This window comes from Vipera berus (genome assembly GCF_964194415.1).
Source record: "Vipera berus genome assembly, chromosome: 6".
Taxonomy (NCBI): domain Eukaryota; kingdom Metazoa; phylum Chordata; class Lepidosauria; order Squamata; family Viperidae; genus Vipera; species Vipera berus.
Genome location: NC_138208.1, coordinates 90,591,472 through 90,732,371, shown reverse-complemented (window position 1 = coordinate 90,732,371; position 140,900 = coordinate 90,591,472). Strand labels below are relative to the sequence as shown.

The window sequence follows — 140,900 nt, the reverse complement described above, 5'->3', positions numbered from 1 at the left end:
TCATCGATGGTCCAACGGCAAGAAGACTTGTCAACAAAATCAGTTGCGGTGCCAGTGGTGACAGAGCCTCCTTTTCCTCACTCTCTGGAAAAAATGGAAGCAAAGACTTTGGATCTTCAGGAGTCCCTTCATCTTGAAGGGAAAGTGAGAGAGAAACAACCAATGGTTACAGAGCCTCAAGAGGACCATCCCTCAGATAAGCAAGAACCTGTAACAACAAATTTCAAATCTCTTGAACCTCAATCCTTATCAAGGACTCCAGCATTCCAGCACGAGAGAGCAAAAACAGTAGAAGGTCTACCTTCCTTGAATAAAGAGATGGCCACTGAACATAGACCTACTTCCCAAAGACCATTAAACATCCAAGCAGAAGCCATTAAACATTCCCAGAGCCAGGAAATTCCCACAAAACAGAAAAAATTACCTCAGAATCAGAAGGCAGAAATGACCCGGCAAGTAGACCAACATTTTCACGAGAAGCATGGGATGTTGAAGCTCCAAGAAGGAAGGCACCTAAAATCATGGAAGGACCAGGAACTGGGGCCTCTTCGGCTTCAAGGGATGGAGGAGAACCAAGCTTTTCAGGAATGGAAAGAGGCGGGAACTCTGCCGGCTGAAGGAACTCAACCAAGGAAACTCTTGACTTGTGAGAAGGACCTGTTGAACCTGGCAGCTCTTGAGCGTGAAGACGAGAACAAAAGACCGGAAGGACTCTGGGAGCAGAAGACCACAGAGACCACAGCTATGACTTTGCTCTCTCCCTCCAGCCCAGGAAAGTCCATGGATGTGATGTGGGAGCTTCGCTCGCTCAAGATGGGCATTTCCAGAGAGACCTCTTTCGACGCGGCCCATCCTTCTTCACCATCTTGGGTAAGATCTATCATTTAGCCGAGATGTATTAAACCGGGACAGATGTGGGGCTAACTCTATTTCAGCTTTACATTTTAATGTTAAAGAATGAAGGTGGCCCACAGTGGTAAACTGGAGATGAGGACCAAGAAGTTTACAATCATCTCTGTCCATAAGTTGCCCAGAAGCTTCTCCCTATACAACAGCAGGTATATCTTCTCTGTAGATTGATTGAGTCTCTGAAATTATCTGGAGACCTTTGTTCAGTCACTGCCCTGCCCTTAAGCTTAAGATGTTCACCAGTGACCCCCCCCCCCTGCCCAAAACTTGACATTGAGAATGGTGGCATTTATATGCCCAAGAGACAGGGTCTTCTGAACTGGTGGCATTTTGGAGAGAATAGAATAGAGCTGGAAGGGACCTTGGAGGTCTTCTAGTCCATCCCCTTCACTCAAGCAGGAGAGCTTATATACCATCTCAGACAAGTGAGTGTCCAGTCTCTTCTTAAAAACCTCCAGTGATGGAGCACCCTTAATTTCTGAAGGAAAGCTGTAAACCAGGGTTGTTGCTCCCCAAAGTCACATGCAGACGTAGGTCTTCCATATCTTTAAGAAAACCTTTAATTGATACCATGGCAGCATCTTGTCACCTAAAGTTTTCAGGCACGATAAGCGGTCATTTTCATTCTGGGAGATGCTGGGAGACAGAATCCAACTCTTAGAAGACGTTCGATGGGAACATCAGGCCACCAAAATATCTTCTGGGTTCTGCCCTGTGAAATTCTATCCATTCTCTCTCGTCTTTGGTTGTGGCTTCAAGGGGGAGTTGAAATCATTTCAGACCTTTGAAATAAATCAAAGCGTTAAATCAACTTTGAATAGGAGGAGTGGGCATCTATTGAGGTTCTCCAGATGATGGTTTCTCCTCAGAGGCTCCAATTTCTCTGTACTGGACCAAATCTGGAAGATGGTGTTGGTGTCTTCCCAACAACGATATTAGATATTTTCTCTAGGGAGGGTGGGGGGAGATATTGAAATGAATGAATTCTGGGTAAGGTGTCCTTTCAGGAGGTCTATGGAGACATCCAGGTCAGAGTTATCCCCCAAACAAATCTTTAGGCTGTCCTTCCTGAAACTCTTATGAAGCCTCACTGGTCAGAAGACGTAGAATGATCCTCCATCCACCCAATGACCAGATCAGACCAGGATTCCTGTCCACTTAGTTTTATTTCTTCTTCTCAGGAGGACAATGTCCACGTAAGGGTCACCTGTTCCAGGGACTGTCCATCCTCGGAGAAGTCAACTGGTTGGCCCCTGCCTGGTCAACCCAGCCAGGCGGCCATCAGCCGCTTTCATGGACAAGGAGTGGACGAGCAGGTAAGCAACAAAAGTTTTTGGGGTGTCCTTGATGGGGTTTGCCAATTGTCTGACATTTTTCAGAGCTTCAGCTGAGGGCTTCAGTGGAGGAACATCCCAAAGTCTGGTCCAACCATCAAACAGATAGTCCTCAACTTGCAACAGCGTTGTTTAGCGACTGCTTGATGTTACGACGGCACTAGAAAAAGTCGCTTATGTCTGTTTTTTCACACTTCTGACCGTCGCAGCAGTCCCCCGTGGTCACGTGATCAAAATCCAGACCCTTGGCGCCTGACTCATATTTACGACGGTCGCAGTGTCCGCAGTGTCTTGATTCCCCCTTTTGCGACCTTCTGACAAGCACAGTCGGTGGGGGGAACCAGGTTTGCTTAACAACCGGGTTACTGCAGTGATTCACTTAACGACTGAGGCAAGAAAGGTCGTAAAGTGGGGCAAAACTCACTTAGCAAGTGTCTCGCTTAGTAACAGAAACATGGTCGTAAGTCCGGGACTACCTGTATTCTGCTCTAAAAGCAAATAAACCCCTGTGGGAGTTTAAACCACACTCCCTCGCACTGATAAAGTTACCTAGCTGGAAATGTCACAACTTTGAACAGTCACTAAACGAATGGTTGTAAATTGAGGATTACCCTGTAACTAAAATACAAGCTAGGGTCCTTGACGGCTTTAAACCAGTTCTCTGATCAGGGCCACATGATCAAAATTTGGACGCTCGGCAACCAACTTGTATTTATTTATTTTAATGTAAATTTTATTGGTTTTTATAAGGGTAGGGAGGGAAATGAAGGGATAGGGTGCGGGGTTCGGATAGCGGGAAAGTTGGGGGAGAGGTTGGGTTTTCCCCCAATTACATTCAATATTTAGCAAATAGCATATTGTCTGGGTTGATATACACCAATAGAAATAGTAAGAATAATGATTGAGAACAATAATAGATATAGCAAATTATAGTAAACGATGTTACATTTTCAGTCAATAACATTTTTCTTAGTAAAATAAGGTCGAAAAATAAGTATCACACTCCTTTCTCGTATTTCTGACGGTTTGCAGCGTCCCCGTGGGGGTGGGCCTGGGGGGGGGTGTCCCCTTTTGCGACTTTCCGACCAGCACGGTCGATGGGGGGAAGCCGGATTCGCTTAGCGACCGTGTGGCTGACTTAACTTAGTGATTCACTTCACCAATCAGGCAAGAAAAGTCGCAAAACGGGGCCAAACTCCCTTTTTTTAAAAAAAAAAAATGCCTCGCTTAGCGGCGGAAAATTTGGGCTCAGTTGGGGTCGTAAGTCGAGGACGCCTCTACTATAAACATGAGTCAAAGAGCCCCACCCCTCGCTGCTGCCGTGATTCTTAGGGCCTTCTTGTTCTCCCCTCCTGCCTCTTCCTGACCCTCCTTTCCTTCACCCACCAGCTCCTGCCCCCCCCTCGCCCCCCCAGCCGGGAGAAGGCCTTCATCTGGCTGACCCCCCAGGCAAGAAGGGAGGCGCTGCAGCGGCTGGCAGAAGCGAGGGCCGAGGGCGAACGCCGACACCAGCGGGATAAGGAGAGGCAGAGCCTACGGGTGAGCATCCTCTGCCCCCTCCCCGTGAGCCCCCCGGGACCCCAGAGACCTTATCCCTCCTCCTCCTCCTCCTCCGGAACTGAGTGGCATTTCACAGAATGCTAGCGCTGGAAGGGACCCTGGAGGTCTTCTAGTCCAACCCCCTTGGCCAAGGCAGGAGGTCTCAAAGGCCTCCAATGTCGGAGCAGCAGCCACAACGTCCACACGGATGGATTGTTCTCGTTGTCCGGAAATGCTTCTTCCTTCCAGGCTGGGTCTCTGTCTGGTGAACTTCCCCCCTATTCTCCTTCCTTCCTTCCTTCCTTCCTTCCTTCCTTCCTTCCTTCCTCCTTCCTTCCTTCCTTCCTTCCTTCCTTCCTTCGTGTTTTCTGCTTCCTCCTATTTCTCCCCCATCCCTTCTTCCCTTCCTTCCCTCCCATCTTTCCCCCTTCCCTGTCACTTCCTCCCTCTCTCCCTCCCTTCCTTCGCTCTCCCTCCCGCCCTCTTTTCTTCTTCTTTTTAATTTTTTTTTTAAAATATACTTTATTAAACAAGTTTTAAATAAAAACAACGAGAACATTATTACAAAGTACTAAACACCAAAACACCTTATACACCAAAAAACCAAATACAACGACATCAAACAAGACCGGGGGAGTGTAATGCTACCCTTAATTTTGTTTTCCTCGTACATCCCAGGCTAAGTAACCTTTAATGACCAAATATTAGGAATCTATAATTGTATATATCTCCAGATTCTATACCTCAAATAGTAATACACAATCATCTGGTATTTTCCCCCGTTGAAGTTAAATATTCTATTTTGTAACCGTGAATACCAGGAGTCCCAACTTTTATTGAAAAGTGATTCACTTTTCCCTTTGAGAGTATATGTCATTCGATCTGACTCTGCGCATAGTAATACTTTATTACTTGATAGTCCGTTGGGATTTCCTTCGTCTTCCAATATTGCGCATAAGTCATACGCGCCGCTGTTGTAATGTGTATTAATAGATACCAAACATTTTTTGGTACTTCTTGTGGCTTCATCCCCAAGCGGAAAATAGCTGGGTCCAATTGAAAATCATATCCTGTTATTTGAAATAACCAATTCTCTGGTTATTTGAAATAACCAGTTCTCTGTGGGCGCACCGGATTTATGGAACCATCTTCCGGTTGAGCTCTGGATGGCGCCCGACCTCCTCTCCTTCCGGCGCGATCTAAAGACTTATCTCTTCGAACAAGCCGGCCTGGCCTGATTATTATTTCATCCTCCAGGCGTTTGTTAGCTATCACCAGCCGGTGTTCCATACTTTCCACTTTTACATCTGTCTTATCCAGGGCTTTTTTCCTCATAGAACGCTCAGAACGGAGTTCCGGCACCTTTTTTGGATGGAACCTTGTAGGGTAGGCAAGGCAAGTTGTGTGACGTGTGTGAGTTCCGGCACCTTTTTCTTTTACAAAAAAAGCCCTGGTCTTATCCATTCTCGTTTCCACCACCTGGATCCGTTCCTCTTGACTCACTACCATTGTCTGCATTTCCTGGAGCTTCGTATGTATGCTCCTCATTTCTCCCTTTAAACCTTCCATCTGGTTACCCATCTCAGCCTTCATTTCCCGCTTTAACTCTTCAAATCCTATAGCTGTAGTTTCCTGATTTTTCAGCAGTAAGTCTTGAAGTGACTTGAACATATCCTGAACTCCCTGTATAGATAAAGCGTCTTTATTCCCTGTCACTGTCTCATCCGGAAATTTGCGAGCTGTCGGGGGTGTAATTGACGGGAATTTTGTAGGCACAGGCACTATGGTCTTCTTCTTGGGAAAAGTTGTTATGGGCGCCATTTCCGTTATTCTTTGGTGCTCTTCCAAAATAGCCTACACTTACCCAATCTCCAAGACTCCTCCCCAAGCACCTCGTACTCTCAATATTATCCTAATCGCCCAATTTCTTTTTAAACCCCTAATATTTAACCAATCCTCCCCTTACCTAATCTAATATTCAATTATAAATATTCCTGTAAACAGTTACATCGAAACTTATCCAGTTATGCCAATTAATCAATTAATTATCCATACACACAATTCAATACTAAATCTCAACCCTAATACCAATCAAAAGCTAATTGATTAATATATTAGTAAATTAATTATTTTTAATCACTTAACTTATAAGTTTATGGAAGAATTATTTCCTTTATAAAAATAAATAATCAAATCTTAAGTTTGTTAAAGTAGGGGTTAAATATGTTGTTATTATACAAGATATAAAAAGAAAAAATATAGAGAGTATAGTAAATAGGCCCTATCAATGGCAAAAAAAGAAAGGGAATAAGTAATAATATGGATAAGCCAATATAAAAAAGGGGGGGATGATGTAACCCAGTTCAGCCTTGGTGGAGCAGTGGGCTAATGCCTCCTTAAGTAACCCCAGCTGCCTGCAATTAGTGCAGGTTCGAGTCCCACCAGGCTCAAGGTTGACTCAGCCTTCCATCCTTCCGAGGTAGGTAAAATGAGGACCCAGATTGTTGGGGGCAATTAAGCTGACTTTGTAATAATGCCGCTTGGGGTGTGTGTGAAAGCCCTAATAAGCAGGCATATACATAGAATGAAGGCTACTGCTAAGCTTGTAAGCCGCCCTGAGTCTTCGGAGAAGGGCGGGATATAAATGGGATTAAAATAAAATAAAAAAATAAAATTATTCTTCAAGCAGGCGTGGCAGTCCAACTCAGTTCAGTTCAGCTCCTCTTCTCTTCTCTGCTGACAAATATGACGATGTTACAGTCCAACTAAACAAACCTCCAAGGAAGGAGCAGAAAGAAAAAAAATCCGATGCCAGATCGAATAGAAAAGGGGGTCTACCAGGCTGTTATGCATTAACGAATTAACGAATCGCCATCCAGATCCCAGATATTTCAAAAGGAGGAAAAAGGGAGAAAAAAAAATAAAAAAAACACGTATCAAAATTTAAAGAAAGAGTCTGTCCACCCGAAGAAGAACTCCAAGGAAGTAACTGGAATCCTCCAATCAGCCTGGGAGTCTCTCTTAAGGCGGCTGTTGTTAAAAGCCTCTATTGTTGTCATCAATTAAGGCTGGATGATACTTCACCTCTCAAAGGACCATCAAACAAAAGGGGGGGGATTCTCATTCTCTTTTTAATATTCACTCTTAACTCGGCCTGGGATGTCCGTAGCTTCCTTCTCAATTGCTGAGTCAAAGCTCCAGGGCAGCCTTCTCTCCAAGGCCGGCACCACGGGAGGATTTCTTCTCACTGCTGAGCAGGGATTTTGCATGTTCCCTGCAATTGCCCAGCGCCCTCTCGTTCTTCGCCTGCTGATCCCCAGCTGGCGATGGCTATGTAGAGCCGCACGGTGTCGGGGAAAACAAGCTGCGATCCGAAGAGATATTCCAGGACCCGCTTGCCTGCTGTGACCTCAGCCCCGGAAGTCCTTTCCTTCTTCTTTCTATTCCTCCCTCCCTCCCTCCTTCCTTCCTGTTTTCTTCTTCTTCCTATTCCTCTCCCCCCCCCGTCCCTTCTTCCCTTCCTTCCCTCCCATCTTTCCCCCTTCCCTGTCACTTCCTCCCTCTCTCCCTCCCTTCCTTCGCTCTCCCTCAGGCCCTGTTTTCTTCTTTCTATTCCTTCCTGCCTTTTTCCTTCCTTCCCTCTCTCTCTCTCCCACCTTTTCTCCTTCGCTGTCCTTTCCTTCCTTCCTTCCTTCCTTCCTTCCTTCCTTTCTTTCTTTCTTTTTTTCTTTCTTTCTTTCCTTCTTTCTTTCTTTCTTTCCTTCCTTCCTTCCTCCCTTCTTCCCTTCCCTCTCTCTCTCTCCCACCTTTTCTCCTTCGCTGTCCTTTCCTTTCCTTTCTTTCTTTCTTTCTTTCTTTCTTTCTTTCTTTCCTTCTTTCTTTCTTTCCTTCCTTCCTTCCTTCCTTCCTCCCTTCTTCCTTCCTTCCCTCTCTCTCTCCCACCTTTTCTCCTTCGCTGTCCTTTCCTTTCTTTCTTTCTTTCTTTCTTTCTTTCTTTCTTTCTTTCTTTCTTTCTTTCTTTCTTTCTTTCTTTCCTTCCTTCCTTCCTTCCTTCCTTCCTTCCTTCCTTCCTTCTTTCTAGAATTATAGAATCACAGGGCTGGAAGGGACCTTGGAGATCTTCTAGTCCAACCCCCTGCTCAAGGAACGAGTCCTTATACATCCTGGATAAATGATTCTCCTTCCTCTTCCTGAAAATCTCCAGGGATGGAGCACCCACAACTCCAGGAGGCCGGCAGGTCCACTGATTGATTCTTCTCACTGTCAGGAAATTCCCCTTATTTCCAAGTTGGGTCTGTCTCTCAGCAGCTTCCGCCCGTTGCTTCTCCTCCTGCCCTCGGATGCTTTGGACGATGAATCAACCCCATCTTTTCTGTGACAGCTCGTCAGAGATTCCCCAAAGCCCCTGAAGACAGGAGAAGAAGCAACGGGTGGAAACTCATCAAAGGCGAGAAGCAACCTGGAACTAAGGAGAAACTTCCTGACAGTGAGAACAGTTAATCAGTGGAACAGCTTGCCACCAGAAGTTCTGAATGCTCCAACACTGGAGGTTTTCTAGAAGAGACTGGACACTCCCTCATGACTTGTGGACTTCAACTCCCAGAATTCCTGAGCCAGCATGGGGGAACTATGGCCCCCTCGTGACTCGTGGACTTCAACTCCTAGAATTCCTGAGCCAGCATGAGGGAACTATGGCCCCCTCATGACTCGTGGACTTCAACTCCCAGAATTCCTGAGCCAGCATGAGGGAACTATGGCCCCCTCATGACTCGTGGACTTCAACTCCCAGAATTCCTGAGCCAGCATGAGGGAACTATGCCCCCCTCATGACTCGTGGACTTCAACTCCCAGAATTCCTGAGCCAGCATGGGGGAACTATGGTCCCCTTTATGACTCATGGACTTCAACTCCCAGAATTCTTGAGCCAGCGTGGGGGAACTATGGCTCCCTCATGCCTCATGGACTTCAACTCCCAGAATTCCTGAGCCAGCGTGGCTCAGCTTAGAAACCTCTCCCTTTCCCCTCAGCGTGGCTGGCTCAGGAATTCTGGGAGTTGAAGTCCACGAGTCACAAAAGAGCCAAGGTTGCCTACCCCTGGTATAGGGTTTCCTGCCTGAGCAGGGGGTTGGACTAGAAGACCTCCAAGGTCCCTTCCAGCTCTGTTCTTCTATGATCTATTATGGGAAGAGGCTATCCTGTCTCAACTCTTCACTTTGTGAGGCTAAATTTTGCAACGCCAAACATTCAGGCGTGCTCGCTTGCTGGAGGAATTGGATCCCAAATTGGCCGAGAATTCTGCTGTTGGGGGGGCGGGGGTCCCACACATCTGGAGGACCTTCTCCCAGTCAGGGAAGTCTCCTTTTCTCCTTGCCAGGATTGCACCCCTCTTTTCTTCCTCCAGGGAGGAGCCGTTCGGCCAGCATTCTTGGTGCCCGTGTGCCAGAGGCGTAAGCTTTTCTATATTTCTCGGCCCCGATCCCATCAGATGCCCAGCTTGAGTCACTGGCAGTCACATCAACGCAACCTGTGACATCTGGCTCTCCAGGATGTGTGTTGTGTGGCTCAGAGAGAGAGCTAATCCAGACCGTGGGAGGGCTGGGGGCATAATCCCAACAAAGCGGGATCTGTGTATTCAAGGGGGAAGTGATCTGCAGAGATCAGCTGGAGGAGACCGGTGGATTTCCCAAGGGCTTTTCAACCTGTTCACAGATTGTACCACTTTAAGGACATGACAATATTCGAGTACCACCAGTGCTTAGCAAGGTGTCAGAAACTTAATGACTAAACAAAAGGGGTGGGTGGGTTTTACTGATTAGATTCATTTGTTGTTATAGAAATGGGTAGTTTATATAATATTATGGAAAAGTAAAGGGACGCGGTGGCTCAGTGGGTTAGAACGCTGAGCTTGTCGATCGGAAGGTCGGCAGTTTGACGGGTCGAATCCCGAGTGCCACGTAACAGAGTGAGCGCCTGTTACGCGTCCCAGCTTCTGCCAACCTAGCAGTTCGAAAGAACGTAAAAATGCAAGTAGAAAAATAGGGACCACTCGGGTGGGAAGGTAACAGCGTTCCGTGCGCCTTTGGCGTCTAGTCATGCCGGCCACATGACCACGGAGACGTCCTTGGTCAAGCGCTGGCTCTTCGGCTTTGAAACGGAGATGAGCACCGGCCCCTGGAGTCGGAAACGACTGGCACGCGTGTGCGGGGGAAACTTTACCTTGACTTTTATGGAAAAGTAAAAAGCTGAGGTTCAATGTTAATGCTTCCTTTTACCGCAACAGAGGAAGTCTGTTCTTTTTCCCTTTTTCCCCTCACTTCCCCCCCCCCACTTTTCCCCCTCCCCACTGTGTCCTACTATTTGCTTTTGTATTTGTGCATTTTGTTCTAGAAACTATTACAAACTGTAGGGAAAAAGTAAAAAAAAAAAGTACCAATTTTCATTTCTCCGGTGGCTGTTCCTTTGCTGCACTGCTTCCCCTTTGCACTGACAAATGTATGTTGAATTTATCCGTGTTTATTCATATGCACCACGACCGGCTAGCTCAGGGGGGGGGGGTGTCTTTAAACGTGGCACTTTTAAGACTTGTGGACTTCAACTCCCAGAATTCCTCAGCCCAGCCCCGACAGTCCTGCAGCTCCAGCTGCCTCTCCCTCAGGCTTGGGTCACTTCAGCTCATTCCCCTCCCCTGGTACACTACTCTAGGACGGTTGTGTACCACCTGCCAGGTGCTAAAGCACCATAAGTGGTACGCGTGCCACCGTTTGAAAGCCCCTGTTCTAGAGGTTTGGGGGGGCCTGGGGGGGCCTTTGTTTACAGAAGCTTTGGGGACGGCATCAGCTGCCCCCTCGGAACACGATTATGCCCCTAAAACGTGCGGAAAGCGACATGGAGAGAAAGGCCTTCCTCTCTCTAAGTTCCAGGAACGACTCTCCATAGCCAAACGTCGGAGGTCCAAGGAGGACCTGCTGGGAGATGGTCCAGCAGACCGATGGCCCTGGGCATCGCCAACCTCCCAAGGCCAGGTATGGATTTTCCCACGGGGTCAAATTACGGAGGTAATAAAAATTAACTTTAAGAAGGGAGGAAGAGAAGCCAAGGTCTTCAGAGCTGAACAGAAGACTTTACAGCGGGGAATTTGCTCAAGATGTTTGGGTCATGTGTGCGTGTGTGTGTGTGTGTGTGCGCGTGTGGTATTGCTAGCACACCCAAGAAATTAATTAATTACTAATAGAAGGGGATATTTGTACCTCAGGATTGAATTGTGGGGTCCTTGGTGTTTCTGAGCTGGGTGGTTTTCTTGCAGATGTTTCATGACCCAACTAGGGAACATCATTAGTGCTAGGAGGGAGTGGAAAGGAGAAGGAAGGAAGGAAGGAAGGAAGGAAGGAAGGAAGGAAGGAAGGAAGGAAGGAAGGAAGGAAGGAAGGAAGGAAGGAAAGAGAAGAAGGACTGTGGGGTCCTTGGTGCTCTCTGAGCTTGGTTGCTTCTTGCAGATATTTCATTAGCAAACTAGGGAACGTCATCAGGGCTAGAAGGGAGTGAGGTTTGTAGGGAGGAGGAGGAGGAGGAAGACTTTGGGGTCCTTGGGGCTCTCTGAGCTTGGTGGTTTCCTTGCACACGTTTCATGACTCAACTAGGGAACATAATCAGGGCTAGAAAGGAGTGGAAAGAAGGAAGGAAGGAAGGAAGGAAGGAAGGAAGGAAGGAAGGAAGGAAGGAAGGAAGGAAGGAAGGAAGGAAGGAAGGAAGGAAGGAAGGAAGGAGAAGAACTGTGGGGTCCTTGATGCTCTGAGCTTGGTGGTTTTCCTGCACACATTCATGACTCAACTAGGGAACATAATCAGGGCTAGAAAGGAGTGGAAAGAAGGAAGGAAGGAAGGAAGGAAGGAAGGAAGGAAGGAAGGAAGGAAGGAAGGAAGGAAGGAAGGAAGGAAGGAAGGAAGGAAGGAGAAGAACTGTGGGGTCCCTGGTGCTCTCTGAGCTGGGTGATTTCCTTGCAGACGTTTCATGACCCAACTAGGGAACATCATCAGGGCTAGAAGGGAGGAGGAGGAGGAGGAGGAGGAGGAGGAGGAGGAGGAGGAGGAGGAGGAAAATCGTGGGGTCCTTGGCATTTCTGAGCTTGGATGTTTTCTTGCAGATGTTTAATGACTTAACTAGGAAACATCAGTGCGAGGAGGAGGAGGAGGAGGAGGATGGTTGTGGGGGTCCTTGGTGCTCTCTCAGCTTGCTGGTTCCCCTGAAGTCATTTCATCATCTTTGGGAATTCAGAGCCCCAAACAAAAAAACACTCCCCATGGCTAATCTATGGGCTTCTTCCAATGAGATAATGACCTATAAAGCTCTAAATGGCTTGGGTCCGGATTATCTAAGGGAACACCTGCTGCCGGCATCAACTTCCCATTGTCCTGTGCACTCCCACAGGGAGTGCCTTCTTAGGGTACCGCCGGTTATCCCCAGGGGAAGGGCGTTCTCTGTGGGCGTGCCGGCCCTTTGGAACCAGCTTCCCACGGAGCTTAGGACCGCCCCCGACCCTTGCTCATTTTGTAGGGACTTGAAAACTTGGTTTTTTGAGTTGTCTGGCCCAGACTGAGGGGTTTTAATTTTAAATTAATGGGGTTTTAGTTAAGTTCAGGGATTAATTTAATCTTAGTTTTAATCGTTTTTCATTGTATATGATGTATTTTAACTTTTAATTTTCCCTGTAAACCGCCCTGAGTCCTACGGGAATAGGGCGGTATATAAATTTAAATATAAATAAATAAATAAATGAGATAGCAAGCCTCCGTCTTATCTCTCTCTTTATGAAGTGGAAGTGAGTAAAACTCCCACTCCTCCTTTAAGAACTGATTTTCGCCACACCCAGGAGCAGGACCAGGGCCAAAGGAGCCGGCGGCCCCCTTCCCAGAGAGGGCTACTCTTTGCACCCACGGGTGGCCAGAGGTGACTAATCCTCAGACTCTCTCTTCTGACAGGATGAAGCTGGGCAGAAAATGGCTGTCAGGTCCCACCTGGAGAAGGTCAAGCGAGAACGGACCTACATCATGCAGTCCAAGAGAGAGAGGTAGGGTGTGTGTGTGTGTGTGTGTGTGTGTGTGTGTGTGTGTGAATCTCCCTCTGTGTCATGGGTTCTTTCCTCAGCCCCTCCCAATTCCACTGACCCAGATTCAAGAGAGGACCCCCCCCTTGACAGGGTCTTTCCTTCATATCTCCCCGTAAGGCAGGGGTGAGGAACGATGGCCCCCTTATGACTTGTGGACTTCAACTCCCAGAATTCCTGAACCAGCATGGAGGGCTCAGAAATTCTGGGACTTGAAGTCCACAAGTCCTAAAAGGGCCATCGTTCCCCAGGCCTGCTGTAAGGGGCGGGGAAGACTTTGTCTTTGGTAGAACACAGTCTACGAAGTGACACGTTAGATGTCGACTGTGTACAAAAAGATATACGGGATAGAATATAGAAGAACAGAGTTGGAAGGCACCTGGGAGGTCATCTAGTCCAACCCCCTGCTCAGGCAAGAAACCCTATACCGTTTCAGACAAATGGTTGGCCAATCTCTGTATTTAAAAACTTCCAGTGTTGGAGGCAAGTTGTTCCACTGTCAGGAAATTTCTCCTTCGTTCGAGGTTGCTTCTCTCCTTGACTAGTTTGTCCTTAAGTTTCCAACTTAACTGATAACCGGTTTATTCTGGGCAGCTCCTGCCCCAGTGTTGTGTCCCTCAACCCCTTGGAAGCCATTCTTGCCCCATCTCTTCCTTTCTCCCTCCCGCAGGAACACCCTGAAGTTCAAGGAGCTGCTGGACCCACTGGTGGCCCCCAGGGAGGAGAACCTCATGCTGAGGCAGACAGAGGAGCTTCAGCAGAGGGCAAACCTCGGTCCTTCAGCATCCCCTGAAGATCAAGTGAAGATGGATGCCCTGTCTCACACCTCCCATATGATTCCCAAAGAAGAATAAGTGGGAGGAGGAGGACGACTGTGTGGTATTTGATGCTCTGTGAGTTTGGTGGTTTCCTTGCAGACATTTCATGACCCAACTATGTTCCATCATCAGTGCTGGAAGGGAGTGGGGTTGAAGGAGGAGGAGGACCGTGGGGTCCTTGGTGCTCTCTGAGCCTGGTGGTTTTCTTGCAAATGTTTCATGACCCAAATAGGCAACAACTTAACGACTGTCACAGCCTCCCCCGTGGTCACGGGATCAAAATTCAGACGCTCAGCAACTGACTCACATTTGTGACGGTTGCAGCATCCAGGGGTGTGTGTGTGTGTGTCACATAATCCCCTTTTGCGACCTGACAAGCAAAGTCCAACAGGGGAAGTCAGCTTCACTTAACAATCGTGTTGCTAACTTTACAACCGCAACGATTCACTTCACAACTGTGGCGAGGAAAGTCGTAAAACAGAGCAAAACTCAACTAACCCACTTAGCGACAGAAATTTTGGGCTAAATTGTGGTCATAAGTTGAGGACTTGCTGTCCCACCCCCACCCCCAATAATGTTTGCACTGCCATTGTCTAAAAACACATGGCTCATGGAACGAAACCCCAGAAGACGAGTTTTGAATCCCATTGAATGACGTCTAACGGTATACACCTGGAGGCCCTAATACAGGGCTAGGCAACCTTGGCTCTTTTACGACTCGTGGACTTCAACTCCCAGAATTCCTGAGCCAGTACAGCTCTGCTTGGAAACCTCTCCCTTTCTCCTCAGCATGACTGGCTCAGGAATTCTGGGAGTTGAAGTCCACGAGTCATAAAAGAACCCAGGTTGCCTAACCCTGCCCCAGCCAGCCAGGAATTCTGGGAGTTGAAGTCCACAAGTCATAAAAGAGCCAAGGTTGCTTAACCCTGCCCTAATAGTATGATGCTACCCCTTGGGGCCAGAATTGGAGGACAGTTGTTAAGCGAGTCACAGACCTCCCCAAGATAGTAAGAGAGAGCTACGCGACGCCTTTCTTTCCATTGTCCAAACCGGCCCTGCCCGGATGGACGGTTCTAGACTAGATCATCCTGAAGCCACATTAGATCCTGGCCAAGGAAGGAGACTGGCGCCAAAGTAATCTAATAGTCTTGGTTTTTGTGGAGCTGGCCCTCAGAGGGCCACGTCGCGAGGGTGCAGCAGAGAGAAGGCGCCGTTCTTTCGGAAGAAGCTGTCGGTGCGGGTCTTGGCTGTGGGGGCCACGTGGAAGGCGGCCATTTTCCCTGGAAGACACAAAGGGGGATATGAGGGGAGGAAAAGAAGACAAGGCAGCTGTGTGGCTTCTTTTGAGGGGAAAATCCTTCCCAAAAGCGGGCCTGAGAGACCTTAGGTCAGGGGTAGGCAACCTTGGCTCTTTTAGGGCTCGTGGACTTCAACTCCCAGAATTCCTGAGCCAGCTTGGCTCTTTTAAGGCTCGTGGACTTCAACTCCCAGAATTCCTGAGCCAGCATGGGGGAACTATGGCCTCCTCGTGACTCGTGGACTTCAACTCCCAGAATTCCTGAGCCAGCATGAGGGAACTATGCCCCCCTCATGACTTGTGGACTTCAACTCCCAGAATTCCTGAGCCAGCTTGGCTCTTTTAGGGCTCGTGGACTTCAACTCCCAGAATTCCTGAGCCAGCATGGGGGAACTATGGCCCCCTCATGACTCGTGGACTTCAACTCCCAGAATTCCTGAGCCAGCTTGGCTCTTTTAGGGCTCGTGGACTTCAACTCCCAGAATTCCTGAGCCAGCTTGGCTCTTTTTGGACTCGTGGACTTCAACTCCCAGAATTCCTGAGCCAGCTTGGCTCTTTTTGGACTCGTGGACTTCAACTCCCAGAATTCCTGAGCCAGCTTGGCTCTTTTTGGACTCGTGGACTTCAACTCCCAGAATTCCTGAGCCAGCTTGGCTCTTTTTGGACTCGTGGACTTCAACTCCCAGAATTCCTGAGCCAGCTTGGCTCTTTTTGGACTCGTGGACTTCAACTCCCAGAATTCCTGAGCCAGCTTGGCTGGCTCAGGAATTCTGGGAGTTGGAAGTCCACGAGTCCTAAAAGAGCCAAGGTTGCCTACCCGCGAACTAGACCTACCCAATTCTTCATATGTTTTAGCCTCCAGTCCCCTGATTATCTTTGTTGCTCTTCTCTGGACTCTTTCTAGAGTCTCAAGATCTTATTTACTTCGTGGTGACCAAAACCGGATGCAGCATTCCAAGTGTGGCCTTACCAAGGCCTTGTAAAGTGGTATTAACCTGTCACGTGATCTTGATTCTGTCCCTCTGTTAATGCAGCCGAGCACTGTGTTGGCCTTTTTGGCTGATGCCGCACACGGCTGGCTCAGATTTAAGTGCTCGTCCATTAGCCCCAGCCAGCCAGGAATTCTGGGAGTTGAAGATCCCTCTCGCAGTTGCTACTATTGAGCAAGGTACCACCTACTCTGTACAAGCCCATTTGGTTTTTCTGACCTAAATGTAGAACCTTAATTTCTTTTTTCCCCATTAAATTTCATTTTGCGAGCCGCATACCAACCTGTTCTCCCTCTGTGTGTGTGTGTGTGTGTTTTTTTTTCCTGCCTAAAGGCCGGATCGTGTTTTTCTCAACAAGCTGCATCCTTGTTGCCTCCGGACAGTTCCTCCCCACGGTCCACTTACACGCATCCCCGCGGGCGCCCTCGCCCCCTTCCCCGTCCTTCCTGCCCACCCGCCCACTCACCCATCTGCCAGCCGTAGGTGAAGTTGGTGGTGATGGGGAACGTGTACTTCTCCTCCGGCAGGACGAGGCAGCGCATCTTCAAGTAGCGGAAACGCCCCTCGTCCTCGTGGGAGATTCCCTCGTAGAGAAGGTTGCGCACTTCGCGAGGAGCTGGCTTCATCTCCATCTCCAAGAGGGCTCTGTCCAATCCGGTTAAGTCACGTTCCCGGGCCAGCAGCTGGACCGGCTTGGGCGGGGGGGGAGGGAGGGGTGGCGGGGGGGAGCTGGGTTTAACCGGGGGCGGGGGGCGGATGGAGGGCAGGTGGAGGGTGGTGTCCTCTGCCTTCTTGCGCCGTTCCCGCAAGCTCTCCTGCTTGGCTTTGACCAGGGCGCCGTACTTCTGGTGCCAGCCGAAGCGCAACATGATCTCCTTCTGGTATTCTTCCTTCCAGAAGTTCTGCTGAAGCGTGTCCATGTTGAGCGGACGCGCCATGGCGGAGCGGGACGAGAGCCTGGCCCTGACCGGCTACCCACAAGACCTGTCTGACCGGGAGCACAGATGCCAGCTTCCCTTCCGAAGCCCTCTTCTCGTTGCGGCATAGAGACAAGCCGCCGGCAGGTCTTCCTCACAGCTGTAAGGGTGGGAGTTAGATGTTCCTGAGGGTCTGCAGTGGGGGCCATCAAATTGGGTGAGCTGCTGCTACTTCACAGCTGCAGTCACAGCCTCTTGTGAGGTCACCTCGCCCACCTCCTCCTCCTCCAGGAGGGAGACCAAAGAGGCCAGCCACCCGGAGAATCTCAACCTGGAGGGCCCGAAACCATGGCCTCCCCATCCCCACCGGTCCCCTGAATTGGCTCAGGCCATTTCCCATGGTTGGTAGCCAAGACAAGACAAGCCTTCTTCTGGAAGGCTACAGGGTCTCCTGGTGGAGCAGCGGGTTACACTACAACCGTGGTGGCAAACCTGTGGCAAGCGTGGCACAGGTGGCACGCAGAGCCCTCTCTGTGGGCACGCGCGCCGTCGCCCCAGTCCTAGGCCTTCAGCTGGGTTTTATAAAACCTTTTCGCATTAGGCCTCCACCACCGTGTGCAAAAAAAAATAAATTAAAAAAATGGCAATGTCCATTTTGCTCTATGAGTTCATGGTGAGCTAACCCTAACTCTCAGTGGAATTTTCCTCCAGTGGGATTTTCCCATGTATTTTACCAGGAAACATAGATAGGGCAGGCTAGAAAAGTCAGTGCCCTCCTAACCATACCCAAGTATTCCGAATTTGTTGGCGATGTCCATTTTGTTCTATGAGTTCATGGTGACCTAACCCTAACCCTAAGTCCATTGTGGCATACCTATGGGACGTGTGCCATAGGTGGCACGCAGAGTCCTCTCTGTGGTCACGTCCATCGTCGCCCCAGTCCTAGGCCTTCAGCTGGCTTTTATAATACCTTTTCGCTTTAGGCCTCTGCCGCCGGGTGCAAAAAAAAAAAAAAAGGTTCAGTCAATCAATGAATTTCAACTTCTTGCGGGAACAAAAAAGATCTCGCAAAGTTGGAATTAATTGATTGAACGTTTTAGTCCCACCCAGTCTGCTGTTACCACCACAGCCACACCCACCCAATGGGCCACGCCCACCCAATGGGCCACGCCCACCAGGCACCCGACGATACATAAGTGGGTTTTGGGTTGCAGTTTGGGCATTCGGTCTCTAAAAGGTTGGCCATCATTGGACTAGAAGGTCTTCCAAGATCCCTTCCAATCCTGTTATTCTATGTTCTAAACCACGGATCTTCAAACTTGTCAGGTTTATGGCCTTCAACTCCCAGAAATCCTCAGCTAGCAGGATCTCCACCCTTGGCACCTTTAAGAAGAAAAAAGAGAAGGAAGGAAGGAAGGAAGGAAGGAAGGAAGGAAGGAAGGAAGGAAGGAAGGAAGGAAGGAAGGAAGGAAGGAAGGAATTAAAATAAAAATTTATTTTGAAGAAAAAAGGAAAGAAAAAGAAAGAAAATGTGCTTAAAATAAGTGAAAATTTATTCCGAATAAAAAAGGAAAGAAAGAAAAGAGAAAGAAAAATGTGCTTAAAGTAAATGAAAATGTATTTTGAAGAAAAAAGAAGAAAAAAAGGAAGGAAAGAAAAAGAGAAAGAAAGAAAGAGAGAAAGAAAAGAAAAAGAAAGAAAGAGAGAGAAAGATGAAAGAAAAGAAAGAAAGATGAAAGAAAAGAAAGAAAGAAAGAAAGAAAGAAAGAAAGAAAGAAAGAAAGAAAGAAAGAAAGAAAGAAAGAAAGAAAGAAAGAAAGAAAGAAAGAAAGAAAGAAAGAGAAAATCCTTCATCCTAGATCCCCTCTGAATGACTCGGGCAGCTTATGAGTTGAACTAACCAGAAAAGAGCATCAATGCTTGAAGCCTGAATTGCTTTGTCATTTAAGACCACCGTGAACCGCAGGCCAACCACGATCAATCGTACCAACCGAAGAACACAGACCGAGTCGGCCACGTCAGCGTGAGAGGAAGTGACCCACCGGCGCGTGCAAGGATTGGCACCCGCCACTTCCCCAGGGGGGAGATTGCAGGGAAAGAGTGAGCCCACACCGGCTGGGGCTGAAAATAGCTTGCAGAGTCAGAAACACAAACGCCCTTCATCTGAATCGCCTCCCACTTCACCCGAGTTGAGCACTCAAAAGATCGAAATCAAAGAGAAATCAGTTTTATTCACTTCTCCCAGCGACAACAAGCTTGCTTCCATTAACAGACCAGGTTGCTTCCATTAACAGACCAGGTTGCTTCCATTAACAGACCAGGTTGCTTCCATTAACAGACCAGGTTGCTTCCATTAACAGACCAGGTTGCTTCCATTAACAAACTTACTTCCATTTAACAGACCAGGTTGCTTCCAAGACACCAGACATTGCAACTGCTGTTAGATATCACTCTGTAGGCAATGTAGGGGTGGAAAAGGGGATCGGACTCTCCCCGTTTGGGAGTTCAATTCCTGGGAGTTGAAGTCCATGAATCATTAAAGAGCCGAGGTTGCCTACCCCTGCCCTAGGCCAGGGTTCCTCAACTCGGCCACTTTAAGAGGCATGGACTTCAACTCCCAGAATTCCCCAGCCAGCCTTGAAACCCACAAGTCTTAAAGTGGGCTGACGTTGAGAAACACTAAACTGGATGGCGGAACTTCGACCGTGGCCACTTGGAAGACTTATGCACTTCAACTCCCAGAATTCCCCAGCTAGCCAAGCCTCAGAACCCCGCTGCCTAGGGCCTTCTGGGAGTTGAAGTCCACGCATCTTCAAGTGGCTACGGTTTGAGAAATACCGAGTTGGGATTGTGGAACTTCAACCTTAACCACTTGAAGATGTATGGACTTCAACTCCCAGAATCCCCTAGCCAGCCATACTTAGAACCCTGCTGGCTGAGGTGTTCTGGGAGTTGAAGTCCACACGCACACATCAAAGTGGCTCATCGGAGGAGAACGTCCTTCTAGCCGACAAACGGTCAAGGGGACAACCTCTGCCCTCAGGAACAGAATTCCCTTTGGAAGGCAGGCAAAAATCTGGAACCATTTTCATCTGGATTGTAAATCCTCTGGGAGACAGATGTTTGGGTATTGCACTCTAGGAAACAGACAGACCAGCTTCTCCAAGGCATCAAGCCAGGATATCCCATCTTAACTCCAAACCCATTTTTTGGGTTGCATCCTCAAGGAAAGGGCTTAAATAGAAGGAAGTAGGAGGTGAGGGAGAAGCAGCAGAGGAGTTGAGCTGAAGTATCTCTAGAGCAGGGGTCTTCAAACCTGGCTCTTTGATGACTCGTGGACTTCAACTCCCAGAATTCCTCAGCCGGCACAGCTCAGCTTGGAAACCTCTCCCTTTCCCCTCAGCGTGGCTGGCTCAGGAATTCTGGGAGTTGAAGTCCACGAGTCGTCAAAGAGCCAAGGTGGCCTACCCCTGGCCTGGACGCTCAGAAAGGGCCGAAGAACTCTCCGACGCAGACTCGTTCCTCCGCACGAGGAGCAGGTGGCGAAGGATCGGAAGGCAACACGAGGAGAGGCAGAGGAAGAGGTCACCACTGCGTAGTAGTAGAAGTTGGCCCGGGTCCGGAGTGGACTCTCCGGGCTGCCTATCGCAAGTCTTCGGCAGTAAACATGCCCTTGGCCCGGCGTAGGATGGAATCCTTGGAGGCGTCGTAGGGGTGCTCCTTGGACGGGATCTCCAGCACGGCAGGCAGCGACTTAGTGTGCGTGTCAATGACGTGGCGGATCATCTCCGCGATGAACTGGTTGATGAGGATGATGCCGATGTCCTCGCGGGCCAGGAAGCCCCTGCAGGCGGAGGGGAAGCGGGGCAGAGGAGTTACAAGGGGTCGGCTCTCGGGGGCACCCCCCCCACCGCTGCTAGTGGGGCTCCCACTGGGGCAACTTCACCTTCTACTACTGGGGCTCCCTCTACTACTAGAGCAACTACTAGGGCTCCCTCTACTACTGGAGCTACTATTGGGGTTCCCTTTACTATTGGGGCTACTACTGGAGCTCCATCTACTACTGGGGCTACTCCATCAGCTCTTTGGGGCTGCCCCTACTACCGAGGCTACTAGTGGGACTCCGCAAACTCCTTGGGGCTTCACCTACTACTGGGCTACTATTGGGGCTTTCTCTACTACTAGGGCAATTACTTCGGCTCCCTCTACTCCTGGGCTACTCCTGGGGCTTCCTCTACTACTAGGACAATTACTGGGGCTTCCTCTACTACTGGAGCTACCATTGGGGCTCCCTTTACTATTGGGGCTACTACTGGAGCTCCATCTACTACTGGGGTTACTCCATCAGCTCTCTGGGGTTCCCTCTACTACTGGGGCTACTACTGGGACTCCACAAACTCCTTGAAGCTCTCCCTCCTACTACTGGGGCTTCCTCTACTATTAGAGCAATGACTAGGGCTCCTTCTACTACTGGGGCTCCCTCTACTACTAGGGCAATTACTAGGGCACCCTCTACTACTGGGGCTACTATTGGGGCTCCCTCTACTACTGTACTAGGGCTCCCTCTACTACAGGGTGACTCTTGGCTGACAGATTATGGGAACAAAACATAATTAACAAGATCAAAACGAACCAAAGACAAGACTTTATCTTCTATGGGAAGAAGACACCGTAAAAATGATTCTGGGAAGCAGCTGCTGAGTTCACACAGCGGCTGCTTGCTAACACAACTGTTCCCAAAACAAACTCCCAGGGTTTCCCAGCCACCCCATCTTAAAGTGGCCGAGGTTGAGAAACCGTGACGTAATTATTGCTTCTGAACTTAAAAGCAAGACACCTGCACGGCCCACAGAGGTCCTCCGAAGAGCAAATGGGGAATTTCCTGAACTGGAGAAGAAGGAAACTACTCAACACGCACCAAGGCGGGGCAGGGGCCGAATCCTGCCTCCTTTGAATCTCCTGCTCCCTCGAGGTCACGGAGGACAACGGCAGATGCTCCTTCCAAGGCAAACCGAGACCGGCACAAAGCAGCCAACGCTGGACTTTTGTGTTTGTGGGCAAACAAGGCACCGGCTGAAGCCAAGGCCTTCTCAGATTTTGCAAAGAGGTGGCTACAGGAGCATGCTGGCCAGTTCTAACCAGGATCAGCAAACCCAACAAGCGAGGAAATTTCAGGGTTAGGGACCGCCCAGAAACCCACAAGAGCTTTGCTCCCTATGGCATCCCTTTGGCAAACTCGCAAGATTCATTTTTCTCGCCAGGTACACACACGTACACATCGGGACTAGACTTGTGTCGTTTCACTGTGTCACAGAATACATGCGGGTACGTGCAACTTCTTTTGGTCATATTTAGTGTAAATTTGCAGTGGGTTAGGACGCTGAGCCCGTCGATCGGAAGGTCGGCAGTTTGGCGGGTCGAATCCCGAGTGCCGCGTAGCAGAGTGAGCGCCTGTTACTCGTCCCAGCTTCTGCCAACCTAGCAGTTCGAAAGCACGTAAAAAATGCAAGTAGAAAAATAGGGACTACTCCGGTGGGAAGGTAACAGTGTTCCGTGCGCCTTTGGCGTCTAGTCATGCCGGCCACATGACCACGGAGATGTCCTCGGACAAGCGCTGGCTCTTCGGCTTTGAAACGGAGATGAGCACCGGCCCCTAGAGTCGGAAACGACTAGCACGCCTGTGCGGGGGAACCTTTACCTTTACCTTTAACCCACTGAGAGCTACACACAAGGAAATTTCATGTTAACGTATGCCGATTAGTGCGGATTTAAAGTGACAATCAAGTGAGTCTATTCTAACTCCAGCATTTAGAAATACTGTAACAGAATGAACAGAGCCGGAAGGGACCTTGGAGGTCTTCTAGTCCAACCCACTGCTCAAGCAGGAAACTCTTATACAATTTCAGGCAAATAATGGCTGCCCAATCTTTTTTTTGGAGCCTCCAGTGATGGAGCACCCACAAACTCTGGAGGCAGGTTGTTCCACTGATTAACAGAACAACAAGAGTCGGAAGGGACCTCGGAGGTCATCTAGACCAACCCCCTGCTCGGGCAGGAAGCCCTGCACCATTTCAGACAAGTGTCCGTCCAGTCTCTTCTTAAAAACCTCCAGTGATGGAGCACCCGCAACTTCTGGAGGCCAGCAGTTCCACCGGTTAATTGTCCTCACGGTCAGGAAATGCCATGCAGGCAGTCCTCGTTTTTGCAACCGTTCTGTTTAGCAACTGTTTGAAGTTGCAACTCAAACAAAAGTCGCTTAGGAGTTTTCCTCGCACTTAGGACCGCCACAGCATTCCCCACCGTTGCAACCGGCACGTATTTACAATGGTTGAAGCGTCCCAGGGTCACGTGGTCCCCACTTGCGACCCTTCCAGCCGGCTTCCGAGAAGCAAAGTCAATGTGTGGGTGGGTGGGGGAGGAGAGAGCCGGATTCACTTAACGACCGCGTGATTGGCTTAAGAGCTGCAGTTTCAATAACCCCAGCAAAGCGGCGGTAAAAATTGGGTGCAACTAACTTAAGAGGCATCCTGATTAGCCACGGAAGTCTGGATCCGAATTGTGGGTCGTCGAGGGCTGCCAGGTAGCAAAAGCCCACCCCAAGGGCCCGGCGTCAGCCCTGCGAGGTAGACCAACCCCATGTAAGTCAGAGCTGCATTTAGACTGCAAAGCTCTAATAAGAGGAAATGGCAGGTCTGAAGGTGTAGCCCCTTCCCCCTCCTTTAACTTCATGAGAATTAGTGGCTCTAACTCAGGGGCCTTCAAACTTGGCCCTTTGATGACTTGTGGACTTCAACTCCCAGCATTCCTCAGCCAGGCACGCGTGCCTGGCTGAGGAATTCTGGGAGTTGAAGTCCACAAGTCATCAAAGGGCCAAGTTTGAAGGCCCCTGCTCTAACCGACTTACAATGGTTCTTTTAGGGATTGTTTGGGACTGAAAAATGTGACTTACGGCCGTTTTTCACACTTAAGCCCGTGGCAGCCTCCCCGTGGTCACGCCATCAGCACGGGCAACTGACTCATACTTACGACGGTCGCAGCCTCCTGGGGTCATGCCATTCCCCTTTTGCGACCTTCGGACAAGCAAAGTCAACGGGGAAGCTGGATTCCCTTAACCACCAGGCTGCTAACTTAACTGCAGCGATTCACTTAACGACGGGAACAAGGGAGGTCGTAAAACGGGGCAAAACTCACTTAACAACTGTCTCCTTCAGCAGAAACGCCGGGCTGGCGTGTGGTCGTTAATGCAAGGATTACCTACATCCAGGAACATCCTCTTTTTACTCAATCCATCATGTCTTCCCAATTCTCCCCCGCCATTTAGTTCCTTCTCTTCCCCACCCCGTTAAAATAACCCCCATTAAACAAGCATTGCTCCCCCCCAGCCTGGAATGGTTTACCCTGACGTTTTCCGCGACACCCCCGCCGAGGAGTAGGTGGTCTCTTCCGCCCTGCCGGTTTACATTGGCCTGGTTTCATCCAAACTCCCCCCATGAAAGGCAATGGTCCCTTCCCAAATGTAGCGGCGCGCCCCCCTCCCCGTTTTCAGAGCGCAATGGTCCTTCCCGTTTCCACGGCAACCGCCTCCCGGCTCTTCTCCCTCCTTCGCCACCCCCCCCCTCCTCCTTCCTCACCGAAAGGCCTCCTCGATCTCGGCCAGCGCCGTTTCCTTCTCCACCACCAGGAAGTTCGGGCGCCGGTGCTTGTCCAGCTCGCCCACGCCGCCCAGCAGAAACCCGGTCACCGTGTCCTCGTCGCCCAGGACGGCGATCAGCTTCCCCCGGCCCGCCATGACCGCGCCAAGGACTGGGGGAACAGCGAGCAAAGCCAGCTGACTTTCCCCTCGCGCAGGCGCCGTAGCAAGCTTATAGCGCGCCGAGACGCGCAGGCGCAGTGTTCGAAGGAACGTCTTCCTACCTCGGCGCATGCGTCGTTGAAAAGAAGCCGCCTCCCTGCCCATCGGAATCATAGAGATAGGACACGAAGAGTTGTTCGAGGGCGCGATGTGTTGTTGCCTCGGCGCATGCGTTGTTGAAAAGAAACCCCTATGACAGGGGTAGGCAACCTCGGCTCTTTTATGACTCATGGACTTCAACTCCCAGAATTCCTGAGTCAGCATAGCTGACGCAGGGATTCTGGGAGTTGAAGTCCATGAGTCATAAAAGAGCCGAGGTTGCCTACCACTGCCCTATGAAGCCATCAGAATTATAGAGATAGGAAAATGAAGATGCACGTGTGGCTGTGGATGTACGGGTTCCGCGGATGCCTTTCTTTTTTCTCCCCATTAGTTATCTTGCAAGGATTGGAACAGTCAGCCATTTGTTCATCATCATCATCATCATCCTTATGTATTAAGAACTAATCTTAATGTGTTGTGAAACTAGTACCTCCAACTGTTTTGGAGGGAAACTTCAAGAATTCAAGTTCGGGCAGGAGCAAGCTAACATTGTGATTGGCTGACGCCCTAGAGGCGGAAAGTATAAATTGAAGGCATTTGCTAGTTTTCAGTTCAATTTTTGTTCTGACTTAGTAAACGCTGTTGTATCATACCGGTCTGGTCATTGCCTACGAAACCCACTGCACAATAGTGGCGACGAAGGTGGGATTCTGCAGGAAGAGAGCTGATGTGGGCTAACGGGCTGAAGTCACTGGGTGTCAGACCAGCCACAGAGCCCTGGTGGGACCATGTCCCCACTCTGCCTGCCAGTAAGATACACTGGAGGCACAGAGATCCTGAGGGATCTGTCCCCGGGATCAAAAGGGAACACAGCTCCTGCCGCAGCAGCAGCAAAGGCAGTAACCAGGATCTCACAGAAGGTCTGGAATGGCCAAACACGGAATGGCACATCACCCATCCGGAGCAGTGGAGCTCTTACATCTCCCGAGTGGACACCTACCTATGGGCAAACCAGATCACAGACGATAGCCTGAAAGTGGCAACCCTACTCTGTGTGTGCGGGCAAGCGACGTTCGACATTGCAGAAAACCTGGTGGCACCAGCAAGCGTTGAGTCGGTGACCTACGCAGACCTCAAGAGGAGGTTGAAAGAACACTTTGAGCCAAAACTCTCCATAATCGCTTGGCGCCATGTTTTCGAGTGACGAGAGCAGAGGTCCGGAGAATTGGTAGCAGAGTTCGTGGCTGCCCTTCGACAAGTGTCACACCACTGCGAGTTTCCAGATCTGGAAGACTGCCTCAGAGACAGACTCGTTTGTGGCTTGCTGAATCGAGAGCTACGGCAGCGCCTATTCGCCATGGAAAAAGTGACCTTCCAAGACGCTTTGAAGGAAGTCATGGCGGATGAGGCTGCCGGAGGAGCAAGGAAGGATCTGCAGCCACCAAAAACACACACCAGCCCCGCGGTGATCCACCACGAGACCGCAGACAGACCGGGGGAGACCGATGACGATGAGATGGATCGGTTGCAGAGAGCGCCACCCACACGGCAACGCTCAACAGAGCAAACAACGTCTCCACAGAACTGCGCTAGCTGCGGGAGACAGCATAAAAGGGCAGAGTGCAGATTTCGCACAGCTGCCTGCCACGCCTGTGGGAAGCAAGGGCACATCGCCAGAGTCTGTAGAGGTCGCCAAGGAGAAACACGAACTGCGGCTCCACAGCAGAAAGGGAAATAGGCCCCAGGGCAGAACAGGGTTGGATACTACTCAGGGAGACGAAGTATCCAACGAACGGGAGCCCAACGCCCCCCTCAAGGAGACGTTAAAACTCCAAATTAGGCTTGCTCCATGGAGCTAGACACTGGGTCCACTCTGTCAATCGTCTCACACGAGACTTTTGATTACATTTGCAGACGAGGCAAAGGGCAACATCCGCTCAAGCCATCCAGCCTCGTACTAACGGACTTCCAGAATTGCCAGGTTCCCATAAGGGGGGAAGCCACAGAGTTAAGTTCAAGGCATTTGAAGGTCCCCTCAGCATTGTGGTCGTAGATGGGCAGCGCACCAGCCTCGTTGGACTGGACTGGTTCGAAGCCCTGGGCATCCGTGTGACGGGCATCCATCGCACGCAAACAGCTGACCTGGCAGCCGTAGGCCAACAATACGCTGACGTTTTCAGCACAGAGTTGGGACAATACAGAGGGGCGCCCATTTCACTCAATCTTGATCCAGCAGTCACTCCAATCCGCGCAGAGTGCCCTTCGCACTAAAGCCCAAGATTGATGCGGAACTTGACAAACTGGTGCAGCAGGGAATGCTCCAAACCGTGGACAGTAGCCGGTGGGAGACTCCCATAGTGACCCCACAGTGAAGCCAAATGGAGACGTTCGCATCTGTGCAGACTACAAGTGCACAATAAACAGAGGCACCACAGGTCGTGGAACCGCCTCTCCCATCAGGTGACCTAAATGGCCATCATGTCACGGGTCAACCAGGGATGGACGATCATCCAGTTGAACAGGACTCCCAAATGACATTACGTCGGTCTGGCCGAATCCGCAGGCCCCCCGGTCTACCTTAAGGATGACGTGCCTTGATCGAGCAAAGGATAACAACTATCCTTGGGGGGAGGGATGTTATGTATTAAGAACTAATGTTAATGTGTTGTGAAACTAACGCACCTCCAACTATTTTGGAGGGAAACTTCAAGAATTCAAGTTCGGGCGGGAGCGAGCTAACATTGCGATTGGCTGACGCCCTAGTGGTGGAAAGTATAAATTGCAGGCATTTGCTGGTTTTTGACCATTTCTGTTCTGACTTAATAAACACCATTGTACCCCACCAGTCTGGTCATTGCCTACGAAACCTACTACGCAATAATCATCATTATCATACGAGGAGATCGGGCAGCCATTTGTCTGAAAATGGTGTAGGCGGTCTTCTGCTTGGGCAGTGGCGGGGGGAGGGGTTTGGACTAGATGACCTACAAGGTCCCTTCCAACTGTTAACCTATTCTAAACCACCCTGGCAGGAATAGCCAACACCTCAGAAGATAGGCTTAAGATAAAGAAGGTTCTTGACAGACTCGAACACGGGGCCCTGTCCAACAAAATGAAATTCAGTGGTGAAAAAAGTAAGGTTCTACATTTAGGCAAGAAAAACCAAATGCACAGGTACAGTATAGGTGGTACCTATACAGTAGCAACTGTGAGAGGGATCTCGGAGTCCTAGTCGTGTACGGCAGCAGCCAAAAAAGCCAACACAGTGCTAGGCTGCATCAACAGAGGGATAGAATCCAGATCACGTGAAGTGCTACTACTGCTTTACAAGGCCTTGGTAAGGCCACACTTGGAATACGGCATCCAGTTTGGGGCACCAAAAGGAGGAGTTTTGGTTGATTTCTTGCAGACGTTTCATGACCCAACTAGGTAACATCTTCAATGCTAAACAGGAAGGGTTTTTTTGCAGAAAAGAGGAGGAGCATTATTGTGGGGTCCTTGGTGCTCTCTGAGCTGGGTGGTTTTCTCGCAGACGTTTCATGACCCAACTAGGTAACATCATTAGTGCTGGAAGGGAGTGATGTTTGCGGAGGAGGAGGAAGGACTGTGGGGTCCTTGATGCGCTCTGAGTTTGGTTGTTTTCTTGCAGACGTTTCATGACCCAACTAGGGAACGTCATCAGTGCTAAAAACCAACCGACCACCAATGGTTGGAAAAGGAGCCTAGGGGAAAAAAACTTTGGGGGGGGGCTTTACTCCCCCTCCCCCCCAAAAAAAACCCCAACAGTCAGGCAAAAACCACAACGCTGATTTTTTAAAAGCAAGTCAACTTTATTGCTGAGGGGCAGGTCGGCTGGGTGCAAGGCCGCTGCTGTGACTTCGCCACATCTATTACTAGTGGTAACGCCATCCCAGCCCCAGTGAACACACACAACCTCAAACATTTTACTTTTTTTAAAAAAAAAAGAGAAATAGAGAGAGGGAGGAAAAAAAGCCCCCCTCTCCTGCCCACCAGGGCCTTGCAAGAGCCGTGTTCCCCTTTCCCCTACTTTTGTAATATTTTTTTCCCCTTCCTCCTTTTCTTAAAAACACACACACACACACACACACACACACAAATCTCTTTGGCCTGAGCTACCCCCTTCACAGTGAAGCACAACGGGACTGACGGTGTGGGAAGACGACACACACACACACACACACACACACACACCCAGGAAAGAGTTATGCCCTAGCAGGGGTAGGCAACCTCGGCTCTTTTATGACTCGTGGACTTCAACTCCCAGAATTCCTGAGCCAGCACAGCTGGATCAGGAATTCTGGGAGTTGAAGTCCACGAGTCATAAAAGAGCTGAGGTTGCCTACCCCTGCCCTAATGCTTCGGATCTGATTCTTGGCAGTTGTGTCGGGGTCTCCCCTTGGCGCCTTTTAAAGCAGCCGCCTCTTTTCCCTGGGAATCCAAGAAAAGAGGCGGCGGCTTTAAAAAGTCCCGGGCCGTTGCTCTGTTTCAGGAAAGCAGGGGTCGGATTCGAATCCAAAGCACCCCACAATCTTAAATAGGACGCACTCAGAAAGGTTGCTGGGAAGATTGCATTTGGGATCCCTTTCCAGGACCCACACTCGCACTTATTTTTTTTTCCCCTCTTCGCACCCTCCACTCAACAAACATACCTCTGTTGCCCATCGAGGGGGAAGGGCAGGATCGCCCTCCCCCTCCCCCCTCCCCCCAGCCCTCTCCTCAAATTCGGCTGGAGTTTGGGAGCCTTACTCCTTCGCTGCTTCTTACTACCTCACTTTTTCCAGTGGGCAAAGTCTCTTTCTCCCAAGTAAAGGCCAGGTAAAAGGTCTTTTAAGATCAACCCCGGGGCAGGCTGAGGACTAGCCCCTTGTGTGGCTGTGGTTTGGGGCGAATCCAAATTAGAGCCACGCAGGGGGGAAAACTCTCACAAGCGTCCCTCCGTCCCTACTACGACTTCCCTTCCTCTTCTCCTTCCCAGTACGGCCTCGCTGGGGACCCCCCCCCTTCACCAGCTCAAGCGGCCTCCCCCTCCCACCCCACCACCCTCCCCCTTCCCCCTCCCCATTCCCGTCCGCCCAGAGAGCTCCTCAAAAGCCAAAGTCCAACTGGAGGAGGAGGGGGAGGCGAACGATTGTCCCCCCGGTTGCGCCTCTCCCTCGCCCCCTTTGTGGAGGGTGCCAGTCCTGGGCAGGGGCGGGTGGGGCCGAGGGGGCGGGTGGGCTCCGGCCCCCTCCTAGGGCACGCTGACTTGGTAGGGGCTGCCGGGCACGCCCTCGTCCCCCCACTTCACAATGAGGATGTAGTCGCCCTTCTCCTTGACGGTGTAGGTCACGCTGTAGACCCGGTTGCCCATGTGCTTGACGTAGACCTCGTCGCAGGGGGTCTTGGGCCCGTGGACCCCCACCATCAGCATGTTGGTGCCTGCAAGGAATCACAGAATGGCACCGTCACCGAGGAGGAAGGGACCTCGGGGGTCTCTTAGTCTAACCCCTGCCAGTGGCTGTCTGATATATGATATATGATATATATGATATCATATATGATACATATATAAAAAGTCAAGGTAAAGGTTCCCCCGCACATGCGTGCTAGTCGTTTCCGACTCTAGGGGCCGGTGCTCATCTCCGTTTCAAAGCCGAAGAGCCAGCGCTTGTCCGAGGACGTCTCCGTGGTCATGTGGCCGGCATGACTAGACGCCAAAGGCGCACGGAGCGCTGTTACCTTCCCACCGTAGTGGTCCCTATTTTTCTACTTGCATTTTTACGTGCTTTCGAACTGCTAGGTTGGCAGAAGCTGGGACGAGTAACAGGCGCTCACTCTGCTACGCGGCACACAGGATTTGACCCGCCAAACTGCCGACCTTCTGATCGACAAGCTCAGCGTCTTAACCCACTGAGCCACCGCGTCCCTTGATACATATATATATATATATATATATATATATATATATATATATATATATATATATATATATATTCTATATGATATAGATATATGATGTATATCATATATGATATCTATCATATATATACTATCAGAATAACAGAGTTGGAGGGGACCTTGGAGGTCTTCTAGTCCAACCCCTGCTCAAGCAGGAAACCCTATAGCATTTCAAACAAACGGCTGTCCAACACTGGTAGTTCTCCGCCGACAAGTGTTCACTTAGCGACCGTTCAAAGTTGCAACGGCCCCGGAAAAAGCGACTGGTGACCATTTCTCACACTTATGACTGTTGCAGCATCCCACATGGTCACCTGATCGAAATTCAGACGCTCAGCAACTGGCTCACATTTATGACGGTTGCAGCGTCTCGGGATGTGTGTGCGTGCGTGTGTGTGCGTGCGCGTGCGTGTGTGTGTGTGTGTGTGTGTGTGCATTATGCGATCCCCTTTTGCGACCTCCTGTCCAGCAAAGTCAAGGGGGGGAATCCGGATTCACTTAACGTCCGTGTTGCTAACTGAACAGCCGCAGGGATTCTCTCTTTTTTTTTAATTACATTTATATCCCGCCCTTCTCCGAAGACTCAGGGCAGCTTACAAGCTTAACGAGCGTGGGAAGGAAGGCCACAAAGCAGGGCAAAAAACCCACTTAACCAATGTCTCGTTTGGCTGAAATTTTGGGCTCCGCTACTAATGACGGCGGGATCAGGGACGGCCCCGAGTTGACGACCTTTTGGAAAAACTGGGCAGGTGACCCGGATGGGAAGTTCTGAAGACCCCCGTTTCCCCAGGTTTCTCCCATGCTCCGTCGTGCCGGCCCGGCCCCCCAGGGTACCCACCTGCCTTGCTGCAGTCCACCGTGAAGGTGTTCTTCTGCCCTACGAAGGCCTTGGTGAGGCCAGGGCCTCGGGCGACCACCTTGCTGGCATCCGAGGAGAACGTGGGCAGGGCGCTGTAGCTGCCCCCCACCGAGGAGGTGGCCTTGGTGACCGTCTCCACCAGCACCGTGGACGTCTCGTGCAGGCTGTGCCCGCCGGACAAGCGGGGACCTGGCCGGGCGGAGAGAAGGGAGGGGGGGAACCGTCACCCGTGGCTGTCTTCACAGGGGGGGCCTCCAGGTGAGTCCTGCACCCACCCACCTACCCACCCTCGAAGAGCAGCTGGAGAATCCAGGGGAATCTAAGGCCCTCCGGCCTACCTCGTAGGGGTGTCGTCAGAGGAGGGGAGGGCAGAAGCTTTTGTATCTTGGAGACGAAGGACAGAACTGTTACGAAGGGCTCTCTGATGGAGACCGGAATCAACTTCTTGGAACCAAGGCGTGTTTTATAAATAGTCCTCAGATTACAGCCGTTCGCTTTAGTGACCGTTTCGAGTCACAAGGGCACTCAAAAAAGGGACTGCTACGTGCATGTATGACCGCTGCGGCATCCCGGGGGTCACGTGATGAAAATTCAGGCGCTCGGCAACCGGCGTGCATTTATTTTAGTTTATTTGGATTGATTGGTTCGTATCCGGCCTTTATTGTATTTACAAATAGCTCAAGGAAGGCGAGCGTATCCAGCACACCGGTTTTTCACCCAACAACAACAACCCTGTAAGGTGGGTAGGGCTGAGAGAGAGGGACTGGCCCAAAGTCACCCAGTGGCTTTTGGGCTTAAGGGGGAAGTAGAACTCACGTCTCCTGGCGACTGACCCAAAGTCACCTTGTTGACTTTCATGGCTAAGGTGGAACTAGAACTCACCTCCTCGTTGATTAGCCCAAAGTCACCCAGCCGGCTTTCATAGCTAAGGCAGAACTAGAACTCACCGTCTCCTGGCGATTGGCCTAAAAAGTCACCATCTGCCTTTCACACCTAAGGTGGAACTAGAACTCACCGTCTCCTGGCGATTGGCCTAAAAAGTCACCCATCTGCCTTTCACACCTAAGGTGGAACTAGAACTCACCGTCTCCTGGCGACTGATCCAAAGTCCCCTAGTTAGCTTTCATAGCTAAGACAGAACTAGAACTCATCGTCTCCTTGTTTTTGGCCCAAAGTCACCCATCCGCCTTTCACGCCTAAGGCAGAACTAGTACTCCCATTCTCCAGGTGTCCAGCCTAGAAGCCTACCAACTAGACCCAAATGGCTATTGATCTACTTGATGCTGATCGCGTGATATTCAAGTAATTTATCGGAGACTCACCCCGGCTGCGTCCAAGACCGGACATGCGAAGCAGGGTTCCTCCAAGCATAGACTGAATGCCTCCACCCCCGAACCGAGCCTGGGGTTGTGGGAATGCTGGCGGAGAGGGGTCAGGCTTCTCCCCACAGGGCCCAGAAAACCCAGCCAGCCGACTTCACTCACCCGTCACCTTGGCTTTGAAGGGGCTGCCGACGATGTGCTGGGGACCCCCGTACTTGATGGAGATGAGGTAGCTGCCAGGCGCCATCGGCATGTAGGTGACCCGGTGGCCCTCGGCGCTCTCCTGGCAGTCCATCTGCACCTTGGAGGGCCCATCGATGGTGACCGAAAGGGCCCCGGAGCCGGCGTTCCGGGTCTTCACAATGAACTCGGAGGAGACCCCTGCCATGAAGAAGGCCGGGGATTAGCCAGGCCGCCTCTCTCGCTCCCGGGACTGGCACCATGCCCGGCCCTCTTGCAGAAAAACCCCTGGCTGCCTCGCCCGTTTTTCAAAATTATTTCGGGAAGGTCCCCGTAAAAGCCGAGGAAGCGTCTGTCTGCTCTGGGTTCGGATCCCACGATCCCACATAAAGAACTTTTCTGGGAAGGATTCGGGGTGTTGGCAGGCAATCCCTGCGCCCCGAAAGCCGCCAAATCCCTTGGAAGGCGCACCAGGATGTTACAGGCAGTCCTCAACATGCGACCATTCGTTTAATGGCTGCTCGAAGTCACAAGCACACCGGAAAAGACGACTTATGACCGACTTACGACTGTGACGGCATGATCAAAATTTGGGCACTTGGCCGCTGCCTTGTATTTTACAATGGTTGCAGCAATCCAGAGGGATTGAGGGAGGGAGGAAAAGAGGAGAGGGAAGAAGGATGTGGGGGCAGGGAGGGAGGGAGGGAGGGAGGGAGGAAGGAAGGAAGGAAGGAGGAAGGAAAGGAGGAAGGAAGGAAAAGGAGAGGGAAGAAGGAGGTGGGATAAGGGAGGGAGGGAGGAAGGAAGGAAGGGAGGAAGGAAGGGAGGGAGGGAGGGAAGAAGAAAGAAGAAAAGGAAGGAAAGAAGGAAGGAAAAAGGGGAAAAAGAGAGAAGGGGAGGAGAGAGGGAGAAGGAAGGAAGGAAGGAAGGAAGGAAGGAAGGAAGGAAGGAAGGAAGGAAGGAAGGAAGGAAGGAAGGAAGGAAGGAAGGAAGGAAGGAAGGAAGGAAGGAAGGAAGGAAAAGGAGAGGGAAGAAGGAGGTGGGATAAGGGAGGAAGGGAGGAAGGAAGGAAGGGAGGGAGGAAGGGAGGGAGGGAGGGAAGAAGAAAGAAGAAAAGGAAGGAAAGAAGGAAGGAAAAAGGGGAAAAAGAGAAGGGGAGGAGAGAGGGAGAAGGAAGGAAGGAAGGAAGGAAGGAAGGAAGGAAGGAAGGAAGGAAGGAAAGAAAGAAAAAGGGAAGGAGAAAAGGGGAGGGGGAGGGAGGGAAGGAAAGAAGCAAGGAAAGAAGAGGGGGAGGGAGGGAAAAGAGAGAAGAGGAGAGGAGGGAAGGGAAGGGAGGGGAACTTGGGGAAGGCTGTCATTCAACTGTCCATGTGGCAGCTGTCCCTCTTCCAGAGCCTCTCTGAAGCTCCGCCCACCCCACCCCTTTGGCAGGGCCTTACCTGTGGTGCCTCCCTCCAGGCCGGGGCCGTAGGCCGTGACGAGCCCCGGGTCTCCCGCTTGGCTCTGCTCACCCACCCGGATGTTGAAGGGGCTGTCCGGCACGTGGCGCCCGTTGAACCGGACATCGATGGAGTGGACCCCGTTCTCGTGGGGGATGAAGCGAATGGCGTATTTGTCTGGGGCAGAAATTCAACAGGTCAAGCTCAGCAAGGCACGTCGACCGTGGGGTCTCCGGAAGGAAGCCCCTCCGCCTTAAACCCCCAAATATCTTCAATATACGGCCTCTTCAAATCTCTCTGAGCCTCCCACCAGCCGATTTTCCAAGCCCCCTCCCCAGTTTATGCTGTGCACCGGCCATCGCCCAGGGCAGGGGTAGGCAACCTTGGCTCTTTTATGACTGGTGGACTTCAACTCCCAGAATTCCTCAGCCAGCATGGGGGAACTATGGCCCCCTCATGACTCGTGGACTTCAGCTCCCAGAATTCCTCAGCCAGCACGGCTCAGCTTGGAAACCTCTCCCTTTCCCCTCAGCATGGCTGGCTCAGGAATTCTGGGAGTTGAAGTCCACGAGTCATCAAGCGGCCTAGGCCTAGGCCAGGTGTAGGCAACCTTGGCTCTTTTAGGATTTGTGGACTTCAACTCCCAGAATTCCTGAGCCAGCACAGCTCAGCTTGGAAACCTCTCCCTTTCCCCTCAGCATGGCTGGCTCAGGAATTCTGGGAGTTGAAGTCCACGAGTCATGAGGGGCCCATAGTTCCCCCATGCCGGCTCAGGATTCTGGGAGTTGAAGTCCACGAGTCTTGAAGGGGCCTTAGATGCAGGGGTAGGCAACCTTGGCTCTTTTATGACTCGTGGACTTCAACTCCCAGAATTCCTGACTCAGCATGGCTTAGCTTGGAAACCTCCCTTTCCCCTCAGCATGGCTGGCTCAGGAATTCTGGGAGTTGAAGTCCACGAGTCATAAAGCCGCCTAGGCCTAGGCCAGGGGCAGACAACCTGGGCTCTTTTATGACTTATGGACTTCAACTCCCAGAATTCCTCAGCCAGCATGGCTCAGCTTGGAAACCTCTCCCTTTCCCCTCAGCATGGCTGGCTCAGGAATTCTGGGAGGTGAAGTCCGCAGGTCATAAAAGGAGCCATCCAGCCAGGCTGGCTCAGGAATTCTGGGAGTTGAAGTCCCCGAGTCCTAAAAGGGGCGATCCAGTCACGCTGGCTCAGGAATTCTGGGAATTGAAGTCCACCAGTCCTAACAGAGCCAAGGTTGCCTACCCTTGGCCCAGGGTCTGGGAAGGGCATTTGGGCATTCCTTAGACAGGTTTTCCTCCAGCGGCTGGCCTACCTTGCAGGGCGATTGTAAAAAAAACTAAGCGTGCCGTGAAAGAGCCCTAGAAACGCTCAACATTATCGCTGGGCCAGGAGTGGGAAGGCCACAAAGGTGCGGATGCTCTAACGGGCTCCTTTGGAGAAATGAAATGAAGTTTGGCACCCACCGCTGTCCACCTCGGAGACGTAGCATTCTTCCACCAGGCCCGAGGGCGTGTGGACCTTGGCGTCGATCACGCCCCGCGCCCCGTTCAGCTGCACCGCGAACGAAGCCGGCTGGTTCACCTTCAGCCCCGTCTCCTGCAGACCCCCGGAACACGACGACCGAGTCAGATTCACACAACACACCCAACCCCAAACTTGGCACCCTCAGTATAACAACCACAGCCGGGCCCGAAATTTCTGTCGCTCAGCGAGACGTTTGTGAAGTGAGGTTTGGCCCTATTTTGCGACCTTTTCTTGCCACCGTTGCTAAGCGAACGGCTGCAGGTGTTAACTTAGCAACACGGTCATTAAGTGAATCCGACTGCCCCGTTGACTTGGCAGGTCAGAAGGTCGCCAAAGGGGATCCCGTGACCCGGGGACGCTGCGGCCGTCATAAATACGAGTCAGTTGCCAGGCATCTGGCTTTGGATCATGTGAACGTAGGGAGGCTGCACCGCTATGTGTGAAAAACGGTCATAAGTCACTTTCCCCCCCCCTCCGGGCTGTTGTAACTCGGAACGGTCACTAAATGAGCCGTTGTGAGATGAGGACCGTCTGTCGTCTCGCGTGAGGGGCGGGCAATTCCCAAGGGGGCCACATGGGGGCGCCGGCCAGCTTCTTCTCTGGCTCCCTGCAGGCCACATTGGATTTCTGATGCCCCAAAGGAGCCTCACGGGGGCTGGACAAGCACAACCCAAGGGCCACGTGTGGCCTCCGGGACGGTAAAATGCCCCGGTCTCATCTTGCGTGTTCAAGAGAGGTTAGCACACAGAATGGTCCTTTCCTGCAGTTGGCATCCCCCAGCTAGGCTCATGAAATGTCACCACAGCAAGTACCAAACTCTACGCTCTTTTTTGCACTGATCATGCTAGCTAGTTGGGTCATGAAAACGTCTGCCTGGAGAACAACTAAGGTCAGAGAGCACCAAGGACCTCCACAGTCATCTCCTCCTCCTCCTCCTCCTCCTCCTCCTCCTCCTCCCTTTCTTCTTCTCTTTCTCTTTCTCCTTCTCCTTCCTCCTCCATCCCTACTCCTGCCTCCTCTTTTTCTTCCCCTTCTCCTATCCTCCTCCTCCTCCTCCTCCTCGTCTTCTCAGTCTTAACTTCTCTTCTAGCCCAGATGAGGTTACTTAGTTGGGTCATGAAACGTCTGCCTGGAGAACTAAGGTCAGAGAGCACCAAGGACCTCCACAGTCGTCTCCTCCTCCTCCTCCTCCTCCTCCTCCTCCCTTTCTTCTTCTCTTTCTCTTTCTCCTTCTCCTTCCTCCTCCATCCCTACTCCTGCCTCCTCTTTTTCTTCCCCTTCTCCTATCCTCCTCCTCCTCCTCCTCCTCGTCTTCTCAGTCTTAACTTCTCTTCTAGCCCAGATGAGGTTACTTAGTTGGGTCATGAAACGTCTGCCTGGAGAACTAAGGTCAGAGAGCACCAAGGACCTCCACAGTCGTCTCCTCCTCCTCCTCCTCCTCCTCCTCCTCCTCCTCCTCCTCCTCTTCCTCCTCCTTCTCCTCCTCCTCCCTTTCTTCTTCTCTTTCTCTTTCTCCTTCTCCTTCCTCCTCCATCCCTCCTCCTGCCTCCTCTTTTTCTTCCCCTTCTCCTATCCTCCTCCTCCTCCTCCTCGTCTCCTCAGTCTTATCTTCTCTTCTAGCCCAGATGAGGTTACTTAGTTGGGTCATGAAACCTCTGCGCTAAAACCACCCAGCTCAGAAAGCACCAAGGACCCCACAGTTCCACCCTGGGCTGCAAATTTGCTCTTCCATGGACTACCTGGAGGCTGGTGACGGTCAGGCGTCGGGCATCGTCGGAGAGTGAAGCCACAGGGACCACGAAGGGACTGTCTGGGATGTGTTCATCGTTGAATTTGATGGAGACCTCGTAGTCACCTGGCAGAGGAGAAGAGGGAGGGAGGGAGGGAGGGAGGGAAGGAGGGAGGGAAGGAAGGAAGGAAGGAAGGAAGGAAGGAAGGAAGGAAGGAAGGAAGGAAGGAAGGAAGGAAGGAAGGAGCGAGCTTCTGAGGACAGGCAGAGCTGCACAGTTGCAGGAATCTCCACCATGCCCTGCAGGACCCAGACAGGGCACAATGGCGCCCAAATTTCTACTGTTAGGCAAGACTGTTAAGCAAGACAGTCGTTAAGTGAGTTCTGTCCCATTTTACGACCTTTCTCGCCAGAGCTGTGAAATGAATCACTGCAGCTGTTCAGTGAGTAACATAGGGGTTAAGGAAATCTGCTTTCTTCATAGATTTCATTCATTGGAAGGTCGCAAAAGGGGATCACCAGACCCCCTGGGACCGTCATAAATACGAGTCAGTTGCCCAGCGCACCAAGTATGACCGCTGGGGTGCTGCAATAGTCACAGAGGTGGTTGTAAGCCACTTTTCCCAGTGCCACTGTAACTTTGAACGGTCACTGAACAAACGGTTGTAAGTCAAGGACTGTATGTGATGATAATTTTGAACTCTTGGTCCAAACCTCGAGCCAGGCTACCCCAGTTTTCTGGGCTTTTAAGCAAGAGCCTAACTTCCGATTTGTTTTTAAACTCTTGCTGGAACTGGTTTTGACCCCGATGCACCCAGGTATCTACCTGGTTCCTGGACCACGTAGGAGACTCCGCAGGAACCGTCCTTCCGGTCCTCAAAGGCGATCTCGGCCTTGCTGGGCCCCTCAACCGCGATGGAGAGACCCCCGGCCCCGGCTTCCCGGGTCCAAATGCTGAATTCAGCTGGGAAGAGAGCAGCAGAAGCAGAGAGTTTAAGCGGTGGGAAGGAAGGGAGGGAGGGAGGGAGGGAGGGAGGGAGGAAGGAAGGAAGGAAGGAAGGAAGGAAGGAAGGAAGGAAGGAAGGAAGGAAGGAAGGAAGGAAGGAAGGAAGGAAGGAAAAGAAAGAAAGAAAGAAAGAAAGAAAGAAAGAAAGAAAGAAAGAAAGAAAGAAGAAAGAAAGAAAGAAAGAAAGAAAGAAAGAAAGAAAGAAAGAAAGAAAGAAAGAAAGAAAGAAAGAAAGAAAGAAGATGGGAATGAGAGAGGAAGGGTGGGAGGGAGGGAGGGAGGGAGGGAGGGAGGGAGGGAGAAAGAAAGAAAGAAAGAAAGAAAGAAAGAAAGAAAGAAAGAAAGAAAGAAAGAAAGAAAGAAAGAAAGAAAGAAAGAAAGAAAGAAGATGGGAATGAGAGAGGAAGAGAGGGAGGAAGGAAGGAAGGAAGGAAGGAAGGAAGGAAGGAAGGAAGGAAGGAAGGAAGGAAGGAAGGATGGGAATGAGAGAGGAAGAAAGGGAAGAAGGGAAGGAAGGAAAAGAGGGAGAGAGGAGACAAAGAGGGAGGTAGTAAGAGACAAAGGGAGGGAGGGAGGAAGGAAGATAGAAATGAGAGGGAGGGAGGAAGGAAAAGAGGGAGGAAGACAAAGGGAGGGAGTAAGAGACGAAGGAAGGGAGGAAGGAAGGAGAAGGGGGAAGGGAGGAAAGAAAAGAGGGAGAGAAGGAAGTAGTAAAAAAAAGGGAGGGAGGGGTCAAAGAGGGAGGGAGGGGGAGGGCAGGAAGGGCGGTGCCCCTCTTACCTGGCACGCTGGCCACGCCTCTGTCTAGGCCAGGCCCTCCGGCTCGCACTTTGTGGGACCCCCCTTCGCCCAGCGGCCCCACGGTGAACTGGAAGGGGCTGCCGGGCACGTGCTGCCCCCGATATTTGACGTTCACGGTGTGGGGGCCCATCTCCTGGGGCACGAAGCGCACCGAGTAGGCGCTGTCTTCTCCCTCGAGGATTTCAGCTTCGGCCATCTTCCCCGAGGGACTAGTCACTTGAGCGGTCATGGCTTGGAGGCCAGCCTCCCCTGCAGGGGGAGGAAAGAGCACGGGATGGTCAGACGCTGGAAGCCCACCTCGAAAGCCCCCTTTCCTCCCCAGCCACCAATCCAGGGCTTCCCAAAAAAAAAAAAAAGGGTCATGCTGTTCTTTCAAACAAACAAGCAAACAAACAAAACATGCTTCTAGTCCTCAATGTCTGTGGAGTTTTTCAGTCACCCAGGCCGCAGCTGTCCCGAAGATGCTTTTTCACCAGGCAGCTGAGCTGAAGAAGCTTCTCGGATGAGAAGCGAAAGGCCTTCAAAGCAAAACAAGGAAGTCCAGTTGCCTGGTGAAAAAAAGCATCTTTGGGAGTCTAGTCCTCAAGAATGCCGAGACTTCGGGGCTTTAGTTTTCAACGTTGGGGGAAACATTTGCTCAGTTCTTGGACCTCCAGCTTTGCCACCCCCGTCCTTAATTCCGTGTTGAAATATACGTAAACCATTTCCTTTTAAGTGCAAAACCACACACGAGTATGAATTAAAGGCACACAAACGTCGTGCGTTAGTAGAATTCACTCAGAAACGACAGGCAAAGCTTTTCCCCTGATTAAATATCCTTTCCCCCCCCCCCAAGGGTGAAAACACAGCACTCCAAAAAGCAGCATGCGCAGAAGGTACAGAATACAAAATAGCAGAGTTGGAAGGGACCTCGGAGGTCATCCAGTCCAACCCCCTGCTCAGGCAGGAGACCCTATACCATTTCAGACAAATGGGTCTCCAGTCTCTTCTTAAAAAAAACCCCTCCAGTGTTTTTTCCATGAAAAAAGTCGTCAATTGGGCCCAGGGGCAGGGCGACCTGCTTTACAACGGTCACAACTTGGAACCACAGTCGCCAGGCTCAAATACAGCCGTATCTTGGAGGACTGACTGAATTGAAATTGTAAACAATCTTGAGGTTTTTTTAAGCGCTTGTGAAATTTCAGCTTGGCCCACAGGCGGATCGGGTTGAATTTGAAACCACTTTCAAGAATCAAGCTTTCTCTACCTTGGCAACTATTTAAGCAGGTGGACTTCAGCTCCCAGAATCCTAAAGCTTGCTGCCTATGGAATTCTGGGAGTTGAAGTCCACCCCGCTTAAAGCTGTCAATAGCAGCCGGTCAGGATCAAACACCTGGTAGTGGGCAGTGAGTTAGCAATTCTAACTACTGCATCACCAAGGCCTGCCCTCCCTTCCTTCCTTCCTTCCTTCCTTCCTTCCTTCCTTCCTTCCTTCCTTCCTTCCTTCCTTCCTTCCTTCCTTCCTTCCTTCCTTCCTTCCTTCCTTCCTTCCTTCCTTCCTTCCTTGCAATATATCCCGCTTCACAGTGCTTTACAGCCCTTTCTAAGTGGTTTACAGTGTCAGCCTTTTGTCCCCAACAATCTGGGTCTTAATTTGATTGACCTTGGAAGGTAGGAAGGCTGAATAAACTTTGAGCTGGTCAGGATCGAACTGCTGGCAGTGGGCAGAGTTAGCCTGCAATACTGTATTCTAACCACTGCACCACCACGGTTCTCCTTCCTTTCCTCCCTCCCTCCCTCCCTCCCTCCCTCCCTTCCTTCCTTCCTTCCTTCCGACTTAGCATGTTGGGGGCAATTAAGCTGACTTTGTAATAATGCCGCTGGGGGGGGTGTGTGAAAGCCCTAACAAGCAGGCATATACATAGAATGAAGGCTACTGCTAAGCTTGTAAGCCTCCCTGAGTCTTCGGAGAAGGGCGGGATATAAATGGAATAAAAATAAATAAATAAATAAATAAATAAATAAATAAATAAATAAATAAATAAATAAATAAATAAGTAAATAAGTAAATAAATAAATAAATAAATAGCCCTTAGACCTATATACCGCTTCACGGTGCTTGACAGCCCTCTCTAAGCGGTTGACAGAGTCGCCCTTTTGCCCCCAACAACCTGGGTCCTCATTTTACCGACCTCGGAAGGACGGAAGGCTGAGTCGACCTTAAGCCGGTCAGGATCCAACTGCCGCCCTGCAGCCCTGCATTCTAACCACGACTCAGATAGAAAAACTCTGCTGGGAAGGGCCAGATCAAACCAAGGAGAGCGCAGGAGGGGGTGGCCTACTCGTCAGCCTGTGACCCACTCCTCCAATTGCCCCTCCGGGGAGAAAACCACCGTGCCACTCCAGCTTCTCTTCCTGCCCCAGGGGAGGCTGGCATGCAATTCACACACACCGCTGGCTCCCCCGCCCGCCCCCCCCCCCCGCTGGTGTGAGGGACACGGGTGCAAGCCATCCAGCGCACGGCACACGGGCGAGGCAGACCCACGCACCCTCCTGGGTCCGGGCGATGCTGCCGAAGGAGCCGAGGCTCTCGCGGCCGAGGAAGTCACCAAAGACGTTGTGGAAGGGGTCCCCGCCCACTTGCGTGGACTCTTCCACCCGCACCTCGCGCTTGGTTTCCCCGCCGCGCGTCTTGCTGATCTCCGTCCGCTCGGTGCGCGTGTAGGTGTGGCTGCTGCGCGTGAAAGTGCGGGTCAGCCGCTCCTGGGCTGAGACCATCTGGAACCAGTTCCCTGCGCCAGCAGCCAGGAGGGGGGAGGAGGAGGAGGAGGAGGAGGCAGAGTAAGAAGGAAAGAGGAGGAGGAGCAAGGGAAGGAGGAGCAGAAAAGGAGGAGGAGAGGGAGGAAGAAGAGGAGGAGGAAGAAGGAAAGAGGAGGAGCAAGGGAAGGAGGAGCAGAAAAGGAGGAGTAGAGGAAGAGGAGGAGGAGGAGGAAGAAGGAAAGAGGAGGAGGAGCAAGGGAAGGAGGAGCAGAAAAGGAGGAGTAGAGGGAGGAGGAAGAGGGGGAAAGAGGAGGAGGGGAGGGAGTAAGGAGTAAGAAGGGAGGAGGAGGAGGAGGAGAGGGGGAAGAAGAGGGACAGGGAGAGGGAAGGGGTAGAGAAGGAGAGGTGAGAATGAGAAAAAAGGAAGAGGAGGAGGAGGAGGAGGAGGAGGAGGAAGGGGGAGGTGGAGAAAAGAAGGGAGAGGAGTAAGGAGTAAGAAGTGAGGAGGGAAGGGAGTGAGAGAGAGGGAGTGGGAGAAGGAGGGGGTAGAGTAGTAGAAAGGAGGAGGAGGAGGAGGAGGAGGAGGAGGAGGAGGAGGAGGAGAAAAAGAAGGAAGGAAGGAAGGAAGGAAGGAAGGAAGGAAGGAAGGAAGGAAGGAAGGAAGGAAGGAAGGAAGGAAGGAAGGAAGGAAGTTAGAAAGTGAGACAAAGAGGTGGGGGCTGCACAGGCCTTTAAAGATGGAGAACCCCCCCAAAAAAAGGCAGCCAGCCTCTCCTGACATAATGCCAGCCTCTGGAGAACCTCCCTTTCCAGCAGCCCTCTACCTGGGATCTTGAGGTTCAGGTCGCAGGTGCTGCCCACGGTGGCGATGGAGGGCGCCTGGCGCCGGCGAGTGATGCTCTCCTTCATCCGTCCTTCTCCGGTCACCTTCACAGTGAAGGGGCTTCCTGAAAGAGTCAGCAAGACTAGCAGTTATCTCAACAGCCGGGAACATCCATCCCAGCTCCGCCCACCCGCAGGGCACCGGATTGCTGCCGGCTGGCGAATTCTGGGAGTTCTAGTCCAGAAATCTTAAACTTGACCCAGGTGGAGGCACACTGGCCTGATTCCCACCCAGCTTTCAACCTGAGGGCTACAGAGAGAGAGAGAGAGAGAGAGAAAGAGAGGGAGGGAGGGAGGGAGGGAGAGGGAGGAAGAATGAGTGAGAGAGAGAGAGAGGGAGAGGGGGAGGGGGAGAAAGAGGGAGAGAGAGAGGGAAGGAGGGAGGGAGAGAGAGTGAGGGAGTGAGAGAGCATGAGAGAGAGGGAAGGGAGAGAGAAAGAGAGAGAGAGAGAGGGAGGGAGGGAGAGAGAGAAAGAGGGAGAGGGACAGAGAGAGAGAGGGAAGGAGAGGGAGAGAGAGAAAGGGAGAGGGACAGAGAGAGGGGGGAGGGAGAGGGACAGAGAGAGGGAAGGAGGGAGGGAGGGAGAGGGTGAGAGAGTGAGTGAGAGACAGAGAGACAGGGAGAGAGAGAGAAAGGGAGAGGGAGAGAGAAAGAGAGAGAGAGGGGGAAAGAGGGAGGGAGGGAGAGGTTGAGTGAGAGAGAGGGAGAGAGAGAGAAAGGGAGAGGGAGAGACAAAGAGAGAGGGAGAGAGAGAGAGAGAGAGGGAAGGAGGGAGAGGGTGAGTGAGAGAGAAAGAGGGAGGGAGGGAGGGTGGGAGGGAGGGGGAGAGAGAGAGAGAGAGAGAGAGAGAGAGAGAGAGAGAGAGAGAGAGAGAGAGAGAGAGAGAGAGAGAGAGACGCACCTGGCACATGTTTATCAGCAAACTTAATATTGATGATGTAATTTCCGGGCTCGGTAGGCGAGTAGGTGACTTTACAGGTGCCGTCTTCCATGTCTTCACAGTTGATGTCCACTTTGCTGGGACCCTCGATGGAGAGGCCGAGACCCCCGTAGCCTGGAACCAATAAATCAGCTTATTTTCCCCACAGAGCTTTCAATATCCGCTTCTTCAGAAAGTGTCGGAACTCGAGGTCGGAGAGCAGAGAGGAAGCAGCCTAGCATTCCTAAGTAGCCACAAGCAACTTAGGGCCACCTCCCTTGAATCCACAGACCCTTCTTATCTAACACCTAGCTGCAGGTGCCCACTGTTAGTTGAGAATAACAGAAACCAGGCCATCCTCGACTTACGGCGGTTCATGTAGTGACCATTCAAAGTTACAATGGCACGGGGAAAAAACCGACTTATGACCGTATTTCACACTTGCAACCATTGCCGCATCCCTGCGGTCACATGATCGAAATTCAGACACCTGGCAACCGATTCGTATTTATGACGGTGGCGGTGTCCTGGGATCACGTGATCCCCTATTGCGGCCTTCGGACCAGCAAAGTTAATAGGGGAATGCCGGGTTCACTTAACGACCGTCTTGCTAACTTAACTGCAGTGAGTCACTTGAAGACCTGTGGCAAGAAAGGTTGTAACCCGGGGCAAAATTTGGCTAACAACTGTCTCGCTTAGCAACAGAAATTTTGAGTCGTAAGTGAAGGGACTACTTGCATTAGCTGAATTTTCTTAGTCTTGAAGGCCCGGTTGTTGCCACCCGTGGTTGTGTCGTTGGCGAAAGGTGTCGGGAACCTCGCAAATATTTGTCGCAACCTGCCTTTGCTCACCTGCAGTCCGTGTGTCGACGATGAACTCGGACATCTCAAAGGTGCGTCCTTCCACCAGCCCTTTACCGGAGACTTTAACCTTGCTGGCATCGCCAATTTCGGACTGTCCCACCATGATCTTAAAGGGGCTGTTGGTGACGTGTTTGCCACTTTTCTTCACGCTCACCACGTGCTCCCCAACTTCCTTGGGGGTGAAGGAGATCCCTGGGAAGAGGCAGAGGGGGGGGAAATGAGGGGGAGCGGGACAAGGGCGAAGGGGGCCTGGGGGCAGCTGTGCAGCCCTAGGGAGGTTTCACCCAAGCCAGGAGCTCTTTCGTCAAACCACGTGGCCTTGCCAGGGAGGAACGGAAGGGAACGAACCCCCCCCCCCAGAGAATTCTGGGAATTGAGGCAGACAAATTCCCACGATGGAAGAAGGGAGGGGGAAAGGGATGGAGACGGAGGAGTCAAAATTGACTGTCCTGAGTAAAGAGAAGAATTTAACTCCTTTTGCCTCTTCAGAATGGAACATCTACCCACCATTCCCAAGAGACAGTCGAAAAGCTGCAAAGGGAACGAAAATCCCCAAACATCGCCTCACCAGCAAGCAAGGCCTAGAGGTTAACACCTAGGTTAACCCTGGACCAGGGCTAGGCAGCCTTGGCTCTTTTAGGACTCCTGGACTTCAACTCCCAGAATTCCTGAGCCAGCCATGCTGAGGGGAAAGGGAGAGGTTTCCAAGCTGAGCCATGCTGGCTGAGGAATTCTGGGAGTTGAAGTCCATGAGTCATAAAAGAGGCCAGGTTGTCTGCCCCTGGCCTAGGCCTAGGCGGCTTTATGACTCGTGGACTTCAACTCCCAGAATTCCTGAGCCAGCCATGCTGAGGGGAAAGGGAGGTTTCCAAGCTGAGCCAGGCTGGCTCAGGAATTCTGGAAGTTGAAGTCCACAAGTCATAAAAGAGCCAAGGTTGCCTAGCCCTGCAAATAAAGCAATCAACAATACCCCAATCAAGGAACTACCAACTCAGTCAATCAAACAGTAAACAACAGCCCAATCAAAGAACGATCAAGACCACTCCCACCAACACTGTCAGGGCAAGCGACTAGTCCCTAAACAAAGAGCAAACCCCACTCCCTTCTAGCCTTGATGGTGTTACCTAGTTGGGTCATGAAACGTCTGCAAGAAAACAATCAAGTTCAGAGAGCACCCTCCTCCTCCTCCTCCTCCTCCTCCTCCTCCTCTCCACACTCCCTTCTAACTTTGATAATGTTACCTAGTTGGATAATGAATTTTCTACAAGAAAACAGCCAAGCTTGAGAGCACTAAGGATCCCACAATCTTTATATCCTCCTCCTCCTCCTCTTCCTCTCCTCCTCCTCCTCCTCCTCCTCCTTTCCACAAACCCTGCTCACTCCCTTCTAGCACTGACAATATTAATTATTTTGGTAATGAAATGTCTTGCAAGAAAACTACCAAGTTCAGAGAGCGTTACAGTTCGACCCTTATTCTCCTCCATCAGTACTCTCTTTATGCCAGTAGGTGCACCGGACTGCAACACCCCAAAGGTCCACTAGGAGCAGCCAAGAGCTAGACATTGTCTCTTTTTTTGTCTCTCTCTGCTGCTCTTCCTGCTGTCCTCCCAATTTTTGCAATTTACACACCCGCGGTCCTTTGCAGCTTGGGCGGCTATCCCATCGGTGCACGGCTGCGCGCCCGTTCCCAAAGGACAAAAACTAGGCTTCCGGAAGCCGTAAAGGATGGCTCACCGATATGGCGGTTGGGCAGGCGCTTGAGCAAGCAAGGCTCTTCATTCCCAGAGGGGGCCCGGATGCTGGCGGTCAGGAGGCTCAGGTCACTCTCGGTGATCTTCAGGGACACGTCGGTGGAAGTGCCCACGTTCAGCTGGGAGGTGCGCATGGAATCGTCCCCTGGGTCCAGAAGGACGGCAAGAGAGAAGCAGTCAGGGGAGGGTTCAAGGCTTTTTGAAAGCATCTGAAGGACTGTCTTTTTCCCAGTCAGAACAACGGTGTGGAAAGGGACCTTAGAGGTCTTCTAGTCCAACCCACCGCTCAGGCAAGATAATAAATTAATAATGAAATGAAATGAAATGAAAGCAGTTGGGGTTGGAGGAAGAGAGAGCAGAAGGGCTACCTGTGATCTTCGCAGTGAAGGGGCTACCAGGAATGTGCTTGTCGTCGAAGCGGACAATAATGTTGTAGTCTCCGGGAGCCGTGGGCAAGTAGGAAACCGTGCAGGTACCGTCTTTGTTGTCCTTGCAGGTGATTTCGGCCTTGGACGGGCCCTCCACGGCCAAGGACAGGCCTCCTGTGTGGGAGGGGGAGAGGCTGGTTAGCTTCAAGAGCAGATATGTCAAACACAAGGCCCGGGGGCCGGATCCGGCCCGCAAAGTGGTTTCATGAGGCCCGCGAAGCAATCCTGGAAAAAGTGAAGGAACGGCCCCCACTGCCTTGGCCCTGGCCCAGAGACCCTCCTTCTGCCAGAGACCCTCAGATCTGTCCCACTCCTGCCCAGGCCCCCATAGGCACCCTTGATGCCAACGATGTAGAGCTGGCCATGCCCACCCAGTAGGCCATACGCACTCTAGCCACGCCCACCCAGTAGGCCACACCCACCCGGCCCCCTGAGGGCAACCGCCATGCTGATGCGGCCCTCAATGAAATTGAGTTTGACACCCGTGTTCAAGAGGGAAGATTAGCCTTGGGGTAAGAGCAAAGTTGCTCCTTGTCTGCTTTCTGGGTGTTGGAGTGTAACCGTTGCTGTTGGAGGGGGAGTCAAGTGGGGTCTTAGCCTGGAATCATTACACGAGCACAAAAGGGCAAGATCTGGGTCCAACAAATGCCTGATCGTATCTTTCCCAAGGGGAATCTGCCAATCTGGGAAGATTCCTGTACGACAGGCAGAGAGCAATAAACTACAGGCAGTCTTTGAACTGACGACCACAATGGAGCCTAAATTTTCTGTCGCTAAGCGAGACAATTATTGAGGTTGGCTCTCTTTGATGCCCTTCCTTGCCACAGTGGTGGAAGCAAACCCCTGCCGTTGTTAAGCCAGCAACCCTGTCCTTAAGTGAATTTGGCTTCCCCATCGACCTTGTTTGTCAGACGTTTGCACACTGCCACCGTCGTTAAGTGCGAACCAGTTGCCAAGTGCCTGGATTTTGAACCCATGAGCATGGAGATGCCACAAGGGTCACAAGCGTGAAAAAACGGGCCTAAGTCCCTTTTTTTTCGGCACGGTTGTAACTTCGAAACGGTCGTAAGTCTAGCACTGCCTGTGCTCGGTTCGAACTCTACACAGGCGGCGCTGGGTTTTTTTCTTGTGATTTTAAACGTGTGGATTACGTTCCTCCCTCTTGCGACCCCCTTTCAGATGAAAGATTAGTCGTCTTTTCTTGGAGGGAAAGAGAACAGGGCCCTTCTTCAGCAGACTGACGACTCCGTGGCCGGGGTTTTTCAAACGTGGCGCAAGGGACTCACCTTCGCCGGCGTCCTTGGTGACGATGGTGAAGGTCGCGGGCTTGTTGACCATGCCGTGGCTCAGCCCAGGCCCATAGGCGCTCACGTGGCGGGCATTGATAGCGTCCACGTAAAACTGGATTGGGCTCCCTGGTTGGGGGAGAAAAAAAACATGGACACACCCCATCAGCCCGCCATCCTGGGCGGCCTGCAGCTTTTAGAGAGGGAGCGACGAGAAACTCGGGAAAAATAAGCTAATCCTTCTGAAAGTCCTAGGGTTGGAAGAGAGCTTAGAGGTCATCTACTCTAGCACAGTGATCGGGGTAATGTCTGATGGCACAGCTCCAGCCAATGGGCATCCACATTTCCACCTAAAGAGAGTCTGGCTCCAGCCAGATCTGTTTTGTTTAGCCATAAACTATAGCTTAGTAAAGTGGGTTTAGCATAATGGGCACCTTCATCCTTCTGGCTGACTTTTAAGATGGGTGGACTTCAACTCCCAGAATTCCCCAGCCAGCTCAACAACTTTAAAATGGGTAGACTTTCAAGTCCCACGCTGGCTGGGGAATTCTGGGAGTTGAAGTCCACCCATCTTAAAAAGTCAAGTGTGGAGAAACACTGATGTAGGCCTAAAACCCTAAAGCATTCTGACTGGTGGCCAAAACAGCTGGTTTTACAGCACCTGCTTACTTACCCAGGGCAATCCCAAACCTAGTGTTGCATTCAGACAACATGCTAGCATGGGAGGGGTTTGGCTCTTGAGAGACTCGGATGGCAAATGTGAGCCCAGTCCGGTTGGTTTGTTGGCTGGGTGCAGGGGATGAAGTGCGAAAACGGGTGAATTCAGAACCTGGGGCAAGCTCGTTGTGTGAATGCAGACACTTACTCTCCCTGGGAATTAATCTGGCCCCTGATTGCTCTCCCTTTCTCCAGTGCCCACCTGGAATGTGGTTTCCATCGTATTTGATGTCCATCTCGTGCAACCCCTTTTCTGTGGGGGCGTACTTCACTGTCATCGTCCCGTCCTTATTGTCCGTAATGTGTGGACGCGCCGTCTTGCCTGAAGGCATCCTGACCTCCCCTGCAGAACAGGAAGAAAACAGGCTGATGAGACCCCCAAACCATGGAGATTTCCACCCCTAAGAATGGGACTAGCCAGGTGTGGGAAACCTCCCCAAACTAGAACTCCCAGCAGACCAGTGTGGCCCAGCAGTGAGGGATACTGGGAGTTGTAGTTCGGGAACATTTTCCATTTATGGACTGAGAATGGGATTAGCCAGGAGTGGGAAACCTCTCAAACTACAACTCCCAGCATCCCAGTCTGGCCAGCAGTGAGGGATCCTGGGAGTTGTAGTTTGGTAACATTTCCCACTCCTGGGCTGGCTCCAACCTATCTAGAATCCAAGCAGGGCTGATGTACAGCAATTGGGAGCTGCAGGTAAGTGGGAGGAGCTAGAGATAGGCGGGGCCAGAGGTGGGTGGGGCTGGCAAGATTTACCTTGCTGTCTGCTTCTGGCTGCCCCTCCTACTCTTCCTCCTCCAAGACCCCCAATGCAGTCAGATCAGAAAGACCCTTTGGCCACCAGCTTGCCCCCCACCCCAGCCCTAGAGAGCTACGGGGAGGGCTATATTTCCCAGAGATTTAAAAAAAAATCAGTGCCTCAAGATGTTATATTCCAAATGCATCATGGGAAAGAACGGAACAGCGGAATGCAACTTTCCAACAATGGCACATTGTGCAGTCCTGGAATGTGGTTGTGGAGGAGCAGGAGGGAAAAAAATCCAACAACTCCACCCCAAGAATGCAAAGGTAGACTGCCTCTGGGTTTGGAGGTTCTATTGAGTTCCACCACGGATGGAGGCTTCCAGCCTCCTTGTCCTCCATCTCCGTTTACCCTTCTAAGTGTGAGTCACCCAGCTCAGATCCATTTCTTCTCTCATTTTCTCTTGGGATTGCTATTTAAATTTTTTCATTTAATTATTTATTCGATTATTTAATTTATTTATCCTTTTTTTAAAAAAACCAAAAACAAAACAGTCCATCTCCCTGTTGGAAAAGGGGTCTGGGTGCTAGTACAAATAAAATGTGAAAATCGACAAAAAAAGCAATATATACAATTATTTTAAAAGGCAAGGACGTTGTTTTTTTTTAAAAAAAAATCAGTATTGAAGTTAATTAAAACCAGGGCATTGAAACCTTGGCAGGAGGGAACAAAACACACACAAAAACGTTCCCCTTTTAAAGGGGGATTGCTCAACCAGCCCCCCCCCCCAAGTAAAACAGGTGACCCTAAAGGACTCACTAAAAACAAACTGTTGTAAGTTAAGGACTCCCTGTTGTGGGAACTCGCCCCCCCCCCGACCCCCGAGAAGGAAATATTAAAAGGGCAGAAAAATATATTTCCTCAAAGGATTTTTAAGAGGCAGAAAAGCATGACCACTTTTTTTTCTTAATAACCCCAAGTCTCCCTCCCCCAAGCAGAAACCAGCTCTGTAGAAATGCAGATGTGATCATCCATTCAGGAAGGTTGGAGGCCTCCAGCTAGAAGATTAAGAAGACAAAGACGCCTAAAATCTACATACCCCACCCAATCTCTAAGACGGGGACATAATAGGATTAACCCACCGATGCGCAAGGGTCACAGGTCAAAATACATGACACAGGAAATACAAAGCCTCAAAAAGGAACAGGAAACAACCTCAAGAGCCTCAGAGGGTATAAAAACCCGCTCCCTACATGTGTTCACTCTCCTGTTCCTTCCAGAGCCATCTTCCTGTCTGGCTCTCCTCTTCAATAAAATGCAACTTTCTTTCTAAAGCAGCCGCCGTGTTGTTTATTCCCGGCTTGGACTGAACCCTGATGAAGACTTTTCCTTCAACACCGTAATGTAGAAATTCAAGAACCCAAGACTATCTGGCTCGCGCCCCCCCCCTCCGAAACACCACTCCAGTCTGTGCTTCCATACGGTGACCTCCCTCCTCGCACCCCAATCCCCAGACGGAGGCGCTACCTGTGATCTCCCCCTTTTGCACGGCGAAGGGGATGACCAGGTTGAAGGGCCGCAGCATGGCGTCCACGTTCTCCGGAGGTGCAACGGGCTCATCCGTGGCCTGGCGTGGAGGGGAAGAGAGGAAATGGGGGAGGGGGGGTAGAAAGAGAGACTTAAGTCCAGGTTAGAGACGGGGGGGGGGCCGAGAGAGCGAAAGAGCACCCCAAGGCGAAACAAACTGAAAAGAAAAATTTGGAAGGCGAAGCAGACCTGGGGTGTAGCGGCTGGAAGAAACAGGGCTGTAAGAAAGAGACCAACCACACACACACACACACACACACACACACACACACACACAAAGAAGAATCCGAGATACCCTGAAGGTGGTTTGGGAGGGCAGCCAGGAATGGCAAAGACGAAATTCAGGACTGTCCATCGGTTGCACCTGCTTTGCCAAAACAGCTGGATTGTTACAACTGCATTCAGCTAGACCCCGTGCATGTAGTTCTCGACGTACGAACAGAGCCGAGTCCCAAACTTCTGCGGCTAAGTGATACAGTTGTTAAAGTGCAGTTTGACCCACATTTACGGCCTTCCTCACCACAGTGGTTAAGTCAGGGGTCTTTGAACCTGGCCCTTTTATGACTTGCGGATTTCAGCTCCCAGAATTCCTCAGCCAGGCACGCTGGCTGAGGAATTCTGGGAGCTGAAGTCCACAAGCAGGGGGTCTTCCAACTTTTATGACTTGTGGACTTCAACTCCCAGAATTCCTCAAGTCATAAAAGGGCCAAGTTGGAAGACCCCTGGGTTACATGAATCCCTGCCATTGTTAGCTTAGTAACACAATTGTTAAGTGTGTTACATTGTCGTTGCTGGTCAGACGGCCGCAAAAGGGGATCGCGGGGCCCCGAGTCACTGCGACCGTTATAGTCAGCTGCCAAGCGTCTGAATATTAGTCACGTGACCAGGGGGAGGCTGCAACGGTTGTGTGAAAAACGGTCATAGTTCCGTTTTGTTTTTTCCCCAATGCCGTTGTATCTTTGAACAGTCACTAAATAAATTTGTAAGTTGAGGACTACCTGTGTGTTCAGTTTGCACCCCCCACAACCACAAATTATTCACTTTTCAGCCCAGGATGTTGGGTGAATTTGCTTGATGCTAAGAGTCGGAAGGGACCTTGGAGGTCTTCTAATCCAACCCACTGCTCAGGCAGGAAACCCTCTACCATTTGAGACAAATGGTTGTCCAGGCTTTTCTTAAAAACCTCCAGCGACTGAGCACCCACAACGTCTGGAGGCAAGGAGTTCCACTGGTTAATTGTCCTCACTCTCAAGAAATTTCTCCTTAGTTCCAGATTGCTTCTCTCCTTTGATTCCTTTCCATCCGTTGCTTCTTCTCCTGCTTTCAGGGGCTTTGGTGAAGAGGTGGACCCCCTCCTCTTCTTTGGGGCAGCCCCTGAGAAATTGGAAGACCCCTATCACATCATCTTATCAGGAGTCTGGGAAGGAGGGAAGGGGAAGGAGCAAACAACGGCCTGAGAAGTGCCAAGATTGGAATCTGACCGTGACGAGAGCTACCTTTGGTAGCTACGCCAGACCTTTGGAATCGTCTACCGGTTGAGCTCCGGATGGCTCCCGACCTTCGCTCCTTCCGACGTGATCTAAAAACTCACTTATTTGAACAAGCTGGCCTGGTCTGATGGGTGATGGGTTTGGGGTTTTAATTACTGATTTTAACTAAGTTATTATATTCGGGCACAATTGTTTAATCTGTTTTTAATTTTTGTATTGTATTTTTGGTATTTTATTGCCCTGTACACCGCCCTGAGCCCTTCGGGAGAAGGGCGGTATATAAATCAAATAAATATAAATATAAATATATAAATACCTGCAGGGCGTGTACCAAGAAATCAAGATGGTGGCTGAGAGAGTGCAACTGAAGCTCCGTCTGTTGCCCATTAAAGTTGGCCGAGCTTCAGGTACACACGCTGGTCACCTTCTTGATTTCTTCCGCCACATCCTGAGGACACCCCCCTCCCCCGGCACTGGACATGGGGCAGGGCCCTCCTTTCCAAGACAGAAAGAGAGAGACACAGTGAGAGGAGACAGAGGCAAGCAAGGAAGACGGTCCTGGTACCCAACGTGGAGGGAAGCCACCAGGTTGGTGCCCCGGGAAGGGTTGGTGAAGCTGGTTGGATTCGCAAGGCTCCTCGACCTGAGGAATGGAGTCACAGGCCTGGCGGGAAGCAAGGGAGACATCAGTGGACAGTCCTGCGTGCATGTTGAGAACCCCCACAATCTCGCGCATCGGATGGCTGCTGGGATACAGCCCGAGCAGTTGTGGGGTGACCATCAAACACAACCAGAGGAGTTCTTGATGCCTTCTGAGCTTGGTTGTTTTCATGCAGATATTTCATTACTCGAACTAGGTAACATCACCGATGCTTGGAAGCCTTTTTAGATCTCCCTCCTAGGACTGATAATGTTACCTAGTTGGATCATGAAAGGTCTGCAGGAAAACAACTAGGCTTAGAGAGCAACAAGGACCCCATAATTGTCATCCTCCTCCTCCACCACCATCTCCTCCTCCTCTTCCTCCTCCTTCTCCCCCACTCCACTAAACCCGCTCCCTTCTAGCACTGATAATGTTCCCTAGTTGCACCAACAAAAGTCTGCAAGAAAACTAAGCTTAGAGAGCACCAAGGACCCCACAGTCCTCCTCCTTCCCCACTCCACGAAACCCACCACCTTCCAGCACTGATGATGTTCCCTAGTTGGGTCATGAAACATCTGCAAGAAAAATCCCCAAGCTCAGAGAGCACCAAGGACCCCACAGTTCACTCCTGAGCTATCAATGTCCTCTGCTATTGATACTTTTGTCATTAGAAAATGGTGCCTTCTCTGTGTTCCTCTCCCCCACCCATGGTGGTTTTGTCTGGGCACGTCCTATACTCACCACCACGTGGAAGGGGCTGTTGGGGATCTGCTCGCCCCCAAAACGGATGGTGATGACGTATTTGCCAGGCTCGGGAGCTGTGTAATAAATGTCAAAGGTCCCATCGTGGTTCTCCACCACGTCGACGTCCAGCTCAGCCCCATCAGGCGTGGAGACCTTGCATGTCACTTTGCCCTTCCCAGCTGCCTTGGCGTCCACCGTGATCACCGTCTCCTCTCCAATCTGGATGGTGGGACCAAGACACGCTCCTAACAGAGAAATGAAGGCGACGGTCATACAACATGGCTGGGAACGGCACCGAGTCCAGGGGGCCACAGCCCTCAGCACTACGGACCAAGTCTACAGGGGAAGCTCCAATTTAAGTGACCTCTTACTAAAAGCTTATGTGCGCAGAAGTGAACAATATTAAACGTTAAATCTAAATGTTAATGGTAAATCAATATTGGGGGGAAAAGTCATTAGGTTATTGATTGCCTAAAAGACTGAGTGTTAGTATAAATAAGATATATACAAACTAAAAGCTATTGATAAAAGGTAAGAAAGTTGCTTCGATGTGATTATTAGAATAAAAATTGTGCTAATTCAAATAGGAGACAGTGTATATTAAGAGGAAAAGAGAGAAAATATTTAGTGTATTAGGTTGAGATTTGTACTAATCGTGTTTGTATGTAATTGGATTATTGTAACTCAGTCGCCACGTTGCTTTTCGGTTATGTAGTTGTGATATTAGAAAACTACTACTACTACTACTACTACTAATAATAATAATAATAATAATAATAATAATAATAATAATAAATAATAATAATAATAATATCGTTGTACCAGGAGATGCCAGAGTTGAAGAAAAAGATCTGGAAAAATTACGAAATACCGCGACCTGGCCATCGAAACTGCGATTATGGATGAAATGCGTAACAGGGATACCCATTGTCATTGGGGCACTGGGAACTACGTCCAAAAACTTTGCAAAACACATCAAGAAATTGCAGCTTCCCGCAATAACTCCAGCAAAGCTACAAAAAAGTGCGCTGCTCGGAACATCTTACATTTTAAGGAGATACCCGGTTGATACCTAGGATGCTGGCAGCAACCCGTGTCAACCATTGGTGCCAGTCAGTTTGAGTGTTCAGTTGACTGAGTTTCATGTTTTATGAATAAAAGTTATATAATAGTAGTAGTAGTAGTAGTAGTAGTAGTAGTAGTAGCAGCAGCAGCAGCAGCAGCAGCAGCAGCAGCAGCAGCAGCAGCAGGAGCAAGGAATCTTCTCAACTAACAGCCAGCACCTTGTTAAATAAGGAGTGATGGCACTCAAAAGGCATTTGGGTTTAGTTGGCTGGTGACTACGCAGGGATTCTAAGCTGATTCCTCTTTTCATTCCACCCCAGATTCTGCCGTTACTTGTCCTACATCACCAGACCATTCAGGTAGGGTTAAGGGTGGTGGGGGTGGGAATGAAAGAAATTATAGGAGTGGCCATCAAGTGAGGAAATTATAGGCCATCAGTCACCGAATTATAGGCCATCAGTCACTGAAAACGGCCTTGAGCCAACTTGGCCCCTATCTCAGTCCAGCAGGTGGAGTTAAAGTTAAAACTAGTGATAATGAAAACCAGAGTCCCAAATAAACAGAGGACATCCAGGTTGTGGACCTGAACGATAAAAGGATGGGAAAGAAAACGTAATGGGCATCGAGAATAAGAACACTCCAGGAAAGGATCCACCCGAGGGTGGTAATATCATAAAATCAGAGACTTGGAAAGGGATCGTCTGCTCCAGCCAAGAGGCTGTCCAACCTCTGCTTGGAAGCCTCCAGGGATGGAGCCTTCAAAACTCCAGGAGGAAGCGAGAATCCGTGCTTTGCGCACAGAACCTCCAGGACTTCGTTGTTCCCAAGCAAAAGTCAGCTCCGAAATGTCAGAGGCATGAATGGGACAACTGGGCCACGACCATTGTCTTGCCGTCCACGTCAAAGCTTACCCAGTCCGTGGCCTCCGATGGACACTGCAGGCAGAGAAATAGAAACAGACGTGAGCATCTTTTGTCAGAAATTGTTCTTGCCCCCCCCAAAAAGTTATCCAGAGAAAGTGACCCCCTCCAGGTAGGTAGGTAGGAAGAACAACCACCTACCCGTCACCAGGCACTTGCTGGCATCTCCAGCGGGCAAGGCATGGATTCGGAAAGGCGAGTAGGGGATTTCATCCCCGCCGTACTTGATGGTGATGGTGTAGCGGCCCGTCATGTCTGGAACATAGGAGACTGTGTAGGTCCCATCTCGGTTGTCCCGAATGTTGGCCTTCTTGGGTTTTCCCTCAGGGTCCTGGGGAGAAAAAGAGTCTGATCTCGGGTCGACCTGTAATGTTGAACGTGGGAACGACCTTGGAAGATGGGGCAGGGCAGAGAAGAGAAGGGGTTGGACTAGATGACCTCCAAGGTCCCTTCCAACTATTATTATTGTTATTATTATTATTATTATTATTATTATTATTATTATTATTATTATTATTATTATTATTATTATTATTATTATTGAAGAGATTCTGCCTAGGGAATGATCGGATAGAAGTTGCACAACGGAGAGAGAAAGAAACTTAGAAATGATCTATCCCAGGGGTAGGCGACCTTGGCTCTTTTATGACTCGTGGACTTCAATACCCAGAATTCCTGAACCAGCCGTGCTGACTCAGGAATTCTGGGAGTTGAAGTCCACGAGTCATAAAAGAGCCAAGGTCGCCTACCCCTGATCTATCCTAATTAATCAGGCATTCAAAAGAGACAGTTAGGGATTTGCACGTTCAGACTGGCAAGATTCTGTTGTTGCAGCCCGGTGTTTTTCAACCTCAGCAACTTGAAGACGGGTGGACTTCAAAATCCCCCAGCCAGCATTTGGACTGACAATCCCAAGCCCCACTCCCACCCCACCCCCACCCCCACCTCCCCAAGGGCATTTCTCTGTTGCCACACCCAGGACTAACAGAAGTCCCCCCCCCAAACCACCCCATAGCTCCCTCCTGACCCCACCACTTACCAAGATCTGTACCGTGAGCAACCCTTCGCCGGCATCACGGGCATCAATGGTGAACTCCACTGGCAGGCTGGCGGGGATGCCCGAGGCGTTGAGGCCAGGACCGCTGGCGCGCACTTTGCTGGCATCGTGAGCAGGAAGGACCCGGATCTTGAAGGGGCTGAAAGAGGCAGAAGCCAGGAGGTCAGATAGGATGTGGCTGGGCCTCCCGTTCCCCCTCCTTTCAGTTGGGGTGGGAGGTGTTTGACATGTTTATGCATTTATTTTATTTATTTATTTATTTATGCTGTCCATCTCCTCAGTAAGACAACTCTGTTCTGATGCTAGCCTTTCTTCTCTTGGTTTCTGGAGAGCTTTCCCCAGCCGGCCGGATAGACCACTGTCTCCCCACAATCGGTGGGGCTTCCCTCCTTCTTTGCCACCTCTCCGGGGTGGCTTTTGGCCCATTAAGGGTCCCCAAACAGAGAGACATCAGCTGTAGGGTGCGGAGCCCCGCGGTGCCTCAGCTGTCGCGCTAACTGCGCAAAACCGCACACCTCCTTCTGCAGAATCAGAGGCCTAGACCAGGGGTAGGCAACCTCGGCTCTTTTATGACTCGTGGACTTCAGCTCCCAGAGTCCACGAGATTTCTGGGAGTTGAAGTCCACGAGTCATAAAAGAGCCAAGATTGCCTAGACCTTCCTTCTCCGTGGCTACGTTTGGACAACCTGTTTCTCCTGGTTATGCTCGCTCTGGTTTCACCCAAAGTGCTGAGCCACAAATTCATGAAACGGGCTGGGGTTACGTGGTACCCTCAAGCCCAAATCAACTCCCCAAGCTTAACACTAACACACTTTTTACATATTGGGCAAACTCAGCTGTTAACCCAAACAAGACCTGCTCACATCGTCTTGTTGGAATTCATTGTTGGACTGTATTTTTATGCAACAACTACAGTAGTGTTCTGCCAGCAGATGGCAATGTTTACAAATTTGGATCTATGGTATCTACTCTATGTTCTTTTGCCCTGAGTAGAATTTTTCCTGTTTCCTCTTACAGTTGAGGAGTAAAGCACATGGTGACTGTACTCTTGGTTTTCTCTGTGGTGCTATATATAAACACAATTTCTACCACACCTAAAGCCTAGTAGTCACTTCCAGTCTTGACTATTGCAATGCACTCTACATGGGGCCACAGTTGTTAAGTGAATCACAGGGGCATCAAGAAAGGATCTGAAGTCCTCTAGAGACCATGGGAGAAGTTGGCCAGGAACCCCTAACCCTCTCACCTGCGAGGCACCTCTTGTCCAGCGTATTTCACCGAGATGGTGTACGGTCCATCGGTGGCTGGTGTGTATTTCACAGCATGTGTGCCATCTCCGTTGTCGCGCACCTCCACCGGCTCAGCCACCCCTGGACAGAGAAGGAAGAGGAGGAATAAAGGATTAGAAGGCATCTAAGGTGGCTTTGGGTCAACGTAAGTCAACTAGGGCAGAGTTGACCCATCCGGCTCTTCTCAAAAGGGAAAGCTAAGAGGCCTCTCATCAGAGCTAGGCCATCAAGTGAGGAACGTTGTGCTTGAGTTATCTCTGCCCGCCTCCCCCAAAGTAGCAGAATAACCATGTGGAAGAGACCTTGGAGGTCTTCTAGCCCAACCCACAACTCAAGGTAGAGATCCTACATCATTGGAGTTTGTCCAATCTCTTCTGAAAGATCCAAGCATCTTCTTCCCAACTTCTTCCCATCCCATAATCCTGCCTTAATCAATGCTTCCCCTCCCCAATCACCATACCTGAAGGTCCCAGCACCTTCACCTCCAAGGGGGCCAGTCCAGCCTTGCTGCAATCAATTGTGAAGGTCTGTGGGACACGGGCTCGGACTCCGGACCCCAACCCGGGCCCCGAGCACTTCACTTTGCTGGGATCAACCACATCTTTGACAGGAACACGGAAGGGGCTTCCTGGGTAAAAGAGAGGACCACCATGAGTTCCCACCAGAGGCCTCACCTTTTGGGACCACTTCTGGATGCTCATCCAGGCTTCCCTGGAGAGACCTGAAGGCGAGGAACTGGACCACACCACCCATCCACAAAGTGAAGCATTCCCAGGGAAGCCCATTCTCCTGGGCACAATTCTTAGGAAGAGGGTTATCAAGTAAGGTTGCCCCCAGGAGACCTAGATCTCTAGGGAACAGGGGCTACTCCATCCCCACAGGACTCTCTTCCACCTAAGAGTTCCCGGATCTAGAGCAATACAGGTAGTCCTCAGCTTATGACCACAACTGAGCCCAAAATTTCTGGCACTAAGGGAGACATTCTTCTTCCCCTGTATTCTCCTTCCTTCCTTCCTTCCTTCCTTCCATCCTTCCTTCCTCCCTCCCTTCTTTCCTCCCTCCCTCCTTCCTTCCTTCTTTCCTCCCTCCCTTCCTTCCTTCCTCCCTCTCTCCATCCCTCCCTCCCTCCTTCCTTCCTCCCTCTTTCCCTCTCTCCCTCCTTCCTTCTTTCCTTCTTTCCTCCCTCCCTCCCTCCCTCCCCCCTCCCTCTCTCTCCCTCCCCTCTCTTTCTTGCCCCTGTTGTTAACTGAATCACTGCAGTTGTTAAGTGAATCTGGCTTCCCCGTTGTCTTTGCATGTCAGAAGATCACAAAAGGGGATCATGTGACCCTCCCCCCCGGGGACACAGTGACCGTCATAAATATGGGTCAGTTGCTAAGCGTCCAAATTTTGATCACGCGGTCGTGGGGATGCTGCAACGGCCGTTAAGTGTGAAAAATGATCCTACGTCTCTTTTTTTCAGGGCCGCTGTAGCTTCAAACGTTCACTAAACCAACGGTTGAAAGTTGAGGACTGCCCATAGTGAAGGTCGACCAATCCATTTTACAAACAAACCAAATAATAAATGAATTTGCTTTCAACAAAGGAGTCGGCAGTGTAAGCCGCTTTTTTCAGTGCAATTGTAATTCCCAAAAGTCACTAAATGAACTGTCATAAGTTGAGGCATACCTGTACCTTACTCTCCTCCCCTCTTTCCGCCCCCATCCTCCACACCTACCTGGGATGGGGCGTCCACCAAAGGTGATGTTGACGTCGTAGTCCCCGGGCGTGAAGGGGATGTACTCCACGCTGCAGCTGCCATCTTTGTTGTCCTTGCAGGACATCTTGGCCTCCGAGGGGCCTTCGATGGCCAGGCCGAGACCCCCTGTCCCTGCGCCCCTGGGAATGAAAGGAGCCCCTTTTAAAGAACCCCACCAAAAACCAGGAGCTGCGGGCAAAGCGGCCAGGAAGAAACCAATCCAACATTCCTGCAGGAGGTTCAGCAGTACTTGGTGAATTAAAACCACCACAAAAGGATGAAGCAAATGAAACTCTTTTGGCTTGCATGGAAAAGACACCCCCCCCCTCCCGAGGCAATAAATCTATCCATCGTAGGTGACTCTGGGTTCAAAAGTTATCAAACCTCAAAAATGCTGCAGTATAAACACCAGTAAGGACCCTGGATTGGCTGTCTTGAATTTCATCCCATTATTTATGATGATTGATTGATTTCTTGTTTGGAAGTTATGCTTCCTCTGCCTTTTTAATTGACCCTTTTGTTTTAATCTGGTTTTTAACTTGTTTTTTTTAACCTATAGCTGATATATCATTTTACTGTTTTATCTGTCAACTGTACAGAGGCATGCAAGTGTAATGGGCAGGATAGATAGATAGATAGATAGATAGATAGATAGATAGATAGATAGACAGAGACAGAGACAGAGACAGAGACAGAGACAGATAGATAGACAGACAGACAGACAGACAGATAGATAGATGTGTGTGTGTATATATGTGTGCATCGTTGTTTTTTATTGTTGTTAGCCGCCCTGAGTCCTTCGGGAGATAGGGCGGTATATAAGTCCCAAAAATAAATAAATAAATAAATATGTGTATATACGTGTATAGTGTATGTATATAAGTCCGCCCATCTTACAAGTGGCCAGCTTTGAAACACACTGGGCTAGATCGAACGCTAGGCAGAGAATCCGGGATCCTTTCTCGGAGCACAATCTTCACCGTCAAACTCAGTTTGCCCCTGAGAGGGAGGGGCAGGGGAGGCTCACCTGGTTTCCACGGTGAAGCGGTTCGACTTGTTCACCAGACCCCCCTCCAGGCCGGGGCCAAAGGCACGGACGTGGCTGGGGTCGCAGCCCTCGGTGACCCCTACCCGGAAGGGGCTCTTGGGCACCGGCACATCATCGTAAGTCACCTCCACCAAATGCACCCCTGTAAGACAAAGAGCTCAGGTGGGCCTGCATCCTCCGTGCAAGGCAAACATCCCTGCCCCCTTGCTCGGGGGGGGCACTTGGGGTATGTTTGTCTGCATTTCCCTTCCATTATTACAATGCCCCCAAGGCAACTGCCATTGTATCCCTGGATATTCAGCATCTTGACATCTTTTTCTTTTTTAAAAAATATTTTTATCAAGTTGCTGGTCCTCAAGGGTGAATGTCAGAGCATGCACAGTCTTATTGCGCTGTATTAAATGGTGGTTTATATTACACTATCTACAACAGGGGTGTCAAACTGCCGGCCCGTGAGCCAGACACATCATGTGGAAGCTGCCCCCACCCCACTGCCTATAATGGCAAAACTGTCCTGATACGTTGCACGATGTCACGTGACATTGCGAGTTTGACATGTCTGATCTACAGTATACACTAGGAACAAAATACATACACGTGGTAATACAGCAAACTCCAACACACAGCAGTTACAGCAGGAAACGGACGAGACAGAACACAGCAGCAAAAGCCTTCCCTTTTATACTCAAGCTCTTAAAGGGACACAGACCCTGCTGAGTCATTCCTATCATTGCATCATCCACCTTATGTTCCATAAGCTGTTCAGCTATTGAATTATTACCTTGACCATGAAAGCAATTGCAGAAACTACCGTTTGACTGGGATTCCTCCAAGGCCAGCTAGCCGGAAGCTGACTGAACGGTGCAAATGAGCAAATGTAATGTGGATTTGCTTTGTAGAAATTAGGTAGTCCTCATCTTATGGCAGTAACTGAGCCCAGGATTAACGGTCATCAGCTGCGGCAGTCATGAAATGGGTCACAGTCTGCCTAATTTAACAGCCTTTTTCTGCAGCAACATTTTGTTTATTTTACTTACTTTTCAAATTTATTAGCCGCCCATTTTACCCTGCCTAGGGCAACGTTAAGTGAACACCGCTGCCGTTAAACGAAAGCAGTGGCTAAGCGAATGTGGTGGTCATTCAATAAATCCATTATACCCAATGGACTTTTTTTTTGCTGAAAACTGGAAATAAACACCACTTTCTGGCAAAAAGACAAAACCCAGAAACCTTTGGCTGTAATAGATCCACTTAAGGACCGCAAAACACACCGAAAATCATGGCGACTGTGGGATGCTGCAGGCAGGCCGGCCAGTTGCCAAGGCCCCAAAATGCGATCACGTGTGATTCTAGGGGGTGGAGCGGACCATCCGAACTTTAAATCCAGATTGCAAAGATCCGTTGTAACTTCGAACGACCACTAAGCAAGCAGTCGTAAGCCGAGGACGACTTGCAGATCCTCCTGGCCGAATTCAGGTTAAAGGAGAAAAGGTTCCTAATTTCACTGGTGGAAACTGTACTCTTTTGCACGCCAGGAAGCAGGGAAGGGCCCACATCGACGCAGGGGATGCAGGGTGAGGGAGGGGGAGAGGTGGGAAGGGGGCACATAAGGGGAGCCTCACCATCCTCAAACGGGGTGTACTGGACTCGGTAGGTGCCGTCCCCGTTGTCGGTGATGTAGGTGTCTGTCTTGGCCCCCGAAGGGTTAATGACCCGCACTTTGACATGGTTGCCCCCCGTTTTGGTGAGAGAGCGGGCGTCCACCGTGAACTCCGTGGTGACCTCGCGCAGCACCCCTGGAGAGAGACGGCAAAAGGGTTAGCGATGCCGAGACCCCCGCTTGGATCTGTGTGTGTGTGGGGGGGGGGAACCTGAGTCCTTCGGGAGAAGGGCGGTATACAAACATAATAAACTTAAACCCAGAAGTTTATTTATTTTTTATTCAATTTATTTGCTACCTATTTCGTCCTGGGACTAACCGAGCTGTTTGTTAACAACAGTAAAAACAGAGGAATAAAAAGAACTGCGAACGAAACTGCAGCCAACGAAAGAAAAAAAATGGCATACAGGCAGTCCTCGGTTTATGACCACCGTCGAGCCCAAATTTTCCGCCGCTAAGCGAGACAGCGGTGAAGGGGGCTGGGCCCCACTTTGCGACCTGTCTTTGCGACCGACATTGCGAAGCAAATCCAAGATGCCTCTGGAGTGAGTCTGGCTCCCCCAGAATCAAACGTCATAAATGTGAGTCGGTTGCCAAGGGTCTGAATTAGGACGTGTCCATGGGGAGGCTGCAATGGGCAGAAGTCCCTTTCTTTCAGTGCCGTTGTAACTTCGAATATTCACTAAGGGAATGGTCGTAAGTCAAGGACTATCTCTAACTACCCCTAAAGCAGAGGCCCCCAACCTTTTGGGCACCAGGGACCCGGTTCCGTGGAGAGAGGTTTTTCCACAGACCGGAGGGTGCCTGGTTTTCTGTGCTGCCTGCATCTCGTGGATGGAGCTTTGCTTGTTTGTGCGGACCGGTTGCTGGCATGCCGCGGTCCGGTACCGGTCCACAGACCGGGGGTTGGGAACCCCCGCCCTAAAGAATAGTTTTCTTCAGGGTAACATCTCCATGGTTTTGTCAAGCCCCGGGGAAATCAGGAGAGTCAGTCAACCAAGCCCATCATTTCTGTTGTTAAGTTGTCAAGTGTGTTTTGCCCCATTTTGCGACCTCTCTTGCCACCGTTCTTAAGTGAATCATTGAAGGGGTTAAGTTAGGAAGACGGTTCTTAAGCGAATCTGCCTCCTTCCCCCCCCCGACTTTGCTTGTCAGAAGGTCGCAAATAGGATCACGTGACTCTGGGAGACTGCGACCGTCATAAATGTGAACCACTTGCCAAGCATCTGAATTTGGACCCCACGATCATGGGGATGCGGCCACGGTCGTAAGTGTGAAAGACAGTCATAAGTCACTTTGTCAGTGCCGTTGTAACTTTGAACCATCGCTAGTTGTAAGTGGAGGACTACCTGTGTAAAGATTTATTGCAAGCTTAAATTGTCTAAAAGAATCTGGTCAACTAACGGTGAAGGGAAATGAGCAGGAGATAGGAAGGCATTCAAGATGAGCTCGACTTAAATCTCTTGCTGGCGCACAGGGACTCGTGACTTATGACGCGTTTGACTCCTCCCTCGGGCTCCAGCCCGGTCATCTCCTACAGGTTTCTTCTTAATTATTATTTATTTATTGTTCTTAATTATTAATATATTTTCCCCACTTTGGGACTTGGCCTTTCTGTCCTGGTGAAGTAAAATGGCCGCCATCCTGCTCACCCGAAAACCTACCTCGAGGTTCCACACCAGGTCCAAAGACTTTGACGTTGCTGGTGTCCACGGCAGGATCCACGTTGACCCCGGCTGGGAACTTGGGCACGTGATGCCCGCCGTATTTGATGGTGATGGTGTAAGTGCCCGGGAAGGAAGGAATGTACGTGATGCTGTAGGTGCTGTCGCTGTTGTTCTGGATCAGTACCTCGGCTTTGACCCCCGAATCAGAGATGATCTCGATGGTCAGCTCGGCGTCGCCCGCCTTGGAGCAGTCCACGGTGAAGGTGGCCACCTCGCCCACCTTGCCACGCTCCAGACCAGGCCCGCTGGCCGTCACCTTGGTTGGGTCGAAGACGGGCTTGATGTCCGCCTTGAAGGGAGAGCCCGGGATGTGAGCCTCGGCAAAGAGGATGTTGATGGTGTATTCACCAGGCTCGGTGGGTAAGTAGGAGACAGAGCAGGAACCGTCGCCGTTGTCCTGGCACTCAATCTTGGCTTCGCAGGGACCCTCCACGGTCAGGCCCAGCCCACCCGTGCCGGCTCCTTTGGTGTCGATGGTGAAAGGGGCAGGTTTCCCCACAAATCCCCCCTTCAGTCCAGGCCCATAGGCACACACCTAGCAGAGGACAAGACACGAGGGTCAGCTTTGCTTGTTTTCAATTCATTCATTCATTCATTCATTCATTCATTCATTGTTTCTTTACTTGCTTGCCTGTTTGTTTAGACTAGAACTCCCAGCCGCCTGGTGACTGGCCCAAAGTCTCCCAGCTGGTTTTCATGCCACGGGTGAGACTAGAACTCACCATGTGTTAGTGATTGGCCAAAGTCACCTAGTTGGCTTTCATGCCCAAAGCGGGACTAGAACTCACCGTCTCCTGGTGATTGGCCCAAAGACATCCAGACACCTTTCATGTCTAAGGCGGGACTAGAATTCACAGTTACTTGGTGATTGGCTCATTTTTTCTGCAGTTTGGGCTCCATTCTCATTCTCTTTGTCCTTCTCACTCTCTCTGTTCTCTCTCTCTCTCTCTCTCCCTCCCTCCCTCTTTTTCTCTCTGTGTCCTTTCTTTCTCCCTCTTTTTCAGTACGTCCTTCCTCTTTCTCTTTTTTCTTTCATTGTCTCCTTCCTTCCTTCCTTCCTTCCTTCCTTCCTTCCTTCCTTCCTTCCTTCCTTCCTTCCTTCCTTCCTTCCTTCCTTCCTTCCTTCTCTTTCACTCATCTTAATGACTCCCAGTTCATTTTTATCTCTCTTCCTTAAAAATTTAATGAAGCTATCATTGAAAAAAGAAAGAGCCTGCAGGATCAGAATCTTAACCCGGTTCCCACCACCCCACCCCACCCCGAGGCAATCTCAGCCCCCCCCCACTCCCCATCCACCCACCCACCCTCGACAGCCTGCAGCACTGAGTTTCCAGCTGGCGCTGACCTTGGTCGGGTCGGGGGGCATGACGGCCTCAACGGCAAAGGGGCTTCCAGGCACCGGGTTCCCGTCGTAGGTGACGTCCACCTTATACGGTCCCTCTTCGGGCGGCATGTACTTCACCGAGTGGACATCGTTGGTGGCCCCCGTCTCCATCTTGCACGGAATCGGCCGGCGGGAGGGCGAACTGATCTTCACGTCCACCTGTCCCTGTCCACCAGCTCCACGCGTGTTGACTGTAAATTCTTGGTCCCGACCCACATCGACCTCTGCGCATGGGCAGGAGAGGAGAAGGAAGCACATTGAATTCTACCGAGATGAACCATTGGTGGCACCGTGGTTAGCATGCAATCTAAACACACAATGCACGTCAATGCGCACGCGGCTGTGTCACAGCAAAGCTTGTGCAGGGAGTCCTCGACCTACGACCACCAAGGGAGTCCAACATGCCTGTCGCTAAGTGAGACATTTGTCGAGTGAATTTTGCCCTGTTTTACCACCTTCCTTGCCACAGCCGTTAAGGGAATCGCTGCACCTGTTAAATTAGTGGCTTGGTTGCTAAAATGAATCTGGCAGTCCCCACTGACTTGGCTCATCAGACGGTTGTAAAACGGGATCCCACGACACGACCCCCCCCTCCGGACACTGCAACCGTCATAAATGTGAGTCCGTTCCCAAGCGTCTTAATTTTGATCACCAGATGCCGCAACGGTCATAAGTACGAAAAAACGGTCGTAAGCCATTTTTCCCCAGTGCCGTCGTAATTTTGAACGGTTGCTAAAATGGAGGACCGCAAAAATCTGAACCGGCAAACTGGCCCCAGATAAGAGTCAACAGACTTCAAGGGGGGGGTGCTGGGTTTAGATCTCTTATGGGGGTGTAGAGACCCCCAAAGGAACGATGTATTTGACCCCTCCTCCCTCGGGCTCAGCCTGGTCGTCTCCTACCACAACCCACAACTCTAACAACCCTTTCAACTCAACTGCACCCAACAGGTAGACTCGAGGTCAAACTTACTGTTGTTGAGTCCTTGGACTTTGACCTTGCCGAGGTCCAGAGGGGGAGCCACATAGACGGGGAAGGGGCTCTTGGGGATGGCGTCCCCGCCGTAGGTCACCGTCACCGCCATGTTTCCCTGGGTGGTGGGGGACAGGAATATGTTTGGTACGTTCATTCAAAAACGGCACGGTGGGACCTTGTCAGGTGGCCTAGAGAGAAGGTCCCATCCCACCCGCTGCTCGGTGCGAGATCCACTAGACGATGACCCTCCGGCCTCTCTTTGAAGGCCTGCCGCAAAGGAGATCTCTTGATTTCAAGTGGCAGCCTGTTCCGCAGGCTGACATCCTGGACAGTCGAGACCGTTCCTAGGAGGTCGACCGAGGAAATGAGAGGGTGACCTCGGGTGACGTTCACCTAGCTTGAAGGACCATCCAAGAGGCCAGCAGAGGTAGGCCCTCGCTCACCTGCTGCACAGCTGTGTATTTGACCGTGTAGGAGTAATCGTGATTGTCGATGATCTCAAAGTCACGCACCACCTCACCCTTGGTGGCACCGGCAAAGTGGACGTCCAGCTTGGCCTTGCCTGCTCCCTTGGTGAACACGGTGAAGTGGGTGGGCTTCCCAACCTCCACGCCTGGGGAGGAAGCATCCAGAACGGTGGTCAGCTCTCCCCTTTGCCTGGCTTGCAAGAGACACGGCGTGGCAGCCACGTCTCCAGAAATTCCACCTAGATGGAGCTACTTTTCCAGTCAATTCCCAGCTGGAGACCCCCATCCATCTCTGAAACTGTCGTTGGAAAAAGAGCAGCTTTCCCCCCAGAGCCGAAATTTGCAGCCTCTTTGGAAGAGAGGTGATATAATAGTAGGGTTCAGGTATTTGAGGGGCTGCCACGAAAAAGGGGGTGGGGTGGGGGTGTCACCCTATTCTCCAAAGTGCCTGAAGGCAGGACAAGAAAGAATGGATGGAAACTAGCCAAGGAGAGAAGCAACCTGGAGTTAAGGAAAAGCTTCCTAACAGGGAGGACAATTAACCAGTGGAACCGCTTGCCACCAGAAGCTCTGGGAGCTTCATCACTGGAGGTTTTGAAGAAGAGACTGGACAGTCGCTTGTCAGACATTTTAAAGGCTGCCCGGCTTGAGCTAGGGGTTGGACTAGAAGACCTTTAAGGTCCCTTCCACCTCTGTTATTCTGTTATCGCTGGAGTTGTTCAAGAAGAGAGTGGGACAGCCATTTGTTTAAAAGGGTCTGGGGTCTCCTGCTTGAACAGGGGGCTGGAGACCTCCAAGGTCCCTTCCAACTCCGCTGTTCTCTTAAGAGGGTATGTAAAATTTCACCCCAAATGAATACTTTGGGGGGGTCACTCACCCGTCCGAATGAGACCAGGCCCCTCTGCCTTCACTTTGCTGGCGTCGTGCGAGGGGTCCACCTTGATGTGGAAAGGACTGATGGGGATTTCCTGCAGGGACCCAGAAGAAGAGAGGAATCAGGAAAGAGGGTAACAAGATGGGCACATCACCTGAAAGGGAGGGCCTATCCCAGGGGGAGGCAACCTTGGCTCTTTTATGACTCGTGGACTTCAACTCCCAGAATTCCTCAGCCAACATGGGGGAAACTATGGCTCCCTAATGACTCGTGGACTTCAACTCCCAGAATGCCTGAGCCAGCATGGGGGAACTATGACCCCCCTCATGACTCGTGGACTTCAACTCCCAGAATTCCTGAGCCAGCATGGGGGAACTATGGCCCCCTCATGACTGGTGGACTTAAACTCCCAGAATTCCTCAGCCAGCATGGGGGAACTATAGCCCCCTCATGACTCGTGGACTTAAACTCCCAGAATTCCTCAGCCAGCATGGGGGAACTATGGCCCCCTCATGACTGGTGGACTTCAACTCCCAGAATTCTTGAGCCAACATGGGGGAACTATGGCCCCTTCGTGACTCATGGACTTCAACTCCCAGAATGCCTGAGCCAGCATGGGGGAACTATGACCCCCCTCATGACTTGTGGACTTCAACTCCCAGAATTCCTGAGCCAGCATGGGGGGAACTATGGCTCCCTCATGACTCGTGGACTTCAACTTCCAGAATTCCTCAGCCAGCGTGGCTCAGCATGGAAACCTCTCCCTTTCCCCTCAGCATGGCTGGCTCAGGAATTCTGGGAGTTGAAGTCCACGAGTCATAAAAGAGCCAAGGTTGCCTACATCTCATGTGCTTTTTTTTCCATGGGTGACGTCAGGCACAAAGGATCAGGACCATACATGAAGTTGAGGTTCAGAAGGTGCGTTGCTCAAGCCTGCCCACCAGAACTCAGTCAACTCAAGGTTGGTGCTAGCTAAATCGGCACCAGGGAAGGATCAGTGGAGTTCCAGAGGGTCTGGACTTAGATCATTTGTGGGAACGTAACCATTCTAGCCTGATGGTACACTTAGCTCCACCTCCTAGCTCTGCCTCCTTTTCTCCCAAAATAAATACCTGGCCTCAAATCACCCAGCTGGCTTTCATGGCTAAAGCAGAACTAGAACTCACTGTCTCCCAGTGATTGGCCCAAGGTCACCCAGCCAGCTTTCATGCCTAAGGGAGGACTAGAATTCACCATCTCCTGGTGACTGGCCCCAAATCACCCAGCTGGCTTTCATGGCTAAGGCAGAACTAGAACTCACCATCTCCCAGTGATTAGCCCAATGTCAACCAACCAGCTTTCACGCCTAAAGCAGGACTAGAACTCACTGTCTCCTGGTAATTAGCCCAAAGGTCTCCCAGCTGGTTTTCATGCCTAAGGAAAGACTAGAACTCACCCTCTCCCAGTTTTTAGCCTGGTGCTATGACCACTAGACCGAACTGGCCATGAAGTCATGCAACTTGGCGATAGAAAAGCAAAAGAGGAACCCCTCAGTCAACCAAAGGTTCTGCTCCACATCAATGGACCTCTGGCCACATCTGGCCTATGTACAGGCTGCCCGGCTGGGCGCTCTCTTGGCACCCAAGGGCCTTACCTGGCTGGCAAACAGCACCATGATGGTATAACGCCCGGGGCCTGGAGGTGTGTATTTCACAGTGAAGGTGTCGTTGTCATTCTTGATGATGTCAAAGTCAATGTCGGCTTCAGCCGGGCCCACCACCCCAGGGGCGCATTTGATGCCGATGCTCACGTCTCCTGCAAAGCAAAAAAAATGGGATTAAAAGGTCAAGAGTTTGGGAAGAAAACTTTCGGACGTCTCTGCTTCCAAACGTAGCCACAGTCTGGGGGGGGGTCCCTGCTCCCGACAGGATGAAGCGCCCTGAGATTCTTCTGGACAAGCCAACATGTGATTGTTGGCTTGTACCGTTTGCATTCTTCCTCAAAGCCTTGCGGATGGAGTTCCATCAGAAAGAGATGGAAGTTCTTCTCCGATGGGATAGCCTGGCTGGGGACGATGGGAAATTTAGCAGGAGAAATCTGGAAGGGCACGCTGCCTCAGGGTCTTCCGATAAACCAGTATTTCTCAACCTTGGCCACTATAAGATGGGTGGACTTCAACTCCCAGAATTTCCCAGCCAGCTTTGCCCCAGGCTAAAAACTGGGAGAGGGTGAGTTCCAGTCCTGCCTTAGTCATGAAAGCCAGCTGGGTGACCTTGGGACAATCACCAGGAGATGGTGAATTCTAGTCCTGCCCTAGGCATGAAAGCTGGCTGGGTGACCTTGGGCCAATCACTGGGAGATGGTGAGTTCTAGTTCCACCTTAGCCATGAAAGCCAGCTGGGTGACTTTAGGCCAGTCACCAGGAGACGGTGAATTCTAGTCCTGCCTTAGCCATGGAAGCCAGCTGGGTGACCTTGGGCTAATCACCCGGAGATGGTGAGTTTTAGTTCCACCTTAGCCATGAAAGCTGATTGGGTGACACTGGGCCAAACCAGGACACAGTGGGTCCTTTTTGTTGGATTCTGGCTGGGGAATTCTGGGAGTTGAAGTCCACCCACGTTAAAGTGGCCACAGTTGAGAAACACGGCTACGAACCCACCAGAATCCCACCAAAAGGATCGTCTTCGCAGTACAAGCGGTTGAAGGATCAGAATTCAAAGGTGGCTTTTGTCTTCTCCAGCAAGGCCACCTTGGGGGTTTGGATCCACCCAACAACAGCTGGGCTAGAGCAGGGCTAGGCAACCTCGGCTCTTTTATGACTCGTGGACTTCAACTCCCAGAATTCCTGAGCCAGCTGGCTCAGGAATTCTGGGAGTTGAAGTCCACGAGTCATAAAAGAGCCGAGGTTGCCTAGCCCTGGGCTAGAGGAATGGCTGAGGAATTCTGGGAGTTGAAGTCCACAAGTCATAAAGTGGCCAAGGTTGGGGAACCCTGGACTAGAAGATCTCCAAGGTCCCCTCCAACTTTCTTCTGTTGACGTTTGTGGTTTGCTTCCTCCCCTACCCTCCCGCAAGTTCTCAGAGTTGGGGGTCACCTTGGCCAGCCTCGCTGCAGTCCACGGTGAAGTATGTGGGCTCGTTGGCCTTCAGCCCCGTTTTCTCGACTCCAGGACCGTAGACCTTGACTTTGTCAGGGTGGCTACCTTCTCCGACACTCACCTGGGAGGAGAGAAGAAAAGCAGATGAACGTACGAGAAGCAGAACGGAATCGTGGAATCCTAACGGACTCTGGGGAGTCCTTGGTTTACCCATTCGCTTAGCCACCATTCGCAGTTACCACGGCTTAGGACTTACGACAAGTATGACGGCATCCCCACGGTCACGTGATCAGCATTTTTTGAAATATATTGATCAGAATTCCAACACTTTATGTATGCGGGGCAGTCCTTGACTTACAACAGGTCCGTTCGTGACCGTTCCAAGTTACAACACCACTGCAAAAAGGGACTGATGACCGTTTTTCACACACTTACGACCGTTACGACACCCCTCTGGTCACCTGTTTTAAATTCCGACACTGGGCCACTGACTCACATCTACGACGGTCGCAGTGTCCCAGGGGCCCTTTATCACCTTTTGTGACCTTCTTGACAAGCAAATTCAACGGGAGAAGCCGGATTGGCTTAACCACCCTATTGGTGACTTAACGGCTGCAGGGATTCACTTAACAAATATAGAAAGGTCGTAAAATGGGGCAAAATTCTCTTAACACATTTCTTACGTAGCACCCTCGATCCTGTGGTTGTATGTACCAGTAAAGACCATGTCGTAGATATCTTCCTAGAAAATTCAAACCATTTAGAGAAATTGGGCCTGGCCCACTAAGGCCTGTCAATCAGGACACCTCCTTCTTCTGAGACAGTGTCTCCATCCCTGTGGCCTCCAGCTTCTGCTCAGCTGGTCCTGGTTGACCACTAGTTGTGTTGTTCTACGTCACCTTCATCCAAGTTTGGAGAGAGAGACTAAGCCAGACGAGCGTGATGTTGAGAAGAAGCTGGATGAGTTGATGGCCTACACGGGCTTGGACGGAGACCTTCCCATCTCTAAGCTCCAGCAGAAGATTGGCCGGGGATCTCCTACTTGTCCATGCATTGGTTGACACACCTCCCTGCTCCCCAAAGGGCCATCAAGAGAAGATGGCCAAGAGCCCACCAACAGGCTTCTCCACTCCGCAGTCACTCACCCGGAATGGACTCTTGGGGATATTCACGCCTCCCCAGCTGATGATGAGGGTGTGCTTGATGGCCTTGGTGGGGACGTAGACACAGGAGAAGGTCCCGTTGCCATTGTCCTTGACTTTGACGTCAATGGGAACGCCTTCGGCATCCTAGGAAGAGAAGTACCTTGGGTGAGAACCAGCTCCTAAGTTACTCCTGGATGGTTAAAGAAGTGCTTGGGCGCGTCCTGAGGCTCCTGAGTAGAGGTGACAGACAGGTTGAAGTGTCATCACTTCAGGACACTGGGAGAGATCCTGAGCTGCCTTCTTCAAGCCAGTTTGGTCTAGTACTGGGGTCTTCAAACTTGACCCTTTGATGACTTGTGGACTTCAACTCCCAGAATTCTTCAACTCCCAGAAGTCATCAAAGGGTCAAGTTTGAAGACCCCTAGTCTAGTAGTTCAGGCACCAGGCTACAAACTGGGAGATGGTGAGTTCTAGTTCCACCTTTGGCCTGAAAGCTGGCTGGGTGACTTTGAGCCAGTAACCAGTAAACTTGTGAGTTCTGGTCCCACTTTAGGCATGGAAGCCAGCTGGGTGACTATGGGCCAATCACCAGGTGAATGGGACTTCTAGCCCTATTTAGGCATGAAAGCCAGCTGGGTTATTCTGGGCTAGTCAGCTCAGCCCACCTCATAGTACTGCTATTGTAGGGGAAAATAAGAGGAAGAAGGAGTATGAGATATGTTCCCCACCCTGAATTGCTTATAAAAATAATACACTCAGAATGTAAATATATAATAAAATAAAACAGAATAGAATAACGAATAAAATAAAATAAAAAGTAAAATAAAAACGTAAAATAAAGTAAAATATTAATAAAATAAAAAAATATTAAACTAAATATAATACATAAAATAAATAAAATAATAAAATAAAATAAAATAATAAAACAAAATAAAATAAAAAATAAAATAAAATAAATAAAATAGACTAAATAAAATAAAACAATGGAATAAAATAAAATAAAATAAATAAAATAATAAAATAAAATAAATAGACTAAATAAAATAAAATAATGAAATAAAATAAAATAAAATAATGAAATAAAATAAAATAACAAAATAAAGTAAAATAAAATAAAATAATAATAAAGTAAAAATAAAGTAAAATATTAATAAAATAAAAAAATATTAAACTAAATATAATACATAAAATAAATAAAATAATAAAATAAAATAAAATAATAAAACAAAATAAAATAAAAAATAAAATAAAATAAATAAAATAGACTAAATAAAATAAAACAATGGAATAAAATAAAATAAAATAAATAAAATAATAAAATAAAATAAATAGACTAAATAAAATAAAATAATGAAATAAAATAAAATAAAATAATGAAATAAAATAAAATAACAAAATAAAGTAAAATAAAATAAAATAATAATAAAGTAAAAATAAAGTAAAATATTAATAAAATAAAGTAAAATAAAGTAAAATAAATAAAATAAAGTAAAATAAAATAAAATAAAATACTAAACTAAATAATAATAATAATAAAGTAAAATAAAATAAAATACTAAACTAAATAAAGTCAAATAAAATAAAATAAAATAATACAAAACAAAACAACGCAACGCAACGAAAAGGCTTCAAGGCCTCCAGACCAGCACCGCTCCCCACCTTACCTGAGCGTAGATCTTCAGCGCTGCCTTCCCAGCTCCTCGGGCATCGATGGTGAACTCGGCCGGTTTGTTCACGATGCAGCCCACCGGCTCCAGCCCGGGACCGAAGGCCTTGACCTGGACAGGGTGGGATGGGGACCGGCCTCAGCCCAGCAGCCCAACAGCGCTTGGACCCACCACCACCACCTCCCCCCCACCATCCCCAGGACGGAGCCCGGGAGCCGGGAGAGGCTGACCTTCTCGGGGAAGTACTCGTTGGTGGCCGGCAGGATGTGGGCGATGAACGGGCTGTCCTTGATGTCCTCGTCGTCGCATATCACGTGCACGGCGTACTCGCCCGGCTCGGTGGGCCAGTATCGCACGTCGCACGAACCGTCTCCTTTGTCGTCACACTCGATCTTGGCCTGCGAGGGACCCTCGATGGAGAACCCTGCAGGACGGTGGGAAGAGCGGACAATGAGGAAAGAGGGAGGGGGGGAGGGGGGGGTCACCCTTTAGACCAGAACTAGCCAGGAAGCAACCTAGAACTAAGGAGACATTTCCTGACAGTTAAGATAATTAACCAGTGGAACAACTTGCCACCAGAAGTTGTCAATGCTCCAACGCTGAAAATTGGACAACCGTTTGTCTGAAATGTTACACCGGGTTTCCTGCCTGAGCAGGGGGTCGGACGAGAAGACACGACCGTTACGTACCTAGCGTGCCCACTTCGGTGCCAATCGCCTCCACAACAAAGTCAGCAGACTTGCCCACCATGCCTGTTTCCAGGCCGGGGCCCCAAGCCCGGACCTTCTGCAACCCAGCTTCAGGGGCCACTTGCACTTCAAAGGGACTGAGAAAGAAGAAAGGAAGAGTTGGGTCTAGTGGTTAAAGCACCAACCTAGAAACCAGGAGACAGTGAGTTCTAGTCCCGCCTTAGGCACGAAAGCCGGCTGGGTGACTTTGGGCCAATCACCAGGAGACGGTGAGTTCTAGTCCTGCCTTAGGCAGGAAAAATAGCTGGGTGACTTTGGGCCAATCACCAGGAGACGGTGAGTTCTAGTCCCACCTTAAGCACGAAAGCCTTATGGGTGACTTTGGACCAATCATCAGGAGATGGTGAGTTCTAGTCCCGCCTTAGGCACGAAAGCCGGCTGGGTGACTTTGGGCCAATCACCAGGAGACAGTGAGTTCTAGTCTTGTTTTAAGGCATGAAAGCCGGGGGGGGGTGACTTTGGGACAGTCCCTTCCTCTCAACTCAGCCCGCCTGCCAGGATTGTTGTTGTGAGGAAAATAGGAGAAGGAAGGAATATTGGATATGTTCAATGCCTTGAGATTTATTGGAATGATAAAGGCAAGAGATAGATAGATAGATAGATAGATAGATAGATAGATAGATAGATAGATAGATAGATAGATAGATAGATAGATAGATAGATAGATAGACAGAAAGACAGACAGACAGACAGACAGACAGACAAATAAATAAATAAATAACAGTTTCTAGATGCATCCCGCAAACTGGAAACTCCTTCTCTGAATTCGCCTAGAGGCCTCTGTTCAATTTCATCCCCAGCCAGCCATTTGGATCAGGTTTTGCCCCCTGAGCATAACAGGTGGAACTCACTGCCACTAGAATAGTGTTTCTCAACTTTGGCAGCCTTAGGACAAGTGGACTTCGACTCCCAGAATGCTTTTGCCTTGCTGGGGAAATTCTGGAAGTTGAAGTCCACCCGTCTCAAAGTAGCCAAGGTTGAGAGAAACACCAGCCCGGAGAACGAAGACACCCTGTGTCTGGGTGCACACGTTATGCTAAACCCAGCTTACTAAAACTACAGTTTGTCAAACCAAATAGACCTGGTTGGGGTCAGATCCAATTTAGAGGGGAAATGTGGATAGCCATTTGTGGGAGCTGGTCCACCAGATGTTACTCTGATCAGGGGGCTAGACTAGATGACCTCTAAGCTCCCTTCCAACTCAGGGACAGTTGAGGAACGTTGCACTAGAGACAGTGTAAGTCTGGGCTTCAATTGTGTGGCTGTGGTTCTCCTTCGGCATTTTTGACACATACCCTACACAGATACTCCTGGCTAGAGATTCTTAAAAGAGCCATGTTCCCCCACCCCATATCTGCCCTTGCAGAGTGGCCTACCTCCTAGGGATGGCGTGACCGCCCCATGTAATCGACACCACGTACTTTCCAGGCACTTTGGGGTAATATTCACACTCATAAACCCCATCGCCGATCTCTCGTACCTTCACCGGTTCCTCCGTTCCTTCTGGGGTGAAAAACACAACAACTTTGTACCAGCATTCCTCTGCACAAACAAGCGAGCCTTCCTTTCGAAGCATTGCTAAGGAAAGAAGACCACTGGGAGATCCCTGGTGGAGGATCGAGCTTCGGTGTCTTTGTAGCCACTTACGAAAGCAGCGATACCTCTTCTTTTTTTAATATCAGATTAAAAAGAGATGTGGCTTTATACTTCCAGACAATAATTCGATTACAGATAGTCCTTGACTTTCAACAGGACAAGAAGCAACGGATGGCAAGTAATCAAGGAGAGAAGCAGCCTAGAACTAAGGAGAAACTTCCTGACAGTCGGGACAATTAACCAGCGGAACTACCTGCCTCCAGGAGCTGTGAATGCTCCAACGCTGGAAGTTTTTAAGAAGAGATTAGACAGCCATTTGTCTGAAATTGTATAGGGTTTCCTGCCTGAGTGGGGGGTTGGACTAGAAGACCTCCAAGATCCCTTCCTATTCTATTCTATTCTATTCTATTCTATTCTATTCTATTCTATTCTATTCTATTCTATTCTATTCTATTCTATTCTATTCTATTCTCCAAAGCGCCCGAAGGCAGGATAAGAAGCAACAGATTGGGGAACAGATTGTCTCAGCAACATACATTGTGAGCTCAGTGGCGGTTGTAAGTAGAGGACTGCTGGCACAATTCCTTGCAACTCGGAGACCAGGAATAGATTTCTCCTCAGGCGGTGGGGGGGGGAGAATCAAACTTACTTGGTCCCTTGAGGGCCACCTTGAGGTCGCCGGTGCCGGCTCCCTTGGTGTAGACCTTGAAGTCCGCCACCTCCTTGACGCGGACCCCCTTGGGCTGGAGACCCCGGCCCACGGCTCGGCAGGCGTTGGGGCTGCAGGCTGTGAAAGGGAGAAAAAACACGAGGAGAAAAAGACGTCGGATCACCAGAGGGCGGAGAGGAAGGCCCAGCACCGCAAAGAGACTTGGGCGATCCAAAGCGAGACTCGCACCCAGGGCCAAGGAGCAGGTTTTCCCCCGCCCCCCCCCCATGAACCCATGCACCCCACCTGATACACAAGCAACCTCAGCAGAAAGAGGGCGCAGAGGGAGGGGGCCAAAAGTGGTCAGAAAAGAGACCGGGCACCAGGGAGACAGAGATATAGATATATTAATGGAATGGAGGGCGGTCCTGGGCTTGCATCCATTCGATTAGTGAGCGTTTGAAGTTACCACGGCACTGAAAAAGGGGGGGACTTTCTGACCCTTTTCCCCACAATCGTTGCAGCATCCCGATGGGATCAAACTTCGGACACTTGGCAACTGACTCATACTTATGACGGTCGCAGTGTCCCAGGGTCACGTGATTCCCTTTTGTGACCTTCTGATAAGCAAAGTCAATTGGGGGGAGGGGAGGGGGAAGCCGGATTCACTTAAAAACTGCAGCGATTCAGTTAACAAGTGGAGCAAAAAAGGGAGGGAGGGAGGGAAGGAGGAAAGAAGGGAAGAGGGAGAGAAGGAAGGAAGGAAGGAAGGAAGGAAGGAAGGAAGGGAGGGAGGGAGGGAGGGAGGGAGGGAGGGAGGGAGGGGAGGGAGGGAGGGAGGGAGGGAAGGAAGGAAGGAAGGAAGGGAGGGAGGGAGGGAGGGAGGGAGGGAAGGGAGGGAGGGAGGGAGGGAGGGAGGGAAGGGAGGGAGGGAGGGAGGGAAGGAAGGAAGGGAGGGAGGGAGGGGAGCAGGAGGGAGGGAGGGAGGATGGAAGGAAGGAAGGAAGGAAGGAAGGAAGGAAGGGAGGGAGGGAGGGAGGGAAGGAAGGAAGGGAGGGAGGGAGGGAGGGAGGGAGGGAGGGAGGGAAGGAAGGAAGGAAGGAAGGGGAGCAGGAGGGAGGGAGGGAGGGAGGATGGAAGGAAGGAAGGAAGGAAGGAAGGAAGGGAGGGAGGGAGGGAGGGAGGGAGGAAGGGGGAGGAAGGAAGGAAGGAAGGAAGGAAGAGAAGGAAAGAGAAAGAAGGAAGGAAGGATTTTTTTCAGCCCCCCAAAAAGAGGGAAAGAGAGTAAGGGAAAGTTAGGATTGGATTAGCAATTATTGATGATTAAAGAATGGCTGACCAGGTGAGAAAGAAAAACAGAGGGGGGGGAGATTTAATGAGCACAGGGTGGGCAAAGCAGGCCCAAGGAGCCAGCCCTGGCCAGACCCCCTCCCATCCATCCTCAGGGCTCTGCCACAAAGTTAGGAAGTCTCAATCCCACCTGAATGGGGGGGTGGGGGGGGTCTCAGCTCATGCAACAGCCATGCAGGGCACAAAGCCACCGCACCAGCCAGGAGCGCCACACAAGCATGCCAAGGACACCCCCCGTTGTTGCACGGCACCCGTTAAGCAGGCCGTGGCAGTTGGAGCCCACCCAGCTTCGACTGAGGGGCGCCTGGATCGCGCAAACGTCTCCCCATCCCTCTAAGCTCTGCCAGGGCTGCTTAAGCCTCCGTTGAAACCACCGGGCGACTTTTGCAACTAACCCTGGTTCACCATCCTGGCTGGAAAACCCGGGAAGTGCCGGGACGAAACCGGAACCTCACCCATGCCATGCTCTCACCGGATCGACCCATGCCAAGGCGGGCAAGAGCAAGGGGGGGGCAAGCCGATTTGGGCGCTACTAACTTGGTTTACGTGGCTTGGGCAGAGTGGGGGGTGGCATTTTCTTGGCATCGGCGGGCGGGGTACAGACGGACTGAGGGATGATCTGAATGGGGGAGACGCCGGGCGGGGGGGCGGGAGGCGGTGCTGCGGAAGCCGGAGGGAAGAGAGAAGGGTTACTAAGGGGGCAGGGAGAGAGAGAGAGAGAGAGAGATGGGGTGGACCCCAGGGTGGTGGTGGTGGTCAAGGAAGCCGAGGGAGAAAGTAGTTTGGGGGACCTGAGAACCGAGACCCCCTTAAAGGCAGCAGGGATCAGCCTGAAGGGGAGACCCAGGTGTCTGGCCTCAGTTTGCCCATCTGTGAAGTGGGAAAGGGCTGCATAGAACAGCGTTCCCCCAAGCTGTCCGGCAGGGAGTGAGGGGGAGGGAACGTTTACGTGCGTGTGGCAGATGAGCGTGCACGCAGCTCCATTTGCACACGCGGTGGGCACACGCACGCAGGCACGCACGTCGCAAAAATGATGCCGTGCGAGTGGAGCTGCGTGCCTGCGCTCGCTCACGTGTCGCTTCCACGGCCTGGTTAATGGGCCACAGCCCAAGGACTGGGGACCCCTGGCATACGAGCCCATTCAGCTGATTCTAAGCTTCAACCTGGAGCTGCCTCTGAGCATATTTAGAGGGATTTTCTTCACCCTAGGGCAGGGCTAGGCAACCTTGGCTCTTTTATGACTCGTGGACTTCAACTCCCAGAATTCCTGAACCAGCTGCTCAGGAATTCTGGGAGTTGAAGTCCACGAGTCATAAAAGAGCCAAGGTTGCCTGCCCCTGCCCTAGGCGTAACCTGCTCCAGATTTTTTTTTTCTTTCAAACTTCTTGCTACGTCCCCCTCTTACATGAGAAATGGATTTTACACCCACGCAAAAACACACCCACACAAAACACACAAACTGAGATTTTCCAAGGAAGAACAGGTGATCTGGTTCACAAACAGGCACTCCTTGACTTACGACCACAATGGAAACCTGCCCGTTGCTAACTGAATCTGGCTTCTCTCTTGACTTTGCTCGTCCCGAGGTCGCAAAAGGGGATCACGCCACTCCGGGACACGGCAACCGTCCTTAAGAATCAGTCAGGGACCAAGCGTCTGAATTTTGACCACGTGACCACGGGGAGGCCTGCGACGGCCGTAAGTGTGAAAAACAGTCATTAGTCTTGTTTTTTGCAGCGCTGCTGTAACTTGGGACGGCCGCTAAATGAACTGTCGTAAGTCGAGGACTGCCTGTGTTTCGGGGAAATGTTGCAAACGATAGAAATGGAGGTGAAAAAAAAACCCAGCTCTGCTGCCTGCATGGAATGCACCCCAAGCCATTTCCGGAGGAAAGTTTAGGAAATCTAGGAAAAATATTTGTGCAGGGTGGGGTTGCAGGGTGCAGGAAGCACCGATGTGTCAGCGGTTCCTGTTTTTCCTTGCAGGAAAGCCGGGGATGATGGACAGCGCGCAGGTCAGCTCTCCAGCCCTGAGGAAGTCCAGGGAGCAGCAAAGCAGAGGCCAAATTGCTACCTGGCTTGGACTACAAAGACCAAAACCGTGTGGCTGGGGACGAAGGTTGCTGAAGTCCATCACTGGGGCACCGCGGACAGGGATGGCGGAATGGAATCGGAAAAAGGTTTACCTGAGTACAGATAGTCCCTGACTTAAAACATTTCATTTAGTGACCTTTCAAAGTTACCACGGTGCTGAAAGAAGCGCCTTGCGACCGTTTTTCACACTTACGACCGTCGCAGCATCCCCGTGCTCACATGATCAAAATTCGGACGCTTGGCAACTGGCTCGTATTTATGACGGTCACAGCGTCCCCGGGGGTGTGTCAAGTGATCTCCTTTTGCGACCTCCCGACCAGTAAAGCCAAGGGGGGAAGGTGGATTCATTTAACAACCGTGTTGCCAACCGCAGCGATCCACTTAACAATGGTGGCGAGACAAGTCGTCAAATGGGGCAAAACTCACTTAACAAATGTCTCGCTTAGCAACAGAATTGTGGGGCTCCGTTGCGGTCATAAGGTGAGGAATTTCCTATATTCCCGCACAAATTCACTTTGCAGGTCAACAGAGACAACACACAAACAACTTTCTTTAAAAAAAAATTCTCTGAATTGGTATATCTCAAGCTCGACAACCCAACGACATGTGGACTTCAACTCCCAGAATTCCCCAGCCAGCTTCTCCAGCCTGGGCTACAAATATTCTTTTTTATCAGTAAAACGGGTTCCCATCAGGCTAGGCAGGGGTAGGCAACCTTAGCCCCTTCATGACTCGTGGACTTCAACTCCCAGAATTCCTTAGCCAGCATGGGGGAACTATGGCCCCTTCATGACTGACGGACTAAAACTCCCAGAATTCCTGAGCCAGCATGGGGGAACTATGGCCCCCTCATGACTGGCGGACTTCAACTCCCAGAATTCCTGAGCCAGCATGGGGGAGCTATGGCCCCTTCATGACTCGTGGACTTCAACTCCCAGAATTCCTGAGCCAGCATGGGGGAAACTATGGCCACGTCATGACTGACGGACTTCAACTCCCAGTATTCCTGAGCCAGCATGGGGGGAAGTATGGCCCCTTCATAACTTGTGGACTTCAACTCCCAGAATTCCTGAGCCAGCATGGGGGAACTATGGCCCCCTCATGACTCGTGGACTTCAACTCCCAGAATTCCTCAGCCAGCATGGTTCAGCTTGGAAACCTCTCCCTTTCCCCTCAGCGTGGCTGGCTCAGGAATTCTGGGAGTTGAAGTCCACGAGTCATAAAAGAGCCAAGGTTGCCTACCCCTGTGCTAGAGAATCTCCTTCCTTCTCCAGCATGGAAACAAGGGTGGTTAGCTTTGAAAGACAAGCATACTTATACATAAGGGTGTAGGTCTCTACATATGTTGTATGTAGTATGTTTTTAAGCATGCTCCCTTGAGAGCAAGCAACTACATTTTATTTTTAATGTGTGACGTTGTGCCCAGAGGAAAAGGACAATAAAGTTTATCATTATCATTATTATTATCTGTTAAGACAGGGGTCCACAACCCAGTGAGCCACGGACCAGTAGCGGGCCGTGGCTGGTTCAGAACTGGGCGGTGGAAGCAGTAGGCGAGCACGTGTGCAAATCCACTTCCATGAATAGCAGGCAAATGCACGCCCGTGCAATGCTCCAATTGTGCAAGCAGCGAGCGCGCCTGTGCCCGCCGCTTGTGCCAATGGAGTTGTGCGCGGACTCTCGCCTGCCACTCGTGCAAAACCGTCCCTTCTCACCACCACCAGTCCACAAAGCCAGAAAGGTTTTGGGGACCGCTGTGTTAAGATCATGGGGCAGGTTTGTGGGGGGCCAAATGTCTATGGAGATGCTCAGTCCTCCAGGTTGTGCTTCTTCTTTTTTTTTTCAGGAGGCGACTGGATTTTCTCATTTTTTCCTTCGAAGACCTTTCGCTCCTCCTCCGAGAAGCTTCCTCAGCTCTGACCGGATGGTGGGGAATGGGAGGATTTATACTCCTTGCAGAAAGCTGGTTTCCTTTCAGGGAGCCGTTGAGGCCACTTGGAGGTTTTACCCGTGTCCTCGGGGTCGCCTGAGTGGTGCAAATGGGTGTGGAGCCTTCTTGGAGCTGTTGAACCCACACTCACATTGCACCTTCTCCCCAAACAAAGCAGAGAGGCTTCCTCACAAACCGCACAACTCTGTGGGGTAGACTTCGCCGAGAGATTTCGTCAACCCGGTCACTTTGGCCACCTGAGTCAGCCCCCCCCTCCACCCCAATCTGGCCGGGGATTTGAACCCAGAACATCTGGAGACCTTCTAACGGCCACTTCTAGCCCTCCCTTGCTTGGATCAGCTTCGGCGGGCATCTTCGGGGGGGGGGGTTTAGTGGTCAGGAGGTCATTAGAGATGGCAAACAAGCATGGTGGGGGGGGTGGGGGGGTCAGTGGGAATTAAAAAGGAGACAGAGGGGAGGAAGAGGGAAGCCCAGGAGAGCTGGGGAGGGGGTTAGGGTGTCTTACCTTCCGCCACGTTGACCGTGAAAGGGCTTTTGGGAATCTGAGCCCCCGCAAAGGTGACGTAGATGATGTGGGGACCCTCCAGGACAGGCCGATAAGTGCAGCGGAAAATGTTGTCCCCTTTGTCTTCCAAGACCACCTCCACCGTGTCCCGACGTCCCTGGGGGTCCACGATCACGACCCCCACGTCACCGGCCCCGGCCCCTGCAGACGGAAGACCCCTGTTAGTCGCCTGGATTGCTTACGAAATTCTTTTGATTCCCCCCAAAATATAAATTAGAAGAATAGAATAGAATAGAATAGAATAGAATAGAATAGAATAGAATAGAATAGAATAGAATAGAATAGAATAGAATAGAATAGAATAGAATAGAATAGAATAGAATAGAATAGAATAGAATAGAATAATAGAATAGAGTAGAATGAATAGAATAGAATAGAATAGAATAGAATAGAATAGAATAGAATAGAATAGAATAGAATAGAATAGAATAGAATAGAATAGAATAGAATAGAATAGAATAGAATAGAATAATAGAATAGAGTAGAATGAATATAATAGAATAGAATAGAATAGAATAGAATAGAATAGAATAGAATAGAATAGAATAGAATAGAATAGAATAGAATAGAATAGAATAGAATAGAATAGAATAGAATAGAAAATATGGAATGGATTATGGAATAGAATAGAATAGAATAGAATGAGTTGGAAGGGACCTTGGAGGTCATTTAGTCCAACCCCTTGCTCAGGCAGGAAACCCTACACCATTTCAGACACACAGTTGTCCAGTCTCTTCTTAAAAACGTCCAGTGTTGGAGCACCCACAAATATATGTAGGCAATCCTCGACTTACAATCACAAGTGAGGCCAGACTTTCCACTGCTAAGCATGGAAGTTGTTAAATAAATCACACCTGTTTGCGAACATTTTTGTCACGGTCGTTAAGCGAATCACTGCAGTGGTTCAGAGAATCGGGGCGGGGGGGAGGTTTCATCAAGCAAGCCCAGCTTCCCTTACTGACTTTTCTTGCCGGAAGCCATCCGGGAAGGTTGAAAAGGATGCTGTGATGGTCATAAGTGTGAGGACTGGTCATTAGTGGCTTTTTTTCCAGTGTGTTTGTCACTTCAAAGGGTCGCTAAGCAAGTGGGTGTAAGTCGGGGACTACCTGTATTAGGCAGAACAATGTGCCCTGCTCCCGCTTGCCCCACCCGATTTAACCCCCACCCTTACCTGCGGTGTAGATGTCAAAGTAAGTGGGTTTGTTGGCCACGTTTCCCACGGGCTCCAGGCCTGGTCCACGGGCCGTCACCTTGCTGGCGTCCCCGAGCGCCATGCCCACGTTGACTTCGAAGGGGCTCCGGTCAATATTTTGCCCCGCAAAGAGGACAGTGACCTGAGTGGGAGAAACGGGGGGGGGGGGGAATCAAGAGAAATTGGACAAGCCAGCAGACAGTGAGAAACTGACTTGGACCTTCCCGGTTGCAAAAGATGTAAGCTCAAAAGGAAAACCACATTTACAAGTCACCTTCGGCTTACAGTCATCCTGTCGCGTCGGCTGTAAATCAGGTCACCCAGGTGTGGCCAACCTGATTTTACCACCTTTTCTGCGGTGGTGGCCGTTAAGCAAATTGCTGCGGCCGTTAAAGTGAACTCGATGGGCCAGGTTTTGCACTGGTTAAGTGCAAAAAAATCGTCAAAAGTGGCTTTTCCCACTGCCGCTGTCGTAACTTTGAACAGTCGCTTTGAACGGTTGTGGGTCGGGGACCCCCTGTGCTTTTATTATGGTCTGCATTTTTTTAAGGGGGAGATCGGTCCACAGAGGTCACCCCGCCACCCACTCCCTCCAGAACGGTCATCTCACCTTGTGCAATCCGGCCACCTTGGGCACGTAGGAGACGGAATAGGTCCGATTCTTGTCGTTGTTGGCAACCACCTTGGCCTGGGGGAGGGAAGAGAGGGGAGGGGAGGGGGGGGGGGTTACCCAGGCGTGCCAGCGGCTGGTGGCAACAGCTGACACCTGTCACTCCACACAACCTCCAGACTTCTCCAGCCCAGATGCCAGCAGAGTCACGGCCGGCCCAGGCGATGCCTGGCTTGCCCGGCGGTGCCAGCTGGAGCAGCTGAGGATCTCAAAAACAGCCTGGCAGGGAGGGAGGGAGAGAGGATGGTGGGCATGGTGGGCATGGTGGGGAACTTTAATGTCCCTTGGGGCAGGGGGAGGAGAGAAGGAGGGAAAGATAGGGGTCTTTTGAGTGTCTGAACAATCAATCAGTGGAACGGCTGGCCTCCAGAAGTTGTGGGTGCTCCGTCACTGGAGGTTTTTAAGAGGAGACTGGACAGTCGTTTGTCTGGAATGGTATGGCTTCCCCTGCAGGGGGTTGGACTAGAAGACCTTGGAGGTCCCTTCCACTATTCTGTTACTCAGTGTGTCTCCTGCCAGCCGGCCCAGGGCAGCTTCTGTCTCTCAGAGCCCTTTGGGGGAAGCGGTGGATTGCTTTAAAACCCCTTTTATTTATTTCAGACCCAAAGATGTGACTCCTGCACAGGGCAGGAGGCAAAAGAGAGACCGCCAAGGAAATGGGGTGGGCTGTGAGCAGAATAACAGAAAGACAGAATGACAGAATGACAGAATAGCAGAGTTGGAAGGGACCTTGGAGGTCTTCTAGTCCAACCCCTTCAAGCAGGAGCCCCTATATACCATCTCAAAGGGTTGTCCAATTTCCTCTGGAAAACCTCCAGCGATGGAGCAGCCGCAATTTCTGGTGGCAAGTCGTTCCGCTGGTCCATTGTCCTTTGCATCTTGGAGAGGGATTAGCAGGGCTCGAAATTCTGGCTGGGCAGAAGCTAAAGGGCCAATTGGGGAGGGGGCTGGGGAAGCTGAGGCCGGCCTGCCTGGGGCACACTCCGGGCACCGAGGAGGGTGGGGGGGATGGCCTACCTCTTCCGTGTGTCCCTCGGGGTCTTCAATGTAGACCAGAACCTCTCCCAAACCAGCCTCGAGGGTCTCCACTGTGAAATGGGCTGGTTTCAGCACCGTGTTTCCGTGGGGTTCGATACCTGGGCAAAGGTGAGACAGGTTGGCCAGGTGGGTGAAGGGCAGCCTTGGCTCCATAAGAGGGAGGGAGGGAGGGAGGGGAAGGGAAGAAGGAGAGGGAAGAAAGAGAAGGAAGGGAAGGGAAGGGGGGAGGGAGAAAGAGCAGGAGGAAGGGAAATGGAGGAGGAGGAGGAGGCGAAGAAGGGGGAAGGGAATCAGGAAAGGGAGGAAGAAGAAGGGAAAGGGGAAGGAAGGGAAAAGAGGAAACAAGAAAGGAAGAGAAGGAAGGGGAAGAAGGGGGAAAGGGGGAGAAGAGAAAGGAAGGGAAAGGGAAGCAGGAAAGAGGAGGAAGTGGAAGTGGGAAGGGAAGGGAAGACTGGAATGTGGAACTTGGCTCGCTGACTTGCTAAAAGAGCAAGATTGGCTGAGCCAACAAGGAGAGACCCGGAAGGGGCAACTATTCCCTCATTATCTGGCCTCCCCCAGCGCTGGGACCCTCGGCCCCACTTTCTCTGCCCCCCCCCCAGAGCGCTGCTTACCGGGCCCGTAGGCCTTGGCCTTCTTGGGGTTGACCTGCTTGGAGTGCAAGGGGGCTCCGGGTTTGAGTTTGGCCTTGGGGAACTGCGACAGGTAAGTCATGACCGAGTGCTCATCCACGTTGGGGTCCACAATCTCTTCCGGGGCAATCACCTGCAAAGAGAAACACAAATCCATTCGGGGAATTCGGAGTGGGCACCCTGGTTTGTTTTTTTTCCCAGCAAGCACGATATGGTTAGCTGAGAAGCTGAACCTGATGGATTTCCGCCTGCCCCTTGCCAAGCTCCTGGTTTTTTTTTGGAGGGGGCGCACTGCCTGCATATAGTAACCATTCAACAAAAACATCTTCTTCACTAATACAAATTAAATTCCTAATCCCTAAATCTTTTCTCTAACCCAGGGGTCTTCAAACGTGGCCCTTTTAGGACTTGTGGACTTCAACTCCGAGAATTCCTCAGCCAGCATGGACCATAGAAGCCAGGGGTCTTCAAACGTGGCCCTTTTAGGACTTGTGGACTTCACATGGACTTGTGCCTGGCTGAGGAATTCTGGGAGTTGAAGTCCACAAGCCCTAAAAGGGCCAAGTTTGAAGTTCTGGACTTCGACTCCCAGAATTCCTCAGCCAGTGCGCCTGGCTGAGGAATTCTGGGAGTTGAAGTCCACAAGCCCTAAAAGGGCCAAGTTTGAAGTTCTGGACTTCGACTCCCAGAATTCCTCAGCCAGTGCGCCTGGCTGAGGAATTCTGGGAGTTGAAGTCCACAAGCCCTAAAAGGGCCACGTTTGAAGTTCTGGACTTCGACTCCCAGAATTCCTCAGCCAGTGCGCCTGGCTGAGGAATTCTGGGAGTTGAAGTCCACAAGCCCTAAAAGGGCCAAGTTTGAAGTTCTGGACTTCGACTCCCAGAATTCCTCAGCCAGTGTGCCTGGCTGAGGAATTCTGGGAGTTGAAGTCCACAAGCCCTAAAAGGGCCACGTTTGAAGACCACCACCCCGCTCTAACCATCGATTAAAATAGGTCCCAAGTCTGAAAATGTTCTGTTTCCTCTTCTTCCTTCAACCTTAAAGCAAGTCTGCCCGTCTCAGCACAGCCTATTATTTGTTTTTTAATTCCTTCTTCTGCTGCTGGTGTTTCTTCGCCCCTGTTGGTTTTTCCAAGGAGGCTCCCCTTCCTGGTGCCAGGATCTTCTGCCCCCCCCGCCCCCCCCGGCTCCCCCCACCCCGATCTTCAAGGGGTACCTGAGGGACCCCCAGCCAGTCATCGGCTTGCTGCATGGCTTCGCGGGCGTTCTCCACCGGCTGCCTGGGGTCCCAGGTCTCCCAGTCTGGGCACAGGCCTGGGAGGGAAAGCAAAGAGAGAGTCAGAGGGGGCACAGAGATCCAAAAGACGCCCCCCCATGTCGTCTGGGAAGGGGGGGTCCAACTGGGGTCCCTTCTGCAAGGACGCGGGATGCGGCCAGCCAGGGACCCGGGTTTGAAGTTGGGTGCGTGCGAGAGAAGCGACAGGGGTTAGGTTCTGGGTTCAAATCCAGACGCAGCCCTGGATGTTGGCTGGCTGGGGAACCAGCCCTCCTCTCTCAGCACGGCCTACCCTGCAGGGTCGTTGTTCAGGACAAAAGTCGGGAGGAAACGTAGGTTGCATCCTGAGTCGATAAATGGCCGGATGCAAGAGGGAAATTTTCTTTGGTTCTCCCACTGGCTGATGAAGTGAGCTGCTTCTTTGACGAAGCAGGGGAAGGGGAGGGAAGGGAAAGGGAAGAGGGAGGAGAGGAGGGAGGGAAGAGAGAAGGGAGGGAGGAAGGAAGGAAGGAAGGAAGGAGAGAGAGAAAGAGTGAGAAGTGAGAAAGTGAAGAGAGAATGAGAAAAGGAAGGAAGGAAGGAAGGAAGGAAGGAAGGAAGGAAGGAAGGAAGGAAGGAAGGAAGGAAGGAAGGAAGAGAAAAGGAAGGAGGGAGGGAGGGAGAGAAGGAAGGAAAAGAAAGAGAAGGAAGGAAGGAAGGAAGGAAGGAAGGAAGGAAGGAAGGAAGGAAGGAAGGAAGGAAGGAAGGAAGGAAGGAAGGAAGGAAGATAGAAGAGTTTTCCTCCTCTCCGACACAGGAATGATGATGATGCCTCTGAACATGGGCAGAGTGCCAGTCTCTTACTCCGAAATCCAGCCGGCTGATTCACAGCTCTGAGATCAGGAGGGGGTGGGGGAGGCTCCTTTGTGTGAACCGACAAATTGCACAGCCCTCCTGTTAGTCTCAATCCGAGCGGGGAGACATGGCTTGCAAGAAGGGGGGAAAAAAGGGGGGTACACTTTTTGAACCCCCAAGGACCCCTCCTGGGCTGGAAGAAAAGCGGGCAAACCAGCTCCATTTTAGCCAGGGTCTCCCGGCACCCCCCAACCCCCCCACCCCCAATCCAGTGAGGCCTCTGAGTTATGCCCAAATTTGGCCACCATTCCAAATTCGTGTTTGTGTGTCCGTGGCCCGGTGTGCGCAAATGCTCCCCCGCTATAAATCTGCTTCCAGATTGTTTAGGTTGCAAAGGGCAGGGGCAGGTCCTCGCCAGCCAAGCCGGCCACCCATGGAGCCAGAGGGGGGAAGGAGGGAGGGATGAAGGACGAAAAGAGAGGAAGGAAGGAAGGAAGGAAGGAAGGAAGGAAGGAAGGAAGGAAGGAAGGAAGGAAGGAAGGAAGGAAGGAAGGAAGGAAGGAAGGAAGGAAGGAAGGAAGGAGAAAGAGGAATGATGGATGGAAGGAGGGAGGGAAGGAAGGGAGGGAAGGAGGGAGCAAGGGAAGAAAGGAAGGAGGGAAGGAGATGGGGATGAGAGGGAGGGAGGAAGGAAGGAGGGAGGGAGGGAAGGAAGGAAAGAGGGAGGGAGGGAAGGAAGGAAGGAGATGGGGATGTGAGGGAGTGAGGAAGGGAGGAAGGAGGGAGGGAGGGAGGGAAGGAAGGGAGGGAAGGAGGAAGGGAAGGAGGGGATGGGGATGAGAGGGAGTGAGGAAGGAAGGAAGGAAGGAAGGAAGGAAGGAAGGAAGGAAGGAAGGAAGGAAGGAAGGAAGGAGGGAGGGAGGGAGGGAAGGAAGGAGATGGGGATGAGCGGAAGTGAGGAAGGAAGGAAGGAAGGAGAAAAAAGGAAGGAAGGTGAAAGAGAGAGGAAGGAAGGAAAGAGGGAAAAAGAGAGAGGAAGAAAGGAGAAAGAGGAAGGAAGGAAGGAAGGAGAGGGCAGGAAAACGACAGAAGAGCGAACGAAAGGCAAGAGACGGAGGGGCCGAACGCTTCCGCTTGCCGAGACCAGGATGGAGGGATGGGCGGCCTCCTCCCAAGGAACCAGCTTTGGGCCCAAACCTGGCAGGTTTCAACAGGAGAGACTATTTGCAGCTCAGGGTTGAACTGGGGGGGTCCTTGGGGGTCTCTGAGCTGGGTGGTTTTTGTGGGCAGATGTTTCGCGACCCAACTAGGGAGCATCATCAGCGTTAGAAGGGAGGGGGGGTTGTGGAGAGGAGGAGGAGGAGGAGGAGGACTGTGGGGTCCTTGGTGCTCTCTGAGCTGGCTGGTTTTCTTACAAACAGACAAGTTGCAAAGTCGCATCAAAGTCCCTGGAAAACCAGCAATGAAACTCTGATGAAACTTGGATTAAAAAAAAAGAAAGTCACAAATTGGAAAAAGATCCTTGCCCATTGTAGAAGGAATGGAGAAGGAGCTGGAGAAAAAAGTGAACTCAGCCTGGAGGACAGCAAGGAAGCCTCCTATTCAGGGGCAGCTGAGAGGCCTGAGGTCAAAAAAGTCAAAATGGCCCCCGGCTCTGTGCAATTAAAGACTCTCTTACGGTTGAAAATTCAGGGTTTCTCACAAGCTTAAGAGGGGTGGACTTCAACTCCCAGAATTCCAGCTGGCTGGGGAATTCTGGGAGTTGAAGTCCACCTTTCCTAAAGTTGTCAAAAGTGAAAAATAGCGATTTAAATCATCTCAGCCACGGCTACCCACAGAGCCCAAAGTCAGCAAATTCCAGAGCGGGATATGTAAATCCTTGCCTGGATGTGTAGAGAAAAATATCCCCCCACCACCACTTTTTTTAAAAAAAATCTCCCTGGGCTGTGTTTCAGTCAGTGCCGTTCTAACGTCACCGAAGAAGCATCCGGTCCCTTCCAGCATTTTCCACCTAATGGGATTTTATAAGCTTCCATTAAGTTCCTTTCTTATCAATTTTCTTTTTTTTTTCCAAGTTAAGGAAAAGAAGGATTGATTTGTGTTAGTGTGTGTGTGTGTGTGTGTGTGTGCATGTCTCTCTCTCTCTCTCCATATATATATATATATATATATATATATATATATATATATATATATGTATGTGTGTGTGTGTGTGTGTGTGTGTGTGTGTGTGTGTGTGTGTGTGTGTGTGTGTGTGTGTGTATCCCTTTAATTCTTTGTTAGCAATCTAAAAATTTACATATATATATATCTCAGATAAAGGGTATGACTAACTGATGAGAACATAAATAGTTCGAAATGATCATCTTAGCCTCCCAAATTCTTTATTAGCAATTTGAATAATTTGCACAAATAATGAGCTGTCATAAGTTGACTAGTTCCTGTGGATAAGCCCTGAGCCGGGCCAAAACAGGAATGAAAGAGTTAATTAGCAAGGTCCATTCAAAAAGCCTTGACAAATACTTAAACATACATTTGCCTTGCCTTCTAGCTAATATAAGAGAGACAGAACCTGTGGCTCAGGAGGTTAAAACACTCCCTGATATACAATCAGCCCGGGTTCGAATCTCAGATAAAGGGTATGACTAACTGATGAGAACATAAATAGTTCGAAATGATCATCTTAGCCTCCCAAATTCTTTATTAGCAATTTGAATAATTTGCATATATATATATATATATATATATGTATATGTATATGTATATGTAAATTTTTAGATTGCTAACAAAGAATTAAAGGGAGACTGATATGCATTTCAAACTTATTTGTTTTCATCAGTCAGCCATACCCTTCTGAGATTTGAACCTGGGCTGATTGCACATTAGGCAGTTGTTTTAACCTCTAGGCCACAAACTCTATCTCACTTTGTTAGCTGAGAAGCAAGGGAGATATGTTTTTAAATGCTTGTTAACTATTTAGATTATAAAGTGTTATATTTTAATAGTCAATATTTTAATAGCCATTAATATTTTAATATTTATATATTTAAAATCACACACACACACACACACACACCCATATATAAATAAATTTACTGGCTGCCCCAGGGTAACTCTGGGCAGCTTAGAATACAGATATTCCTCAATTTACAACACTTCGTTTAATGGCTGTTCAAAGTTAAAGGTAGTCGTGCTAGTCGTTTCCGACTTTAGGGGCCGGTGCTCATCTCCGTTTCAAAGCCGAAGAGCCAGCGCTTGTCCGAGGATGTCTCCGTGGTCATGTGGCCGGCATGACTAGACGCCAAAGGCGCACGGAACGCTGTTACCTTCCCACCGGAGTGGTCCCTATTTTTCTACTTGCATTTTTTACGTGCTTCCGAACCGCTAGGTTGGCAGAAGCTGGGACGAGTAACAGGCGCTCACTCTGCTACGCGGCACTCGGGATTCGACCCGCCAAACTGCCGACCTTCAGATCGACAAGCTCAGCGTCCTAACCCACTGAGCCATCGCGTCCCTTGTTCAAAGTTACAACAGCAGTAAAAAAAAATGTCCGTTTTTCACACTGACAACTGTTGCCGCGTCCTCATGGTCACCTGATTTACATTCAGATGCTTGCCAACTGACTCATATTTATGACGGTCGCAGTATCCCAGGGTCGTGTGGTCTCCTTTTGCGACCGTCTGACAAATCCATGGGGGAAGCCAAATTCACTTCACAACCGTGTTACTAAGTTAATAACTGTGGTGGCACTCTTAGTAACTGTGGCAGGAAAAATCGTAACATAACTGTCTCACTTAGCAACAGAAAATTTTAAAAGTTAAGGGAGGAAGGAAGGAAGGAAGGAAGGAAGGAAGGAAGGAAGGAAGGAAGGAAGGAAGGAAGGAAGGAAGGAAGGAAGGAAGGAAGGATGGATGACAAGTTGGATGGATGGATACATCATTTAGGGCTAAATATATTGTAAACCCCTCCAGATGTGATCAACTATTTTTTTGTTATTATTATTTTAATTCCATTTATATCCCGCCCTTCTCCGAAGACTCAGGGCAGCTTACAAGCTTAGCAGTAGCCTTCATTCTATGTATATGCCTGCTTATTAGGGCTTTCACACACACCCCAAGTGGCATTATTACAAAGTCAGCTTAATTGCCCCCAACAATCTGGGTCCTCATTTTACCTACCTGGGAAGGATGGAAGGCTGAGTCAACCTTGAGCCTGGTGGGACTCGAACCTGCACTAATGGCAGGCAGCTGGGGTTACTTAAGGAGGCATCAGCCCACTGCTCCACCAAGGCTGGTCCAGCAAGGCCGTCCAGTTCCATCCAGTGCGTCTCCCTCCCCTCCCTCCGTCCACTCTGCCCCCCCCACGCAGGCTCACCTGGGGCGCAGTTGTCCACCAGCGCTCCCAAGGCCTTGCCGTCCTGCCAGTCCCGGTTGAAGTTGGTGATGGGCAGCTGCGGCACTTTGTTCTGGATCCAGCCCAGGAGACGCTGCTTGGGCGTCTGCTTCTTGGCGTCGTCCTCGTCCTCGTCCTCCCACATGGGCATGGAGATGGAGTAGTGCAGGATGAGGGTCCAGATCAGCCCCAGGATCAGCTTCAGGTTGCCGTCCACGATGGCTTTGCTGTCTGCGGGGCAGAAACGGAAGGGGCACCGGTGAGGACCTTCCCTCCACGCCCAGAAGGGTCCCCACACGACACAAAGGAGGTGGAGAGTTTGGGGAAAGTGCAGAGAAGAGCCACAAGGATGATCAAAGGCCGGGAGACAGAAACATACCAAGGACGGGGGCTGGAATTGGGTAGGGCCAATCTAGGGAAAAGAAGGACCGGGGGGGGGGGACAAGGTAGCAGGCTTCCGGTATTCGAGGGGCTGCCACGAAGAAGAGGGGGGGGAACACAACTTATTTACCAAAGTGCCAGGTACAGATGGACGGACAGACAGACAGATATAAACAGATAGATATAGATAGGTGATACATAATAGATGATAGATAGAAGATAGATAGATAGATAGATAGATAGATAGATAGATAGATAGATGATAGATAGATAGATAGATAGATAGATAGATAGATAGATAGATAGATAGATAGATAGATAGATAGATAGATAGATAGAAAGATAGATATGATAAGAGAGAGATGGTAAGAGATGGTAAGATGGATCGATAGAAATGATAAGAGAGAGATGGTAAGATAGAGATAGATAGATAGATAGATAGATAGATAGATAGATAGATAGATAGATAGATAGATAGATAGATAGATAGACAGACAGACAGACAGATATAAACAGATATAGATGATACATGATAGATGATATATAGACAATGATAGATGATATATGATAAGATGTTATATGGAAGATAATAGACAGATATAAACAGATAGATGATATACAGAAGATGATAGATGATAGATAGATAGATAGATAGATAGATAGATAGATAGATAGATAGATAGATAGATAGATAGATAGATACATAGATATAAACAGAGATAGATAGATAGGCAGACAGACAGATGATAAGAGACAGACAGACAGACAAATTGATTTGGCTTTTCCACAATACGACATTTTTAACTCCCAAGCTTACTCCCCTGAAAGACCCAAAGCCCACAGTTGGCATCGGGCTTGTTTTCTCAAAAAGAAACAAGAAAAAATGGGGGAAGTGTGTTGAGGGGGGGCAGAGGGAGGAAGGGGTTACTCTTTCCACACACACACACACACACACACCCCGAAGCATGCAAACACTCCCCCCCCCATCCTTCGCAGGCACAAACTTCGCCAGGGGCAAAAAGCAGCCACTGAAACGTCCAGCGGAAGGTCCCCTGGATCGCGCCCAGGAGGGAAACGGGCTACAGAGGTCAGCCCAGGCAGACGGCGACAGCCCCCCCTCCTCCAACACAGGATGCCAGGAGGGGACCCCCGGGGGGAGCAGAAGAGTCTCCTGACCCCAGACCCTTCCCCATTTCCCTGGGGTCGGCCAGCCTCTCAAGGCGTGCCCTCCTCTCCCCCCTCAGAGCCAGCCCTTGGGGAGGGGCAGGGGACCACCCAGCGATGCCAGAAGGGCCCTTTGCACATGCTCAGGAGCTCCCTTTCGTACGGACGCCTCCAGGTTTGCCAGGAACGTCGGCTATAGGCAGTCTCTACAACTGACCGCAGTCCGTTTAGAGACCGTCCCAAGTTACAACTGAGAAAAAACCCAAAATTTGACTTACGACCCTTTTTCACCCTAGCCTCCCCAGGGGTCACGTGATCAACCTTCAGACGCTGGGCAACCGATTCGCCCTGATGACCGTTGCGGTGCGTGCTGGGGTCACGGGGATTGCAATGTTTGGCTTCCTTGCAAAATCCTCTCCTCTCCTCTCCCGCCCACCCCCTCCTGGCCCGGGACAGCTGCGAGGCCTGGACGCCTCCGAGGGCCAGGAAAGGAGGCCGGATCGGAGCGTCCGGCAGGACGGAGCAAAGAGAGCAGGTGTCGGTCTGGCTTTCATGCCAGCAGACACGGGTGTGGCTGTGGGTGTTTGGCGGTTTGCGGCGTCGAGTAAATATTTCCTCTTTCCCCCAACCTAGAAAGCGGGCCGGCCGGAGGAAAGAGCAGAAGAGCACCTAGGTTTGTTTGGCAGAGCAAATCCAGCTGTGCTTCTTGCAGATGCGTTGGGAGGCGGCTTTGCAAGGCCCAGGCAGCCCACCCCTCACCTCCCCCCAGACGCACACAGAGACACACAAAAGGGAGCCTCCCCATCTGGAGGGCAGCCTGCCGGATTCGGCACCGGGAGTCCCTGACCTACGGCCGTTTCGGTGGATCGACGGTTCGGAGTTACGACGACATTGGGGGGGGGGGAAGGATTTCAAACTACATTGACGGGCCCATGGCAAGCGGGATGTATTTTACAACAGTTGCAGCCTCCTTGGAACATGGGAAGGGAGGAAAGAGAAAGAGGAGAGGAGGGGAGGGGAAGGGAAGGGGAGAGGAGAGGAGGGGGAGGAGAATAGAAGGAAACAGGAAAAGGGAAGGGAGGGGGAAAAAGAAGAGAGGAGGGGAAGTGGAGGGGAGGGGAGAGGAGCAAGGAGAAGGGGAGGGGAGAATTTTTTTTTAAATTTTTAATTTTAATTCCATTTATATCCCGCCCTGCTCCGAAGACTCAGGGCGGCTTACAAGCTTAGCAATAGCCTTCCATTCTATGTATATGCCTGCTTATTAGGGCTTTCACACACACCCCCAAGCGGCATTATTACAAAGTCAGCTTAATTGCCCCCAACAATCTGGGTCCTCATTTTACCTACCTGGGAAGGATGGAAGGCTGAGTCAACCTTGAGCCTGGTGGGACTCAAACCTGCACTAATTGCAGGCAGCTGGGGTTACTTAAGGAGGCATTAGCCCACTGCTCCACCAAGGCTCTACGAAGGTGGGGTGACATGGGGAATAAATATCCCAGGGGTGGGGTCAGCCCTCTTGAACCCTTGGCTAGGTGACCCACAGGCGACAAAGAAGCCATTCATCCCTCCAACTGCATGTCTAAAAAAGTGGAGATGTGCAACGGGGCGTGCAGGGAAAACGCTCTGCACGTCCTCAGAGGGTACCGTGTACATAAGACCACCAGGAAAAAGGGGGCCCACAAGCCGGACTGCCTGGGGAAAACCCCTCTGCCAGACTCCAATCCAAAAGGCTGGGAGAGCCGGGCTGATCATTCAAAAAGCATTTTCTCTTCGCTGCATGATCCATAACGTCATTTGACGGATTCCAGGGCTCTGCACAGACACGAAAGCCTGGTTGCGGAGGGGGGGGGAGTCTCAAGAGTGGGGAAAAGTGGGTTAGAAGCAAAGCCTCAGTCGCCCCTAATGTTGCCGCTGGACCAACACGACGTCCTCGACTTACAACAGTCCATTTAGCGACTGTTCAGAGTTACGACAGCCCTGAGAAAAGCGACTTGCGACCGTTTTTCACACTTATGAACCCCGGGGGTCACATGATCAAAATTCAGATGCTTGGCAACTGACTCATGTTTATGACGGATGTGGTGTCTGTGTGTGTGTGTGTGAGAGAGAGAGTGACGTGATCCCCTTTCGCAACCTCCTGGCCGGCAAAGTCAAGGGGGAAGCCAGATTCGCTTAGCGACCGTGTTCCTCACTGAAGCACGGCAGTGATTCGCTTAGCAACCGTGGCGAGAAAAGGTCGTAAAGTGAGGCAAAAACTCCCTCGGCCCAGGTTTCGCCGAGTGACAGAAATCTCGGGCCTGCACGCACCAGGATTGTTGTCGGGGTGGGAGGGAAAGGGGGAAGTTTCTGAACATCTGCCAGGATCGGCTGGAAACTGTCCAGATCGATGCCTGTTCGAGATCCAAGAAGCGGAATTTATCTCTCACAGCAGCCAGGAAAAACCCGGCAATGAGCAATTCACTTATTCTGAGGAGCTCCCCCGCTCCTCCTCCTCTGTATGCACAAACACAGGCGCACGCACGCATGCACACATACACATACACACACACACACACAAACACACACCCGGCACGCACCACCCTTCATAGCTGAGCACTGAGGTCAAGCGGCAGCAAAGGGCCAGTGAAAGTGGAGCCGCCTCTCGGCTCCCCCAGGAGGTCAACTTAGCCGCACCAGCCAGGCCTCCCTGCACAGACACGGCCTTCCCCAACGTGGCGCCCACCAGATTTGGGGTGGGGGCTACGGCAGCCCCAGAGGCACCCCTGGGCCGACTTTTGGCTGCAGCAGCCGGGATGCTTGATGGGTTCCCACCAATGTCCATTTTGATGGGTGACTCCCGGTCCCTTTTCCTCTCGTCTCAGGTGTGTGTGTGAGAGAGAGGAGGGGAGGGAGGGGGGAGAGAGGGAGGGAGAGAGAGGGAGGGAAGGAGGGAAGGGGAAGGAGGGAGAGGGAGGGAGGGAAGTAGAGAGAGAGGGGAGGGAGAGGGAAGGAGGAAAGGGGAAGGAGGGAGAGGGAGGGAGGGAAGTAGAGAGAGAGGGGAGGGAGGGAGGGAGAGGGAGAGAGGGAAGGGGAGGGGAGGGAGGGAGGGAGAGGGAGGGAGAGAGAGAGGGAGGGAAGGAGGGAAGGGGAGGGAGGGAGAGGGAGGGAGGGAAGTAGAGAGAGAGGGGAGGGAGGGAGGGAGAGGGAGAGAGGGAAGGGGAGGGGAGGGAGGGAGGGAGAGGGAGGGAGAGAGAGAGGGAGGGAAGGAGGGAAGGGGAGGGAGGGAGGGAGGGGGAGGGAGAGGGAAGGGGAGGGAGGGAGAGGGAAGGAGAGAGAGGGGGAGGGGGAGGGGGAGGGAGAGGGAGGGAAGGGGAGGGAGGGAGGGAGGGAGGGAGGGAGAGGGAAAGAGAGAGAGGGGGAGGGGGAGGGAGAGGGAGGGAAAGGGAGGGAAAGGGAGGGAGGGAGAGGGAAGGAGAGAGAGAGGGGAGGGAGGGAGAGGAAGGGAAGGGCAGGGGAGGGAGGGAGGGAGGGAGAGAGAGAGGGGAGGGGGAGGGAGAGGGAGGGAGGGAGAGGGAGAGGGTGAGAGAGTCTTTCCATTGCCCTGACTATCCGATCGATCAGCGAGGGGTAGTCCTGACAACCAAAATTGAGCTAAGTAGGACAGTTGTTAAGTGAGTTTGGCCCCGTTTTACGACTCTTCCTGGCACCGTTGTTAACGGAATCTCTGCAGCGGTTCAGTTAGCCGATGCGGGTGGTCCACGATTCACAACACTTCATTTAGTGACAGAAATGTTGGACCCAATTGTGAACGTAAGTCAAGGATTAGTGACACAGCTAGAGATGTTGAGGGAAATGGAAAAAAGGGCGGGGAAGATTTTTTTTTCTCTTCTCCCTACACACACACACACACACACACACACACACAAACACACAAAACCACACACCCCAAACCCTTCTCAGAGGAGCGACATTTCCAAACATTTTCAAATTCAGGGAAAATACCAAAGCAGCCTCACTAACTTGATCCTTTCCAAAGTTTTTCTCCCCCCTATCCGAAAAATAAATCAATAAAAGGAATTAACACACACGAGTAATGTTTGGTTTGGAAGGTGAGCCTTCAAAAGGTAAGAGACATCAGGTTTTCCCAAATTACAGAGTAACAGAATAACAACAGAGCTGGAAGGGACCTTGGAGGTCATCTAGTCCAACCCTCTGCTCAAGGCAGGAAGCTCTATGCCATTCCGGACAAATGGCTGTCCAGTCTCTTCCGGAAAACCTCCAGTCTTGGAGCATTCACAGCTTCTGGAGGCAGGTGGTTCCACTGGTTAATTATTTTCATTCTCAGGAAATTAATCCTTAATTCTCCTAAGTAGAACACAGAATCATAGAAGTGGGAAGGGACTTTGGAGGTCATCTAGTCCAACCCGCTGCTCAGACAGGACACCCTATTCCATTTCAGACAAATGGCTGTCCAGTCTCTTCTTAAAAAATTTCCAGTGTTGGAGCGTTCACCACTTCTGGAGGCAAGGAGTTCCACTGGTTAATTGCTGTCACAGCCAGGAAATTTCTCCTTATTTCCTGGTTGCTTCTCTGCTTGATGAGTTTCCATGATCCGTTGCTTCTTGTCCTGCCTTCAGGGTCTTTGGAGAATAGCTGGACCCCCCTCTTCTTTCTGGCAGCCCCTCAAATACTGGAATGCTGCTATCATGTCCCCCCTAGTCCTTCTTTTCATTAAACTAGACCAGCAGTAGGCAACCCTGGCTCTTTTATGACTCGGGGACTTCTACTCCCAGCCACCTATGCTGGCTCAGGAATTCTGGGAGTTGAAGTCCACGAGTCATAAAAGAGCCAAGGTTGCCTACCCCTGAACTAGACCTACCCAATTCCAGCAGCCTTTCCTTATATGTTTTAGCCTCCAGTCCCCCGATCATCTTCGTTGCTCTTCTCTGCACTCTTTCTAGAGCCTCAACATCTTTTTTATATCGTGGCGACCAAAACTGGATGTAGCGTTCCAAGCGTGGCCTTGCCAAGCAAGGCCTTATAATGTGATAGTACGAAAAAAAGGTTGGTGTTAGAAAAAAAGAAGTTGGGATATGTATTATAAAATGGACTTTGTCTAAAAAAAAGAAGTTTGTATATATCTATATATCTATATATCTATATACGGTATCTATATCTATATATCTATATCTATATATCTATATCTATATATCTATATATCTATATCTATATCTATCTATATATCTATATATATCTATATATATTAAGTATTTGTCGAGGCTTTTTGAAAGCACCTTGCTAATTAACTCTTTCATTCCTGCTTTGGCCTGTCTCAAGGCTTATCCACAGGATATAGTCAACTATGACAGCTCATTATTTGTGCAAATTATTCAAATTGCTAATAAAGAATTTGGGGAGGCTGAGATGGCCATTTCGAACTCTTTATGTTCTCATCAGTCAGTCATACCCTTTATCTGAGATACCCTTTATTAGCAATTTGAATAATTTGCACAAATAATGAGCTGTCATAGTTGACTATATCCTGTGGATAAGCCTTGAGACAGGCCAAAGCAGGAATGAAAGAGTTAATTAGCAAGGTGCTTTCAAAAAGCCTTGACAAATACTTAACATATATTTGCCTTGCCTTCTAGCTAATAAAAAGAGAGAAAGAACCTGTGGCTCAGGAAGTTAAAACAACTGCCTAATATATAATCAGCCCAGGTTCGAATCTCAGATAAAGGGTATGACTGACTGATGAGAACATAAAGAGTTCGAAATGATCATCTCAGCCTCCCCAAATTCTTTATTAGCAATTTGAATAATTTGCACATCTATATATATCTATATACATATCTATATATATCTATATCTATCTATCTATCTATCTATCTATCTATCTATCTATCTATCTATCTATCTATCTATCTATCTATCTAAAAGCTTCTTTTATTTTCTTAAAAAAAGTATTCTTTAAAAAAAAAGTTTTGGTCAGTTCTGCTCTGTTTCTCTTCCCAAGAGTTTCCTGGAGCAGCCTTGCAGCCGGAGGCAGAATCATCAGCCACCCCCGTAAAAAGTGCAAAAAAATTATCCAGGGACTCACTTTCCATTTTGGTCTCATGAAATGAGGCCGCCACTGATTGTCTCCGAGGATGAGCTGGCAGGACAGTTAATCCCTAACCAGCACAATATCCCTGCTCTGATTACTGGCTGCAAAGCGTGGCTGGAGCATTTCGGCCCTTCTGGATTGGGCACTGCCCCCGACCTGTTAAAAAAAAAATCCGCTTGGTTCAGGTTTTATATATCCAAATATGTTCTATTCTTTTCTTACCGTTTCCATCTTCCCTTGAAATATTGAGAGAAGCCACAAAGGCCTGAGAACCAGCCTCTCCGCTAGAGAAACTGACGGGCAAGCCTGAAATTAAGTTAACCAACTAAGATTAGGCTCTCTTCCTCAAACCTCCAAGCACGTTATCCAGACCCAATCCGCGTATCAAAGGATAAGGCCTGCAAACCGCCAGTGGAACCACCTGCCTCCAGAAGCGGTGAATGCTCCAACTCTGGAAGTCTTTAAGAAGAGACTGGACAGCCATTGGCCCGAAATGGTCTAGGGTTTCCTGCCTGAGCAGAGGGTTGGACTAGATGACCTCCAAAGTCCCTTCCAACTACATCATCATCATCATCATCATCATCATTACTATTATTATTATTATTATTATTATTATTATTATTATTATTATTATTATTATTATTATTATTATTATTATTATAATACACAGAGTTAATTAAATTAGGTCTCTCTCAGAGGAACTGCATGTTCACAAACATAAACATACCTACACACACACACACACACACACACACACACAACTCAAGTGTCACCCCACAATCAGCACATAGCTCCCCTATAAAAGTCTGCTGGTGTATCCCGTTTCTGTGTAGCTGACCCTTAAAGGAAATCTCTTTGCTTTCAGGAATAAAAATTGCTGCTGTTCTCACAGCTGCCTGGAGATGATTAAAGGCCTGGAGACTAAAACATATGAAGGAGGGTTGCAGGATTTCGACTGGGCCAGTCCAGAGAAAGGAAGGAGCAGCGTTCCAGTATTTGAGGGGCTGCCAGAAAGAGGATGGGTGGGGGGGTGTCAATTTATTTCCCAAAGCGCCTGAAGGCAGGACAAGAAACAATGGATGGAAACTCACCGAGGAGAGAAGCAACCTGGAATTAAGGAGGAATTTCATGGCGCTTAGAACAATTAACCAGTGGAACAACCTGCCTCCAGAAGTGGTGAGTGCTTCAACACTGGAAGTTTTGAAGAAGAGACTGGACAGCCATTTGTCTGAAATGGTATAGGGTTTCCTGCATGAACAGGGGGCTGGACTAGATGACCTCCAAGGTCCCTTCCAGCTCTATTCTACTCTACTCTATTCTACTCCATTCCATTGTCTATTGTATTCTATTCCTATTCTATTCCTATTCTATTCCTATTCTATTCTATTCTATTCTATTCTATTCTATTCTATTCTATTCTATTCTATTCTATTCTATTCTATTCTATTCTATTCTATTCTATTTCTATTTCTAATTCTAATTCTACTCCATTCTTCAAAGCATCTGAAGGCAGGACAAGAAACAACGGATGTAAACTCAAACTCACCGAGGAGAGAAGCAACCTGGAATTAAGGAGGAATTTCCTGGCACTTACAACAATTAACCAGTGGAACTACCTGCCTCCAGAAGTTCTGGGCGCTCCATGCCTGGAGGTTTTGAAGAAGAGACTGGACAGCCATTGGTCTGAAATGGTAGGGGGTCTGCTGCTTGAGCAGGGGGCTGGACTAGAAGACCTCCAAGGTCCCTTCCAGCTCAATTCCGACGGATGGATTAACTTGCGAGAAATGAGAGGGAAGATGAGGGCTATGCTGGGCCTCCCCCAAACGAGAACCAGGCTCACAGCTTCCAAAAGACACAGGTCACCTGAACACTGGTGAAAAAGTGGAAGCTAACACCAGAAGGAGGCCTCCGAGCGATCCACGCATTTATTTTAGGGGGGGGGGGTGTCAAAAAGAAAAAAGAAAGAAAAAAGCTACAAGTGGGTCCTCAACTTTACAATCCTTCATTTAGTGACTGTTCCGAGTTACAACGGTGCAGGAAAAAAAAGCGACTCAGGGATATTTCTCACACTTATGACCGTTGCAGCATCCCCAGGGTCGCGTGATCAAAATTTGCAGGCCTGGCAACTGGCATGTACTTAGGACGGTTGAACTATCCCCGGAGTCTCATACGATCCCCTTTTGTGACCGTTGGACAAGCAAAATCAATGGGGAAGCCAGATTCGCTGAACACTGGCAGTGATTCACTTAACAACGGTGGCAGACGAGGTCGTAAAACGGGGCAAAACTCACTTAACGACTGTCTGACTTAGCAACAGCAATTTAGGGCGCAGTTGTGGGCATAAGCCAAGGGCTACCTGTAATTTTTACAGACCCAAATCTCTCCTCCTACTACATATCCCATAAGCACCCCACCTGACGAGATGTTGCAAGAAGCACAAAAAAACTCAGGCTTCTCTCCGGTCAATCCCGATTCTTCCGCAAGTCCCACCCAAGTCCTATTTGTCACCCATCGTTCTTCCATTCTTCCCAAATATATATATATTTTTCCCCCTATCCCAGTTCGGCCTCTGGCATCCCTGAAGCAAAGCGAGTTTGCCCTTAAAAAAAAAATTTTTTAAAAAACTTTTGACAAAAACAAAAGTAAAAAAAAAGAACGCTTGTTTGAAAAAGTGCATTTAAAAAAACCCCAATTTTTGTTTTGCTCTTTTTTTTTTGGAGTCTGCATTTTAATTTTTCCAATCAAAATTAAAGCTAAAAAAAAATAAAATAAGAAAATAAGAAAACTCAAACGCTTCAATATCGCGGTCGATTTACGACTGCAATTCAGCCCCAAATTTATCCGGCAAAGCAAGACCTCGGTTAAGTGAGTTTTGCCCCATTTGACGACCTTTCGTGCCGCCGTTCTTAAGCGAATCACTGCAGCTGATCAATGGCTTCCTCACTGCCTGCTTGTCGGGAGGTCGCCAAAGGGGGTCGCATGAGCCCCCGGGATGCTGAAATGGTTGTAAATATGAGTCAATTTTGATCGCCTATCCCTGGGGATGCTGCAAGGGTCGTTAAGTGTGAAAATCGATCATAAGTCGCTTTTTCCAGCGCCGTCATAACTTCAAATGGTCACTAAACAAACTTTAGTAAGTTGGGGACCAGCTGTATGAATAGAAAGGGGGGGGGAATTAAACAAAATTCAAACAGTTAAGAAATTGGCTGGCTGCAAACCCTGATCAAAGCCCGTTCCAAAAGGGGTCAGAGCAGATGCAATTCCAATTCTCTTTCCTCCCCCCCTTCCAAAGATCCCGCGTTAAACCTGGCATGGAGGGGGTGTTGAATCCTTCAGCTGCAGGAATGTCCCCCCCCCCGCGAGCTGTCCCACCTGTCCAGACCGTGGTTCCATCAAGACAAGGGTGGGTGGAGCGTCTGAACAGCTGAGACCAAATTTGAGCTGGAGAGAATTTGTGGCATTCTGGCATTCAAAGCTGGGATCACCGTCTCTCTGCGGAGGATCTGCCCCCATAGAGGTCGGAAGGGGGCTCTTCCCCCCCACACACACGAGCTGTGTTTGATTAAAGACTCGTTCCGAACCCAGGAGAAAGTGGATTTGAACCCAGAACTAAGGAGACGCTTGCGGACAGTGAGAGCAATGAATCGGTCGAACGGCCTTGCCTCCAGAAGTTGTGGGTGCTCCATCACCGGAGGATCTCAAGGAGAGACTGGACAACCATTTGTCTGAAACGGGGTGTAGGATCTCCTGCTCGATCAGGGGGTTGGACTAGAAGACCTCAACATTCCCTTCCAACTCTGGTATTCTGTTAACTAATCGAAAAGAGATTGGACAGCCAAATGCTTTCCGCCTGAGCAGGGGCTTGAACGCATGACCTCCGAGGTCCCTTCCAACTTTATTATTATTATTCATTAGACGTGAACCTCAGTCAACTGATCATTCAAATTGACTGGCACTGACGGTTGACACAGGTTGCTGCCAGCATGCTAGGTATCAACCAGGTATCAACCACCATCACTGGTGGTTCTCAAGAAGAGGCTGGACAACCATTTGTCTGAAATGTTATAGGGTCTCCTGTTCGAACAGGGGGCTGGACTAGAAGACCTCTAAGGTCCCTCCCAACACTGCTATTCTATTATTCTGTTCATGATAGCAGTCCTCCAATATTTGAGGGGCTGCCCCAAAGAAGAGGGGTGTCTGTGTGTGTGTGTTTGTGTGTGTCCACCTATCCTCCAAAGCACCCAAAGACAGGACAAGAAGCGACGGATGGAAACTAATCAAGGAGAGAAGAAACGTAGAACTAAGGAGAAACTTCCTGACAATGAGAACAATTAACCAGTGGAACCACCTGCCTCCAGAAGCGGTGAATGCTCCAACACTGGAGGTTTTCTAAAAGAAATTGGATAGCCATTTGTCTGAAAGAGGAGAGGGCTTCCTGCCTTGAGCAGGGGGTTGGAGTAGATGACCTCCAAGGTCCCTTCCAACTATTATTCTATTATTCTGCACATGATAACAGTCTCCAAAATTTGAGGGGCTGTCAGAGAGAAGAGGGAGTCAAGTTCAGCTTAGTCTCCAAAGGTCTATGGCAGGAGTAGGCAACCTTGGCTCTTTTATGACTCATGGACTTCAACTCCCAGAATTCCTGAGCCAGCATGGGGGAACTATGGCCCCCTCATGACTCGTGGACTTCAACTCCCAGAATTCCTGAGCCAGCATGGGGGAACTATGGCCCCCTCATGACTCGTGGACTTCAACTCCCAGAATTCCTGAGCCAGCATGGGGGAACTATGGCCCCCTCATGACTCGTGGACTTCAACTCCCAGAATTCCTGAGCCAGCATGGCTCAGCATGGAAACCTCTCTCTTTCCCCTCAGCATGGCTGGCTCAGGAATTCTGGGAGTTGAAGTCCACGAGTCATAAAAGAGCCAAGGTTGCCTACCCCTGGTCTATGGAGATACTCAATGATCGAGGTCATCCTTAAGAAGCTTTTTGGGTGAGAAGTGAAACTCTTTCAAGGGGGGAAAAAAACTAAGAAATTCCAAATGCCTTTTGAAAAAACACCCTTGGGATTATTTTCCAAAGCACCTGAAGGCAGATCAAGAAGCTAAGGATGGAAACTAATAACTAACTAATCAAGGAGAGAAGCAACCTTGAAGTAAGGAGAAATTTCTGGACACCAAGAAGAATTTCAGATAGTCCTCGACTTACTACACTTTGTTTAGTGATTGTTCGAAGTTACAACGGCACTGAAAAAAGTGACTTACGACCGTTTTTCACACTTAATGACCTTTGCAGCGTCTCCGTGGTCGCGGAATCAAAATTCTGGATGCTTGGCAACCGACTCGTATTTATGACGGTCGCAGCGTCCCCCCCTGAGGGGAGGGGGGGATCACGTGATCCCCTTCCGACACAAGCAAAATGAACGGGGAAGCCGGATTCATTGAGCAACCGTGTTACTAATTTAACACCTACAGTGATTCGTTTAACAATGGTGGCAAGAAAGGTTGTAAAACGGGAGAAAATTAACAACAAATGCCTCATTTAGCAACAAACATTTTGGGCTCAATTGTGGTCGTAAGTGAAGGACTACCTGTATGGGGTGTCCTGCTGGACTACAGGGAAAATAGAAATAGAATAGAAATAATAGAAATAGAAATAGAAATAGAAATAGAAATAGAAATAGAAATAGAAATGGGAATGGGAATGGGAATGGGAATGGGATGGAATGGAATGGAATGGAATGGAATGGAATAGAATAGAATAGAATAGAATAGAATAGAATAGAATAGAATAGAATAGAATAGAATAGAATAGAATAGAATAGAATAGAATAGAATAGTAGAATAGAATAGAATAGAATAGAATAGAATAGAATAGAATAGAATAGAAATAGAAATTAGAATAGAATAGAATATAATAGAATAGGAATAGAATAGAATAGAATAGAATAGAAATAGAAATAATAGAAATAGAAATAGAATAGAAGCTGGAAGGGACCTTGGAGGTCCTCTAGTCCAGCCCTCTGCTCATGCAGGAGACCCTACACTACTGCAGACAAATGGGTTGGACTAGAAGACCTCCAAGGTCCCTTCCAGCTCTGTCCTTCTCCTAAAACCAGCTTCTCTACCTCCCCTTGAAACGCAGTGCCGGGCCCCGCAAGTTCCGTTTACTCAACGGAGGGACAACGCAACGCCCGTGAGCTGAGTGCGAATGTTCTCTGACCGCAGCTGAAGATCCAGCTGGTCAGCGGCAGCTTCGCCGCGCTTCCCAGCCTAAGAAGACTGGAAGACCCCCAGGGTCCCTTCCGACCCTGTTATCCTGCTGTTTCTTCCTACTACCAGGACGCGGCTGCTCGTAAGGCCAGCGAGAGATCGCCGCAGAGTCTGCCCTGCAGGAGGCCGGGCCGGGGAGCAGGGCGAGGAATCCATGCCCAAACATAGCCAAGGAGCACGCAGGCCCCTTTGATGCAGAGCAGTGGAATCCGAAGCCTCTCCTCTCTCTCTCTCTTGCAGCCTGGAAGGAGGTCAGTCTTTCCCCCAAAGAGGCAAATCTACCTGGGGGGGGTTTGGGGGGGGAGTCAAACCTCAAGGAAACGGGGCACCGGAGCGATGCCCACCTTCTCTTAGCGCCTAGGAAAAAAAATCCAGCTTCGAAAGTTGTTAACGCACGGGTGGTCCTTGATTGACAGTTACTTGTTTAGCCGCTGTTCCCGTGGGGGGGGGGGGAGAAAGTGACTTTGGGCTCCGTTCTTGCACTTACGACCGTGGCCTCGTCCTGGCCTCGTGGGATGACCTTCCCCGCCAATTCCCAAAATCTGGGACACGAAAGCTCCCCAAACTGGACACGACTCCCTTACGTGGCTTAGCAGTGGGAAATTCTGGTCCCAGAATCGGCGGAAAAAAAGAGATATATAAACGTTTGAAACGAATTCGGGCCGTCCTCGACTTTACAACCCACAACGGAGCCCCAACTTTTCCATCGCCCCCGTTCGACGACCTTGAGTTTTGCCACGGCTGTTAAGCGAATCTGGCTTCTCCCTTGTCAGAAGGTCGCAAAAGGGGATCCCACGTCACCCCAGAACCGCTGCGACCGTCGTAAGTGTGAACCCGTTGGCCCAGCGTCCGAATTTTGATCACGGGACCCTGGGGAATGCCGCAAATGTCGTAAGTGCAAAAAACAACGGTGTGGGGAAAAAAGGGACTTCGGGCCGTTTGAATGAATGAACCTTTATTGTCAAAGATGTATACACGGTTGTAGTTTGACAATAAAGGTTCATTCATTCAAACGGCCCGAAGTCCCTTTTTCCCCCACACCGTTGTAACTTCCAACCGTCACTAAATGAAAGGTTATAAGTTGAGGACCACCTGTAAAGAATGATAAGCCACAGCAGTGAGGGTCAGCTTAAGCCCAAGCCCCAAATCAGAGAGCCGAGTAAGATGAATCCATCTGCAAACACACACACACACACACACACACACAAATGCTGTCCTTGCAACACACGTGCAGCGTAGAATAAAATGAATATGGGAAGGAGGTGTGTGTCAGAGCCCAGGAAATCAGGAGATTCGGGCAGCTCAAATGGGCATCAAGATTTTAAGAGATTTCCAGAGAAAGATTGGCCTTCGTTTGTATAAAAGATTTATGGCTCAGTGGGTTAGGATGCTGAGCTTGTCGATCAGAAGGTCGGCAGTTTGGCGGGTCGAATCCCGAGTGCCGCGTAACAGAGTGAGCGCCTGTTACTCGTCCCAGCTTCTGCCAACCTAGCAGTTCCAAAGCACGTCAAAATGCAAGTAGAAAAATAGGGACCGCTCCGGTGGGAAGGTAACAGCGTTCCGTGCGCCTTTGGCGTCTAGTCATGCCAGCCACATGACCACGGAGACGTCCTCGGACAAGCGCTGGCTCTTCGGCTTTGAAACGGAGATGAGCACCGGCCCCTAGAGTCGGAAATGACTAGCACGCATGTGCGGGGGAACCTTTAAGTTCCTGATGAGAACCTGGCCAACTGACTGTTTGGGGAAATGAGCGGGAGATAAGAAAGGCATTCAAAGCAGGCTGGATTTAGACCTCTTGAGGACGTGCAGGGATTCGTGACTTATGACGCGTTTGACCCCTTCCTCGGGCTCAGCCTCCTACAGCCCGGCTCTTTTTTCCAAAAAAATTGAGCCACACAGACTGACCGGGACAGGACAGGAGGGCGAATGCAGGTATTCCTCTATGTATGGCCACAATGGAGCCCAAAATTCTCGTTGCAAAGCAAGACAACTTGTGAGTTTTGCCCCATTTTACCACCTTTCTGGCCACGGTCGTTAAGTGAATCGCTGCAGTTGTTAAGCTGGTAACCCAGTCGTTAAGTGAATCTGGGCTTCCCCATGGATTTTGCTTGTCAGAAAGTCGCCAAACGGGAAATCACGTGACCACCGGGGGACGCTGCAAACCGTCATAAATACGAGTCAGCTGCCAAGCATCTGAATTTTGATCAAGTGACCGTGGGGGATGCTGCAAATGGTTGTCAGTGTGAAAAACTTTTTTTAGGCTGTTGTAAGTTCGAATGGTCACTAAATGAGCTGTCGTAAGTAGAGGACTATCTGCACATCCCTCGAGTTAAGGTGACGCCTCCATCCGAGAAGGCCGTTTGCCCCAAAGAGAAACCGATTCAAGCATTAAAATTGCAGTTGTGGGTTTTAAAAGCAGGGGGAAAAACAACGAAATTTACAAGGGTGGAATTCAACAGAAGAGAATCGAGGGAGGAAAATTTTGCATCCTGTTTTCTGGATGCCTCCAACTGCTTTTTTCCCCCTTTTTTTTAAAAAAAAAAAGCTTCGGATGCTTTCATCCGATCCTCGCTGGAACGTCAGGATTTTAGAAATAACAAAGCAGAAAACAGAGAATTTGGCAAGCGTTTCTCCGGCGTGACTCGACCGGCACTTCCCAAAAAGTAGCCAGCAAAGCTGACACTTCTATAGCAACCTTGGAAAATTCCAAAGGTCTTGGGAAAATATATATATATATATTTCTCAAAGGGGTTGCCAGCCCTGAGTTGCATGTAATTTCATTTTTGGTACAATGCAAGGTCATCTGCCCCTGGAGGAAACAGGGTGGGCGTGTTGGGGAACATCTCTTTTTGTTACAGACCTACAGCTTGGAAAGGAAATATTAATGCTCCTAGTTTAAACCAGGGCTGAAAAACAGCTTTGCAGCGTAGAAAGCACAAATCCCGGTTGTTCTCCCACCAAGCACAGCCACCTAAGCCTCATTCTCATAGCCTGCTTAACCTGTTGAATTAATCTAGATTCTGAAGGCACCCAGCACTCTTGATTCCAAAACTAACCAGCATCCACTGTTGGCCAGTTTGGGATTTGTGTTTTTTTAGAACCTAGTTTAATCCAACAGGTTAAGTAGGCTGTGAGAATGTGGCTTAACCTGTTGAATTAATCTAGGTTCTGAATGCACCCAGGACTCTGAATCCTAAACTAACCAGCATCCATTGTTGGCTAGTTTGGGATTCGTGGTGTTGGGTGCATTTAGAACCTAGGTTAATTCAACTGGTTAAGTAGGCTGTGAGAATGTGGCTTAGGTGGCTCTGCTTAACCTGTTGAATTAATCTAGGTTCTGAATGCAGCCAGCACTCTGATTCCCAAACTAACCAGTATCCATTGTTGGCTAGTTTGGGATTCGTGGTGTTGGGTGCATTTAGAACCTAGGTTAATTCAACTGGTTAAGTAGGCTGTGAGAATGTGGCTTAACCTGTTGAATTAATCTAGGATCTGAATGCACCCAGCACTCTGATTCCCAAACTAACCAGCATCCATTGTTGGCTAGTTTGAGATTCGTGGTGTTGGGTGCATTTAGAACCTAGGTTAATTCAACACGTTAAGCAGATGGCAAGGTTGCTGTGCAAGTGGTAAAGTTGTTCCGTGGGTTGTGGCAGGAAAAAAACCACATAAAAACAGAACTAAGATTAAAGATTAAAGTCCACCAAGCTTAGCTGTTCACATGTAGCTGCTGGGGCTTTTATGGCCGATCTATCAGTGAGACGGGTGGCGTATAAACTGAATAAGTAAATAAATTAAATTTGCTAAACCAATAATGAATAAATAAACTTGACCAGTCAATCAATGCATTGGATCAACCAATAAATTGGATCAATAAATTTAACATGACCAATAAATAAGATCAACAAATTGAATCAATAAATAATACATTGGATGAATCTATAACGAATAAGGTAAATTTAATAAAGGAATAAATGTGTTAATAATTTAATAAATAAATGATTTGATCATTAAAAGGTTGACCAATAAATTCAATAGATAACTTTAATTTAAAAAAAAAACCCGATCAAAAAATAAATTTAATAAATTTGGTCAGTAAATAAATCAATAAGATCCATAGATGACTTGATCCATCAATAAAAAGTTGACCAATAAATTCAATAGATAACGTTGATTAAAAATACCCTGATCAATAAATAAATTTGGTCAGCAAATCAATAAGATTCATATATGATTTGATCAAATAAAAAGTTGATAAATTTAATAAATTCGATCAGCACACTTGAGAAATAAATTTAATAAATAAATGTGATAAATGATAAATTTCAGAAGTAAATAAATAAATGTAATTAATAGTTTCACAGGCAGCAGGTGGCTAAAACGAAGCGTACGCATCGCCCCGTCTCTGAAAGTCACACTAAAATTCATGCACTCCATCAAGGCATACTTCTATTCCTGTAACAGAATGACCGAGTTGGAAGGGACCTTGGAGGTCATCTAGTCCAACCCCCTGCTTAGGCAGGAAACCCTATACCATTTCAGACAAATGGTGATCCTGCATTCAGCCCCTCCAAATTATTGGGGCATGAAAGGGCTTCCTCTATAGATTTCTACAGCTGATTTTAAGGTCTCCTGCTTGAGCAAGGGGTTCGACTAGATGACCTCCAAGGTCCCTTACACCTCTGTTCCGACTGAAACTCTGCATCCCAGAGAAGATGGCCAAACAGATGGACCATCCCGTGCAGGGTCTCCTGACTTCCCCCCGAAGAAAAGCACCCTTCATCTCATTCCCCCTGTTGCAAGATAGTTAGGAAACCACCACACTTTTCAGAATTAAGCACAACTGGAAGATACAAAGGGGTGGGGGGAGGGGAAACGCTCTCCTCTCTTTGCTTAAGATTGGACCCCAAAGGGTCTTTATGCAGGGGTGGGCAACTACGGCGACTTTATGACCTGTGGGACTTCAACTCCCAGAATTCCAGAGGCAGCATGGCTGGATGGCCCCCTTTATGGCTGGCTCAGTAACTCTGGGAGTTGAAGTCCCACCGGACATAAAGTCACCGTAGTCGCCCACCCCTGCCTTTAAGACAAATTGCAAGTTTTGCTCACTTTGGGGTTCGTTTCCACGACGGCGGCTAGTCCTCAACTTGCAGGCGCTCCAGACTATAACAGCGACTGACAACTGTTGCAGCATCCCTCCTCCTTGCAAGCCCCCTCCCTTCTGGCACTGATGCTGTTCTCTAGTTGGGTCATAAAAGGTCTGCAAGAAGAGCACCCAGCTCAGAGAGCACCGAGGACCCCCCCCACTCCTCCTCCTCCTCCTCCTCCTCCTCCAGCACTGATGACGTTCCCTAGTTGGGTCATGAAACATCTGCAAGAAAACAACCAAACTCAGAGAGCGCCAAGGACCCCACAGTCCTTCCTCCTCCTCCTCCTCATCCCTTCTAGCACTGATGATGTTCCCTAGTCGAGCCTTGCAACGTCTGCAAGAAACCCCCCCCCCCAGTTCAGAGAGACCACCAAGCCCACCCCCCGCATTTGTCGCTCCTCTATGGGGCAAACTCTCTGGGTAACGCAGCATGGTTGAGCCCAAGCCGGAGGCATTTCCCACAAACCTCCTTTCAAGCTGGCAAACCTCCTTTCAAGAACACACACACACACACACACACACACACAGACCAGGATCTCCAGCTGCCAGCACCCATCAAGGCCCACAGTTGTCTCCAGAGAGGCAACATTTCAGCCATGACTAAGAAGCTTTCGGTGTAACCTGGGAAGCTGGCACCCGGTCAGAGGTTGTCCGAGAACAGCTGCCAGAGATCGAGAGAGCGAGAGACAGCTGGAAACCCAGAGAGAATCCCAGCATCTGATCCAGGGCTCTTTTGGCAAAGGGGGGGGGCTTGGGGGGGGCTGCCCTTAACAACTCACGCCCACGGCTCATTCGGGTTTTGCACAGGAACCTTCTCTTTTGTGCAAAAGCAGGGGAGGGGTCTTCAAACTTGGCCCTTTGATGACTTGTGGACTTCAAGTCCCAGAATTCCTTAGCCAGCGTGCCTGGCTGAGGAATTCTGGGAGTGGAAGTCCACAAGTCATCAAAGGGCCAGGTTTGAAGACCCTTGTGCTAAAGGCAGCTACGAGTAATCCCCGGCTTACGAGCACAGCGTAAGACCAAAATGTCCATTGTTAAGCCAGACAGATGGTTTGGCGAGCGTTTGCCGCCGTTAAGTGAATCACCGCACTAGTTAAATTAGCAACAGGGCTGTTCAGAGCGATTCTGGCCTCCCCATGGACTTGCCAGAAGGTTGCAAAAGGGATCACCTGACCCCTCCCCCCATCCCCCCCACCCCAGACGCTGCGACCGTCATAAATGTGAGTCAGTTGACAAGCGTCTGAATCTGGATCCCGTGAGGATGGGACCGCTACCAGGGTCGTCAGTGTGAACAACGGTCGTAAGTCACTTTTTTCAACCCTGTTGTAACTTTGAACAGTCACTAAAGGAACCGCTGTAAGTCGAGGACCGCCTGTCCAATCACACCACTGATCCTGCCAGAGCTGCTTACCCACCCACCCGCCCCATCCCTGCGGCAGTCCTCCTTTCGGAGAAGGACGCTTTCACACAACCGGTCGAACTTGGGTTTACAGGAAACGTTCATCCACTTCAAATCAGCCTGGATGGGCAGTCCAGGTGGGCACCCACAACGGCCACACAATCACATCCACACCTCCTGAGCTGGACCCAGAGTGCCTCTTGCTGACCCTGTTACACAGCCTCATACAAACCCAGCCAAGTGCTCCCCACCCACCCACCCGCTTTCTGGGCAGGCCACCTTCACACAACCAGATGAACCTGGGTTTACAGGAAACATAGAACCACTTCAAATCAGCAGGGGAAGAGCAGTCCGGGTGGGCGGCCACACAACCCCCCTCCCCAAATCACATCAAATCCTTCTGAGTCCCCCACCCTACCCCACCCACATCCACCCCTCCCGAGCTGGCACCACAGTGCCTTTCGCTGGCCTGGCTGTACCCCCCCCCTCCCCACTCCAACCCAGCTGAAGGTCCCGCCTGGGTGAGACTCAGGGGGGGGGGGTCTCCAGGACAAGTCGCAGAAGCCGATTGACCCCACGGCCACAATTCCCCTCCAGACCCCTCACTCTGACCGAATCGCCACGGGGACCATTACGAGCGACCCCCTCCTCCCCCAATACCGAAGAAAGGGAGGAATAAACGCATTCAAGAGGAGGAATGCCAAAGGAGGGGGGGGTGTAGAAGGAAGGAGGGGGGGGAAACGACAAAAGTGAAAAGACTTTTTTTTAAAAAAAAAAAAAGAAAAATCACGAAATGGACTTGTGGAATTGCTGCCCGCGGTGGCGGAGAGTCGGCCCGGGGTTCAACGGGCAGGGGCGAGGTGGCCAGTCCGGACTCCGCGACCAGCCCACTCCTCTGTCTTGGGACAGACCCCCCCCCCCCGCACACACACACACACACACTCTTATGCTCCCTCCCTCCCTCCCTCCTTCGCTTCTCCTGGCCGGTTCCCCTTCTTCCCCCTACCCCAGCCGGAGAGGAGGAGGAGGGAGGGGGTCCACCCCTCCTCAACCCACCCACCCACCCAGCCGCCCCCGCGGGGACTGACCGATGGAGACCAGCTTGATGTGTTCGCGGTCGAGGAACTCCAGCGCCACCGAGACGTTCTCCAGCTTCATCTGCCTGAAGTTGGGGCGCGCGTGATACTTGCGGTACATCTTCTTCTGGCTCAGCACCTCCAAGAGGCCGATCAGCTTCAGGCCGTCGCTCAGGTCCTTCTGCAGGTCGCCGATGCGCTTCTGCAGGCACTTCAGGTGCTCGTTGCACCAGCGGGTGAAGGTGTTCTGCTGGATCTTCTTCCAGGGCGCGTCTTCCGCCAGGTCCTTCTCCGTGGCCGGCATCTCCTCCGACGCCGACGCTTCCTCGGCCGGCTGGTAGTAGCAGCCCTGCGCGGGGGGCGGCGGCTGCTGCTGCTGCTCGTAGTAGCTGTTGCTGTTCATGACGGGCGGCGGGCTTTCGGGGAGCTTGGGGAGGGGGGCTTGCGCGCGATCCCAACTTGCGGCGGGTGGGTGGGGAGGAAAAACAACGAAGGAGAAAAAGGCTTTGGAGACGGGAGCGAAGGTTGGCCGGCTTAAGAGCGAAAGTGGCCCAAAGTGAAAGCGCTCAGCCCCTCGGCCGGCCGGAGGGAGGCGAGGGGGGGGGGAGAAGAAAGGGTCCCGCTCTCCTGCTTCTCTGCCGGCTTCGCGAAACGCCCGCAGCAGCTTTGCGCCCGCAGCGAGCCCCCCTTCCCCAAAAAAAGCGCTGCCGAAAAAGGCGCAAGGAACTTTCACCGGCTGGAGTTGGGCCGGGTCGGGGCTGCCGGCTCTGGGAGGGTGGTGGTGGTGGTGGGGGGGGGGGTCTTCTTTTGTCTGCGGGAGTCTTCAAGAGGAGGGGGGGTCGGGCGACGGGGTCCCCCTCCGGTGGCTCGGCTCGGCTTGGCTTGGGTCGCCTTTGGTCCCCGGCCGCGACGAAGGCGCAGGCGAAGGCTGGGGAGGGTGTGTCCGGACTCGGCTTGGGTCATTCAAAAGTGGAAGGTCCGGGGGGGAAGGAGGGGCTTTTTAAAAGGCTCCGCCACCCCCTCGGCCCCCACCCCACCCCCCCGCCCGCCCCACGTCAGGAGGAAGGACCGCGAGGAATGCCTTGCGCGCCCCGGGACCCATCGACAAGTAAGGGATGGGGCGAAGTTCCTTTGCAACGCGCCCCCCTCCCGGCCAGATAATCCAAGCGCTCCGGATTGGCCGCTATGGATAGCAAGCGGCGGGGATTGGCTCCACCCGAAGCGAATCCCCCCCTCCCCTCCCGCACAAGAGCTTTCCCCCCCCCCTCGGCTGCCCACCCGCCCCCTCCCCTTCCGCAGGCCGGAACGCCAGGGGTATCTCAGCAGCTATTTTTAATTTCCACCCTCCGCGAAAGGAAGGTTGGTGACTGGGTGGCTCTTTCTTTAGTGTGTGAAGACGGGAAAACGTGCCGGGCCTTTGCTGGGGGAGAGAAAAGGGTTGGGGGGGCACCCTCTATATGGCTTTCCAAACGGGGGTGGGGGTGGAGTGGGGTGGGAGTTCCTGCCAAGGGAGTTTTCCCCCCCCCCAAAGTAGCCCTGGAAAAACCAGGTGGAAGGGGCCCTGCCCGGATTGTTGATTGACGTGTCATTTCTGAATTTTCAGTCTTGACCTGGCTGGAGGAAGGATGATTGAAGGGTTTTCCAAACGTGTCAACAGGTCGGGGTGGGGTGGGGTGGGGAGGGGTGAACAGCGCTCCCGACTCTGCAGAGACAGCAGCCTGAGCTGCAAATTAAAAACGTAAAGCAGCCCTCCCCCCAAAAAAAAGTCTTGTCGATTTCCGTCCTTGGGGTTGTTCTACAGTCAACCAGATGTTTAAACTGGATTTGGCATTTTTTTTTCACCTCTAGCCAGATGTGGAAGTTTGGTGGTGTTAAAGGTCTCATTTCAGGATGTTCCGAGCATAGCTGCCTGTTGCAATTGACAGACGGGGATTTTGTCAATGCCGATATCGGTGTTATGGTTAGTTGCAGAGTCAACCAGATGTTCAGATTAGATTTAGCATTTTTGTCCGCCCATCGAGTCCTTCCCAAGGACCTGGGGTAGCCAGATGTGGAAGTTTGATGGAGTTAAAGGCCTCGTCTCAGGATATCAGCTGTTCTGAACACAGCTGCCTGTTGCAATTGACCGATGGGGATTTTGTCAATGCCAATCAAGAGATGCCCCAGAGATTTGGGGATTGCACCCAAAAAGGTGCCTATCACTATTAATGGTATGGTGTGTCTCATAGCCAGATGTTCAGACTTCATTTGGCATTTTTACCTACCTATCCTTCCCAGGGACTTGGGATGACCAGATGTGGACATTTGAGGGGATTAAAAGTATCATTGTTCCAAGTTCCAAGCCGCCTTTCACAATTGACCGATGGGGATTTTGTCAATGCCTGTGGGATTCAAAGGGTACACCAGAGGTTTTTGGGATTTACACCCAAGGCATTATTATTATTATTATTATTATTATTATTATTATTATTATTATTATTATTATTATTATTATTATTATTATTATCACAATAATGTGAAATCACAGCTGCCAGTTGTGTAGCTGGTGTTGGCCTTCATAAGCATCAAGTTCTTTCCAAGAATTTTAAGGCAGCCCTCAATTTACAACGGTCCATTTAATGACTGTTCAAAGTTACAACAACACTGGAAAAAGTGACTTATGACCCTGTTTCACACTTACAACCGCGGCAGCCATCCCCATGGTCACCGGATTAAAAATTCAGATGCTTGGCAACCAACGACGGTCGCGGTGTCCCGGGGTCACGTGATCCCCCTTTTGCGACCTTCTGACAAGCAAAGTCAATGGGGGGGGTGGGGGAGGAAGCCCAATTCAGTTAACAACCGTGTTGCTAACTTAACAATGCAGTGATTCGCTTAACGGTGGCAAGAGAGGTCGTAAAATGGGGCAAAATCACTTAGCAAATGTCTCATTTAACAACAGAAATTTTGGGCTCCGTTGTGGCCATATGTCAAGGACTTCCTGTATTTGTGCAGATCCCAGCAGGGTGGTCTTTTAACCGAATAACCAAATAACAAGAGTTGGAAGGGACCTTGGAGGTCTTCTAGTCCAACCCCCTGCTCAGGCAAGAGACCCTACACCATTCCAGACTAATGGTTGTCCCATCTCTTCTTATAAACTTCCAGTGTTGGAGCATCCGCAACTTCTAGAGGCAGGCTGTTCCATTGGTTAATTTATCTGGGATTATAGACTAACAGAATCACAGAGTCAGAAGGGACCTTAAAGGTCTTCTAGTCCAACCCCCTGCTCAAGAAGGAGACCCTACACCATTCCAGACAAATGGCTGTCCAATCTCTTCTTTAAAACCTCCGGTGATGAAGCTCCCACAACTTCTGGTGGCAAGCTGTTCCACTGGTTAATTGTCTTCACTGTTAGGAAGTTTCTCCTTAATTCCAGGTTGCTTCTCTCCTTGGCTAGTTTCCATTCATTTTGCAATTGGCAGATTAAAATGTTAATGCCCAGATTTTCTACGTGCATGGTCCCCAAAACCCCTGGCGCCACCATGCCCAGTTTCGGCCATAATCTCTCAACTTCGATTTTCAGATTTTTAGACATCTCCAATTCTTTCTCTTCTGGGGTGGCCACATCAACTATCCACATGGCTTTCTTTTCAAGCACGGTTACATCTGGTGTGTGACGAGACAAGACTTTAGCAGTCTGGAAATCCCCCAATATTTTAATTTGCACATTTGACTGCTTTTTCAACTTTTATGTTCTCACTGCGTTTTCATTACTGGCCTGCGATCCTTTTTACAGATGTTTCAGTGAATCATTTTGGCAACTGTCTCCTATTACTGTTTATAATCAGCCTGTGCAAGCTTTATTTAATTTATTGAATGTAGCGTGTGGAGTGTAGTACAGTACAGTACGGTATAATGAAGTATAGTATATCCCAGGGGTCTTCAAACCTGGCCCTTTTAGGACCTGTGGACTTCAACTCCCAGAATTCCTCAGCCAGCTGGGTGACTTTGGTCCAATCACCAGGAGACGGTGAGTTCTAGTCCCGCCTTAGTCATGAAAACCGGCTGGGTGAGTTTGGTCCAATCAGGGAGACGGTGAGTTCTAGTCCCGCCATAGTCATGAAAACTGGCTGGGTGACTTTGGTCCAATCACCGGGAGATGGTGAGTTCTAGTCCCGCCATAGTCATGAAAACCGGCTGGGTGGGTTTGGTCCAATCACCGGGAGACGGTGAGTTCTAGTCCCGCCTTAGTCATGAAAACCGGCTGGGTGAGTTTGGTCCAATCACCGGGAGACGGTGAGTTCTAGTCCCGCCTTAGTCATGAAAACTGGCTGGGTGAGTTTGGTCCAATCACCGGGAGACAGTGAGTTCTAGTTCCGCCTTAGCCGTGAAAGACAGCTGGGTGATTCTCTTTCTCAGCCCAAAACACATCCCAGGCTTATTGTTGTGTGGAAAATAGGAGGAGGAAGGAAGATTAGGTATTTATTTTATAATTTGTTTATAAAATTTATCGTCCGGCCAGCTTACCACAAGGTAACAGGGAGGCTGGGGAATTCTTGGGAGTTGAAATGCATGAGTCTTAATGTTCCCAGGTTTGGAGACCCCTGCTCTAGTCTAATGGAGAGAAGGGTTAGGGTCAGCTTTCCAATATTTGAGAGGCTGTCCCAGTGAAGATGGGGGGGGGCGGGGGGGTCAGGCTATTCAGCAAAGCACCCGAAGGCCGGACAAGAAGCGATATAAAACTTTTGTAAGTTTTATAAAACCCTAGCGAGACCACACCTGGAATACCGCAGCCAATTTTGGTCACCCCATCACGTTTTTTGGAAAAAAAATTCAGAGAAGAGCAACTAGGATGATCCAAGGCCTGGAAACTAAAACATACGAAGAACGGCTACGGGACTTGGGTCTGGCTAGTCTAAAAAAAGAAGACACAGGGAGGGACATGATAACAGCGTTCCAGTATCTGAGGGGCTGCCACAAAGAAGAGGGGGTCACGTTATTCACCAAAGCACCAGAGGGACGGATGAGAAACAATGGTTGGAAGCTGATTGAGGAGAGAAACGAGCTGGAATTCAGGAGAAACTTCCTGACAGTGAGGACAATCAAGCAGTGGAACTGCTTGCCACCAGAAATCGTGGGCGCTCCATCACTGGAGGTTTTTAAGAAGAGGCTAGCTAGACGGTCACATATCTGAGATGGTATAAAAAAGGTAAAGGTAAAGGTTCCCCCGCATGTGTGTGCTAGTCGTTTCCGACTCTAGGGGTCGGTGCTCATCTCTGTTTCAAAGCCGAAGAGCCGGCATTTGTCCGAGGACGTCTCTGTGGTCATGTGGCCAGCATAAGTAGACGCCAAAGGCGCACGGAACGCTGTTACCTTCCCACCGTAGCGGTCCCTATTTTTCTACTTGCATTTTTATGTGCTTTCGAACTGCTAGGTTGGCAGAAGCTGGGACGAGTAACAGGCGCTCACTCTGCTACGCGGCACTCGGGATTCGACCCGCCAAACTGCCGACCTTCTGATCGACAAGCTCAGCGTCCTAACCCACTGAGCCACCGCGTCCCTTCTGAGATGGTATACTTCTCTTTGAGTAGGGGGCTGGACTAGAAGACCTCCAAGGTCCCTTCCAACTCTGTTAGTCTGCACCCTTACTCATCCGGCATCTTGGCAGAGGGTCAAAAGGTTTACTAAAGCTGGAGAAATGGATGACTCAAAAGATGGGCCAATGGTGGTCAAGAGGTCATCGGAGCCGCTCTTGATCTTTCCTTCAGCCCAATCTGGAAGACCTGGAGCGATGCCCAGCCTGCGTCACCCCTGCAGAAATAGGTTCCTCGCAGCCCTGGTGGGAATGACAGCTCCTCCAGGAATAGTAGTAGCAGCAACTCCAGGTACCAACCGAGGACGGAGTAAAGAGGGTGTGTGATTCAGCTCTCTCCAAAGGGCAAAGTGTCTAATAGGAGGAGGACACCGCAAGCCGCAACGATCTGCTGGTGAGTTCAGGAGCTCCTTTGCCCGTCTTACTCACTGCTGGGGGGGGGAGACACCCAGCCATGCCAGCCCTCCTGCCCCTTTGCTGACCTGGCCTTTTTTCCGGAGCAGTTGCACCCCAGAGAGAGAAAGAGAGGCAGTCCCGTCCAGGGGGGCAGCAGGAACACACACACACACACACACACACACACATGAGTCAGTCTCTGCCAGGACAGAACCTGCTGAGCTGGCAGGTTGCTATCTCTGTTTCACTTATGAGCAAGACGGGCGTCTTCTACGTAGGAGAAATAAATAAATTCTATTCCCCCCCCCCGTTCCTACTCTTTCCGTTTCCATTGATTTCTCTTGTCCCAATTCTTTCTATCATTCGCGTTGAACACAAGCCATGCGGACAGTAAATTCCGTTACTGTCTTTTGACCTTAAAGTACCGTCCAGGCATCACCTGATACACCGTCTCTGCTGTAATCTCCTCCTACATGCAAAATAAAGGTATTTCGGATGATCGAGGTATTTTATGAGTTCTGCTCTCTGGAAAGGGCCGTTAACTGTGATAGAATGCGCTTAAACAGACCAGCGCAAGGATCTCAACAAGGAATCGAATCACTCATACGACAGCTTGGTTCCAGAAGAGCGCTTCCATTCTTCCTATTTCTGTCCTTTCTATTCTTCCTGTTACGGCTTTACAGAAGAGAATGGAATAACGGAGTCGGAAGGGACCTCAGAGGTCTTCTAGTCCAACCTCCGCTGCCCAGGCAGAAAACCCTACGCCGTTTCGGACTTTCTCTTTATTCTTTCCGTTATTTCTTTCCCCATTCCTTTCTATTCTCTCTTCCTTCTGTTCTTTCTCTTTCCCTAATTTCTATTCTCTCTATTCTTTCTAACATTTATTTATTTTTCCCTATTTGCAATATTCCTGTTCTTTCTATTATTTATGTTGCTATTATTTATTTCTCTATTAATGTATTCCTTGCTGTTGTTATTTATACAGCTGGCTTTCATGCCTGAGGCAGGACTATAACTCTCCGTCTCCTGGTCACCCAGGAGACGGCTTCCATACCTAAGGCGGGACTAGAACACCCTGACACCCGGTGATTGGTCCTAAGTCACCCAGCCAGCTTTCATGCCCAAGGCGGGACTAGAACTCACTGTCTCCTGGTGGTTGGCCCTAAGTCACCAAGCCAGCTATCATGCCCAAGGCAGGACTAGAACTCCTTGACACCCGGTGATTGGTCCAAAGTCGCCCAAATGACTTTCGTGCCTAAGGCAGAACTAGAACTCACCATCTCCTGGTGATTGGCTCAAAGTCACCCAGCCAGCTTTCACACCTAAGTCGGGACTAGAACTCGCCGTCTCCTGGTGATTGGCCCAAAGACAGCCAGCCAACTTCCATGCCTAAGGCAGGACTAGAACTCACCATCTCCCCCCTTCTAGATTAGTGCCCTAACCACTAGACCAGGGGTAGGCAACCTTGGCTCTTTTATGACTCGTGGACTTCAACTCCCAGAATTCCTGAGCCAGCCATGCTGAGAGGAAAGGGAGAGGTTTGCATGCTGAGCCATGCTGGCTGAGGAATTCTGGGAGTTGGTCCATGAGTCATGAGGGAGCCATAGTTCCCCCATGCTGGCTGAGGAATTCTGGGAGTTGAAGTCCACGAGTCATGAGGGAGCCATAGTTCCCCCATGCTGGCTGAGGAATTCTGGGAGTTGAAGTCCACGAGTCATGAGGGAGGCATAGTTCCCCCATGCTGGCTGAGGAATACTGGGAGTTGAAGTCCACGAGTCATGAGGGAGCCATAGTTCCCCCATGCTGGCTGAGGAATTCTGGGAGTTGAGGTCCACGAGTCATGAGGGAGCCATAGTTCCCCCATGCTGGCTGAGGAATTCTGGGAGTTGAAGTCCACGAGTCATGAGGGAGGCATAGTTCCCCCATGCTGGCTGAGGAATACTGGGAGTTGAAGTCCACGAGTCATGAGGGAGCCATAGTTCCCCCATGCTGGCTGAGGAATTCTGGGAGTTGAGGTCCACGAGTCATGAGGGAGCCATAGTTCCCCCATGCTGGCTGAGGAATTCTGGGAGTTGAAGTCCACGAGTCATGAGGGAGCCATAGTTCCCCCATGCTGGCTGAGGAATTCTGGGAGTTGAAGTCCACGAGTCATGAGGGGGGCATAGTTCCCCCATGCTGGCTGAGGAATACTGGGAGTTGAAGTCCACGAGTCATGAGGGAGCCATAGTTCCCCCATGCTGGCTGAGGAATTCTGGGAGTTGAAGTCCACGAGTCATGAGGGAGCCATAGTTCCCCCATGCTGGCTGAGGAATTCTGGGAGTTGAAGTCCACGAGTCATGAGGGGGGCATAGTTCCCCCATGCTGGCTGAGGAATACTGGGAGTTGAAGTCCACGAGTCATGAGGGAGCCATAGTTCCCCCATGCTGGCTGAGGAATTCTGGGAGTTGAAGTCCACGAGTCATGAGGGAGCCATAGTTCCCCCATGCTGGCTGAGGAATTCTGGGAGTTGAAGTCCACGAGTCATGAGGGAGCCATAGTTCCCCCATGCTGGCTCAGGAATTCTGGGAGTTGAAGTCCACGAGTCATGAGGGGGGCATAGTTCCCTCATGCTGGCTCAGGAATTCTGGGAGTTGAAGTCCACGAGTCATGAGGGAGCCAAGGTTGCCTACCCCTGCACTAGACTAATTTGCTCTCATTTTAGTTTTTCCCTTGCCTGGGTTTTACTCCCAGTGGAAGTTTCTGCAGCCTTCCCTAAGAGCAGCCAGCGAGCGTGCCCGTCTGTACACAACTGTGTGCACATGCAGGGAATGTGTGTGGGGGTCACTCTGCACAGCCTCTCACTTTTGCTGGCAGGAAAAAGCTTCGGGAAGCTTCTAACATTCAGCGGGCATCGGCCTCGATAGAAATAATGCCTGTCGTCAGAGGCCCCAGCTGGACCAGGGCCAGGTGGAGTAACGGGTCTCTTTCCGCAAAGGGCAAAGAAGAACAAAACTGTCTCTGCATTCCCCATCTCGTCCCCCACCCCACAGCCAGTCAATCAATCCATCAGAAGGGAGCTGGAAGGGACCTCAGAGGCCATCTAGTCCAACCCCCTGCTCAACCTGGAGACCCACTCCCATTTCAGACAAATGGCTGCCCAGTCTCTTCTTGAAGCCCCCCCAGGGATGGAGCACCCACAACCAAACGAACGAAATAACAGAATGGGGGCGGGGGAGGGTGACCATGGAGGTCATCTAGTCCAACCCCCCCCCCCGGTTCAAATTTACAGCAGCCCTGAGAAAAGTAACTGACCACCAGTCCTCGCACTTATGACCGTCGCTGTATCCAACACAGTCACGTGATCAAACTTTGGGCACTCGGCAACCGGCTACTGTAATTATGACCGTCGCAGCATCCTGGAGTCACATGGCCCAATTGTGGACGTAAGTCGAGGACTAATGGTACAGAAAGTGGGAGCCTCTGCTTGAGTGCCCATCCAAACGTCATCCCTCCACCATCCTGCCTGGAATGTCCTCTGGAAGAAAAGGTGGGCAGAGAAGAGCAGCAAAGATGATCAGGGAACCGGAGGATAAAACAGATAAGGAACGGTTGCTGAAATTGCTGGTATGTCTAGTTTAACAAAGAGGACGAGGGGGGACATGATAGCAGCCTTCCAATATCTCAGGGGCTGCCCCAAAGAAGAGGGAGTCAAGCTATTCTCCAAAGCGCCCGAAGGCAGGACAAGAAGCAACGGATGGAAACTCATCAAGGAGAGAAGCAACCTAGAACTAAGGAGGAATTTCCTGACAGTGAGAACAATTAACCAGTGGAACAACCTGCCTCCAGAAGCGGTGAATGCTCCAACACTGGAAGCTTTTAAGAAGAGACTGGACAGCTAGACTAGAAGACCTCCAAGATCCCTTCCAGTTTCGTTTCTATTCTATTCTATTCTATTCCATTCCATTTCATTCCATTCCATTTTTTCTATTCTGTTCTGTTCTGTTCTATTCTATTCTACAATCTGTCTATTCTATTCTATTCTATTCTATTCTATTCTATTCTATTCTATTCTGCTCTGTTCTGTTCTGTTCTGTTGTATTCTGTTCTGTTGTATTCTATTCTATTCTATTCTATTCTGTTCTGTTCTGTTCTGTTCTGTTCCGTTCCATTCCATTCCATTCCATTCCATTCCATTCCATTCCATTTTTTCTATTCTGTTCTGTTCTATTCTATTCTACAATCTGTCTATTCTATTCTGTTCTATTCTGTTCTGTTCTGTTCTGTTCTGTTCTATTCTATTCCATTCCATTCCATTCCATTTTTTCTATTCTGTTCTGTTCTGTTCTATTCTATTCTATTCTATTCTATTCTATTCTATTCTATTCTATTCTATTCTATTCTACTCTACTCTACTCTACTCTACTCTACTCTATTCTATTCTATTCTATTCTATTCTATTCTATTCTATTCTATTCTATTCCCTATTTTCTATTCTATTCTTGCCACAAAGCTGCCCATCCCCTCCCCAGACCAGACCAGGATCCGGGGTCCGGAGGCGAAGGTCCGGCCTCTGCTGAGCTGCAGACCCGTCCACAGCCCTGGCAGTCTCCAAGGCCTGGATGGTTGGAGAGCAACGGGAGGTGGGGGGTGGGGGTCTCTATTAATAACCTGCCAAGTCAGAGGAGGCCTGGCGGGCAGCCGTGCCCACTCTTCCCAAGCGGCACCAACCTGGCACTCACACTGTACTCAGATTCCAGCTGTGACTGCCTGTCTCTCAACCGGGACTCTGGCAGTTGAAGAGGCTCTGCAGACTGGAGCGGTTGCAGGAATTGGGTCTGTCTAGTTTAATGAAGAGAAGGACCAGGGGTGACATGATAGCGGTCTTCCAATCTCTCAGGGGCTGCCCCAAAGAAGAGGGAGTCAAGCTATTCTCCAAAGCACCTGAAAGCAGGACAAGAAGCAACGGATGGAAACTAGTCAAGGAGAGAAGCAACCTAGAACTAAGGAGAAACTTCCTGACAGTTAGAACAATTAACCAGTGGAACAACCTGCCTCCAGAAGCGGTGAATGCTCCAACACTGGAAGTTTTTAAGAAGAGACTGGACAGCCATTTGTCTGAAATGGTATAGGGTTTCCTACTTGAGTAGAGGGTTGGACTAGATGACCTCCAAGGTCCCTTCTGACTCTGTTGTTCTGCTACTCTGAGCAGAGGTGCTTTGCAACAGCATTGGAAGGTAAAATTTCATCCACGAGTGCCTTTTTCAGCCACTTTTTCATCGCTTGCAGCCTCCGAGCTGCTGTACTTCCCTGTAGGGTGGGAGAGAACCACAAGCAATCCTGCCAAGCCCCGTGGAGGTTTATAAGAGAATAACAGAACTGGAAGGGACCCTGGAGGTCATCTAGTCCAACCCCCAGCCCAGGCAGGAAACTCTATACTATTCCAGACCAACAGCTGTCCGATCTCTTCTTCTAAACCTCCACTGACGGAGCACACACCACTTCTGTTCCACTGGTTAATTGTTCTAACACTGTCAGGAAGTTTCTCCTTAGTTCCAGGTTGCTTCTCTCCTTGCTGAGTTTCCATCCGTTGCTTCTTCTCATGCCTTCCGGCGCTTTGGAGAATAGCTTGACTGCCTCTTCTTTGGGGCAGCCCCTGAGATACTGGAAGGCTGCTATCATGTCCCCCCTCGTCCTTCTCTTCGTTAAACTAGACATTCCCAATTCCTGCAACCGTTCTTCGTATGTTTTCGCCTCCAGTCCCCTGATCCTCTTTGTTGCTCTTCTCTGCACTCTTTCCAAAGTCTCAAGATCTTTTTTACATCGTGGCGACCAAAACTGGATGCAGGATTCCAGGTGTGGCCTTACCAAGGCCTTGTAAAGTGGTATTAACAGTTCCCGTGAACTTGATTCTATCCCTCTGTTAATGCAACCTAGCACTGTGTTGGCCTTTTGGGCGGCTGCAGCACACGGCTGGCTCAAATTTAAGGGATTGTCCACTAGGACACCGAGATCCCTCTCCCAGTTGCTACTACTGAGCAAGTTAACACCTATAAGAGTGGTAGGCAACCTTGGCCCCCTCATGACTGGTGGACTTCAACTCCCAGAATTCCTGAGCCAGCATGGCTCAGAGTGGAAACCTCTCCCTTTCCCCTCAGTGTGGCTGGCTGAGGAATTCTGGGAGTTGAAGTCCACCAGTCATAAAAGAGCCAAGGTTGCCTACACCTGACCTATACTGTATCTGTAAATTTGTTTTTTCTTGCCTAAATGTACCGGTAGTCCTCTACTTACAATAGTTGATTTAGCGACCGTTCAGAGTTACAACAGCACTGGGAGAAAAAGGACCATTTTTCACACTTACGACCGTCGCAGCCTCCCCAGGGTCAGGTGATCAAAATTCAGACGCTTGGCCACTGGTTCGTCTTTGTGACGGTCCCCATGTCCCCGGGTCATGCGATCCCCTTTTGTGACCTTCCGACCAGAAAGCCAGATTCCCTTAACGACTTTGGCAAGGCGAACGTCACAACGGCAGCGATTCCCTTGACAATTTTGGCAAGGATGGGGGCACAGTTCGCTTGTCTCGCTTAGCAGAGAAATTTTGGGCTGCCTTGCGGGCCGTAAGTCAAGGACTCCCCGTAGAACCTGACTTTTCTCTCTGTTGAATTTCTCTTTTATCGGGTAGGGCCCCGTGTTCAAGTTCCGCCGAGCGCCTCCTGCATCTGGAGCTTGCCTTCTGGAGCGCTACGGCTGATGCAGAGCAGAGATCGTTTTCCTACCCAGCCGGCCTCTCTCTGGGGAAAAATAAAGCCGGGCCGTCTGGGGGCAGATGTTGGGGTCACTTCCAGCTGTGCAAACACCCACTGCAGCCGGTCCGGGACCTCATCAGAACTGACTCCCGGCTGTAAAGGTCTTGTGAAGGGCACAATTTCTTCACACATGCCGAAGCAAGTTTGGCTGCCCGTCCAGCTGGATTTGGGAGGGAGCGGGGAGGGGGGGCACCGATTTGGCTTCCCTTGCAAACACATTGTTTCTAACCCCCCTCCACCCCCCCACCCCCACCCACCCCCCGCCAAAAATCCCACTACTTCCTTGCTTTTTCCAAACAGACAGTGACAGATGCGAGCTGCGAGGGTTGCATAAGGAAAGACGGGAGTCCGACGGAGAAGAGAGAGAAAGAGAGAGATTCAGTTTTAGACAGGCCCTATTTTTACTTGGGAAATAGAGCAGGAGAGGAGTAAGGAGCAGCCACTTTTGCTGTACGGCTAGTCCTCGAATTACGACAGAAACTTCCATCGCCAAATAAGTCGCTTCAGTGAGTCGGGCCTGGTTTTAGGACCTTTCGTGACCACGGTTCTTCAGGAAATCATTGCAGCTGTTAAGCGAATCGCGCAGGTCGTTAAGCGAATCAGCTTCATCCATTGTCCGAAGCTAGCTGGGGAGGTTGCAAATGGGGATCACGTGTCCTCCCCCCCCCCCCGCCGGATGCTGCAACCGTCATAAGTAGATGCCAGTTGCCAAGCATCTGAAATTTGATCACAGGACTGTGGGGATGCTGCAACCGTCGTAAGTGTGTGTCACTGTTTTCACTGACAATTGTAACTGCAGTGCGCCGGACGGATGGTTGTAAGTTGAGGACAATCTGTATGCTACTGCCCAAAATTTCCGTCGCTAGGTGAAACATTTGTTAAGTGAGCTTTAGCCCCATTTTATGACCTTCCTCGCCACCGCTGTTTGAAGCGAATCGCTGCGGCTGTTAAATTAGTCACATGGTCGCCAAGGGACTCCCGCTTCCCCATTGACTTTGCCAGTCAGAAAGTCGCAAAAGGGGATTCCTCTGATCCCTAACGGACGCGGTGGCTCAGTGGGTTAGGACGCTGAGCTCGTTGATCAGAAGGTCGGCAGTTTGGCGGGTCGAATCCCGAGTGCCGCGTAGCAGAGTGAGCGCCTGTTCCTCGTCCCAGCTTCTGCCAACCTAGCAGTTCGAAAGCACGTAAAAATGCAAGTAGAAAAATAGGGACCACTCCGGTGGGAAGGTAACAGCGTTCCGTGCGCCTTTGGTGTTCAGTCATGCCGGCCACATGACCACGGAGACGTCCTCGGACAAGCGCCGGCTCTTCGGCTTTGAAACGGAGATGAGCACCGGCCCCTAGAGTTGGAAACGACTAGCACGCACGTGCGGGGGAACCTTTACCTTTTACCTTTACCTGATCCCTAAGACAGCGCAACCGTCCTACGTACATGCCCGTTTCCAAGGGTCTGAATTCGGATCACCTTGAGTGACAAACACGCCAAAGGAACCAAAGAGGCAGTCAAGTTTCTGGAAGAAGCAAATACCTGATGACAACGGTCCCCGAGCTTTCTGGATTTGTGGACCGGCGATTGGGGGGGCGAGGGGGGGGAAAGGGAATGGTTCTGCACGAGCGGCAAGCGAGGACATGTACGCAACTTCATGCGTGCCCACCGCTTGCACCAAAGGAGCTTCACGCGCGCGTGCACTTGTCCGCTGCTCACGCATGTTCCAAACGAGCCACAGCCTGGGGATTGTGGAGCTCTGCTTTACGACAAGACAAGTGAGTGGAGCAAAAGAGGAAAAAGTGCAGAGAAGAGCAGCTAAGATGATCCAAGGCCTGGAGACCAAAACGTACCAAGAACAGCTGCGGGACTTGGGTTTGACCAGTCTAAAGAAAAGAAGAAACAGGGGGGGACATGATAGCAGCGTTCCAGGATCTGAGGGGCTGCCACAAAGAAGAGGAGGGGGTCACGTTATTCTCCAAAGCACCAGAGGGAAGGACGAGAAACAACGGTTGGAAACTGACCCAAAGAGAGAAGCAACCTGGAATTAAGGAGAAACTTCCTGACAGTGAGGACAATTAACCGGTGGAACAGCTTGCCACCAGAAATCGTGAGCGCTCCATCGCTGGAGGTTTTTAAGAAGAGGCTGGACAGTCACTTGTCTGAAATGGTATAGTATGTCCTCCTGCCTGAGCGGGGGGGCTGGACTAGAAGACCTCCAAGGTCCCTTCCAGCTCTTTTCTATTCTAAAGAAACACTGAACTGCCTCTCCGAGGCAAGAGGGACCTGGAATAAGATTGATTTTTTCCCCCATTTTAACTTTGTAGACGACCTTTTGTCCGAAAAGCAGAACGAATCGGAAGCGCCTTTACTGACTGACACATTTTAATCAAACGCATCGACTTTCGTGAGCTGTGCCTCATTTCATCAGATGCACGGAGTTGCTAGGCCTGCGTTTCTTCACCCGGGACACTTTTAAGATGAATTTCAATGCTCAGAATCCCCCCCTCCCCCCAGCTAACCATCCTAAACACGTGCCGGTTGCCAAGTGCCCACATTTGCTTCTCCTGACCATGGGGATGCTGTGACGGTCGTAGGCGTGAGGACCCGGTCATAAGCCACTTTTTAAAGTGTCATCGTAACTTCAAATGGTCATTAAATGAACGGTTGTTAAGCCGAGGACTGCTTGCAAATAAAGGAAGGTTTTAAAAAATGGGAATTACTTCAAATAGGTATCAAAATGGAAAAATTCAGCCCCTTGGACAAAGTTTTTATCCTGTTTTCATTTCACGCGTTTGCTCATTTTCCTGGCTTTCGGCATGCCAGAATCCTCGGGCGTCGGTAGAAACCAAATAAATGAAGGAATGAATGAAATTTGGAAACCTCCATTACAGGCAGTCCCCGACTTACAACCGCAATCCAGCCCAACATTTCCGCTGCACAGCGAGACGTTTGCTAAAGACGGTTTTGTCCCATTTTTTAACGACCTTTCCTGCACGATTGTTAAGTGAATGGCCGCAGTTGCTGCGTTAATGACGCGGTTGTTAAGCGAAGCCGGCTTCACTTTGTTCGTCAGACGGTCGCAACAGGGGATCACGTGACACACACACGGGGACACTGCGACCGTCGTAAATATGAATCGGTTTCCAAGTATCTGAATTTTGACTGTGTGAGCTTGGGGGATGTGCGTAAGTGTATGGAAAACGGTCGTAAGTCCCTTTTTTCGGGGCTGCCGTAACTTTGAACGGTCATTAAATAAATTGCTGCAAGTTGAGAAGGATCCGTACCGTGCAGGTCCAGAAAAAGGGGAGATCCAGCCCAGCGGCCACCTTCCCATTTCTTCTGTGGTGGACAGTCTGTCCACAATCTGGCCCCAGGCCCACATTCCAGTCTTCGGTGCTCAATATAGCTGATGAGGTGGTATCTCAGTGTGCCAGGCCACAGGCACACCTCATGAGCTGGACCAGCATGTGCGGTGTCTGAGAAGAACGCCATGTGCTCAGGATGTGGAGCTGACCCCCAGGCCGGCCAGCAGCGTCTTCTCCTCTTCCACCCAAGGGGGATCAGCCACAGACAGTGAAAAGGCCGGCCGTTCCCTCTGATCGGCCTGGAGTGAACCCACCTCGTTCCTCCAGCCTACGCGGGGGCAGGACGTGACTTTTAATTCGTGGCTGGCTCACGTGGACCTAGGTACAAAGATGATTAGGGGGCTGGCGGCTAAAATGTAGAACGGTTGCAGGAATTGGGTAGGTCTAGTAGTCTAATGAAAAGGAGGAACAGGGGTGACAATGATAGCAGTCTTCCAGTTTTTAAGGGGCTGCCGCAAAAAAAAAGGGGGGGTCGACCTATTCTCCAAAGCACCAGGAGGCAGGACAAGGAGAAATGGATGGAAACTAATCACGGAGAGAAGCAACCTGGAATTAAGGAGAAACTTCTTAACGGTGAGGACAATTAGTCAATGGAACAGCTTGCCGCCAGAAGTTGTGGGAGATTTTTAAGAAGAGACCGGACAACCGTTTGTCTGAAATGGGAGAGGTTTCCCTGCTTCGGCATGGGGTTGGAGAAGACCTCCACGGTCTCTTCCAACTTTGTGATTCTGTTACACAGGACTTGCCCGATTCATCCAGATGAGAGCATCAGAGCAGTCCTGTTCGGTTAGACGAGGGGTCTTCAAACCTGGCCCTTTGATAACTTGTGGACTTCAACTCCCAGAATTCCTCAGCCTGGCTGAGGAATTCTGGGAGTTGAAGTCCACAAGTCATCAAAGGGCCAGGTTTGAGGACCCCTTGACTTGTGGACTTCAACTCCCAGAATTCCTCAGCCAGCATGCCTGGCTGAGGAATTCTGGGAGTTGAAGTCCACCAGTCATCAAAGGGCCCGGTTGGAGGACCCCTTGACTTGTGGACTTCAACTCCCAGAATTCCTCAGCCAGCATGCCTGGCTGAGGAATTCTGGGAGTTGAAGTCCACCAGTCATCAAAGGGCCCGGTTGGAAGACCCCTTGACTTGTGGACTTCAACTCCCAGAATTCCTCAGCCAGCATGCCTGGCTGAGGAATTCTGGGAGTTGAAGTCCACCAGTCATCAAAGGGCCCGGTTGGAAGACCCCTGGGTTAGACCTTGGCCCAGTCCAGCCCAGCAGCTGTTGCTTTAATTCATTCAGGAGAGAGATGGAAGGGATCTTGGGAGATCCGTCGGAACGTCAAAACAGCTGCTGAACAACCGGCCATAAGTTGGGGACTACCTGTATTGGAGATGAACGGCCCTATGAATCAAATGGATTGGCGTATCAACGAATCAATAAAAAAAATGAAAACGAAAATGAAACCAACCAGCTTTTAACACACTCCTAGTATCGCTGTTAGAAAAAAAAAAAGAGAAAGAAACGCACTCTGGATATTTATAAAGCTCTTTTTTAGCGAGTTACAACAGAGAAGACGGGGTGGAGAACGTTCTGCAGAGTCTTCGGGGCCGGTTGGCTTGTGCTGGTTTGCAACGGGCTGTTTTTCGGTGGAGAGCAGGTGACCCGGGGTGGGAGGGTGGGGGTCGGAGGGAAGAGAAGACCCAGGCGGGGAACGACAGTGAACGGACAAGGGAACGTGACACATAAAAGAACCTGACTGCACACCACATGCAGGATGAGGATGAGAGACCCTCTACTAGAACGACACAGCCAGTGATGTCGCGTCCAACTTGCGACCATCTGCGTGGAAATCAGGGGTCCCCCGCCAAGGGACGGTGGTCACAACGGCATGAGCGAAATTGCACGAATGCAGCCAATTGCCTGCAGAGGTTCTGTCGCGCTGGCGTGATCACCGTTCCTGCGGACAACCTTGGTTGGAAATAAGCAACGGCGACTCCTTGAACCACGGGGAGGAGTCGGTGCACCCAATTGTGCTGGGCTTGTAGAATCAAGCATCACCCACAAAAACACACACCGCCGTTTTCACTCTCCCGTACTTTTGCGGCCTGGCCGTCGCTGCTGCCTCGGACACAATATTGAGGGGCCTCTGAGGAGCCCCCTCAATATTGTGTCCAGCGCAGCAGAGACGGCCAGACTACAAAAAAAGAGGGGAGAAAACGGTCGGGGGGGGGACAAAATGCATAGATTGTGCCTATCCTGAGCAGGGCAGAAGCGAGCGGCATCTGGGAGAAAAAAATTACGAGCCGTCAAGCGCGGTTCCTCTGGAGTGTCACAGTGTTAAAAGGGGCTCTAATATTGCTGGAAACGAAGGGAGTCGCACCCCCCCCCCAACATCCTGCCTGGGATTCGTGCTTGTGAATGTGGAATTTAAGTTGCGGGAGCCGGACGCGTCCCAATGGACAGGTAACTGAGAGGCTGCACAGGAGGAGGGTCAGGGAATGGGGGCAACCAAGGCTCTCAAGTTTTATTCGGGCTTAGCCAACACACTGACTCGTTCCCCCCCCCAAGACATTCCCGGTGTTCCCCCTCCCCAGTTTGGAAAGACAGTAGCTTCAGATTCCTGGAAACAGTGCCCCGATGTGCTCAGCCAAAGGCGTTTTTGCTCCCGTCATTCCAGGCCAAGGGCTAGGAGCAGATACAACGTGGAAGCCTAGTTGCTGAGATCGTCCTGTCGCTCTTTTTTTTTTGTGGTGTGTGTGTGTGTGTGTGTTGTGACGCACGGCACAGTGCAGGCCGGGGAGGGGGGGGGCAGATTCAAAGAGAGTACGGGAGGATGGGCAGACGAGGGCCTGTCCCGGCCGAAGAGATGCGCTGGTGCTTCCGAGAAGTCGCGGCGGCCGGATCCAGACGCTCCTTTGAGAAGTTGGGTTGGGCGTGGTGGTGCTCGCTGCGTGGTGGTTGCCGAGTTGGGACAGGGGGGGGGAAAGGGGGCGCGTGGCAAGTGTGGTCCTCTCCACCAGGAGCGGTGGGGGGGGTTGGGGCGGTTCTCAAGTCAGCGATCCACTGCTGCAGTTTTTCTTCAGGCATGAGTACAACATGAAGCCTCCCGCACAGACGGCAAACAGGCCGAAAGGCTTCATCCCTCCGGCGGGGACCTGCAGGACAGGAGACAATGGGTCGGGATCAGCGGGGCCACCCTGAACCCCGCCTTCCTGTCCCCCTCTGGGTCCGGCACCAGCCACAATGACATCATCCGCTCAAGTCTACCCACCCCTCCGAAGAGGGCTCCCCCCCCGCCCTGCTGGTCCAAGTCAACCTTTAGCTTAACGGGATCTATCTCGTTTGGGGACAATTCTCTGGGCTCTTCAACGCTCACTTTAAGCTTTCTTAATTCCAAGGGCAACAGTTTAAGGCAGGTAGCTTGTCCTCGCGTTAAGGACAGGTTACAGCCACAACGGAGTCCCAAATTTCCGTTGCTAAGCAAGACGGTTATCACATGAGTTTTGCCCCCATTCTATTTATTTATTTATTTTGGGGACTTATATGCCGCCCTATCTCCCGAAGGACTCAGGGCGGCTAACAACAATAAAAACAACAATACAAAAGTTAAAAAAAAAATTAAATAAACAGCCCCAAAATAAATTAACTAAACAATTAAAAATTAAAACATTTTGCGACCTTTCTTGCCGCAGTTGCTAAGTGAATCACTGCGGCTTTTAAGCGAGTCACAGGGTTGTTAACAACAACAACAACAACAACAACAACAACAATAATAATGAAGTTGGAAGGGACCTGGGAGGTCATCTAGTCCAACCCCCTGCTCGGGCAGGTAAACCCTATAGCATTTCAGACAAAGGTTAAGTGAACCCGGCTTTCCCCACTGGCTTTGCTTGTGTCAGAAGGTCACAAAAAGGGGATCACGTGATCCCGGGACGCTGCGGCCGTCCTAAATGTGACCACGCTACAGTGGTCGTAAGCGTGACCAACAGTCGTAAGTCATTTTTCCGGTGCCGTTGTAACTTCAAACCGTCACTGCTGTAAGTCGAGGAATGCCTGTACGGTTGCAATTTTGTTCTCGTCGTTTTTGTCTGGCATTCTATAACGGCTCTGCGGTTTTTGCTAGCCGCCCTTTCAATTTGAAGCCGGTATGACACGTTTCCATTAAGGAGCATTCATTAATGCCGCGCAAACATTTCAGTTTAAAAAATTTCACGGCCCGATTCCATCGGAATGGGACCATTTGCCCAGACGTGGGGCCGACTCGGGTAGTATTTCAACCTTTTTTTTGGCTGCAGTCATTAAGCAGACGTGGAGATTGCAAAGCAAATGCAACTGTTAAGGTTGCTAAATGAACCGATAGCTGGGCTGCGGGCGCAGTTTTACCAACAACCAGACGCAAGCGGCGTGTTTTTGGCAAAACGGGTCACAAAACTCGGTTACGTGACCACATGAAACTGCAAAGAGACATTCATTTGACTCTTGTTGCCAAGTGCCTGAGGTTCGGTCATGTGACCGTGGGGGGGGGCGGCACTGTCATAATGTAGAATCCAGGTTGCAAGTCCTCTTTGTGTCAGCTCGGTCATAACTTTGAACAGAGCGACCAGTCATAAATGGAGGACTACCTATATGCAGAATTCAAGCCTGACTTCATGCAGCCTTGACTTTAAAGGAAGGCACAGGGACCTCGGGACCCCGACCCCATTTTGCAGACGGAAGCACTGAGGAAAGGAACAGCACGGACGAACACCTCTGGCACACTGCGAACCCAACAGTCAGCCTGATGGGCTTTGTTACCCCCAAAGCGATATATGCTTTCTGACCCTGATTGCTCTCTCAGGCCCCCCCCAAAGGAGGACCACCATTGACGGGACCTTAGAAGGACTTGAAGTATAGCAGAATAACCAAGTTGGAAGGGACTTTGAAGGTCATCTAGTCCAACCCCCTGCTCAGGCAGGAAACCCTATACCATTTCGGACAAATGGCTCTGCAGTCTCTTCTTAAAAACTTCCAGTGTTGGAGCATTCACAGCTTCTGGAGGCCAGTAGTTCCACTGGTTAATTGTTCTCACTGTCAGGAAGTTTCTCCTTAGTTCCAGGTTGCTTCTCTCCTTGGTGAGTTTCCATCCGTTGCTTCTTGTCCTGCCTTCAGGGGCTTTGGGGAATAGCTTGACTGCCTCTTCTTTGGGGCAGCCCCTGAGATATTGGAAGACTGCTATCCTGTCCCCCCTCATCCTTCTCTTCATTAAACTACACATACCCAATTCCAGCAACCGTTCCTTGTATGTTTTAGCCTCCAGCCCCCTAATCATCTTTGTTGCTCTTCTCTGTACCCTTTCTAGAGTCTCGACGTCTTTTTTACATCGTGGTGACCAAAACTGGATGCAGTATTCCAGGTGTGGCCTTACCGAAGCGTTGTAAAGTGGTATTAGTACTTCACTTGATCTTGATTCTATCCCTGTGTTAATGCAGCCTAGCACTGTGTTGGCTTTTTTGGCAGCGGCAGCACACGGCTGGCTCCTATTGAAGTGATTGTCTACTAAGACTCCGAGATCCCTCTCACAGTTGCAACTATTGAGCAAGGTGCCACCGATACTCTACCTGTGCACTTGGTTTGTCTTGCCTAAGTGTAGAACCTGACTTTTCCACCGCTGAATTTCGTTTTGTTGGATAGGGCCCGGTGTTCACGTCTCTCGAGATCCTTCTGGATCTTGAGTCTGTCTTTTAAAAAGTTGGCTAGTCTTCCCCAGCTTGGTGTCTGGAGACTCTCAAGGACCTGCATTCGTATCCTCGGAATTCCACCGCCCCCCCCCCCATCAATCAAAATAATTCTTCTGCAAAGCAGTGGGGGCAACGCCTTGCTCTGCCTCAGTTTCTCTCCCTGGCCTGGGAATATTAGCTCCTCTCCTCCTCCGATGACTCTGAACCTTCCTCCTCCTCCTCCTCCTCCTCCTCCTCCTCCTCCCCAAATTCCAAGCCCAAACTAGGAAATTCGCTGGCAGGCCCCATTCCCTCCCCCCCCCCCCCCCGCATAGTTGCAAGCACAAACTTAAACAAACACTCCGCGGATTGTCAGCTTCCCCCGAAGGAGCGCCAAGAATCCACAAGTGGTAAAAGGATGAAATAATGGGATTTTTCCAGCCCAGAATGCCAAAACGCAGGAATGGCCGGTTTGAAAAACCACGTTTATGTTTAAGGGGGTTTCTCTTCCCGCCCCCCAGTGCATTAGGCGTAGGTCGACAACATTCAAGTGCATTAAGTAGCCCTCGCTTAACGACGGCAATCGGGGTCTGAATTTCTGTTGCTAAGCAACACGGCTGTCCCGCGAATGCACCGTTGAGGCCTTGTGGCCCTGTAGCGAATCCCAGGTCGTCCTTAAGTGAGGACATCAGGGTGGCCGTCCTTCGGGACCGACTGCCAGCCTCCCCATTAACCTTGCTTGCAGATGCCGGGATAGAAAGTCACAAAGCGTGACCGTGAGGACCCTGCAATGTCATAAGTGCGAGGACCGATTGCACGTCGTTCAGCACCTCCGTTTTTTTTTATTTCACAGGTAGCCCTTGACGTACGACCACAATCGAGCTGCAAATTCCTGTCGCTAAGTGAGACAGTGGTTAAGTGAGTCCTGCCCCGCTTTACGACCTTTGTTCCAACTAGCAAAGTTAATGCAGGAGGCCAGATTCACTTAGTGATTCGTTTAATAACTGTGGCCAAAAAAGGTTGCAAAATTGGGTGGGGCTCACTTAACGGCCGCCTTGCTTAGCATCTGTGGTCGTAAACTGAGGACCACCTGTACTGCTGTGAGCAGTCTCATAATTAACCCATCGGATGCAGCTGCAGTATTATTATTTACTTCTCCCTTTTACTGGCCGTCAGTTTAGTATTATTTTTATATCCTCTTGCTTTGCAAGTACAGATAGTCCTCAACTTGCGACAGTTCACTTAGTGACTATTCAAACTTACAACGCCACTTTAAAAAGTGACTTATGACCGTTTTTCACACTTACAACCTTTGCTGCCTCCCTGCGGACACGTGATCCGAATTCAGACATTTGGCAACTGACTCATAGTCATGGTTGCGGCGTCCCGGCATCCGGTGATCCCCTTTTGCGACCGTCTTGACAAGCAAAGTCCATGGGGGAGGGGGGGGAAAAGCTGGATCCACTTAATGACCTCGTTCCTAATTTGACAACTGGAGTGATTCGCTTAATGACGCTGGCAAGCAAGGTCGTAAAAATGGGGCAAAGCTTGCCTAACAGCTGTCTCGTTTAGCAACAGAAGTTTGGGCTTCAATTGTGGTCGTATGTCGGGGACTCCTTGTCTACTGAGTGGTTCTATGCCAGAGACTAAGTCCTTGTGTGTCTAACCACACAGGGGACCAAAGAGCTCAAGTGTAATTGCAAGAGCGCTTAGCCTTATACACCGCTTCACAGTCCTTCACAGCCCTCTCTAAGCGGTTTACAGTGTCAGCATATTTGCCCCCCAACAATCTGGGTCCTCATTTTAACCGATCTCGGAAGGACGGAAGGCTGAGTGAACACTGAACCGCCAGGGTCAAACTTCCTGGCTGTGGGCAGAGTCAGCCTGCAATACTGCATTATTCTAACCACTGCGCCTCCAAGTGGCTCCTTACGGTACTGTCACAAAAGGACAGGCTGGGACTCTTGCAGAAGATCCATTTCCCAGAGGCTGAGTCCGTTCCTGGGGTGGGGGAGGTCTCCACCCACTCCCACTAGGGAGAACTTCTCGGATTTCCAAATCCCGCTACTCCCGGAGATCCGCCCAGATGCTCCTCGGTGACTCCACCCCAACCACCAACAAATTATTTCTAGAAACGAGCCAGAGGGGGTCATGCAGGTGGAAGGGGAGAAGAAGAGGAAGGGGCAGGAAGGGGAGGGGAGGGGAGCGCGTGTGTTAACATGGCGGGGTGGGTGGGTGGGTGGGATGTCTCCGCGAAGAGGGACGGGGAGGAAAAACGGCCCATGCCGGGAAGGGACGCAGCGGCCCAGACACACAGCACAGCCGGGTGGAGAATGCCGAATTGGAGTACCTGGTTAGCTTTTAGGACGAGGTCTCGGCCCACCAGCACCAGAGTAGAGCCACTATGACAATCAGCCCTATGAGAGGGAGGGAGATCGTGGGAGAGCCGAGGGGGGGAGACACCTGGTGGGGGGGAGGGGGAAGCGCGAAATGCCATTCAGACATGAAGCCAGCGGGAAGGCAGGAGAGCCGGATGAGAGACAGGGTGGAGGAGGAGGCGGAGGAGGAGGAGAGAAAAAGAGAAAGATTAGAGCTGGTCTGGGTCGAAGGATCCAGGACTTGAACCCTGGGCCACGTTTGGTGGGCTTCGGAGCTGCTTAAATGCGGCCGGGCTCGGCAGAGAATTTAACCAGGTTTGCTAAAAGGTCTCTCGGGAAAGTTGGCTAGGACTTGGGACGAACGGACGAGTCCTTTCCAATCGGCCATGGAGATGCCTCCAGAAGAGTTTCGGCGGCAACTGTGAGGTTCTGGTAGCCCCAGGGAGAACTTAAGATATGGGCACCGATCCAGAACTCAATTCAAGACCTTCCTCCTGATCTTGGAGGGCTGCCTCATGGTGTGTGGAGCTACTCTCCAGATCACCCAAGAGAAGAAAGAAGAAAAAAAAAACAAGCTTAATAAGGAGAGATCCATCTTCCACCAGTTGGGTCCTCTTGTGCCTTTGGGTGTTCTGGAGAAGACCTCCCCGGCCCGTTCCTTGGGACAATTTTTCAAGGACTGGGAGGTGCTTAACCTTTTGTTCTTTAGGCTAAACAAACCCGGCTCCTTTGCGGGGTATCCCCTCCCAAGACCTTCACCATCTTAGTTGCTCTTTCCCATTCCTCAGCCTCCTTCTTGGATGGTGGTTCTCAGAACTTTATACAACACACGCGCAAAACGGGCAACCAACCAGAGACTCCATATCTGTTGGCCATCTTAATCCTTGACCACCCAAGAGGGAGAACTTCCTGGTGGCCAAAGGTGCTTTCAAAAAAAAAAGAGAGAGCGAGATAACTGGACTTGCGGCGATCGGGAGATCAAATGAAACCATGGTGGATTCCACTAAGAAACCATCGGAATGTAATTCTGCCAGTAAAGCAGAATATTTGTAGCCCGGATTTGAAACGAGGCGTCCTTGGTGCTCTCTGAGCTTGGTGGCTTCCTTGCAGATGTTTCATTATGTTATTCAGTGGACTAGCACTGATGACGTTGCCTAGTTTGGGTCATGAAAGGTCTACAAGAAAACCACCAAGCTCAGAGAGCACCAAAGGCTTCCTCCTCCTGCTCCTCCTCCTCCTCCTCCTCCTCCTCCCTCCTCCCTCCTCTCCACAAACCCCCTTGCCTTCTAGCACTGATGACGTTGCCTAGTTTGGGTCATGAAAGGTCTACAAGAAAACCACCAAGCTCAGAGAGCACCAAAGGCTTCCTCCTCCTGCTCCTCCTCCTCCTCCTCCTCCTCCTCCCTCCTCCCTCCTCTCCACAAACCCCCTTGCCTTCTAGCACTGATGACGTTGCCTAGTTTGGGTCATGAAAGGTCTACAAGAAAACCACCAAGCTCAGAGAGCACCCAAGGCTTCCTCCTCCTCCTCCTCCTCCTCCTCCTCCTCCTCCCTCCTCTCCACAAACCCCCTTGCCTTCTAGCACTGATGACGTTGCCTAGTTTGGGTCATGAAAGGTCTACAAGAAAACCACCAAGCTCAGAGAGCACCAAAGGCTTCCTCCTCCTCCTCCTCCGTCCTCTCCA

The 140,900-nt window shown here is 50.5% G+C and overlaps 3 protein-coding genes across 4 annotated transcripts; all 3 read right to left on the bottom strand.

Moving 5' to 3' along the window:
* Positions 1–14,461: 14,461 nt before the first annotated feature.
* On the bottom strand, positions 14,462–17,209 carry SPMIP1 (sperm microtubule inner protein 1). The gene is made up of 2 exons (XM_081330610.1): positions 16,453–17,209; positions 14,462–14,980 (listed from the first exon to the last, which is right to left on the bottom strand). Exons 1-2 carry the CDS (start codon positions 16,922–16,924, stop codon positions 14,871–14,873), a joined length of 582 nt encoding a protein of 193 aa, XP_081186736.1. The 5' UTR covers positions 16,925–17,209; the 3' UTR covers positions 14,462–14,870.
* Positions 17,210–19,114: 1,905 nt separating this feature from the next.
* ATP6V1F (ATPase H+ transporting V1 subunit F) lies at positions 19,115–24,750 on the bottom strand. The gene is made up of 2 exons (XM_081331503.1): positions 24,535–24,750; positions 19,115–20,747 (listed from the first exon to the last, which is right to left on the bottom strand). The coding sequence occupies exons 1-2, from the start codon at positions 24,690–24,692 to the stop codon at positions 20,546–20,548; spliced, it is 360 nt and encodes a 119-aa protein (XP_081187629.1). The 5' UTR covers positions 24,693–24,750; the 3' UTR covers positions 19,115–20,545.
* A 5,143-nt stretch (positions 24,751–29,893) lies between these two features.
* On the bottom strand, positions 29,894–115,814 carry FLNC (filamin C). Of its 2 annotated transcripts, XM_081331453.1 has the most exons (48): positions 115,056–115,814; positions 93,500–93,748; positions 88,232–88,329; positions 86,999–87,149; positions 86,364–86,482; positions 85,287–85,364; positions 84,656–84,818; positions 83,425–83,625; positions 79,413–79,535; positions 77,526–77,663; positions 76,657–76,783; positions 75,221–75,357; positions 74,762–74,955; positions 74,529–74,642; positions 72,865–73,008; positions 71,717–71,840; positions 70,277–70,437; positions 68,647–68,737; positions 67,746–67,915; positions 67,300–67,417; positions 66,289–66,551; positions 64,881–65,478; positions 63,179–63,352; positions 61,536–61,698; positions 60,488–60,648; positions 59,231–59,398; positions 58,728–58,851; positions 57,464–57,620; positions 56,566–56,755; positions 56,416–56,439; positions 54,437–54,684; positions 51,503–51,602; positions 49,432–49,572; positions 48,513–48,641; positions 47,167–47,340; positions 46,782–46,943; positions 45,036–45,239; positions 44,167–44,319; positions 43,207–43,329; positions 42,172–42,414; positions 39,623–39,892; positions 38,663–38,800; positions 37,847–37,962; positions 36,047–36,179; positions 34,556–34,732; positions 33,099–33,317; positions 31,594–31,803; positions 29,894–30,236 (listed from the first exon to the last, which is right to left on the bottom strand). In XM_081331453.1, exons 1-48 carry the CDS (start codon positions 115,444–115,446, stop codon positions 30,049–30,051), a joined length of 8,241 nt encoding a protein of 2,746 aa, XP_081187579.1. In that variant the 5' UTR covers positions 115,447–115,814; the 3' UTR covers positions 29,894–30,048. The 2 variants fall into 2 exon arrangements, with proteins under 2 accessions (XP_081187579.1, XP_081187580.1); XM_081331454.1 differs by lacking the exon at positions 79,413–79,535.
* Positions 115,815–140,900: the final 25,086 nt, after the last annotated feature.

Coding starts and splice junctions, on each gene's coding strand:
- FLNC (XM_081331453.1), bottom strand. CDS start 115,446: ATGAACAGCAACAGCTACTACGAGCAGCAGCAGCAGCCGCCGCCCCCC. Junction 86,483..86,998: donor GGCCAAGGCCTACGGGCCCG/GTAAGCAGCGCT, acceptor ACCTTTGCCCAG/GTATCGAACCCCACGGAAAC. Junction 57,621..58,727: donor GGACAAGAGGTGCCTCGCAG/GTGAGAGGGTTA, acceptor TGCCTCTTTCAG/CCCCTTCAAGATCCGGGTCC.
- ATP6V1F (XM_081331503.1), bottom strand. CDS start 24,692: ATGGCGGGCCGGGGGAAGCTGATCGCCGTCCTGGGCGACGAGGACACG. Junction 20,748..24,534: donor GAGATCGAGGAGGCCTTTCG/GTGAGGAAGGAG, acceptor CTCCGCCTGCAG/GGGCTTCCTGGCCCGCGAGG.
- SPMIP1 (XM_081330610.1), bottom strand. CDS start 16,924: ATGGCGCGTCCGCTCAACATGGACACGCTTCAGCAGAACTTCTGGAAG. Junction 14,981..16,452: donor CACCTACGGCTGGCAGATGG/GTGAGTGGGCGG, acceptor TGTGTCTTCCAG/GGAAAATGGCCGCCTTCCAC.